Source organism: Rattus norvegicus, chromosome 7 (genome assembly GCF_021556685.1).
Source record: "Rattus norvegicus strain SHRSP/BbbUtx chromosome 7, alternate assembly SHRSP_T2T, whole genome shotgun sequence".
NCBI lineage: Eukaryota > Metazoa > Chordata > Mammalia > Rodentia > Muridae > Rattus > Rattus norvegicus.
Genome location: NC_141540.1, coordinates 37,879,784 through 38,023,962, shown reverse-complemented (window position 1 = coordinate 38,023,962; position 144,179 = coordinate 37,879,784). Strand labels below are relative to the sequence as shown.

The window sequence follows — 144,179 nt, the reverse complement described above, 5'->3', positions numbered from 1 at the left end:
GGGCAGGGTCCCTGTTCCGTCCTTGGCTCAGGAAATGCTTTTGAATTTTCTTCACGTAGTGGGATATCACTGCCCCTCTGTCCCTTGCCGGTAAGAGGAAGATGGTGGAGCAGAACGCTTTCCTCAAAAAACCTTTTCTCAGCATCTTGTGGTTCCCGCAACAGTGGGCTTCTTCTCTGTTGCCCCAGGGAAGGTTCAAGGACCCCAAGTCGGTCTGGGCTCAGGGACTGTGGCAGAGACGATTCAAGCACATTCTAAAGTAGTTTCAGAAAGCAAGCCTTGACATCATCGTTGGAAAATACCAGGGCTTCCATTTCTAGTCCAGAATAAGTGAAAAGCTCTTTTAAGTCAACCCAAGAAAGCCAGTGTTGACCTTGTGCCCTCAACTTTGTGAACGAAGAAACATTCATATAGAATAGCTGTCATTAATAAGGGTGACCCGAAGGTTAGTATGGCCCAGGGAACGGCTTTCATTGTTCTCTATTATTTGTTTCCCTTCTGTGACATTCAGTGGCTAAGGGAACCACATGGTTCCAGTACGTGGCCCCCATAGCACATCACTAATGACATTCTTGGAAATGCAGTCTTACACTGGCCTTCCAGGACACAAACCCTCGTGGGGGGTTATAAAACGTCAAGGTTATAAACTTCATGCGGCTCTCAGGCCAAGGAGGAATTTTTATTAATTCTTTAAATGCAAATGCCCAGCAAGGTCTCCACCTGTCACACCCCCTGCAGAGCGCCAGGTAGGAAAGAATTGTAACCTTCTCAGCTGGGGGCCTACTGGGGGAAAGCCCGATTGTTCAGAAGAACTCTGTTGTCAAATAGTTCAGCTGAGTGGAAAACGCTGGTTCATACCCACATCCTTTCCTCAAAGAGCCTGTATCAAATAGAGACATAAACTAGAGGAATCCCTCTCACTAGTCCTCCATGGTAGACATAATGAAACCCACATGAACCCTGGCAGGCACCCAGAGCAGTAGGTAAATTGTTAACTATTTTCTGACAACAGTAAATTGAATGTGATTTAAAGCAAAAAAACTTCATTTTTTTTCTTTCTTCTTCTTCTTTTTTCTTTTTTTCGGAGCTGGGGACCGAACCCAGGGCCTTGTGCTTGCTAGGCAAGCACTCTACCACTGAGCTAAATCCCCAACCCGCAAAACAACTTCATTTTAAACCTATGCCTCACAGCCTTGTTTTAGGTATTCCCTGCATACTCGCACCAAGAACTTCTGAGAGTACAACCATCTTCTTCCTTTTTTTTTTTTTTTAATGTACACTGTCATTGTCTTCAGACACACCAGAAGAGGGCATCAGATCCCACTACAGATGGTTGTGAGTCACCATGGGGTTGCTGGGATTTGAACTCAGGACCTCTGGAAGAGCAGTCAGTGCTCTTAACCGCTGAGCCATCTCTCCAGCCCCTTCTTCCTTTTTTGTATATGAGGAAGAAATGTCTAGCTAGAGAAGAACAAATTGACATGTGTCAATCATCTTCATAATCTGACCGAGGACATATTTGGGTTGTTTTCAAAAAAGATCTGTCTGTCCTGAGTCTGTCTTCTTATGATCAAGTCAGTATTGGACAAATTTCCCATCTTGTCACAGTTCCTGTAAACCGGAGGCCTGTGTGCTTTTGTTCAGAATGTGCATAGAACATTCTGTGGGCTAAAGGAACTATTCCATGACAGTACTTCTTAGCCTGAGGCAGTGGTCCTCAGCCTTTGGGTCCTGACCCCTTTGGAGGTTAAGTGATCCTTTCACAGGGGTCACATATCAGGTACCCTGCGTATCAGATATTTTCATTATGATTCATAAGAGTAGCAGCAAAATTACAGTTCTGAAGTAGGAATGAAAAGGTTGCAGCATTAGGAAGGTTGAAAACCACCGGTCTATAGGCTGAAGTTCCTCCACTTTATGTGTGAGCATTGTTCATTGTGGATAAACACATAAACAAATGTCTGGTCAGGTTCCTTGCTTCCTTCCTTCCCTTCCCTTCCCCTCCCTTCCCCTTCCTTCCTTCCTTCCTTCCTTCCTTCCTTCCTTCCCCTCCCCTTCCCTCCCCTCCCCTCTCCCCTTCTCTCTCTCTCTCTCTCTCTCTCTCTCTCTCTCTCTCTCTCTCTCTTTCTTTGAAGTGCTATAGTGCTATGTAACCCTGGCTGGCCCGGAATCTGCCGGGCTCCTTCTGCCCACGGCCTCTGAGTGCTGAGATTACAGGCATGTGCCAAGACACAATACCCGATTAGCATCTCTTTCATTCACCTTTGGATCCTCAGTGTCTTTCCTTTATGGCCAAAGTAGGCGTTCCACAAGTAAGTAAGCAAAGGAATGCACAGGGTTTCCTTTTCAGAGCATTTCTTACTCACTCGTGTGTTTGTGTGTGTCTGAAGACAACCCTGAGGGTAGGAGTTGGTTCCCTCCTTCCAACTGTGGTCTCTCTTGTTGCCACAGTGTGTACTCCAGGCTAGCTGCTCCACAAGCTTCGAAGTGATCTTCCTTCAGTCTCTCCATAGAAGTGCCATCGCATCCGACTTTTTCCGTGGATTTGGATGCGCGAACTCTGATAGATTTGTACTCACCAAGTCATCTCCCTGGCCAGTTTCCTTTTCTGAGGACATTTCTAAGAATTGTATACATATAGTAATCTATCTATCTATCTATCTATCTATCTATCTATCTATCTATCTATCTATCTATCTATAATGTGTAACGATAAAGCTAAACTTTCCTTTTCTTTCCTCCTCTCCCTTTTCCCTCTTCCTCCTCCCCCTTCTCCTCCTCTTCTGCCTGCCTCTGCTGCCTGAGTGCTGGGACTAAAGGCGTGCAACACCGCCTTTGACTGAGCGACTTTCCATCTTCTTGATGGCATTGCTGTTTCTCTGTGGTGGGAACCTTTGAACCCCTCTCTTCTGGCTTTTAGTTTATTTTTAAGATTATAGTATAATTACATCCTCCCCCTCCCCCAATCTTCTGGCTCTTTATAAGATATAAATTATGGGCTGTGCTTGTGTCACACTCATAACTTCAGCTGCTCCAGAAGTTGAGGCAGGAGGATCAGAAGTTTGAGACCAGCAACTTAGAGAGACCCTGTCTCAAAAAAGAGGAAGAAGAGGGAGGAGGAAGAGGAAGAGGAAGAGAGGGAAGAGGAGGGGGGAGGGGGGGAGGGAGGAGGAGGAGGAGGAGGAGGAGGAGGAGGAGGAAGAGGGGAGGGCAGACCTCTGTGAGTTGGAGGATCTCTGTGGGTTTGAAGCCAGCCTGGTCTACACAGTGAGACTTTGTCTCACCTCATCTTTCCCCCCACCAAAAAGTGACTTTGTTCTATTTCTCTCCCTCTACTCCATTCCCCAATACCCTATAATATGTCCTGCCCACGACCCTTGACGTCTTCTTTACTATTCTCCTTTCCATCATGTGTAGTCCAGCGTAGAAGAGAGTTGTACCCCTCAGAACTACGTGAGCCTTAGACAGTGTTAAAGCCTACCCTTCCTTCCTTCCTCTCTCCCTCCTTCCCTCTTCTCCTTATCTCTCTTCTTCCTTTTTCTTTCATGTTATTGGAGATTGAACCGAGACCCTTACATACCCTAGGGCCTAGGCAGATGCTCTACAACGAGGCTGTGTCCCCAACCCTTACTGTTTTCCTTCTCCCTCTTTCCTCTCTACTTTTCTTTTTATCAGACACGTGAGGCATGCCCTAATAGAAAACAAAGCCACGCCACAGTCTGTCCCGCCTGTTTTCTCCCACACCCTCTTTTCTCTCTACTGCTTCACTGCGACTATTATCTGGCTGACTGTTGACTTCCTTCCGGGATTTGTTTTTTTTCCAGAGTGATCCATCTCCATTAAAGGTGTATGCCTTTGCACCAGACTCCCAGCTTTACATTTTGATGAATAATTATTACTCTTAGAACACAGCGGGCCGCTGCCAGGTCACACTCTAATGAATGCCAAAGGAGGGTTGACTACCGAGAGAAACACAGAAAACAAAAACCAGCCGGTTGGCACTGCCAGCCCATACTTGGCTGCCTCTTATGTTTCCCTGATTACCAGAGCCAGAATTAGCTGTGAGTGGGAGGCCATGCTTTTTTTTTTTTTCTCCTAGCTCCCACCCCATGTTGACTCACATGGGCAATTTCAAAAGGATCCACAAGTCCAAAATTATTTGCAATGAATACAAATACTTCGTTTCTAATTTTGGTCTTTTATTAAGGTCTACAAAGGAATCTGTGTACTTGATAGTTAAATAAAGTATTATGGGAACCAATATCTAAATTCGACTCTTTTGCTCCCAGGAGTCATTTCTTAGATGTAATATTGAAAGTTTAGCTCCTTGGAAGTTGTTTTCACAAGGGATGCTTTGGTCAAATCTCCTCATACCATGGCATAGAGTCAAAAAGAGCTACTTTGACCTGTTGTTGGTTTTTTTTTTCTCCATCATCTCAAAAAAACTTGCTTCTGTTTATTCAAAATGTATCAGTATTTTTATAATTCCTTTGACTCTTGTTCTAAAAATATCTAAAAGAATAAATGTAAGCCAACCAACTCTACCTAGGAGTCCAGAGCTGAGTTTGGCCACACTGACCCCATGGAGAGACCAATGCTCAGGGTGGTGGAGACCTTGGGCACTGACAGCCACCTACTCATTAGTCCTGTCCTTTACACAGACACAGGGAGTGCCCATGTTATTTTTTACCAGCAGGAAACAATGCTAATTTCTCTTTTATAGAAAACAGGAAACTCTATTGGCCATTATCTCATAGTAAATCATCTTCATTCATATTCCATGATAGGCCATAGAGCACTCTGGGATAGTAGAAAGGCCTCTGGTCATACGATCTGTTTCCACAATGGCCCTTTATACTCATGTTAAAGGGTCTAAGTTTACTCTTGGACATCTCCTTATAATGTGGTATTTTCCCTTCTGGAGTTGACAGTGCTAGACTGCCCCGTGGGAAACAAAACATTCCTTTCCTCTCCAAAAGCCCTTGAAAAGTATCTGTAGTGCACTGTGTCTACTCGATGTCCTGGGTGTAGAGAGGACATCACTGACTGCCATTAACATATTACTTCTTTCTCCCACAGCTTTCAGATAAAAGGAGACACCGTGGAAGAAAGGGTATTACTGCTCTGAAGAGACACCATGCCCATGGCAACTCTGATAAAGGAAAGCATTCAAATGGGGCTGGCTTACAGTTTCACCACCACCACCACCACCACCACCATCATCAACATCATCACCATCATCATCATCAGAAGCATGGTGGCACGCAGGCAGCTATGGTGTTGGAGAAGGAGCTGAGAGTTCTACATCTTGATACGCAGAAGAAGATTGTTCCACACTGGGCATAGCTTGAGCGTCTGAGATCTCAAAGCCCATTCCCACAGTGACATACTTCCTACAGTAAGGCCACACCTACTGTGTGAACCTGTGGTTAGGGAGAAGGATTTGTGGACTTGGGCAGTGGAGGAAAAGGCTTATCTCATGGTAGCACACAGAGAGGACTCAAGAGTCCTAGCACGTCCTTCAGGAGTGTATCCCTAAATACCTCAGCTCCTCACAGTTATGTCGCCCAAAGGCTTTACCACCTCCCAATAACACCACAGGCTGCCACCCAAACCTTTACTACAAGGGGTTTTGGAAAATACTTGTCCAAATTATAGCTCACGCCTGATTCAGATCTTGATTTGACCGAAAACAACTGTCAAAGGTACTTTTTGAGACAAATGGAAAATTAAGCACTGGCTGGATGATATTAAAATATGACTGTTAGTTTTGTCAGATATGGTTATTGTACTGGAGTTATATTAACCAAAACTATTTTCTGTTAGAGAGATAAACACCTACTTAGAGCTGAAAGGATAAGAAAAAAAAGTGTTTGATATTGGCAGGTCATATAATTCTCTTGTGTCTAAAGAAACTGAATTTCCCAAATCAAAACAGCTAGCACAATCAAAAGCTATGGTGCCAACCAAACCTGACACCAGCCCTGAAATCAAGTCAGCCTTTTGTGGTGGTTTGAATAGGAATGGCCCCCATAGATTGATGCGTTAGAATGCTTGACTCCTGGGGAGTGGCACTATTAGGAGATGTGGCTTGTTCCAAAAAGAATAAAATAAGATTGGATAAATAGTAATTAGTTTTTTAAAATGATCTTTATGTGATTAAATGTATGGTCTGTCTGTTTGTCTCTGTACCACATGTATGCCTGGTGCCCACAGAGGCCAAACGGCAGCATCAGATCCCTTGAAACTAGAGCTACAGATGGTTGTGAACTACCATGTCCAGGTCCTCTGGAAGAGCAGCCAGTGTTCTTAACTGTTGAGGCATCTCTCCAGCTCCAAGTATAAATCCAAATTATTAACGCTATAAATAGTGAGGTTTATTACGCTATCGGCTTTAATTTTATGTATGTTTTTAAATGGCACAAAAATTTTAAAATTTAGGGATTTTGTTTGTTTTTTGCTTTGTGGGTTTTTTCTTTTTTTGTTTGTTTGTTTTTTATTGGTTCAAGACAAGATCTCACTAAGAAGCTCTGTCCGTCCTGGAACTCACTACACAGATTAGGCTGTCTTTGAACTCACAGAGATCTGCCTGCCTTTGCCTCCCAAGTGCTAGGATTAAGTGCCACTATGCCTGGCAAAGAATTTATTTATTTTTATTGTTTTAACTGTGTGTTGGTTGCTTGCACATACATGAGTATGAATCCCCACATGGGCCAGAGGCGGGGGATCCCTGGATCCGAAATGATAGGTGATGTTGAGCTATCAGGCAGGTGCTGGGAACCGAACCCAGGACCTCTGCAAGAGCAGCAGGTGATCTTAACCACCGAGCCATCTCTCTAGCCCAAGGTATTTTCGTTTGTTCTTGATTGTTAGAAAAAGAACATATTCTTTATTCTTTATGTTTTCTACTGATACATTACTGTAATAGAAGCAGAGAAGACACACTATGCAATCAAGGTCTCACCTATGTGATTTTTAATAATAAAGTAATTTGGACTGGAGAGATGGCTCAGCGGTTAAGAGCACTGCCTGTTCTTCCCAGAGGTCCTGAGTTCAAATCCCATCAACCACATGGTGGCTCACAACCATCTATGAGGATCCGATGTCTTCTTCTGGTGTGTCTGAAGACAGCTACAGTGTATTCATATACATTAAATAAATCTTTAAAAATAATAATAAAGTAATTCAATATTATCACTAAATTGCATGACTAAAATAGCATCTTTCTATATTCTATTAGTAACTATTAGGGATCAGGTGATTTAGAAATAGCGACTCTATTTGGCAGGTCCTATAAATTCTCTTGCGTTTAAAGAAACTTGAATTTCCCAAATCAAAACAGCTAGCACAATTAGCGGTGCCAGCGAAGCCTGAGGTTTGGACACACTCTTGTTTAAACCCAAATGCCACGCTCTTCTCTCTGCCACCCAGCCTCTCATTCTCTTGGTATGTGGGGCCTTGTTAACTATTGGCAGCTAAGTCAACTGCTAATTAGAGTAATTCTCCGAAAATGTTAATCAGAGAACGTTTCTTTTCTGCAGAAAATTTTCCAGCTCGCATGGAGTCGAATCCAATCGGCTACAGAGTTTGCAGTGCCTTTCTGGGGCTTCCTCTTGGTTTGGCACTGTGTTCTGCGCCCTTTCTTTCGGCTTCCTCTTTGCTCGCTCCCTGTGGCCCCGCCAGCAACTTAAATGCTTTCCTCAAATGTAACGGAGCATCCTGCTTCGTCTGCTCATCCCTTGGCATTCACTCTGCCCACTTTCTTCTCTGTCCTTCGATTCCCTCAGTCTCTGTTCCAGTCTTTCCCTCAGAGAAGACTCCCTGGCATCGCTATGAAATTGCACCTCCCACATCCCGTTCTCTTTTCCTCCCTGAGTCTATCGCTGATTGACAGCTGAATGAACGGACTTGTTTGTCTGTCTCCCTACAATATAATGCAGAGCAGCGAGGAGGGGAGGTTTGCCTATTTTTTACTTCTATACGACTCTAGCACCTAGTAATAATGACAACTGACACATCACAGCTGCTCAAAAAACATTTGTGATATCATTGGATTGCTTGACCTTGTCAGGTGACCTGGCTCCCTGTGTGACATAATCTCATGCCAGGCAATTTAGAGACCCGAATGGAGTCATCGGTAGGGATAGGCAGTGCTCTCTGATCCCGTTTTAAGTCGTGGACATTGTCCGGGTGGGCGTGGGGGGGTGTTGCAGTCTATCCACAACATATCTCCTTGCATGATGTCCGTGTAAGTTTCCTTCTTTTTGGTCTTAATTTTATCATGGGTAAAATGGATATAGCTCTTAGGTAACGAGGGCATTAAGTTATACACTTCAATTTCCCTTTGGGGCTAAGTAGAGAGCTCCTTCCTCAGCTCCATAAACTGACTTTGCTCTCACAATCCCAGACAGCTGATTACTCAGCCAAGAGCTCTGAAAGGCCTTTGGCTAGGAACTCAGGATTTATGAAAGCCACTGTTTCTCTCTCTCTCTTCCTCTCCCATCTGAGCCCATAGATGACAGGGAATAGCCTCTCTGATTTATTGAATTAGCATCTCCAGTGTGGCTTTTGGTGCCAGATGAACACTTCCCAGTTTGATCAGAATCACTTGATAATAAGGATTGGATGCTATAAAGATGACAGTAGTCGTAGCAGGATCTATCACATTCTTTCTTTTCTTTTTCTTTTTTTTTGAACCCAAACCCTCTGCTATGCCAAACATTTACACAAAGACTTAGTGTTGTTACACGTTTCTAGGACTTAACAAATTCATTATTTTTATGATGCGACCTCTAAACATTATGAGATGTTGGCTGGGAGTTAAAGTATTTTTTTAATGGAGCAAAAAAAAAAATATGGACGCATTGGCAAAAACAATGCGTTAATCCCATGCAGTTTTGATTTCAGGCTGAGTGGAGAGTAGACCAACCACAGGAATGTACATTGACAAAAGTAATAAGCTAATTAGACAGCACACAAACGTTGTATTGTCTGGGCATTAATGCTCGAAGGTCATGCCTTAGTTTACAATGGCCAAGGGGGTGTATGGAGGGAGAATTAGTTGATGGGGATCTTTCTGTGCCACAAGTTATGGGCAGGTTAAGATAATCAATGCTGTGTTTTTCCTCCCTGTGAGGTGAATAGCATCATAAAGAAGAGAAATCTGTGCTTCACAGTTTTCTGGAATACTGTATTATGCTGCTTAGCTCTCGGGACCTTGGGCAGAGGGATGGGAAGACAAGAAGATGCACGTTCACCGGGGCTGAGACTGGGAGTCGATGGTCGAGCCAGGCAGCTATAACAAGGAAGACGGGCTGGCCCTGGTTCCTGGGTTTTAAGACATAACCCAAGAGAAAACACACGAGCACTGTGCCATGTGTACCTTTCCCCTGCCATCTTTAAATAAACACAGCAAACAGGTCCAAAAGCCCAAAGGTGGGTCTGGCACAAGACGCTGGGTTTCCTGGTGACGGGAGTCTGTATCCTGGCATTTAGTCTGTGTTTATGGTCAAAGCAGCAGACATGAGGTAATGAGGCAAAGACGGGAACACACAATAATCTCCGTACCATAAAGGCACTGTGTACTCTGTGCCTTTATTAGAGGCTGGAGGAGGCTGGAGGGGGCTGGAGGGGGCTGGGGGGGACTGGAGGGGGCTGGAGAGGGCTGGAGGAGGCTGGAGGAAGCTGGAGGAGACTGGAAGGGGTTGGAGGGGGCTGGAGGGGGCTGGAGGGGGCTGGAGGGGACTGGAGGAGGTTGGACTGCATCTGCTTTGGGTCCCTCTGTGGCCAAGGCTTGCTCCACTCATCTGTCCACAATTGCCCAGTGTTGCACCCTAGCTACTGGAGGACAGTGAAAATTGAGAAAAGCAATGATGTGATTAACCTGTCAGAAATACCTGTCAGGACTGGTGATCATAGGCAATGCCAGAAACTCGTTGGTACAGGACTCGATGGGTACAGGCCATGGGTTCTGTCTTAGTTGCTTTTCTCTGAAGACCAGGTTGACCTTGAACTCGGAAATCCACCTGCCTCAGCTTCCCAGATGGAGGGATTAAAGACAGGCTCAACCACTGCCCGGCTTTTCTTTGTTACTTGTCTATTGCTGTGACCAAACACCATGACTATGGCGACTTATAAAAGAGATTGTTAGTGGACATACGTTGGTAGAACAAAGGCGTGGCAGACACCTGAGAGCTTACATCTTGATCTGCAGGCAGGAGGCAAAGAGAGAGGGGATATGAGGTGTGTTAGGGGGAATGGCATGAGTCTTTTGGAAGCCTAAAAGGCCACCCCAAGTAATGTACTTCCTCTAACAAGGCTGCACCTCTGGAAACTTTCCAAATAGGTTCACCAGCCAGAGACCAAGTATTCAAACATTTGGACACATGGGAGGAGCATTCTCATCCAAACCACCACAGACTCTGTTTCTTTACCTCAGTGGGTTCCAGGCCTTTGCAGAGGGAACCAAGAGATGTTCATACACTCTTGTTTCATCTAGAGGGGAGAGTAAGAACCAGCGTCATGGAGCAAAGGCTATAATTTCATAAAGGGATATATGACTGAGAGAGAGAGTCGGTGAGCCCATTTCTTCCCTCAGGGACTCAAAGGATTGTGTGTAAATGACAGCTTTGAGTGTGTGTATGTGAATTTTTCTGGTTACCTTATTGTAATTTAAAAGCTATTATGTTTCTTTATACTATATGTTTCTGTGTATGCACATGTGTGTGTGCAATCCTTTATATGTGTGCACATGTGTGCGTCTTGGGTGTATAGACATGTCATAGTGCATGTGTGGGACTCCCATGTACAGGACTTGGTACCCTCTGACCCATTGATTTTGCTTCCTATAGTTTTTGTAGGGCTTTAAGTTTAATTTAAAAGGATTCTCTTGCTGGTTCGTGACTCTAAATGTCAGCATTTGGAGGGAGGAAGAGAATCGAGAGCCCAAGATATGCAGTGAATTTGAGGCCAGACTGGACCGCAGGAGACCGTGTTTTCAAAAGGCAAAAATGAGTAGGTTAAAAAAAATTCTCTAGGAAAGTTATGAGACACTACGTCGAGTTACACTGTGACAGAGGTATTGCAGAGTAACCCCAAGAAAGGGGTTAGTAATTAACTGTGAAGGCAGCAAAGATATTAGTGGGTGTAAGCTTTGCAGCTCAGCATAGCCACGGCTGAAGAGAACAGTGTGACACGCTAGACAGGAGACTCTGGTCCCTGCCAGGCAACAGCAGTCATGTCTGGCTATTACATTCCAAACGAAATCTATAATGAAATGGTCAGAGGGCAGAGACCAGGGCTAAAGCTGTTTCTGACAATGCCTGATATCCCACCAAGTAAAGGCAGTGTGGAGACGCTTCATAAAGGGGAACATGGTTACTTTTGAGGGCAAGACCGTGAAATGCTTCCGTGATAAGAGGTGCAGCGTGTTTATGGGTAAAGACTTCCAAGCGAACAGCCTTGGGAACAAGAGAGTCTGTTGAGTTCAGGGAGACAAATATTTACCAAATGAGCTGGAGACAGAAGGAGTAGCTTCCCACTTTACCAAATACAATCTTTTGTTAACAGTGCAAAACGGAGTCGAAGAAGAATTCCGTGTGTGCGTGCCTGTGTGTGTTTGACTTGACCACTGAAGCTTTTTCTCCCCAGATTTCCTCCATTTTCCAGTCAGCTAGAGAGTATTTGGCTGTCAGACAACAGGAAAAGAGCAACCAAAGATGTATTACGGGGGGGGGGGGGGAGCACGTGGTTCTAGGAAATCAAAGAAAATCCTAGAGCAGATCCAATAATGGCTTCTTAATTTTAATTATAGCTCACATCAAGAAACCCTCACATTCTAGAAACACTACCTGCTCATCTTTCTGAAGATCTGTCAGAAGCCCAGGTGTGAGAATGTAGGGGGAAAAAAAATCCAAACTAAATTACTATGTAACAGTACTAGTGAGACTTAATTATATGAGACACGTATTGGCATATTTCCTTTAGACCTCTTGGAAATGGTCCAGAAGGAGCCATATTGTGGGCATAGTGACTGCTTTCAGGGTTATCACTTGTTCCAATGTGTCAATCCCTTGCTCGAGTCACTGAAAGGACCGATATTCAGTAGGACCAGCATTTGAATTAAGTGCAAAGCCCCCTCAGATGTACTGGAAATGAGAGCAAGAATGAAGCCTATGCCAGCCTGTGAGGGCTGTTAGCGTGTTCTGAATTCATCAATATGTGCTGTGTTGCGACGATGTCTGCAAGAGTGTACAGAGGTGGGGTCGGGGAGAAGAGCTGCAGGGGAGAAGGCTGGGAAGTACTTGATACCGCGAAGCTGCTCAAACAGATTAGACCTTGGATCCCACTGAGTGTTGTCCATGAGTAGAGCTGTTTTCTTATGTGGCAACAGACAGGAGATGATACTTCTACTCCCTCTAAGTGAGTGAATGCTGAGCCGGAGAGCAGGGCAAAGCATTATCATAAATCAACTGAAGCCAGCCGGGCAAAGAAGCTCGAAGCAAGATGCCAGTAACTACAAGCATCGGGTTTAGGTTAAAGGAACTGATGTTTATGAGCGGCGGATTTTTTTTCCTGCATGCAGTATCCGCGATGACCAGAAGAGGGCGTTGGACCCCCAGGGATCTACAAGCATAGAGGCTTGTGGGCTGCTCTGTGGGTACTGCAAATCGAACCCAGGTCCTTTGGCAAGGAAACCAATGCTCTTAACCACCGAGCCATCCCTCTAGACTAGCAGTTTCTTTTTGGAATATTCTCCTCTCTTGTTCCTTTCGTATTCCCTTATGTATTATGTACACGAGGACTCTGTATGTACACCTGCTTGCCAGAAGAGGGCATCAGATCCCCTTACAGATGGTTGTGAGCCACCATGTGGTTGCTGGGGATGGAACTCAGGACCCCTGGAATAGCAGTCAGTGCTCTTAACCACCGAGCCATCTCTCCAGCCCCCCCCCCCTTTTTTTGCCTCCTTGACTTTTGAGTTAGAGTTTTTTGCTATGTATCCCAAATTGACCCAAACTCTTAATCCTCCTGCCTCGGCCTCCAATGTGTTTGGAATTACAGTTAGCGTCTCTGGCTTCCTTGGCACACTTTCTGCTAGGGTTTTTCTGTTCCCATTGATGGGCAAATGCTGACATGCCTTAGACATTTATTCAAGGTCCAGCTACTCTTTATCTACATCCTTATCCAGGTGATCTTCTCTGTGGTAGACTCCGCTACTGACCCTGGTTTCATTCCTCCCGCGTCTTGTACCCAGACTTGAAATCGGCAAAGCGTACTTCTCCTGCCCTGGACTTGGGACTTGGGACTGGGCATGACTGTGGAATAACTAGCTTTAGGTAGTGATAAATTGGCAGAGTTCAAGATGCATCGTGAGCTTAGATAGGACCTCCCGTGCTCCCTCTTGCTCTCTTGGTACGGCGCTGTGGGCTGTGGGCATGGCCTGGAAGGGCTGTGGGACGCTGGGGGGATGGGAGACCTACAGAGATAGATGCTCGCTTGACCCACAGACCTGCAGATGCCTAGCGAGAATGTCCATGGCAGACGCAGGCACACAGACTCACAGACTCTTAGGTCGCTGAGTGTTACGAATGGCTGGCTATGAGGCAACAGCGATCTGACTTCTCCTATCTAAGTAAACTAAATAAGCGTCCTTTTACCTGTTCAAGCTCCAAACAGGAGGCATCCCCGGTTCTCTTTCCTGTCTCCGTTTGTATTTAGTCTGCGACCTAGCCCTGCGCAGCTCCCCGTGACCTATTTAGAGCACAGCCGCTCTCCTCTGCTTTGTGCGGTGTCTCTGACTTGGAACACTTCAATACTCCCTTTGTCAACCTGCTGTGCTTTTTCTTTAGGCCCATTCTCCACCTATCAGCCAGGGCAATCTTTTGAAAGAGTAACTCAGGTCATGCCTGCCTCTTCCCCAGTTGTCATTACCTGGAATAAATGCTGAACTCCTCCAAGACTCTCCTCTTCTGACCCCACGACCACACTGGCCTTGTTACATGTACCTCCAACACTCGATTGATTCTAATTTAGGGGACTTTCCTTTACTAAGTGTCTTTCTCCCAGCTAGTCCCAGGGCCGCCGCTGTCCCACCGTGTGGCTAGGAGCTTAAATAGGACCCTTTCAGAGAGACCTTCTTTGAGAAGGATGGCCAGCCTCTGCTCTCACATTTATTGGTACGATGGTGCCTGGGTCCTCCCATGAGAAGGCCTAGTTGTTTCAGCTTCTCAGAGCGCAATGGGCAGACAACACGTAGCTCTCAGAATCTTTTTTTTAATTGTATTTTTTTTAAATTTATATTTCAAATGTTATCACCTTTCCCGGTTTCCCGTCCATTAACCCTAATCCCCTCCCCCTCCCCCTGCTTCTATGAAGATGTTCCCTCACCCACCCATTCCCTCACACTTCCCCATCCTGGCATTCCCTTACACTGGGGCATTGAGTCTTGACAGGACCAAGGGACTCTTCTCCCATTGATGCCAGACAAGACCATCCTCTGCTACATATGCAGCTGGAGCCATGGGTCCTTCCATGTACACTCTTGGGATGGCGGTTTAGTCCCTGGGAGCTCTGGTGGGGTCTGTTTGGTTGATATTGTTGTTCTTATGGGGTTACAAACCCCTTCAGCTCCTTCAGTCCTTTCTCTAACTCCCCCAGTGGGAACCCCATTCTCAGTTCAATGGTTGGTGAGCATCCACCTCTGTATTTGTCATGCTCTGGCAGAGCCTCTCAGGAGACAGCTATATCAGGCTCCTGTCGGCATGCACTTCATGGCATCCGCAATAGTGTCGCTCTCAGACTCTTTAGGAGTTGCTTTGGTAACAAGAGAGTTGACTGACTTACTTGAGTACCCATGCCTGGGAGACCTACACTTAGTGGCGTAGATAGAGCCCCATCCTCAGTAGCAGGTGCTGCCGGTGAAGGTGTTTCTTGTGGAGTTGGAGGTTATCGTTGGGCAAACTTTCCAGTTTGACTTCTCTTTCTGTATTTATAGGTCCTTCCCCTCCAGTTACCGATCCCCAAGACACTCTTTAATACAGGTATATTTTATATGTTGTGTAATATGACACGATATTAATATGTGCATAGATTAATATGTATTCTGTGTATTAATTATGCTGATTTCACAATAGCAATGAAACTTTATTTACGTAGCGTTTAAAAATGATTATAAAGTTATTCTCTCGGTGTGTGTATAGCCTGCTCCTGGGATGGAAGTGACGTGGGTGTGGGCCTCCCCTCCCCCACCGTACTCCAGTTCTGCATCCCGAGTGCCCTGAACAGCAGTGACACTGGCCACTGTCCTCACCGTGGCAAACACCTGTCGGTGTGTGCCAGGCACTGTTATGAGTAACTTACCATGTGGACCCACTTCCTCCTCCTGCCCCGCCCCTCTGCACACTGGAACTATTTGCTCTACCTTACAGATGGGCAAACACAAATACAGAGAGACCAGTTGGCCATCCCAGAGTTACACAGCAGGTAAGTGGCACAACCCACATTGGAACTCAGGCAATCTGGGTCTACGGTCTACGTACTTTGACATGCCACAGGCGAGGTTCTCTCTCTCTCTCTCTCTCTCTCTCTTTCTCTCTCTCTTCTTTCTTTCCTTCTTTCTCTTGTCCTTCCTTTCGTGTCTTTCTTTTGCCATAGCAGCTGTTCAAATAAATGTTTGCCGAGTCATAAGATGAACAGAGAGCACTTGGGCTGCTTTTCTAATCTGGGGTTTGAAGAGTTCACCTCTCCACCCAGTCGTGTCACCTTTGTTGCTATTGTTGTGACGAGGCCTCACTCACTTGGCAGCTAAGGCTGGCCATGAACCCACAATCCTCCCGCCTTAGCTCCCTGAATGCTCAGGTCACAGGTGCACACCTCCATGCCCATCTGATAGATATTTTGAGCGACCATGGTATGCCAGGTCTGGTGAAACGTTTTGGGAACATAATATGAATGAACCACATGGGATCCCCCTCACCACGCAGCTTGTTACATTTAAAGGAAGAGAATAAATCATATTTGAAGATAAATATGGTGTTGGATATTATTACTACCTGCTAACCAAAATGCTTGGCTGACTTTTCTAGCCCCAGAGAACCACCTATAGGACCCATAGGATCTATTATCAGGTGACAAGTCTGTGAGGGTGAGGAAAATGTTTCCTATAGTCAGTCACACACACACACACACACACACACACACACACACACGCATTAGTGTTTTGTTTATATGTGCTATCGAGTGCTTGTCTGGGGTCTGAGGAGATTAGACGAAGAGGGTGGATCTCCTGGAACTGGGGTTATTGATGGCTGTGTGATGTCATGGAGGTGCTAGAAAGGGAACACAGGTCTTCTGCAAGAGCAAGCCATACGCGCTCTTAGCTGCTGTGCCATCTCTCCAGTCCTGACTACATTGTTTAAAAATATATTTATTTTTATTTTATATATACATGTGCTTTGCTTATAGGTACGCATATGAACTACATGCACGCAGGTGTCCAAGAAGACTAGACAAAGATGTTGAATTCCCTGGGATGGGAGTTACAGGGTATTGGAAGCTGGCCCGTGGGGGCTGGGGATCTGTGTAAGAGCAGCCAAGTGCTCTTGTCAGAGGACAACTTGCCTGGGTCAGTTCTCTCTACCACGTGGATTCCAGGAATCAAACTCGGGTGTTCAGGCTCGGCAGCACAGGTCTTTGCTGAACTATCTCACTGGCTCATCAGCATTCTTTTCTCCCCTGAGACGGATGCAAACTCATTACACTTCAGCCTTCCAATAAAGGGGAATGGTCTTAGGCAGGGGGATGGCTCACTGGGTAAAGGTGCTTGCACCCAACATTAACGACCTGAGGATGATCCCAGAACCCACAGGGTGGAAGGGGAGGACCAGTTCCTGCAAGTTGCCCTCTCACCTACACATGCATGGTGGCACGTGCACAACCAGACACACATACATTCACACACACACACACACGCGCGCACACACACACACACACACACACACACACACCCCAAAATAAATGTCTTGTTTTGTTTTTTAAAGGAAGACTGAAGCTTTTGTTTGTAATGGTGACTCACTGTAGGAAGAATTACCCAGGTCATTCTTCTGCATCGTGGTCCTCAGTCCAGGAAGCGATCCTGAGGACAAGACAGAGGCTCAGAAGGAACTGAAGTCGGCTCTCTCTGCCGTCTGAGAACACACTTGCTAAGGAGGAAATGCTTTCTGTGGTGATCAAAGGCAGAGGTTGGGGGTTCAGACCCAGCCTGCACTTTTGCTCTGTCTGTCTGTCTGTCTGTCTGTCTGTCTGTCTGTCGCACAGTGGCCTGTGTGCTTAGCTGAGCTTCTTTCAAATGGGGTGATAGTTGCGTCTGTGTCCCAGGTTTGCATCAAGTGGCTCCGAGGATGACACATATTGAACTGTTTTCAGGGAAAATTGCATCTGGGGTTCAGCCAGCCTGGGCCTCTGGGTTCTCTGGGTGTTGTAAATGACAACCTGGAACTCTCTTGTCCCTCAGTCTGGTGAAAGGCAGAAGCTGAGTGGTGAGAGGCCAGGTTCTAGTCACACTGCCTCCGAGGCTTTTTCTGCAGTACTTATAGTTCACTAACTGCCCCTCTTCCAGACCAAAAGGCCTTTGCTCATTGCCTCAGTCAGCTCTCCTCTGGGGAGCATCGGCCTTCTGCTCATCTTTCCCCTCTCAGATTATCAGAACAAGGACACACAAACTGTATTCACAAGGCAAGGGGTGCTGGGCCTGTTGGCCAGCGAGAAAAGGGTGTCTCTCTGCAGAGTGTTAATGTCTCTGCAGAGGGAAGGATGTCTCTCTCTGTACACTATAAATGTCTCACTGAAACAAGTGTCTTTGACACTTAAATAACCTAAATTTGTACAAGTGGCAGTGGCTTGGGGCCTTCTCTTCCTCCTTCTTTTCCTTTGCCATAAGGAAAAAAAATGGAGTATCTCCTCTTGTTGTCATTTCATTTTTTATTCCCCCCATCTTCCTTTAAAGGAGGAAATAGGAAAAGAAGAAATATGAGGTGAATCAGAGGTCTTTTTAAACAGACCCCCAAAGTGGGTTGGAGATGTCTGAGGGAAGATTCATACAAGGTTGTTTGAAAAATACGTTTGGACCTAGAACAAGACGGCACCGGCCTTACTGAATCCTGACTGAGCCAAGACTTCCTGGTGGGGCAGCCACACAGAGTCATGGACGTACTGTCAATGCCCAGTGGGTGAACTCTTCTGCACAAACTCCCGGCTCACAAGTGTTGGCTTGAGACTCTGTGGTGGAGATTGTAAACCACCGCCCTCTGTTTTCGCCCAAAGCCTGAGGGTAATTCACTTAATCCCAGGTTGACCTCCCTGTAGAATCAGCTCGCAGCACACAATAAATGAGGCAGGGGGTGGGCGGCGGAGTTAATTACTGGGCTTTGGTCCGTTCAATGTACAAAGCACATACGGACAGTACTAGAGTTTTGACGTGAGTTGAGGGACCTGAATGTGCTGTGACTCGCCAATGGCTTGAAAGAATGCCTAGGATTTCTCTTCTGTTATGGTCACTGTCACTTCTCAGAAGCAAAGGGATCTTCCTGTGCTACTGTGATTGGATGAGAACAGCCCTTGGCTGGCTCACAGGGAGCAAAGCTACCCGGTATTTCCCAGCGTAGACTAGCGAGGGAGAGCTTGGCTTCCTCACACAGGGGTTTCGGGCAGAGCTGTTGAAAGTAAGCAATAAGGCATTAGGAGAACTCATGGGCTCGGTGCAGGGAAGGACCTCGTCAGCAGTGGGAGGAAGACCTTCTGCTGCCTTCTCCTAGGCATTAGGCAGACCTCAAGGACTTCTTCTTTGTGTCCATTTCCCAACCACGATATCTTCCTATTCTGGAAATCTATCAATCACTTAGACACCGTGTTTAGGACAGTCGTGATGATCTGGAACTCACTGTGTAGATCAGTCTGGCCTTGACCTAACAGAGATCTGTCTGCCTCTGCCTTCTGAGTGGTGAGATGAAAGATGGACACACTGTCGTGCCTGGCTGGAAATGTCTTTTAGTCTGTCACAGATATCAAGTGCTGGGTAGGTCCACTTATGGTTTGAGAAGCAACAGATTAGGATAGCCATCTTCTGAAGGCCCCTCCACCCCTGAGTAGCTAAGCACAGTCAGAGTAGGGGTTTGATGGGGTTCACTGCTATCTCCTCACAATCAGAACTATGCCGACCACAGAGGTGGGTGATAGGGGATAATAAATCAATGCAGAGTTACAACCTAACAAATTGTACCGAGGAGGGAGCACAAAGCTTTATGGAGCACGGGGCTTTAGGGAACATGGAGTTTTAGGGAGCACGGAGCTTTAGGGAGGACAGAACTCTAAAGCAGTGTTGTGTAGTTGAGGGATCTTACAATTTAACGGCCTCTAGTTTTGAACACTTGGCTTTGCTAGGGATTGTTACGTGGCCTTGGACAAATTATTTTACTGTCTTTAGTTCTACAGTCTTCGTCTTTGAAACGAAGTAATGATACCTACATCCAAGAGAAGAAGAAGCGTGATTATTAGTGCAAGGATGTTTGGAACTCTGAAGGTATCTGTTTGCCGCTCACTCACATCTCTAGCCCCAGTCCCGTTGCTTGGGTTTCTTTAGTTGAGATACTAGGGTTGGGAAAGGGAAGCTGTGGGGACCTGGAAGGACAGCATGGGGTGAGCAAACCACAGTGATACAGATGTATATTATGTCCTAGCAGAACTCGTTATTCTATCCGCTAAAATAATTATTTAAAAGGGGCAAATATCTATCCATTGCTCCCCACTAGGTTCTGAGCCACTCTCGATGTTGTAGGACACTTAATGTTTGGTTCTTACACGTGCTAATTCACTTCCTGTCTGAAAAAGAAAAAACATACTTAAAACAGATACTTATCCTGAACAATTGACTATGAACAATATTGGGCTTTAATCGTTGCTTTGCCGACAGGATAAATTTTTTTTTGTTTTTTTATTCGTTATTTCATTTATTTACATTTCAAATGTTGTCCCCCTTCCCGGTTTCCCCTCCGCAACCCCCATCCAATTCCCCTCCCCTTTGCCTCTATGAGGGTGCTCCCTACCCACTCCCCCATTCCCACCTTAATCACTCTCCCATCCTCCTACACTGGGGCATTGAGCCTCCACAGGACCAAAGGCCTCCCCTCCCACTGATGCCAGACAATGCCATCCTCTGCTACATATGTGGCTGGAGCCATGAGTCCCTCCATGTGTACTTTTGGGTTGCTGGTTTAGTCCCTGGGAGTTCTGGGGGGCGGGGGGTCAGATTAGTTGAAAGATAATATGGTTTTAATAGGATAGTAGTGGGTTAAATGAAATGTTGGGGGAGGGCTTTCTTAACTTCCTTTGCTTCTCTGAGACATTTGGTAAAACATGTAAAATTCAGAGCTGAGCAAAATGGACGAACTGGGCAATGCTGTTCGAGAACGTCTTTGCTGCGTTTCTGAATGGTTTAGCACGGTATCGCTCACGTGCACAGAGCACGTTGGTAGAAACGTCCACTTTCATGTTCTCAGCTGTTATCAGAAGCTATGGAGGTCACTGCAGGGCACTGCCAGGCAAGCGTCTGTGACAGATTGTCACGGGCCGGACGGGAGTCTTCTCACAGGAAGAGATGCCGAGTCTTTCCTCTTTCCCTTGATTTTTCTCTTCGTGTCCAGCAAGGAATAGGCTAGCCTGTGTTTTATTTCTCACCTGTGAGAAGGACAACTGAAGTGTGGAGCCTGTGTTCCTGGTTTATTTGTTTTTTTGGCTCTATGCTTTAGAGGCAGGCCCTATGCTGGCCTTTCCCAATGTCATTTCTCATTCACCTTTCTCCTTACTTGAGCCTACAGTGGGGTGTAGCCGAGTGTGTGATCGAGACTGGCACAGCCTGAGGGGAAATTAGGAAGCTGTCCAGGCAACCTGATTTATGAGCCATTGAAAGGCACATCTGACCAAAAATATCTCCTGCACTGGCCTGCCACCAGCACCAGAGATCCTCGATTAGAACTGCCCATTAAAAGCTTTTCTGTGACTTACCCAGTTCCCTTGGGTCCACAAAGCGTTATCTGAGGGAGACTTTGTAAAGTAGGGAAACGGGAAAGTGTTTCACTAGGATGACTTTCTTTAAGTCTGTTAATCTCTTGTTCAAGAATAGCCACCTGACGAGGCCAGGGGCAAGTTAGCCCAAGACCAGAAGGAAAGCTTAGAGCTTGTCTGTCACCTTAATGGAATTCTCAGCAATAAGAACCAGAAGGCGACTGGAGACAAGATGGTGAACGTGAACAGCGGCAAGTCATGGGAGAGAAGATGGCCGAAGCGAACTGAGGAGTTAAGGTGTTAAAGACAGACAAGGCAGGTACCTCACAGTCACATTCACAAAGCTTAGGACGTAAGGCCATACTAAGTGGACTAGGAGAGATCCTTTGAATTTAACGTTTCTCGACTTCCATTCTCTTAGTAGCCTAGCTCACCTTGCTGTAGCAGGGCCAAAGACTCCGTTGTTCATAAAGTGACATCTCTGACAAAGACCAAGTAGATTTATGGCCAGACGGAGATATATTTGCAGAGTCACACTAACGAATCATTTTATGACTTTGTGAAGGCTGTTCCAGAGATGGCTCTAATGGCCATGTTCCTCAGTCCGAGATACCACCTCTGTCTGAGTCACTAACGGAACCTATTAAAATGTTCCTCCTGGGGTTGGGGATTTAGCTCAGTGGTAGAGTTCTTGCCTAGCAAGCGCAAGGCCCTGGGTTCGGTCCCCTGCTCCGGAAAAAAAAATTATTAAAAAAAAAAGAGGGGTTGGGGATTTAGCTCAGTGGTAGAGCGCTTGCCTAGCAATCGCAAGGCCCTGGGTTCGGTCCCCAGTTCCGAAAAAAAAAGAAAAAAAGAAAAAAAAAGAAATACTCAATGATAAATATCCATATGGATGTGTAGCTATGAAGGAAATCGTTGGCTGAATGTACTCTGAAATTTTTTACCCACGCTTACTACAGTGATGAGCCGCCTGGCTCTGTTTGCAGCTACAGCTTCCCCTTTGCAGTCCTTCCCCCTTTGTCTTCTGCCTCTTCCTAGCCATCTGAGGTCCACAAAGTGCCTGCGTTCTGCAGTTGCCCCTGCTCCCCGTCTCTCTCCGGTGTACTGCCCTCTCGTTCATCTTGCAAGCGGACCTTGCCCACGCAGCACACGTCGCAGCTGAGAGAATTGATTGGACACGCTGCCGAGTCTCACCGTAGCGTGGTCAGGGTCGTTCCTGACGAATGCAAAAGCAGCTTTACTGCCCAGAGGGACCTTACAAAGCAAGGCCAAGGGGAAAGGGTGGAGGTCAAAGGGAGGCCCCCTACTATTTCGACTTAGTATAAATGGTGGCTGGCAGTGTCATAACTAGGACAAAGGCGGTAGAAAAATCGTGTGGCCACAGGAATACAATAGAGGAATACACGAGCCTGGAGTCTGGAGAAGGAAAACAAGAAAAATGCGGAGCTTCAATGCTCTTCTCTAAAACATGGTTCAAGAGAAAGGACTGCTAAGAAAATGTCATCGTTAGCATCGGTTGCTATGGATACTTTCCCTCGGATACCTAATGACTCCAGAATCCTATTAAAGCTTGAGACGTGAGCATCGTGAATTAGAATGCATAGGTTCAAACCCAGGCTTCACACAGTTCAGTTTCTCTGTGCCTCAGTTTCCTCACCTGGGAAATGGACACAGCAATAGAGCACACATCAGCGGTGTTTAGGAGAACGAAGCGAAAGCAATACCTAGATAGCACTTAGAAAAATACCTCGTTTGTAGAATTAAATTAACAGTTAATTATTGGAGTACTGCATATGTAAGCGGTTGGAGGCGTGTACTGTGGCACAGTCGGGAGGTCGGAGAGCAGTTTTGTGGAATCAGTTCTTGCTTTCCACCTTTGTGTGGGTTCTGGGGATCAAAACTCAATTACTCAATTGTCAGGCCTTGGCAGAGGGCAGAGGGCAGAGGGCAGAGGGCAGAGGGCAGAGGGCAGAGGGCAGAGGGCAGAGGGCAGAGGGCAGAGGGCAGAGGGCAGAGGGCAGAGGGCAGAGGGCAGAGGGCAGAGGGCAGAGGGCAGAGGGCAGAGGGCAGAGGGCAGAGGGCAGAGGGCAGAGGGCAGGTGCCTTTGCCTGCAGAGACTTCCTGTCTTACTTGCGAATTTTTAGTTTTTTGTTGCTCTTTTTTTTGGAGACAAAAATCTCTCTATGTATCCTCGAATTCACAGAGATCCTCCTGCTTCTGCCTCCCAAGTGCTGGGATTAAAGAGGTGGGGCCACTACACTGAGCTGAAGTCACCAGGTTTTATTCTCCACTGCTGGTAGCACCCAGGAGTTCTGAGTAGATCACTGTTCTGAGACTGTGAAAATTTTGCTAGAAGAAGCCACTTTTTTCCCCCTGACAAACATGATTCCTTATCTGGCTGCTATTCCCTCCTGTTCCGACAAAAAAAAATACAGTGATTTATCACATCCAGGGCCACTCGGGTGGTCTAAGCCACTGATCTACTGCGGTTTTGTACCCCTCGCCCTGACTGCAATGAGCAGTCTCACATTTTCGAAGTGTTTGGTCCATGTTTCTGCCTCTCTCTCTCTCTCTCTCTCTTTCTCTCTCTCTCTCTCTCTCTCTGCATTTTTAGTTTTTCGGCATGCATGGATACTGGAAACCTGAGCATTTATCATTTAAAAGATTGCAGGTGTCCAGCAAACTCATTCACGTTTGAACAGTACAGAAACATCTACACATCTTGGCTGCAATGCCAGGCGCGGGGCACCGTGCCTGAGAAAGAACAGCCAGACACATCCTTCTCCGAGAGGACGGTTCAGAACAAGCCATCAGTCATGCGAGGCGCACTCCTTCCCCTCCTTTCCATTCTTATCATACCGATCTCCCTTGCAAAGTTGAAGCTGCTCATAAATATTTTCCTTCCAAACTGTGGGAAATAAGTTGTAACCCTGGCTCTCTGGTTACATCAGAAGACTGTTTATCATCTGAACAATGACTACACAAGCAGTGTGGTCCTGGGACCTCTGACAAGGGGCACACGGGGCGCTCGCCCTTATTCTCAGGCATTCCGGGGGAGTGGTGGGGGCACCGCCACCAGGAGACGTTTTCCAGGGCTCTTTTCCCCACCCTTCAGAGTGCCATCTCTGATCGCTTTAGAAAAAGGATTTGCTTTGCAAGAATGTAAAGTGTCCCAAAGAACTGTTTACCCGTACTAGGACTCGCTTGTTTGCTTAATCCAGCCAGATGGACGGCGCCTCTTGACTCGCGGCCGCATCCCCACAGATTTGACCTCATTCCATGGACACTATTAAAAGATTATCCTATTATTGGGACTTTCCATTGCATCAAATACTAAACATTAGTAACATCCCTCTGCAGGGAGAATGATGTAAGAAGGGGGCACAGACTGTCGACCTCAGGCACATCACGAGGATAGGTATGTGGAGATTGCTTAACGGTTGGCTGACTAATTAAGCCCAGCGGTACAGGCAAGAAAGCTCTAGGGACGCAAACTTTCCCAGCGGCTCCTGAAGGGTGTGTGTTTGGGTTCATATGCTGCCATAGACGGAAGTTTTCCTGGACTCTGTTGACTCGGCATCCAGGTGGTTATTTTGTGAAATGCTCCCAAGAGAGCGCGCGTACAGAACCAAGGCAGTGACGGGTAGGGGGATGGGATGTAGTGAGGAACAAAATGAGAATTCTTTCCCCTTTTCTTCTCCAAGACTGTCCTCGCCTGACTTCACCACCCCTAACTTTGGGCCAAAGGATGCTCAGAGGATGTTGGATGAGGCAGAGGAGAGACCGCAAATGATTTCAGAATCGAGACACTTAAGAAATCCTTACATTCAAGATTTCTTCTTAAAAGTAACTTGTTTGTTTTTATTTTATGCGTATCGGCGTTTTGCCTGCACGTCATGTCTGCGTGAGGGTGTCAGATATTGGAGTTACAGACAGTTATGAGCTGCTCTGTGGGTGCTGGGAATCGAACCCAGGTCCTCTGAAAGAACAGTCAGTGCTCTTAGCCACTGAGCCATGGCTCCAGCCCCTAAAGATTTCTTTTTAATGATGCAAGAAATGCGCCTTGAAGAGCAACTATCAGGAGGGAAATTATAGTCACAGAGTCAGCTTGCTGTCATGGCAAATACCTGAGACAAATATCTTAAACGAAAAAGGGTTTTCAGTAACAGACGTTCCAATCCATGGTCACTTGGGCCTGTGCTGAGGTAAACTATCAGGACATGGGTGTGGGAGAACAAGACACCTCATGTTGTGGTAGCCAGAAAGCAAAGAGGTCCGGAGAAGAATGAGCTGTGTCCCCAGCATCCCCTCCAAGGGGACCTCCCTTCCTGCCATCAGGCGCCACCAGGGTTGATGATCAAACCTTTTGCATGTGGGCCTTAGACCTGGGGACACGTAAGGTCCAAACTGTCAACAGAAAGGAAAAACATATTAAAGCCCAAACAATTAGGCAAATTAGATAAGATTAAACTTTTAGTCATGATTTTACTCAGTTCCATTTTAAAAAAACAAAAAACAAAAAACAAACCACCAGCTGAATTTTAATTGTTGGGGAGAGTGAAGGCAAACCCAGCCCACGGTCAGTGAAGGCAAGCCGAGTAGTGTGGATGTATATAAAGGAGAAACCTATGTCCCCCAGAAGGACACACATTGCTATGTTTTAAGATAGTGTACAATCCCACAATCGTTCCCTTAGGCTGGGGGGGGGGTGATTCTGTGCATTGTTCTGAGTTTTTTTTCCCTACTTAATGATTCCCATTTCGTGCTCTAGTATTTTTTTTTTAATAACCAGCACATCTGCTGTCCTTTTTAAAGGGCAATATTTTAAGAGAAATGGAAAATCCTATATCTGATGCTTTCAAACTATTTTTCCGGGTACGATATAGTACCCAATATGTTGTATAAATTGCCCGAAAATTGTAATACCAGATACTTGTTCATCTTCTGGGATAGATAGGAAGACGTAAGAAGCCAGGAGACACGCTACAGGCGAAAGCAGATTTTGCAGGAATATATATATGATGTAGTCCTGATCGTGTAGAAGGTACACACACACACATAGAGAAAGACAGAGAGAGAGAGAGAGAGAGAGAGAGAGAGAGAGAGAGAGAGAGAGAGGAGATGACATACATGACCTACACATATATTCGTGGAAAATGATCTACTTTATAAATACTAAATAATACTGATTGTTAATGGAGGATGGTTGGAATAGAAATATTTTTCTTATTTTATGTGTGTGTGTGTGTGTGTGTGTGTGTGTACATGCACACACACACACACACACACACACACACACGCGCGCGCGCACGCCATGGTGCAGGTATGGAGAATCAGAGAATTGTTGGGAGTCAGCCTTCTCCCTCCACCATGTCGGACCTGGGTGTTGAAGTCAGGCTGTCAGGTTTGCTGACAGACATGACTACCCACTGACCCATCTCACTAGCCCTCTTTCGTGCTTTCAACTGTGAACTGTTATGATTCTTACAGCAGGTGAGAGGGCTCTGTGGGTAAAGGCGCTTTCGGCCAAGCCTGACTGAGTAAGAGCCTTGGAACTCACATAGTGGATGGGAAGCAGGGCTCCTGCCAGTTGCCTTTTGACCTCGACCTGACTGCCGTGGTGTGGATACTCCTCACTAAACGATATCAAAATTAAATGAGTTTAAAAGTAAGTATGTTTGGCTGGAGAGATGACTCAACTGTTAAAGGATTGGTTCGCGACAGAAACCATAACAAAAAAGTATGTTATAAAAACAGCAATGTAACATCCAAAGGCTGTAGAAAGAAAACCCATTTGAATTTGCTTCTACTCTGTTCCTAAATCCTAGAGTAACTGGGTAGTATTGTCTTTTAAGACTATTTGTTTAGTGTGTGTGTGGGGGGGTGTGGGAGGGAGGGAGGAAGGGAGAGAGAGAGAGAGAGGTGTTGGCACGTATGTGTTCTGATGCACACATAGAATTCAGAGGACAACGGTCGTTTCTTTTATTGTGTGGGTTCTAGGGCTTGACTCAGGTCCTCAGGCATGCATGGCGAATGCTTCCACCCACTGAGCCCTTTCCCCGGTCCCTTGAAGTTAATTCCTCTTGGAATTAGATTTAAGTTCCCTTATTAAGAGACGCTCATCTGTAGCATCGGTGAAGAATTGGTCAGGAGACAGAGTTCAGGAGGCCATCTGCCTTTATTACATACATGAAATATAAAAACCAAGTCACAAAGATATATATATATATATATATATATATATATATATATATATATATATATATATATTTGTGAGTCCACAGGACCTCAGGGAAAAATATGCTCCGGATATGGATCTAAGGTTTCGGCACTGTGGTTCCTGGTTTGTAAGTTCAAGTACAGTAGAAACCGTCTGCAGCCAGGCTAAGCCCGGATCAGGAAGAGGGAAGAGAGAATGAGCAAGCTGGTAAACTATCACATATGCTGGGTTAGGAGCAGGTATTTACTGTTAATACAAGAAGGAAGAGAACTGGTCCGATACTCATGTTTAAATACTAAACAAAAAATAGAACAAATTCTGTGTTTACAATAATTTTCGAAGTGTGTACAAGTGCCTCACAAATAAATGAGCTTTTTTTTTTTTTTTTGACATTTGACGTCTACTTCCCCTCTAGGCAAACATGTTTCTACATTTATGTTTTCTTTTAAAGTCTCTCTCTCTCTCTCTCTCTCTCTCTCTCTCTCTCTCTCTCTCTCTCTCTCGTTTCATTATGGCCAGTATCTCACAATCTAAACTCTCACCCCAAACCGAGACTTCACACACAAACATTCTCCTTTCAGGCTGTGTGCTTACAGTGTTTCTCCCAGTGTCTGGAGCTAACCGCATAGCTCCCTTCAGCCACGGCTCCTCTCCATCCTCAGTGGTGGAGCTTCTGTTTCAGTAGGGTCCTCAGGCAGCCCTTCTCTTCTCCGCCTGACAGTCGCAGTCTCCAGACTTTCACAACATACATGGTAGGTAAAGTGCTTTACACAGGGAAATACGATATATACACACGAGAAGTCCCATCCGCATCCTGCACACCGACGTCCACACACAGCACACAAGACAAGGCTCTTTTTAAGAAATGCCTTTCCTACGAGTAGAGCTGGAGGGTGGGGTGTGGGGGGGGGCTGGGGAGGGTATGTCCCTAAAAAACCTCATTGATTTCCTTAAATAGCTTCAAACACGTATCTGAAGCGGGGGGGGGGGGGGGGGGGAGACCCTGTCAGGGAATGGATGCCTGTGAGATATCGTGTCTCTGTTAAGATATTCTCAGTAAACTATGGCTTTCAGAAGCAGTCTCACTTAAAGCAGGTATGGACTTGGGGTTTCCATTTCTCTTTATGGAGCAAGACTGTCTTCAAACACAGATCTAGAATGGATATGGTTAGTCAAGACCTACACATTGGAACACTCCCCCCCCCTCATTTTGGCACTTAAAAAAATATTCCAGTTTTATTTCGAGGTCTCTTTTTCATTAGTCTTGTGTGTCTGCTACTCAGAGAAGAGCCCCTGTGTGCTTAAGACCTTCTTCAGTGCTCCACGCATTCTCTTTTTAAGATGTGCATGACTCTTCTCCCAAGAGCTGGTTTCCAGGGCTGGACGAAGCTTTTCATATTCACAATTAATCTGCCTGTTCTCACGTCCTCATAGCCAGCTACCAGGTACTCCAAGCCTGAAAACACAAACAGGATACGTGAGTTACACCCTTTGGCCTTTGTTTTGAGTTTGTTTTTGTCTTTTCAAGACGCAGTTTTTTCTCCACGTAGCTCTCTGGCTGTCCTGGAACTTGCTCTGTAGACCAGGCTGGCCTGCAACACACAGAGATCCTCCAGCCCCTGCCTCCAGAGTATCGGGATCAAAGGTTTGCGGCATCACCACTGGGCACACATTAAACTCGATTAAAGCACGTGCTGTGACCTTAGCAGGTCCAGCGTTACTGGCTCATGGTTTTACACAGGTTTTATAAGATGGAGGGTCACAGATACTGACAGATGACATTTAGTATATAATATACACCATATACTGTGCACATGTTATCTCGTGTGACCTCGACAATGACTTATAAAGTCCCTTGTCTCTTCCTCTGTACAAGTGAGAAACTGAGGCTCAGGGGTTGGGACTCAAACTCAGAGCTGTCTGAATCTTGACTTCCGTATTGTTCCACCCCGACTGAGAGAGGAGGAGGGGATCCATGGGCACTTGATCCATCAATATTCCTTGGAGATCGCTGTGTGTGTTTGGCAGCAGCAATTAAGAAGGACTTTACGAATCAGGTGGTGCTGGCGCACACCTGTCATCCCAGCACTTGGGAGGCAGTGGCAGGTGGGTCTCTGAATTCGAAGCCAGCCTGGTCTATAGAGTGAGTTCCACAACTTAGCCTTTAGTGAGAGTTCCGGGACAGCCAGAGCTACACAGAGGGACCCAGTCTGGAAGAACAACAAGCAAGCAAACCAAACCAAACCAAACCAAACCAAACCAAACCAAACCAAACCAAACCAAAAAGACTTTGCAAAAATGAAGCAACTATTTGAAAAATATTGGGCTGGAAGCATGGCTCAGCGGTTAAGAGCACTGACTGCTCTTCCAGAGGTCCTGAGTTCAATTCCCAGCAACCACATGGTGGCTCACAACAATCTGTAATGGGATCGGATGCCCTCTTCCGGTGTGTCTGATGACAGAGGCAGTGTGATCACAAACATAAATAAATGAAAAAAGAAAAAGAAAAATGTTAAAGGAAAGTTACAGGTGTCGTAAAAGGACACACATTCTCTATACACTTTGAGGAATGACTATAAGTAGCTTGCTTATGAATAAAATAAAAACAATGACAAAAACTAATGAAACTCGATCACACTCATTGCTGCCCTTATAATTAAAAAAGTTCAGGCTTAAGAAAAAAAAAGCTTGGCTATCAACTGCACAGACACAGTCCTGTCTCTTTCTGTATTAATTAAGGAAATGACGGTATCCCACGTGGTGTCAACTTTGACATGCAGAAACAATTTTATAAAGGCTAGGATTAGAAAAAAATAATTATGCCTATAACTTTCTAAGACAAAAAGCTGTATTCTTCAGAAGTTTTAATGAAGACACTAGATGTTAAAATTCAAATAAGTATCAGTTTAAATTTATGAGCCATGTGTAGTGACACATGTCTGTAACGCTAGTTATTATGGCTACTTGGGACACTAAGGCAAGAGAATCCCAAGTCTGAGGTCACCTGGGCAATGTAGCAAGACTTTGTCTCAAATAAAAAAGGACTGTTGCTATAACTCAGAGCTAGGACACTTGCATGGCTATGCACTCGTGTGTGTGTGTGTGTGTGTGTGTGTGTGTGTGTGTGTGTGTATTGCTTTGCCTAATACTTAAATAATAAAGTTCTCTTTTTACAAACACAATAAGCATTTACAAATCCACCAGAACTTCAGGGCTGGTGAGATGACTCAGTGGTTAAGAGCAGCGGCTGTTCTTATGGGGGACCCTGGTTCGATTCCGAGCACCCACATGACAGTTTACAACCATTTGTAACTCCAATCCGAGGAGACTCAACACCCTCTCCAGGCCTCTAGGCACTGCATGAACATGGTGCACAGACATGCATGCAGGTAAAAACATGCATACACACAAAATACAAATATGTGTTTAAAAATACAAATAAAAAAAAGGACAAAGATCAAGTATTTTAAATTACTTTAAAGCCATAAATAGAACAAATAGTACAGGTCTTTACCATTTACTATATTGATATAAAACTTATATAAATGATATTGAATGGTATGGTGTACCATTTTGAAGGTTTGCATATGCTTGGCCCAGGGAGTGGCATTATTAGAAGGTGTGGTCTTGTTGGAGGAAGTGTGTCACTGTGGGGTGGGCTTGGAGACCCCTCCTCCTAGCTGCCTGAGGATGCTTCCTGGCTTCCTTTGGAACAAGATGTAGAACTCTCAGCTCCAGTGCCATGCCTGCCTGGATGCTGCCATGTTCCCGCCTTGATGATAATGGACTGACCCTCTGAACCTGGAAGCCAGCCCCAAGTAAATGTTGTCCTTATAAGAGTGGCCTTGGTCATGTGTCTGCTCACTGCAATAGAACTCTCAGACAAACATCAAATCATAACACATAGTGTCTTCATTTATATCTCTTAGTAGTGTGTGTGTGTGTGTGTGTGTGTGTGTGTGTGTGTGTATTAAGGATTTATTTATGTATTTTATATATGTGAGTGCCCTGTCTTTACACTAGCCAGAGGTGGGCATCAGATCCCATTACAGATGGTTGTGAGGCACCACGTGGCTGCTGGGAATTGAACCCAGGACCTTTGGGAAAGGAGCCAGTGCCCTTAACCAGTGAGCCACCTCTCCAGTCCCAGTAGCACTTTATATTTAATTTGTCTATCTTTACAGATTGATGTCTGCTTTGTTATATGTTTGAAGGCACAAAGCTTTTTTTATCTATGAAAAAAGAAAGTGTACTTTGGTGTCACAGAAGACAAGGTTGTATGCATGGATGAATAGTAGAGTGCTTCTCTCTCTCTCTCTCTCTCTCTCTCTCTCTCTCTCTCTCTCTCTCTCTCTCCTTTCTTTCCTTTCTTCTCTGCCCCCTCCCCTTTTGGATTCTCTGTGTAGCCCTGGCTGTCCTGGAACTCACTCTGTAGACCAGGCTGGCCTCAAACTGAGGAATCCACCTGTCTGCCTCCTGAGCGCTGGGATGCAATACATGGGTTTAGAGGTTCCTTTTCAGAGGCTGCTGGGAAGACACATTGAGGCGGAAGGTTTCAGAGTTTTCTTATCAGTCTTCCTTGGTTTTAGGCATCGGACTTGTAAAAATGGAAAAACAAAAGCAAAATGAAACTGTGTCTGGTTTTGCTTTGGCGGTTTCCAGATTTTTCTTCAAAGCAAGTAAACATGTTTTCAAGAATTCTTTGAATAATTGTGCTTATGTTTTCAATTGTGACGAACTCGTTGGTTCTTTGACGCTGGCACAGACTTGAGTAGGAAATAGAGCTCACTTCCTGGAGAGTGGCGCAGATGGCCGAAGCTTTGTTTTCAATGTCATCCGGCAAAACTGGATTAGTCTCTCTCTCTCTCTCTCTCTCTCTCTCTCTCTCTCTCTCTCTCTCATCTCTCTCTCACCTCTCCCCCTTTGCCAAGATAATAGAAAATTGCTCAGAAGAGCCCTTAAGCACAGATCATTGGAAAACAGAATATAAATAAATGACTCTTTGTTTCCTGTATTCAAAAATCCCAGATTCTTACTTATTCTTTGGAACTATTTATTTTTTACCATTAAGGAAGTTTTCCTTCTATCTTATTGAACTGTAAATGGAATTAAGTAAACTAAACATCAGAGGGATGAAGGTACCAAAATGTTAGTTAACTTGAGAAAACATTACTTTTTTTTTTTTTAAATCACTGTTTATTGTGTTTCAGACTAAAGGGATATTTTATTTGTAGTTTTGCTGTTATCTGTTTCTTTTAATTTGTTAATTAAGAGCTCTTATTAACATAACTGTGGTCTCCTGGCTCATAAGGGATTCCCCAATAATAAATTGGACCCAGGATACAAATGATGCACCTGTCTCAGCGGTGCCCTACCGCATACACAGGAAATCACAAAAGGCAGAAGAGGGAAGAAGTATTTGTTTTCCCGGAACCTGTTACTGATGGCTATGTTAGTATTGTTTGAGGGCTAGAGTGGACATTGGAAGGACTATGATAAGAAAGCTTAGCCCTGCTTTCAAATTTAGCAAGGGAGTAGAGAAGTAGGTGCAGACACAGTCGGGGAGGTGGACGTTGTTTACATGTAGGACGACTCGGGTTTTGGTACCATCAGCAGAGTTCTTACACATCCCCATGGACAGTTGTCACGAGAGATCCCTCTCTGAGCTGGTGCACATTCTGAGAGTACCACTGCCGGAGGGCTATCTCCACAGAGTCCCGGAAGCCCGGACCCCTAAGGGGTCATAAGAACTCATCTATGACCGCTATCGCCACCATCTCTGCCTTATAGTCTTAAGGTTCAAATCAAATCTCGCTCCATTCCAGGTCTCACTAAGATTGTATTTGAATTATCATCCCCCCACCCCACCCCCCCCGGCTGTTTCTCATTTCAAACCAGAATGATCTTTCAACGGAAAGCAACCCGATGAAACCTTGGGAGTTGTTTTCGATCCAGGAGAAACAGATGCTTCTCGTGCAGCAGCAGAAGCGGTTTCAGTGTTATTTGCACAGATGGGCTTTTGCATTGGTGCTTCCTTGGGGAGCAGGTTCTCCTGTAGTAGGGCCTCGCTTTCAAATAACACACAAAGCGGTTATATCTCGCGGCAGTGCGGTCCACGCAGCAGGCACCCGGAACCAATCCGAGGTTGCTCTTTCCGGATAGAAAGTGTTATATTGCTGGACTTTAAAATCCTTTCCCTTTTTAGAGCACATGGAGGAGGCTTTTGATTTTGTGTATTTTAATGTTAGTTCAAAGAATTCCTTTTGGATTTTACGCAGTATTCATAAGGTGAAAGGAGACATCCTTTTAAGGAGGTTTGGTTCGGAGGATGTACCGTAAGACAGCCAGTGCACAGAGACAAGGCTCACACGGTGGACCAAGTCTAACTGGTGCTCACCTGGATTGAGGATCGGGCAGGTGCAGCCTCTGTTAGTCCAGGACTCGGGATAGAGTGTTCTCTTGCCTCGTAAGATCTTCAGTTTGGTAGCCTGTAAGACTTTCTTAATCTTCACGTTGACCTCAGCGTGGGAACCTTTATCATGAGCTGATAAAATCTTGATTTTTAACACTGTAATGACATAATTCAAAACATTAAAAAAAAAGAAAGAAAGAAAAAGCTTACGGGTTCCATGTTTTCTTTTGAAACTGGAACTATTTGAATAGTCATTCCCAAGTGTGATGGAAGGGCGAGTTAATGAAAATCAGGATACAGAAATCTGCCTTTAAGGTCACGAGGCTCATTCACTTTTTCGGTGATTTAATCTCATTTATATTTTATTTTCCCTTTATTTGGAAATCTCAACTTTTGCCTCCTCCAATATTATGACACCAGAAAGATATTAACCATTGCCTATTCACTGCAAATACAGTTTTAAGTATATTCAGCTGAGCCAGGCACAATAGCACACACCGGAATCCCAGCACTTGGGAGGCAGAGGCAGGCAGATCTCTGTGAGTTCCAGGACAGCCAGGGCTACACAGAGAAACCCTGTCTCAGAAAGAAAGAAAATTCAAGACGAAGTCTAATGATGCATCAAATCTACAGGGAGAATAAGTAGGAGAGTAGAAATATTGTCCTGGTTTTAATTTAGGTTCAGATCATATTATCCCCTTTGGTTGACTGTGTATGATATTATGATAGAGAACAAAATGCTTGGGTAGAGTATATTTTACATCCTTCTACAGAGGTTACGTAACATTATTGATTATTTACTGTTCTTTGAACTACAATCTGGGCTGACCAGGTGAGGCAGACTGCACTCCTACTTGCTGGAAGTGCTTCAGTATTCTTCTCATTTGATTTATTTTAAGATTTATTTATTCTGATTTTATGTGTATGAGTGTTTGCCTGCATGTATGTATGTGCACCACACATGTGCCTGGTGCCCAGGGAGGCCAGAAGAAAGCATCAGATCCCCTCCTTGAGTGACAGCGAGCATCGTGAGCTGCTCTGTGGCAACTAAACCCTGGTCCTCTGCTAGACTAGAACTGTTCTTAGCTGCTGAACCATCCCTCCAGACCCTGCTTTTAATTTCCAATAATTAAAAAATATTTCTAAATTGACACATAGAAATAGCACGCCTATGAAATCCTATGTGATATTTTAATATACACATTGTAAAATGTAGAATAAAGTAGACCAGTTCAAACATTTATCATTCCTCTGTAATAAAAATACCTACAATCTTCCCTCCCTCCCTCCTTCCCTCCCTCCCTGTAGCACACAGTGTTGTTGGGAATTGGTTCTAACGCTTTGTCTGGATTCAGCCCCCAAATCTGGAATCTGTGTGTCCAAAAACTGAAAATCCCCATCCCCTATTGGTTTTTGATTGATCAATAAAGAGCCAATGGCCAATGGCTGGGGCAGGGGGTGGGTGGGGAGGGAGGGAGGGAGGGAGGGAGGGAGGGAGAGAGAGAGAGAGAGAGAGAGAGAGAGAGAGAGAGAGAGAGAGAGAGAGAGTGCTTCTAGGTTCCCGGGAGAAGAAACACAGTGAGGAAAGAAGGGATCTCCATGAGAAGAAGGGAGTAGGATGGAGAAAGCAGGAGGAGGGAACAGGAGGGAGGAACCACCAAAATGTAGGTAGAAGAAGAGAAGTGGCCCCCAGAAAGGCTGCTCAGAAGCGTCTTGGGCAGCAAAGATAAGGGGGCTGCCCAGACGGAGCCAGGGGAACAAGATAAAATATAGATTTAAGAGGCGTTAAGTCAGGAATGCTGGAGGAGGGGAGAATGCGCTGGCTTTGGGGAGGGTTAGGAGTGTCCAGCCACTGAGCTTGCCAAGGCATAACAAAATTACCTGGGGTGTGTGTGTGTGTGTGTGTGTGTGTGTGTGTCTGTGTGTGTGTCTGTGTCTGTGTGTGTCTGTCTGTGTGTGTGTGTCTGTGTGTGTCTGTGTGTGTGTCTGTGTCTGTGTGTCTTTCATTCGAGAGAGAATCTAGACAGCTCTCAGGCAGGTACAGTGTGTGCACAACTTGCTGGGAGCCAGAGCAGTTAACCAACTCACTGCTACACAGTGTAATACACTATGATTACAGAGCCATTTAGAATTGGAAGACAGTAAAGTCATTCATTAGAGAAACTATTTTCCTTCTGCCATATGCTATATATTTTTGGCATTTGAATGGTAGAAGAATATTTAGAGATATTGGGAAACAGACCTAGGTGAATCACCAATCTTTTGTTTTGCTTTTTTGAGATAGTTTCTCTGTGTAGTCTGGCTATCCTGGAACTCCATTTGTAGAGCAGGCTGGCCTCAAACACACAGGGATACACCTGCCTCTGCCTCCCAGTGCTGGGATTCAAAGCCTATGCCACCCCCAGTTTTGATTAATGCCTCATGAACAGCCTTCTTACCATTGCCCAAGCATCTAATGCAGTACAGAATCGCATCAGCCAGGCATCTAGTTTCCTTAGAAACCTCTGTACGTAGCCTGAATAGAGAATACACCAGCATCAAGGATTCACACTCACCATATGAATACTTCATTCCACAGAAGGCCTTGGGGTTTCCTAACACTTGTTCCTTACATTCACATTTACCTATGTAAAGCAAATGGAAAACTGCGTTATTGGGGGTGCAAATCTAGGCAACAGTTTATTCCTTCATTGATTCATTTAACACATGGAAGTATTATGCAGTCACAAAAATTATTTAATACAAGTAAAGTCTCCTTTTCAATGCAATTATCATCTAATAAAATATCGACCGGAGTAAAATATGGAAGATAAAATCAACATCAAATTCCAGTGACAAAGTGATGTGATAAATACAGTCTACTGTCAACACTTTATGTTAATGAAAAAGAACCAAAAGTATAAACTCACAGGAAAGTAATTAAGTATACTAAATATCCAGTTAATTAAAATGTCAAGGAAAATCAAATACAATACTTGGAGGTAACTGGATACCATATGATGTGCTGGGCAGGGTGATATCCTGCAGAACACCTAAGTATGATCAAGATATGACTCTTGCCTAAGGCTTGCAATTTGGTAAGCCAAAGGGTGTGTCTAAAAGTGACTAAGTGGTCTTGATAGAAGTCCAGCATGCTCAGGTGGGAGGGTCTCATGTTTGGGAAGATGAGCAAAGCCTTCATGGCTAAAGAAAGATCTAGGAATGGTCTTCTACAAAACGATAGGGTAGTTTCTTCCAACCCTTGAATTCACTTACTAGAACTGGCATGTGAGAAAACTGCCAGGCCCTGGAGAAGACTTACAACACCTTTGAACAGAAATGAGCGCCATAAAAACCAAGTTCCCAGTTAATGACAGAGGACTGTGATATCGCTAACAGAAACAGGAGCAGTAGGGGAACATTCCCGGACTTGAGAGTTTTAAAAGCTTTTGTAGCAATTCGTCTATCTAGTTTGTTGCTCTAAGGGACGTAGAATGATAGCTCTCAGAAGGGAGGAGCTGCCGAAATGAGACCTCAGTAAGAGCAGCAGTCAGCAAGGAACCGGAGGTACTGGGAACAGACCTAGGTGGCCGAGTTGTTGCTGGGTGATCTCTCTCCCAGCTTTGCCCCTGGAGCCATGCACTTTACCATGCCTAGACTGATGGTTTGGCCTCCACAGTTTCATGCGTTTGAATGGTTGACCATAGAGCAGGGCGCTATTAAGAAGTGTGGCCTTGTTGGAGGAAGTGCGTCACTGTGTAGGCAGGCCTTGAGGCCTCCTATGCTCGGGCTCCACCCAGGGTGGAAGAGAGCCTCCTCCTGGCTGCCTTCAGATCAATATGCAGGACGCTAAACTCCTCTAACATCATCTCTGCCTGCAGGCTGCCATGCTGCCCACCGTGATGACAATGGACTGAACCTCTGAAACTGTAAGCCAGCCCCAATTAAACGTTTCCCTTTCTAAGAGTTGTCTTGGTAGCGGTGTCTCTTCACAGCAATAGAACCCTAACGAAGACAGGTGCAACACTCAGGTTCCAGGGACAGAGAAGATCTTGGATTGGGGCTTCTAGAGTGAATGAGAAAGGGTAGCTTCCTATAGCAAAGTTGACTGGCACTAATCCAGAAGTATCAGGAAAGAGGGAAAATGATGGGTGCTCTAGGATAAGGAGGCTGGAGTGAATCAGAAAAGATCAACAAAACATCTGGGCAGAAACGCCAATCCAGTGAGAGCGGCGTAGAAAACTACGGCACATCAGCTATAGCAGCCCACGCTGCAGAAAAGAGCATAGAGTTCGAAAGTGTAAGATCCCGGGTAAAATTACATAGTGGGAAAGAGAAGTTAAAGATGCTTACAGCACGCTGCTGTGATTTGCTCATCATCTAAACACAGCAGAGGATCTCACTGGAGTGGTGAGTGAATGGCCCATGGCCTTTGAAAGCTGCCTTACAGCAGGGCGTGTGCTGGCCGCAATGCTGCTGTGCTGTTATAAAACCTAATGGAGCTATGAGTGAATGGTGTACACCATTCCCCGCTACAAAGCTCTCTTGTTAGTCCTTTCGGGGGCACACACAAGTCTGTCATTTGAAGGTTTGTCTTTGGCTGCCTGACAATACCCTTTCTTTGCATGGTTAAGAGCTCAAGCATTAATATGCATTGGTCAAGCTGGGTTCTGGGGGGGAATTGGGGGGTTATGCTGTTGTCTTAGCTACTCAGAAAGCTGAGCCCAGGGGACTATTTCCCAGGAGTTCAGGCCCAGCCTGGACAGATCCCGAGAGTCGATCTCAGAGAACGAAACTTTGCATTTGACTCCTGGAAATGGAAGAGGCCTGTCTGGTTACAGTAGGTGGCTGGAACATTTTGAAAGATGAACATTGCTCCCAGTTTTCTGGTACTAGTTAAAGCCAGGTTCGTCATTCGGGAAGTCAGAGTTCACGTCTGGTATTTTCTACCTCACGACTGGTAGAAATGTCAGATGAGAGGGCTGGGAATGAGCTCAGCTGTTGAACTCTTTGCCTAGCGTCTACATGGCTCAGGGTTTCATCTCTGGCACTGAGGAAGGTGGGAAAAAGAGAAAGGGAGGGAAAGAGGGGAGAGAGAGAGAGAGAGAGAGAGAGAGAGAGAGAGAGAGAGAGAGAGAGAGAGAGAGAGAGAGAGTTTATTTTGTGACAAATACCGATTTTTGGCATACTGCCTTATAGATGAAAGCTTTTAATGGTGTTTCCAGTAGACAGGTAGGCAGCTTGAACGGGCTTTTTTAAGTGCTTAAGAAACTGGCTGTCGTTTTTGTTGAAGAAAGGGACCCAGGAACATTGAGCTACACCCAAAGGGAATGTTGAAGCAGGGCTGTCTTCCTCACTCAGAAACTCGTCCAGATGGTTCCCAGAGGCTCCCTGGGGACATTCTAGGCCTGACAGCTGTGGGACACTTTATTTGCTCACTGGGCGAGCTGCCAGCTCCCTGATAACATGCACAATGGGTTTAGTGGATGTCCTGGAGTCCAAATGACCTGATTATTACAAATTTGGTCCACCAAGCAGTTACAGATTAGAAGTCATTGTTGTGGCAGAGTAGAAGACAGCTTGCAGAGTGGATAAAGTGATAAAATACAGACTAAATACCACGGAGGCCAAAAATAATGATAAATATTTGTCTTCTTTCTCAAATGCCTACAAAGATAAATATGAGAACCAAGCACGGTTCGCATCTATAATTCCAGCACTTGGGAGGCAGAGACAGGTTCACAGCCAATTCCGGGCCTACTGGGCCTGTACAATTAGACTTTGTCTCAAACATAAATAAATAAATAAATAAATAAATAAATAAGACAATCTTGTTTATGTTTTCTACCTTCTTTCCATTATAAGTTAAAATGAGACCATTAGGAAAATTATTATGATACTATGTTTAGTGAGAAAATCAGAATAGCAAATAACACTGACTCTCAAATTTGGGTTCATGGATTTTGTTGTTGTTGAGACATTGTTTCTCCATGTAGCCCTGACTGAACTGGAACTTGCTATGTAGACTAACCTGTCCTCACAGAGATCCTCATGCCTCTGCCTCCCACATGATGGGGTTAAAGGCTTGTGTTATCATGTCTGGTGTGAATCTTTAAATAAAAATTTTTAAACAAAATTTATTATAGGAAAAAAAAGGCCCTTGCAAAAAAAAAAATCACGCACCATAATTCTTGGTCTTGGGCTATAGGTTCCCTAAGAAAATCTTAAAAGAATGTTTCCTTCGTTATTTAATATGTAGATTAAGTTAAACGACAATTCCAAATTTCTCTGTATGTCTGAAACCAATAAAATGTTTGGAAAATATTATAGTCAAGTAACACAGTTTTGTTAAATCATACTCAAATACATTTGTATCTTTACTTGTTTATTTATTTATCTGTATACATGTGCACTTTAGGGTATGTGTGTGGGATGCATGTGTATAGTTGAGGCTAGAGTGAATGCCAAGTATCTTCTTTAGTTCTACTTTATTTCTTGACACAGTTCCTCTCATTAAACTGGGAGCTTGCTGATAATAGCTAGATTGCCTGGCCAGCAAGCCCCAGGTGTCCTCTTGTCTGCCTTTCTTTCCTTCTCCCCAAGAGCTGGGAGTAAAGGTGTGTGCCTTACTGTGTAACAGTTTCCTCCTAGACTGAAACAATCCATCCTGCAGAGAAGCTCCCTCAGGAAAAAGATAAAGAACTGAAAACAGCTTCAGGAAGTCCCTGAAACCGACCAGATTCACTATGCCTTTCCTTGCCAGAGTAAGCATAAACCTGAGAGTGCCCCTCAGATGAGAAAGACTTTCAGGTGAGTAGCGGTACCAGGAAGACTCTCAGAGTAGAAAAGCTGCAGAGAAGATCTGACCAGCTGCCTGAAAAAGGCAGAAACCAGCTAAGCTGCCCTGAAGAAGGGTACACTTACAGAAGAACCCAGACAGGACACTCTCCAACCTGTTGAGCTGCCTGCTGGCTGTGCAATGTATCCTAGGTGTCCCAGATTTTGTGAGCTGTCACCCATGGTGATACAGATGTCTTTGAGTCATTTCTGCCTCTCTGAGTGACCCTTCACCCATACTCCTGTAAGTAATCCCAATAAAATTCATTGGTTCACCAAGTTGGACTTGGTGGTATCTGTACTTTGGTCTCTCTGGGTTTCCCGTTGGGTGAATAGACCTGTATGTTGTGTCTTCCCAGGGAAAGTTTGTCACTCAACAGAGGTCAGATTCAGATCCTTATGCTTGCTGTGCCAGCATTTATTGGCTGAGCCATCTTCTCAGCCTCATCTCAGGTTTCAACACACAGCCATGTTAGGAAAAGGAGGAAACAAACCAGATGCAGGCTGTGTTAGAAAACAACCTCTGTGGGCCAGAGAGGACAGAGTGTGCAGTGGGCAGGGGGGGCAGACATCATAGATCCTTCGATTCTGATTTCACACTCTGGTAGCTGTGGTCAGGAGTTCAGACCTATGGGCTAACAGGAAGTAAGGATGAACCACCCTAGGGCACTTTTAAAAGACCCAGAGTGGGTTCTGTTCTCTATGATAATGAAAGGAAGTCTGAAATCTAAAACCATGGCCTTGTTTTTTAGTTTGCAATTTGCAACTAGGTAAATGGGCAACACTGGGAACTTTGAGTATTTACGGTGATGTTCTACATTTTTTCTCTGTTATATATTTTAATATAAAATTATAGCATATAAATATGTATTAGATATAACTAAATGTATATAATCGACAAAGATTTATTGATATAACAATAAAATTTATATATACCACATATATAAACTGTAAATATATAAAATCCTATATTAATAATACATATAAATATATATTTGTTATATTTTTATATAAAATATAAAATCATAAAAACAACAGCCCATTAAAATAATCCTCAACTTTTTTTTTTTACTTTTGTATCTATGGGGACAGGCCATTCGTTTGTTAAAACTCACAACTAAAGGATGCCCCTCAGAAGATTCAAAAAGCTGTCCCCTGGTTTGACACAATCACTACTGCTCAAGAGGAGGCCTGGAAACATGGTAGTGGCCCTGTGCGTCTCACCTGAGTGTCGAAGTGCAGAAAATCCCTGCTCATCTTCCCACTCCCAGCCTGGCTCACTCTTATTGTGCAGAGAGTGAAAGGCGGGGACTTCGTGATACCAGTCCACGTCAGCATTGCTAGCAGAACAGAACATAACGGCAAACTGAGTAAGCGGTGTCTTAGAAACCAAGAACGGGTGAATCTTGTCGTATAGACTCAAACCTTCCTATTTGTCTATCTCTTACTTTCACTTTCCAGTAACAGTGCTGGGCTAAGAAGTTACTGTGCAAAGTAATTTATTTTGCAAAAAGAACTAATTTCCTCCAAACACAAGAACAACTTTTTGATTCTTCAAACTGAACAAAAAAAATCTTTTAGTTATGTGCAGCTGTGTGCACTTTACTTAATGGTATTCGGTCACCTCCCAATCTCCAAAGCTTGAACCACACAAAGACAAGAACAAGAAGCATGCACATTCACCTGCTGATGCAGTCTCCCGTGAGCGGGTCGCAGCTCCCCGCACAGTCACAAGGTCTGCAGCCGTAGTCTCCAAAGCCCCAGTATCCCACCATGCACCTGTCACAATGTGGCCCTGCCACCCCAGGCTTGCAAGGGCAGTCACCATTGCTGGGGTCGCAGAAGGTCACCGAGCTGAAAGGAAGGATCGCCGAGCCAACTGGGTGGCAGGAACATGCTACAACAGAAGAGACAGGGGACCGATGAACGTCCGTAGGTCACCTGTGTGGAGCTTATGCCTGGCAAGTGCCTTCCCCTCATCAAACGGCATGTTTCCGAAATGCATCATTTACCCAGCTGATGTATGCTTGCATGTCTGCTGCAAAAAGAAACTTGGAACTTATTCTAAAATTGAGAGCATTAAATATAAACACCTTTTGGCTGAGGTGACAAGGACAAATGAGGAAGGTAGAGAAGGAGCATTTAGTGAGAGATGAGCTACAAGTAGATGATGTTTTAAAGCAGTGCTTCTCAGCCTTCCTCATGCTGCTACCCTTTAACACAGTTCTTCACGTTGCCATGACCTCCCTCCCCCACCCATAACATGGTTTTTGTTGCTACTCCATAACTGTAATGTTTTTACTGTTATGGATCGTAATGTAGATCTCTGTTTTCCTATGGTCTTAGGTGATTATTGTGAAAGGGTCATTTGGTCTTCAAAGAGATCAAGACCCACAGGTTGAGAACCACTGTTCTAGAAGTCAAGAGGGCTTTAAGGAAGAGGACGATGCCAGCTGTCTAACACAGCTACTGCAGGAAGATAAAGAGAATGGATTGTTAGGTTTAATAACATGAAGGCCTTCATAGGAAAAGTTTCAATTCATTGATACATGAGGAATGTGATTAAAGAGAACGCCAGAGAGAATCCAACAGTGAGACCAGAGAGTTCGTTTCCAAGCTAAACTTGACTGGGCGTGTGAAACTGAATGAGGATTTGTGTGCACGAGTGAACAAAGTGTGCATGTGAATTCTACATGAGATTTGCTTATTCGCTCAGTGTAAATTATAAACCGTGACCTCACTTGGGTCCTCTAACTGATGCTCAATTCAATTCCTTCAAGTTTTCCTAGATTAAAGACCAAATACTCCCCACAGTGGCCTCGACGAAACTTCCCTGGACTTTTCAATTGATTCTACCCTCTTGGTCTGATGATTGTATTGACCAACTTGTCTGGATAATCTGTCCACCTCAGGATGTCTTCCTACTCTTTCTCTTGCCCCCTGCAAGAGCCAAATGAGGAATGGAGGAAGAGATCTTGGTTCCGCTCCTGCCCCCTCAGCTCTCTCTGATTTGGAGGAAGAAGCTTACCTTGCTGAGTCCTGGCTTCCCCCGCTATGCTGTCTATATCTTTTTTTTTTTTTTTTTGGTTCTTTTTTTCGGAGCTGGGGACCGAACCCAGGGCCTTGCGCTTCCTAGGCAAGCGCTCTACCACTGAGCTAAATCCCCAGCCCCGCTAGCATTTTATTTTACATTAGAAACTGTGGCTTTTTTTTTCCGTTGTGAGGATCATCACATCTACCTCCTACAATGTCTATTTAATTATAAATTTCAGATAATAAAAAAAAACTCACTAAATTGAATTAAAATGCAATGACAAACACACTTAGCAAATGGCCAAAGAGGCAACTGTGTATGTGCACAAGGCAGTAGTCATCTAGCCATTCATTTAGTCAATGTGCATTTAATGAACAGCTACTATGTGCTAAGCACGTACTAAGCAGACTGCTAGGGAACTGAGTTGAAGTAGATAATCTTTACCCTTTGAAGAGACTCACAGTTTATGGGAATAATCCTTCCAGAGCTGGTGAGATGGTCCAGGGGGTAAATGTCAATGTGCAAACCTCATGGCATGAGTTTGATTCCTAGAACCATGGTATAAGGAGAAAACCAACTCTTGAATGTTTGCCCCCTGACTTCCCTCACATGCACCATGGTGCTCTCGCGCATGCACACAAACACACATACCACACCATATATACATAATCATGGGGATGACTCTAGCTGAGACTCCTAACAGAAAGGATACGGAGCCTGAAGTGGCCACCTCCTGTAGCCAGGCAGGACTTCTCGTAGAGGGAGGGGGACATTAACCCACCTACAAAATCCAACCAAAATTGCCTACAAGAGGCACAGAGATAAGGATGCAGCAGAGATTGAGGGCACAGCCAATCAGTGACTGGCCCAGCTTGAGACGGGTTCCATGGGAGAGAGCCAACCCCTGACACTATTAATGATGCTCTGCTGTGCTTGCAGACAGGAGCCCAGCATATCTGTCTCCTGTGAAGCTCCACCCAGCAGCGGGTGGAAGCAGATGCAGAGACCCACAGCCAAACATCAGGTGGCGCTCGGGAAATCTTGTGGAAGAGGTGGGGGGATAGGATTGAGCGAGCCGGAAGGGTCAAGGACACTACAAGAAGACCTATAGAGTCTGAATACATGGGGGCTCACAGAGACTGAGCCACCAACCAAAGAGCATGCTGGGGCTGGACCTAGGCCCCCTATACATTTGTAGCAGAAGTGCTACTTGGTCTTCATGTGAGTCCCCTAACAATTGGAGAGTGGGGGGCTGGGGGCTGTCTCTGACTCTGTTGCCTGCCATTGGATCCCCTTACCCCAACTGGACAGCCTGGGCTTCAGTGGAAAAGAATGAGCTTAGTTCTGCTAAGACTTGATGTCCCAGGGCAGGGTGGTACCCAAGACGGGCTTCCCCTTCTCTGAGGAGAAGAGGAGGGGGTAGCAGGGGGAAGGGATTTGTGAGGGTGGGACTGGGAAGAGAGGCGGGGAGGAGGCTGCTATAGGGATGTAAAGTGAATAAATAACGAATTAATGAAAAAAAGGAAAATAATAACTATTCCAATATAAAGGGGCTTAGGTAACATAGAAAAGATTTTAATCTTTAAATTCTTTATCCTTGTGATAAGAATGTCATTTAAGTCGAAGGCAGTTATGTCTTGCTATGTCTTTATCAAGCTTCCTAATTTTTCCAAGGGTTTGATTGATTATGAGGATCTTCATAATCAATTCTCTCTTAAGATATCAAGTCCCTGCTGATTTACCCCTTGCTCTTAAAGATAATTCTCTTTAATACTGGGTCATATACATATAACGTATGTACGTGTGGGTGGGTATGATATGTATGCACATATGTTGTATGTATTGCCATGATGTGTAGGTGTGTGCCTGCCATGACACACGTGTAGAGGTCAGAGGGCAACTCTGTGTGGCCCGATCTTCCCTTCCATGCTCACGTGGATCAAATGGAGGTCGCAGGGCTAGTCTGACAGGTGACTTTTCCTGGTGAACTACCTTGCTGGTCACCTGGAGTTATTGCTTGTCTTTAACTAACCAGTGTAGAAAGTATACATACTATATAAGTGACTACACCAAGATAGCAGGCACAAAACAGCACAGGCATGACAATGAATAAAACCACACAGGAGGGGCTGGGGATTTAGCTCAGTGGTAGAGCGCTTACCTAGGAAGCGCAAGGCCCTGGGTTCGGTCCCCAGCTCCGGGGGAAAAAAAAAGAACCAAAAAAAAAAAAAAAAAAGAAAAGAAAAGAAAAAAAAAACCACACAGGAAAGAACAAAGCTAGCTGATTGAGCCGACAGTGACAGTCGCTATGCCACCGGTTCTTAACAGCGGCCACGGGAGATTGAGACCCAAGGCAGATGCTGTAGGTCCCCCACTGGTGGGACCCCACTCACAGCATTTCCAGTCACGGGAAGAGGAATAAAGTAAAATAAAAGTCTGTCTGAGAGTTGACCTCTCAGCAGGACCTTAGGTTTTAAAACTGAGACACGAGTCAGGAATGGCCAGAGAAGAATGCAATTCTATCACGTGTGCTAATGGGTTCCCTGTCATCGTGACTTTTGCATCATGACAAGACAAAAATACCAGTGAGAAACTATGCAGAACTAGCTGCAGGCAGAAGGCCCGGGCGTCCTCCGCTGTGAGCCCTCTCAGACTGCAAAGGGGGGGTTGCCTTGCATTCTTACTCCTGATGTTTGACAGCTGTCAGTATCAGACACGCAGAGTCTACATTCCTTTTTCTCTTCTAGAAGGCACATTGTTGTTGTTGTTGTTGTTGTTGTTGTTGAAGATTGGTAGGTTGGGGAGAGGCTGTTTGTAGGTTATGGTTTCATTCTGAGTTCCTAGCATATATTTTGTACTAATTAATCTTTTCTCTTCCCTTTTCTTTTGGTTTTTCAGGATGGGGTTTCTCTGTGTAGCCCTGGCTGTCTTGGAACTCACTCTAGACCAGGCTATCCTCGAACTCATAGAGATCCTCCTGCCTCTGTCTCCGGAGTGCTGGGATTAACGCTATGTGACATCATCGGCCTGGCTGCTTGTTCTTTTTAAGTTCAACTCAAGCACTTACTTTTCCACAATGCCAGGCATTTATTTTATTTTATTCTTTTACATTTTTGTCACCATACATTCATGCCGATGCTACTGGGCTGCATAAGTACATTATCACACACGTATATATAATGTACTTGGAACACATCATCCTTCCAGAACCCTCTCTATGCAGTCCTGTTTTCTTACCCCCTACCCCATTAATTCTTTAGTTCTCTGGGAATTGTCATGCCATATGCACATATACTTTTATTTTTTGTATTCAAATAAAGTTTAGAAACCATCGATGAGAGAAAGGAAGTGCTCAATTCATCTTTCTGAGACTGCCGAAGTCTGGACAGAGAGACTGATGCAAGTCCTTGGCTTCTGCTTGTCATCAGACATGAGCCTCAATGGTGAAGATTACATCATAGTTTCTAATTATTACCATCACTGTGTGTTGTGTGGGTTCGCACAACTTCCCGGAGTTGGTTTCTGCCCTCCTACCTTTAAGAGGGTTCCAGGCAGTTAATTTAGGCCATTGGGCTTGGTAGCAGGGACCTTTAGTAGTGACTTATTGATTGGGGGTGTGCTCTACTGGAAGAAAATATAAAGTAATAATACAAAAGTTGTAAGCAGAACATGCCACAACAAGTTCCTTTTGAAGAATTTTTTTTCCCCCCAGAGCTGGGGACCGAACCCAGGGCCTTGTGCTTGCTAGGCAAGCGCTCTACCTCTGAGCTAAATCCCCAACCCCCCAACTCAAGCAATGCATTTTGATCATCGATAAAGAGAGTTACAAATTCTGTCTACAGTATCTGTTTGTAGGAAGACATCTATAACAGGCTTTGCCTCTTTAAAACATTTCCAGGAAAGGGATAGGACAAATGCAGCTTCTCTGGAAGGATTTTCTAACAGGAAGCACAACTGTTCATGGAAGAGTGGGATGACACATTTTCAAAGAACTTTGTGCATCCCAAGTTAAACATTCATTCCAGCTACAGGAGCTGATAATAAATATAGCCACTTGGGAATTTGCCTGTAAGATCTCGTAGAAAGAACGGAAAACAAGACAGAGGAAATATAATAAAGTTGATAAGGGACAAGCTCGGGAGTCAGATTGGATGGGTTCAGGTCCCGGTGATGAGGCTTCTTCCTCATAAGCCTTTATAAAACCCACTTTCCTGAGAGTCTCAGTATTCTCACTGGTCAAGTGAGACAAGCAATACTTACTTCCCAGGGCAGCATGAAGGTGTGTGGGACAGTGTGTGCTCTTAGCAGTGTGTTAGGAATCTGTGGTGCCAAACAATCTACATATAACTGATTTTATCTTCTGGCTAATGTGTGTTTTAAGATGCTCCCTATCCATCCACCCATCCTCCTCCCTGCTTACTACCCATATATCCTCCATCCATCCATCCTTCCCTCCCTCCCTCCATCCATCCATTCATCTATTCATCCATCCATCCCTCTCTCCCTCCACCATCCACCCATCCTCCTCCCTGCTTACTACCCATATATTATCCATCCATCCCTCCCTCCCTCCCTCCCTCCCTCCCTCCCTCCATCCACCCATCCATCCACTCGCCAATCTCTTGACTCACACTTTTTCACATCAACATGAACGGCTAGGAACCAGAGATATGAGGGAAAATATTAAGAATCACATCTCTTGAGTGAAGGAAAGAAACGAGTGAAACAAAGTCAGCAAGTATTTTGATCTAGTTAGTCCACGGTGTGTGAGAAGACAGAGGGAAAACCAGTAACGACCTCATGGCACATGCATGTTGATATATTTTTTAAGGGGATAAACAACCCAACTGGCTTTCTAGGTAGCCTCTCTACCTTGCCCTTGGGAGGAATGTGGTGGCAAAATAGTAGCATGCCTTTCTTGATTACCCCGTGCGTTAGAATTAAATTCTTCTTTGGTTACACGGGTCCTTTCCTTGGATAAAAACATCAACCTGTCACTCAGGTAGTAAATCAGAATAGGAGGAAAAAAGTAGGGTGTGATTTATGGTCTTGCTGTTTATAGTGAAATGCTGGGCAGGAGTCAAAGCTGCTCAGCTGCACGGAACTTCAGAATACAAATGCCAGCAACAATGGCCAGGAACCCTGTGGTCACCTTTGTTTTTTGGATGGATAGTTAAGGTGTTAGTGGTGGTGGTGGTGGTAGTAGTGGTGGTAGTTGTCCAAGGGAACCAAGGTTCCCCACCTTCAGCGGAACTGCAGCCCCTGTTTGGGTGTCTAGCACTCTGAGATTGACCCATGGACACCAAGATCGCCTTGGCTCTTTAGCGTTACCTGGTAGTTCCCTAACTTTTTGCTGTCCCGCCGGCCAAATATACACCGAGAGCAAAATACCCTGAACGTATTTGTTCCTGATTTAGCGTTTCTAAAAACAGCACTCAAAAGTTCAAGGCCCTCAGCTGGGAAAGAAGTGGCTGCTTGGGGACCTTTCACCACGGACCCGTGACCACGCCCTCCTCAGCGCAGCGCCTCCCAGGCTCCCAGCATTGTTTTCTCCTGGAAAGGCCAGGCCAAGGACCTACCCAACTTCTGATGGGGATATTTTTTTTTTTTAATAGCAAAGACATTTCAGGAGCTGGCAGCTGCCTGCTGAGGCAGAGAGAGAGAGAGAGAGAGAGAGAGAGAGAGAGAGAGAGAGAGAGAGAGAGAGAGAGAGAGAGAGAGAGAACTTAAAGGAGACAATTTTGGGGATTTTGGGACGCAGTCCCAAGCAGAGAGGAGATAGTATAAGCTGTTACTAATGTATTAAGTGTGAAGTTGAAAAGTAGATGACAGAATCGTTTCGTCCTCTGAGGGCTGCTGTTTACTCCTTCCATTCTAAGGCCATCTCCTTTGATAGCAGCCGGACAGCTACAAAGACACAGTTTTGCTAGCCGATGAATAGCTATGAAACTAAAAATAGGTAAATGGATCTGTCGCCCTGTGAAAAGCAAGACAGCAGCTTAGGAATGTTTACCCAAAGATGCTTAAATACATTTCACCCAGCGGACAGCTATCTATTATCGTCAATGTGCACGGCAGACATACTGCTTTCCAACCAAATTGTGTGGGAATAAGCCTAGTGAGAATCCACATTAACGCTTGCCTTTAATTTACTGAAACTGATTCTCTCATCAGTCAGCTGTCTCACATGGCATAGGAAAATGCATCACACATAAGATATGATTTTATTCAATGTCTTAAACAGTATATGGAAGGTAATTTAAATTTAGTGTATTTCCTACCCACCTTTGGTAAAGTATTAAATATGTATTGTAAATAAGTATTGATGTCATGGCCTTTATTTTTAATCCGTGACGGTGGCTGAGGTTCAGGCCCCTGTGTGTGTGTGTGTGTGTGTGTGTGTGTGTGTGTCATTTTTTTTCCTGTTTACCAATTGTAACCATGCCAGTTTCTATTTATTCCTGGAGATATCTAAGAGATCTTACATGGTTTAAAAAAAAAAAGAAAAAGAAAGAAAGGAAAAAAAAAAAACCAAAAACAACTCTACAATCTCAGTTTGTGACTCTTTAAACCAGAGAAAGTACTTCTGAATATACAGATGGATTCAGTTTACTAGAAAACTTCCAGATAGGAGTTTATGTGCATTGCTTGACTCTGAAGAATTTGGCCCTGTCATACACCACTGTTATTATTATTGTCTGCTTCGTGCTTCGAAAAGAAATACCACCTGCTCACCCTCCTGTAGTCCACTCACCAGCTAGCCAGTCACCCTGACAGGAGCAGAGCCATCTCTCACGAGCCCTTTTCCGAGAGAGAGAGAGAGAGAGAGAGAGAGAGAGAGAGAGAGAGAGAGAGAGAGAGAAGCCCTATTTCCTACTGACAGCGCATGCCTTAGATCCTTTCTCTGAATGGATATGGTGAGTCTGGCCTATAATCTGCCTTTGCATTTGTTTCTCTTCCTAACACGTTTATAGCTTTTAATCATATAATCGCATGGTGGAATTTTCCACTAGGGTAGAGGCTCCATTTTGTTGTCTCTGGAATGACCAGAATAGGCTCAGCACACAGCCTGCATTCAGTAAGGTGAGGGTTTTTTCTTCTTTTTTAAAATATTTTTTAAGATTTATTTTTATTTGTGGTGTGTGTGTGTGTGTGTGTGTGTGTGTGTGTGTGTGTGCGCGCACACACACACACACACACACACACACACACACACACACGTGCCCATAGGGCCCTGAAGAGGGTATCATCATATCTCCTGGAGCTGGAGTTCCACGGTTGTGAGCAGTGATGTTGGTGGTAGGAAGCACGCTTTGGTTCCCTGGAGGAGCTCTAATGCTCTTAATTGCTAAGCCATCTCCCCAACCCCTGGGTTGGAGTTTAGAAATGAATGGTTGTACCAGCTGGTTTTGTGTGTCAACTTGACACAAGCTGGAGTTATCACAGAGAAAGGAGCCTCCGTTGTGGAAATGCCTCCATGAGAACCAACTGTAAAGCATTTTCTCAATCAGTGATCAAGAGTGGGAGGACCCCACTCATGGTGGGTGGTGCCATCCCTGGGTTGGTGTCTTGGGTTCTGTAAGAAAGCAGGCTGAGCAAGCCAGGGGAAGAAAGCCAGTAAGCAGCACCCCTCCATGGCCTCTGCATCAGCTCCTGACTCCAGGTTCCTGCCCTGTGTGAGTTCCTGTCCTGACTTTCTTTGGTGATGAACAGCAATGTGGAAGTGTAAGCTGAATCAACCCTTTCCTCCCCAGCTCGCTTCTTGGTCATGGGGTTTCACTGCAGCAATAGAAAGTCTGACCAAGACAATGGTGCTATCTAGTACTTCTTAGTGGCTGGAAGTCTTTGGCCTTCAGTAGTCTTTCAACCGGCTTAATGATCACCTCTACAGTACAGTGTGAGGCCTAGAAGTAAGAATGACATCCATTAGAGCCTAGGTCTGTAGCCAACTGACTTTGGTAATTCAACCTTTGCCGAATGAATGGATGGATGGATGAATGAATGAACGAACCTCTCTGTAAACACGGAACGATTTTCTGTTTTGGTGAAGCCCCCAAAGGACCACACGATTTCTTTTACAGGCTTTAATAGCTTCTTAGCACTACGGCATGTGACGCAGAGGTACTAGGAACAGAAAGATTAAAGCAAGCAAGACCCTCGACAAGTCCGTGGAAAACATACACGGTCAAAGCAGGATCCATTCCGCTGAGTCACTTGGGCACAGCTATTTCTTGCATTTAACGCTTCACTTAGTTCAGTTCTGTTATTTATTATTTGCGATAAAAAAATATTGCGACTCTGCAGGAGACATTCTCTGCTCCAAATAATGCCTCTCAGTGGAAGCAATTTTTCCCACATTCATCAATCTGAAATTCCTCTTCTTGCATGTAATTATCTCTAATTATTCCTCTCTGTCGTAGGGTGATAACTGGCCTTAAGATGGCTGCTCTGCATTCCTCTACCCTTTCTGGGTATCTATAGAAACTTTGGGTCTCCTCTCTGGGAAGTTTGCTAGTTCTGAACTCGTTTACCCTCACTCACATCCACACAGGCTCATCGTGGCCTTCCTTGCCCGTTTGTTTCTTTTGGGACAGTTCTGTCTGGAACTCTCTCCGCATCTGTATCTTTTTAGTAAGATCCTTAGGACAGTGGTTTTCAACCCGTGGGTCTCGACTTCTTCAGGGGTCCTTCTACCTTTTCACAGGGGTGACATATCAGATAGCCTGCATATCAGATATTTATGATTCATAACAGTGGCAAAATTACAGTTATGGAGTAGCAAGGGAAATAACTTTACGGTTGGGGGTCCCAACATGAGGAGCTGTACTAAAGGGTCACAGCGTTAGGAAGGCTGAGAAGCATTGGCTTAGGATGGCTAAGCTATTTACCTGAGCTATTTATCAGGAAGCAGAACCCTATGTAATACTAAATACTAGATTTTGGGGGAAAAAATCCTTTACAATGACTCTTGTCTCTTAAAAAAAAATAAAGAGAGCATTATATACATTATATATAATTCTATATAATATATAGTGTATATATAAATTTGTAAATATACATAATTATACAATTATATATTTGTTTTAATAATATATACTTATATATACTTAATAACTATAATTATAATTGTAACTATAACCATATACTTTGTTTCAAATACTTGTGGAATAGAGTAGAATTCCTTAGAATTTTGTGCTTCATTGATTGTACCTAGGACTCAGCAGTCGGACAAACCTGGGTCCAAAACTCAGGATGGCCCTGACCCCCTGCATGAACGTGGATAGATGTGTGATCAGGTTAAGCCTGGCGTTCCCATCTGTAAAGTGGAACTGACAGTCCTTAGCTCATGATCGCTATGTAAGTCTCCTTTGTCACTGCCGAGCACAGTGCCAGCCCACGGCAGTCATTTATCATCGTCTCATCTCCTTCCTCCTCATTTCGTCTGGACTGAAGATTCTGATTGGATACTTTGCTTGTTTACTTAATGTTTCCCATCTTTATCAAGTGTAAAATGGCATCTGACTTATTTACTCAATGAACCTTACTTCCTCTTTGAGACGGGAGTTTATTAATATTTGTTGCTTTCCAAATTGACTGTGTGCGTGTGTGTGAGTATAGGTGTGTGTGTGTGTACATGCATGCATGTGAGTGTGTGTGAGTAGGTGCGTATATTTGTGTGAATGTGTGTGTATGTGTGTAAGTGGTTGTGTGTACTCTGGGAATGGAACCCCTACGCAAATACTCTACTATTGACCGATCTCTTCAGCTCAACTTTTTTCTTGAGACAGGCTCTCCCCGTGCAACCCAGGCTGGCCTTGAACTCAAGACCTTCCTGCTTCTGCCTCCCACTATTGGAATTAAGGTATGCGCCACACACCCAGTCTTCACTGACTTTTACTCATCAGTTTGTAATGGTTCTTATAGGGAGAGTGTGAATGTTAATACATTACTTAATCTTTTAAGAGAGTTACCATAATATGGTTATTATATTATGCCCTATTGATATTTTTTTTCCTATTTCTTTCACTTTCTTACCCCTCTGGTTTTACTTTGGGGATTAAAACTAAGAAGTTGCCACGCTGCTGCTTCTATTTAAAGCTTGCTTTTCAAAAAACAGTTACTTTATTTTCATTCTACACTGGGGTCATCATCCGCACTTGCTTCCAGAAGAAAACAGGGATGCCTGTGTTGTTCGTATGCCATAAAACCAACTTATATGGCTTTGCCAAGCTGTACTTGGAAGAGTCCACCAGGGGGTTACTGTCCCAGGAGACTTTCCTGGCACCTGAGAAGCAGTGCTCTGGATGTAGGCTCAACAGTTGAAAACAGAGGAAGTCTCAGGTTCCTCACTGCGTTTTATGGGAAGGCATTCAGGATCCCATCAACGTAAAACTTCCCTGGAAGCAAACGAATGGGAAAGACTCGGTATATAAGGGCAGGAGATGGAAGGGCTGATAGAGAGCCAAGGGAAGAGAGATATGTAGGCGTTATCATACGATCAGGCTGCGTGAGGAGACGCTAAAGGACTGAAAATGGCCACCCACCCGAGGCCCATGCATTTCTTCTGTGCACTGAGTTCTTTTGGCCTAAGCCAGGAGGAAGAGCATGGGAGGCTGCGAGGGAGTGTGGGGGGTAGGCTGTTTAGATGACAGACTCTCTTGTGTAGGTAACGGTAACTTAGGAGCCAGATAACATCTTGGTAAACACTTGGTTTAGGGGTCGGAACAGAGAGAACACGTTTATTTTTATTCCCTTGCTCCTAAAAGGCAATGGCTGCACTTACTCTGGCCCCTCGGGATGAAGGGAGGTTATGCCAACCATCCTCGAGGTTGCTACTTGGGCATTCTGCATTGTTTTCCTGGCGGCTGTGTGTGCTTTCCATATTGAAAAAAAAAAAAGACTATGCCACGGTTAGAAGTGTGTTTCTTGACATTAAAGAAAAAGTTATTATAAAGGATCTAACTGGGTGTGTCCCAAGAAGAGCTAACGTCATTCTGCAAGGCCTGCGTTCAAACATCTGTTTTAAACATGCTCTTTGAGAGGGAGGGAAATTAGTATAGAAGCATCGTCGGATGGCTGTCAATAGTCCATGCCTGGTCCGTCAATTTCCCACCCACATAACACTCAATAAATCCCTTAGTGTTGAAAAGATGAGGGGAAGGAGAAACTTTGGGAGGAACTGGATTCAAGGATTATTTCAGTGTCGTCACAATAAGTAGTTCAGTGCTGTACTTAAATAGGTCAAGAGAGAACACAAGGAAATGTCGGTGTGGTGGTAAGCTAGGTTTATCTCTCTCTCTCTCTCTCTCTCTCTCTCTCTCTCACACACACACACACACACACACACACACACACACACACACAGAATCTGTGTCCTATGAATAAGAAGTTTGGTGATTGGAATTTCCAGATAATCATGCTAAAATGCTTACACAGAAAACGGGACGTCTTGTAACATCTTTCACAGATTCTCTCGGACAAAATCCAGGTCCTATGCTAAGCATCTTTCTTGGGAGAAGAAAACGGCAGGTTCTCTGCAGGAGGTACACCTAACCCAGTCAGGAGATAATGTTACAGGTGACTGTGAGCTCACACTCTTTCATCATTCAGGTAGAAAGGCAGCTGGCCCCAGAGCTAGGGCTGACGTATGCAGTGGTCCTTAGAGCCCAGCAGGGACCAGAAGGGTCAGATCAGAATCAGGAGTGGTGCTTGTACAGAAGTGTCCGTTTCTGGATCACTTCCCCAGGGGTCTCGGAGTCAAGAGATCAACGAGAGCTCCCAAGAGATTCTGACCCACCTCCAGGCTCTGAGCATAGAGAACGGTGCTTGTGCCCGGTGGTCGGTGAAGGTGGTTAGACTGCGTGCAAAGGACGGAAACATCTCACTTAAATATAGTCTGTTTCCTGATGTCAAACATTAGGCGCTGAGGATGAAACTCAGTGGTAGTGTGCTTGTTAGCATGTGAGTCCCGAAGCTCTGTCTTCAGGATCTCCCATCTAAAATCTGGTAGCTTGAACCCGGCTAAAGTGGGAATATCAAAACCATAGACACTGCAAATGCTCCAGATTAGGACTCTGCCCCCACCCCACTGAAAGACAGTACACCACTGGGTGCTGCATGACCTGTTCTCCCATTGTTAATATCTCTGACACAGCCAAACCAACTGCGGTTATAGTCACACAGGAGACCAGAGGTTTCAAAGAGAGGTCTCTTCAAAAGGAACTATGCTCCTTTGGAAATACAGTATTACTCAGAGTAGCTCATTCCACAGAGGAGGGAGAACTCTCCCTTCTTCTCTCCCCTTAGCAACCACTTAGTTTGAGCCTGTTTCTGTCCTTAGCCCTAAATTCAGCTAGGAGACTCAGATTTTCCCTTGTGTTTATAGACCTTAAATGCACTGTCCTTTAAAAACACTTCTTTTCCTTACTTGTGTAAATAAATTCAGCTTCAATGATCTCCACTTGTCTTACATAAACAAACAACATCTTAGGAATCCCCAGAAGTGATTTCTTGGCCTGGAAAAGTGTGGGGGACAGTCAGTCCCCACAGTAGACTCTGGTTGAGGCCGAACTAAAGAGGAAGTGAAAACAGATGATTTAATTGTTCACAGGAATTAATGTATTGACCGTCAGATTTGGTGCAGGGCAATGTTTGATGGACCTGTGAGATTAACTCAAGTGTACAAGCAAGGCCTGTTGCATTTAGCACACCAGGAGAGTGAGAGGCACAAAACCAGTTGGAACATCAAAGAGGCCAACAAATCCTTGGTTGTTGGGCAGGAAGATAGCTGACCCTAGAACTGATTTCCAGGATCAAATGCCATTCTATGAGCTAAGGTGACCAGGTGACTATCCTACTAAATGTATGGGAGCCACTATAAGCAGTGTGTCACATCAATCCTTAGAGAATTCATCCAAGGCCACAAAGGCACTCACTGAGTTGGAAAGCAGGACAATAGTTTCAGAGGGGGAAAATGTCCATGAAGAAACACTGCAGGGGATTTCCTGAGGAAGTCTTTCTCAGACTTTACTCATTCTATCCCCACCCTCTCCCTGAGGCACACAGCGCATCTTTCCTCTCACAGCCCAGAGACCACAGTAGTGCTTAAACGAAAGCACTTTTGAAGACGGTCAATGAGCTGGTTCACACTCAGGCCTTTGGAGAGTGAACAGAGAGTCCTGTGCACTCACTGGGTGTCAGCCCTGTGCACTCACTGGGTGTCAGCCCTGTGCACTCACTGGGTGTCAGCCCTGTGCACTCACTGGGTGTCAGCCCTGTGCACTCACTGGGTGTTAGCCAGGGCTCATACATCACTGCCACCTCAGTGTATTGCTGTGACCTGTTACTGTAAGTTTCTCCCCATCGAGTAGGTAAGGCCTTTCCAGGCATCTTACAGACCTGGTGATTACCACAGTGCCTGGCAGAGGGGAAGCAAAGTCTTGTATACAACCACTATATAAAAGAGTAGTTGTGAACAGCACCAAATTAGACACTGAGGAGCCTTGAGGTAAAGAAAACTTCAGTGAACATCCTAAATTGAAAGTCATAAGGAAGTACCCCTTCTTGAGATTTCTACTAACACTTCATGGATTTAAAGTTCTCCTGAGGATCAAACACACGAATCTTGACTTCTGTCTTTCTCCCTCAGTAAATGTCTTAAAATTTATTTTGAAACTCTAAGTTTACACACACTCAAACAGAGATAAAATCTTCGGTTTTATTTGGACGTTGGTTTAAGTAGACAGTCTCACTAGCTCATTTAAGCAATTTAGCTCTAGAAAGCCCTCAAACGCTTAACCTTCATTGGAAAACATCTCACAGCCCTCTCAACCTCTAAGACAGTACAGTCAGATGAGGACTTGTTAAAGTGAATTTTTGACTTTGTCTGGGCTGGAATACGGGGTTCTGCATTTCAAAGCAGCAACCAGATGATGCCAATGAGATTAGGTCTCTGGACCACACAGAGGGCAGGTTGTTCTGCCTTGGTAAACTCAGAACAAATACAACAAAACCGGGGGTTGGGGATTTAGCTCAGTGGTAGAGTGCTTGCCTAGCAAGCGCAAGGCCCTGGGTTCGGTCCCCAGCTCAGAAAAAAAAAAAAAAGAAAAAAAAATACAACAAAACCATTATTCTGCATATAGTCATTTATGCTATTTTTGGAGCCACACAAGGGAATAGTCTAGATTTTTCTCCTTTTAATCACCCCCCCTTAAAGATTTATTTATCTTATGTATATGAGTACACTGTAGTTATCTTCTGGGATATCAGAAGAGGGCATCAGATCCCATTACAGATGGTTGTGAGCCACCATGTGGTTGCTGGGAATTGAACTCAGGACCTCTGGAAGAGCAATCAGTGCTCTTAACCGCTGAGCCATCTCTCCAGCCCTCAGCCTGTGTGTTTGATACTACATTCCGTGAAAGCAAAGCAGAAAGTGATGGAGGGAAGGCATCTAGGTATAGCAGTTCTCTATCAGGGACCTCCTGTGAATCGGTACATCACAAACACAGTAGACTTTGTGTGTCATCGGCTTAGTCACCAGACGTCATAGCTGCAGAGGACACACAGACGCTGGTATGGAAGAAAGGGAGTGGCACTGAACACATGCCAGTGAGACACATGCTGTAGAGAGGAATTCCACAGAAGAATGGGATTGCTGTGTCGTCAGATGGACTGCCGGCTCAGAAAGGGGAACGGAAGAACAAGACTTGTACTCTAGCAGGAAGTGGACGTGGATGTCTGTGCCCAAATGTACCCTGGAGTATTCAGGAAGTAAATGGAGCCTTTGCTCAGCAGGGCAGGGACTATGTAGAGAGGAGAAGACAAGTCTTCCTCATACCTTCCATGTCCCCTGAAAACCATGCTATAAATGCCAGGCTGCTATCGGCCATTTTCATAATTCTCCTCCACGGGACACTAAGAAGCATGAAAATACTGGCTGACTAGGAGTGATCTGCAATAAGTCTTATTAGAATAGTTCTAAACTTTGATGCTAAGAGATTAAAGGGTAGAATGGAGCGGTGGCTCAGCAGTTGAGAGCACGGACTGTTCTTCCAGAGGTGCTGAGTTCAAATCCCAGCAACCACATGGTGGTTCACAGCCATCTGTAGTGGGATCTGATGCCCTCTTCTGGTGTGTCTGAAGACAGCTACAGTGTACTTATATATAATACAGTGTACTTATATATAATAAATAAATCTTTAAAAAACAAGAGTTAACCTTTTGTTAACTTAGGACTCAGTCGAAAAAAATGTGACTTGCGGTTTTGTTTAGTTTTGTTCTGAAGGGTGCATTAGTACAGTTGTCATTGAGATGCCATTGGTTGTCTGACCAGCTAGGAGGAATCCATTTTTGTTTTACAGTTTCTTCTCTTGTACCCTTCTTATAAAATTCTGGATCCATGAGTACTTTACGTTGTAAAAAGCCAGAGATGACAGCATTTTACATTTGGCAAGCATAGGACTCAGAGCTTGTCACAGAGCAGTAACAAAAAACAAAAGGAAAATGTGAAGACATTCATTTTGGCTCCCAGTCTGTCCTGACCCTTCCTACTTTTTCTTTTTCTATTGTTTGACTCGTTCAAAAAAACATTTCACCTGTTCTAATTCTTCATGTGGTTTTTTATTTTATAAAAGGCAAACAAAATAAAAATTGTTAAGTAAGGGTCAGGGAGATGGTTTAGAGTGCAAAATGTTTGCCATGGAAGACTGACTATTTTAATTTGACCCTGAACCCACAGTAGTAGTAGTAATAGTAGTAGTAGTAATAGCAGTAATAGTAGTAGTAATAGCAGTAGTAGTAATAGTAGTAGTAGTAATAGCAGTAATAGTAGTAGTAATAGCAGCAGTAGTAATAGTAGTAGTAGTAATAGCAGTAATAGTAGTAGTAATAGCAGTAGTAGTAATAGTAGTAGTAGTAATAGCAGTAATAGTAGTAGTAATAGCAGCAGTAGTAATAGTAGTAGTAATAGTAGTAGTAGTAGTAATAATAGTAGTAGTAATAGTAATAGTAGTACTAATAGTAGTAGTAGTAGTAGTAATAATAATAGTAGTAGTAGTAGTAGCAGCAGCAGCAACCAGATGATGGTTTAGGGTTAGGATTAGGTTACTGCTACTACTACTACAACTACTACTACTACTACTACTACTACTACTACTACTACTAGCAGCAGCAGGGAGAGGAGAGGTAGAGGTTGGAGAAATGGCACAGCAATTAAGAACCCTCGTTGCTCTAGTAGAGGATGTGAATTTGGTTCTCAGCACCCATCTTGGGTGGCTCACAACCACCTGTAACTTCAGCTCTGAGGGATGTGATGCCCCCTCCTGGTCTCCGATGGCATTTGCATTCATGTGCACATAGCTACACATAGACATACACACAGAGAATTACAAATAAGATAAAACCTTTTAAGAGTCGGAGACACCATGTTGCACACCTGCAATCCCAGCATGCCCATGGTGAAATGAGAGGTGGAGATGGGATGGTGACATCTGTTGGAAGCTGTGAGCCAACCAGCTGACGTCTACAGTACTACAGTGGAAACAAGAGAAACCCTGTCCCACCAAGTTAAAAAACCAAGAACCAACCCTTGAGAGTTATCCTCGGACCTTTATACTCATAGTTCCAAACCCAAACACACACTCTTACACACGCACACTCATACACGCATGCTCATATATGCACACTCATACACGCACATTTTTTAAAAAAATAATAAAAGTGAGTGAATAATAATAATGCTTTTAAATGAGTCTGAATTATACATCATTAAAATATGTTGCAAATATGTAATACTTTACTAATTACATTTTTGCAATGGCTTCCTCTGTCCTAGAAGCTAAACACCAACTTTTTGGTTTGTTTCAAGTCAGAGTCTTACTATACAGCCCTGGCTGTCCTGGAACTCACTATGTACCCCAGGTTGGCCTCAAACTCACTGCGATCACCTGCCTCTACCTTCGTATCCCAAATACTGGATAAAGGTGTGTGCAACATTTTTAAAGAAGGCAGTCAAGACTTTCTAAAATCTAGCCAACCTCGAGGACCTTTCTGAGTTTCTTTCACTGTGCCGCTTGCCCTCTCCTCTTCGATGGAAATAAGTGTTTGCTTTCCTCCCATCTTGATGCTCAAATGTGAATGAAATGTCAGAGACAGAGTGCACTCTAACCAATAGAAAATCACGGGGGGAGTGCATCTGTATCAGTGTTTTCCAAACTTTCCTCAGAATGACCTAGAAGGCTTCTTAAAACTCAGGTTCATGAGTCCCGTCAACGGATTTTCTGAATTTGTTTGTCTTTGTTGGTGCCTAAGCACTCGCACCTCTAACACTTCCCTGGCAACTCTGCTGACACTCCTCCAGAGGTGACGTTATGGAGACTACTAGTTTGTTACCTTTACTAAAGCTGAATTTGAGAGGTACATCTCCGAAGCTGCCCTTGAGTAATGCAAGAACGAGCCTTTGGAAACGAGGCCCTTCTCAGACAGCTTGCACTTGCTCGATTTTATTCCAAGTCAAAGGTGAAGTGTGTACGAAGCTGTTCATAGGTACTCGTGGCTCACTCCCCACCCAAGTCGCCTCTCTAGTCCCATCTCCCACGACTTCCCAACTCCCATTCTAGAGCAGTCAATCTGCCCCTCCCCCCATCGTTTCTTTGGACACGTTAGGTACCTTCTTGTCTTGCCTTACTTGATCTAGGGATTCCTTCTCCCAAGAACATTCTGTACTCAGTCAAATTATTTAGCCGCCTTTCCCATTGTCTTCAAACGTCTTGGCTCATCTCTCCTACCTAGTCACGAGAGCCACCCTCCCTTCCTATCCTCCCCAATATGGCTCTGTTAGTCCTCTTCCCACTCTCCATCCTACCAGTCAGTGCTCTTAACCAATGAACATCTCTGCAGCCCAGATGTAAATATTTTTGACATAAGGCATTTTTTTTTTTAAACCAAACAGAGACGCTGCATGGTTATTTCCTATTTTCTAGCTTACAGACTTCGGTGTTACAATTCCAGTTCCCGTTTCTTGGCGTTTTACTGTATGTGCTGACTACTCACTATCTCACCCAGAAACCTGTTAAAGTGAGAGTTGGACTACAAACACGGATCTGGGCCAAATGAGTATTCATAGCGAAATACTCTGAGGCAAGTCCAGATTTGGCGCTCGTTGGACAAGGTGAGCTATGCTGTTCCTTCCTCCCCTGCTTAAGAGACAAAGCTGGCAACAAGAAACCCATTAAAACTGCAATTGGAGATTTTACCGTTTCCCAGCAGTTTAAAATATGTATTTTTAAAGAGCAGTTTGTTTTTTTCTTAAGAAAAGAAAGGGGTGGGGCTGGGGATTTAGCTCAGTGGTAGAGCGCTTACCTAGGAAGCGCAAGGCCCTGGATTCGGTCCCCAGCTCCGAAAAAAAGAACCAAAAAAAAAAAAAAAAAAAAAAAAAAAAAAAAAAAAAGAAAAGAAAAGAAAAGGAAGGGGTGGTGATGGTGGTGATGATAACGTGCTCATTTCCTACTGTTGTGCTTCCATTCAATCACTGATTTTTAAGCCATAACCTGAGCCTCTGCCACTCACTGATAGACATGCAGTTCCTCTTGTCTAACAACTTCTAGTTAGTTGCTATGCATGCAGATTCCAAGGTGATTTAAGCTCCTCATCCTGCTGGATGATATGTTGGCTCCGGATACCCGCACCACGCTCACCCGGGGCAATGCCACACACGGGATGCAGACCTTTTAAAATTCTATTCTTTCTTCGAAGAAACTTCTGGGAGCTATGCCAACAGAGAGGCAGAACCTAGCCTGTACATTCAGTGTTTTAAGAGAGAGCATAAAATTATTACGCCCCGAATTCATTACGATAATGGGATACGTTTGCGCAGTGTTGACCGCAGTGCACTTGCAATGGCATTTCCCCAGGAGTTTTCAGGGGTTCAAGGTTAGCCCGGCCCAAGTGTAAGTGTCCATTCTATTCCATCAGCATATTTCTACTTCTCGTGTACTCTCTATTCATATCTCTTCCTCCCTCATCAGTCTTACTAGTTCTCTTTGGCTCAAAGGACACTTCTTTATCAGGAGCAGGACGGGAGATTTCCCCTCATGAATATTGGGTTGTTTCGACTAAACAGGTTGAAAATTCTTGGCATGTATCGGTAAGAAATTAGCTGATCTTTCCGAGTGTCTTGTCTGAGGCTCTTATAACCTCTCCTCCTCGGGCCAGCAAAGAGAAGAACGGTAAGGAATGTTTGCACAGGCCGCCTTAGGCACCACGAGAAGCCTTACCTTTACAAGCATCGGGGGCAGAGAAGGGCCTCCTGAGGTCTCGGTAGAAACCCGGCTTACAGCGCTGACAATGCTGACCCTCGGTGTTGTGTTGACAGTTGTTGCAGACACCACCGCTGCGATTCCCGGATGCCTCCCACACGTTGATGTCGAAGTGACAGGTGTCCGCGTGCCCATTGCACTTGCAGGCTGGCGACAGAACAGCATAGGAGGGGCATAAAACACTGCATCGGGCTGTCTAGCAGTCAAGACGTCAGAATAGGGTAAAGCCGTCGCTAAATTTAAATGTTACTTATTTATTGGAGAGTGTAAAGCACAAGAATAAAAACAATACAAGAAGGGATATATTATTAACTATCAGCTGGGCGGTGGGAATGGCGGCAGCGGGGCCGCACGGTGGGGCTGCAGCAGGGGTGGCAGCGGTGGCACTCGCCTTTAATCCCAGCATATGGGAGGCAGAGGCAGGAGGGTCTCTTGAGTTTGAGGCCAGCCTGGTCTACAGAGGGAGCTCCCGGACAGCCAGGGCTACACACAGAAGCCCAGTCTCAAAAACAACAACAACAACAATAACAAAAACCCTGTCTGTGTTCTCCGAAGACCAGTGAGCAGGGACGGCCTCAGTATGCAGAACCACGCCAGCAGGTTTGTGGACCTGTGGGTGTCGCGCAAATCTCCCTGAGCAACCGCATCACTGCTGCCAAGGACTACGCATCCACTCAGAAGAATGGGGCCGAGGTTGACAGGGCCACAGGCCGGTTCAATGGCCAGTTTAAAACTTAAGCCCTCTGCGGGGCCATTCACAGGGGCGAGTCAGAGGATTCTCTTCTCAGATTGGCTAAGGCTGATGGAATTGTCTCAAAGAACTTTTGAGCAGAAGAAATCGGGAATAATTTGTTACAAATAACAGCGACAAGTACCTGTGACCAAAAAAAAAAAAAAAAAACAAACCAAAAAACAAAAAACCCAAAAACCCCAAACAAACAAAAAAATACAAAAACAAAAAACAAAAATAAAACCCAAACAACAATGACAACAAAAAAAAATACACCCAAGGGGCTGGGGATTTAGCTCAGTGGTAGAGCGCTTGCCTAGGAAGCACAAGGCCCTGGGTTCGGTCCCCAGCTCCGGAAAAAAGACCAAAAAAAAAAAAAAAAATACACCCAAAACCTCAAACCCCCAAACCAAAGGAACAATAATCCAAAAGAACTGTTTTCTTCCCCTTAGTTGGGGTACCCCCTTTATTCTACACTCTTCTCTAGACTTCCATTTTTCGTTATATAGTGGTATTTAAATATTCATTATGCTAATTGCTGTGGGAGAACCCATCACAGTCATGGAGTTTGGGCTGCACAAGATGGAGAGACCCGGAGAGTACTAGCATGTGCTCTCCTCTTCCTGTTTCCTGGTTGTGGATGCTTCAACTTCCTGTACTACATTGCCGGGGTGGACGGACCCTTGAACTAAAGCGGAGTAAATCCCTTACGTGGCTTTCGTTAGAGAATTTTATCACAGGGACAGGAAAAGAACCTAAAATAATTATCAAGGTGAAGGTAGGTCCAGTCTGTCAAAGATGTTCTGGTTACAAAGATGTTCTGGTAACTGTGGTTATATTCTGGGGCTGGCATTTATTTTGGAAAGAGATTTGAGAGGTTACCAGGTTTCCTCTTGGATTGTGACCCCCTGACCTTTCTGATTCTCGGTCCTTTCTAAGGATCAGCGGGTCTCTTGCCTTGGTGAGGAAAACCCAATTTCCTTGGCATTATTTGAAAATAAAAATGTGTAAACCATAATTTATGTTTAACTCTGAGCCTAGAAGAAATGTCTGGTGGATAGTGGACAGAGCCCAAGTTTCTCTGAGATGGAACCTAGGGCTTCACACATGCTGGGCAGGCGGTGTGTGTGTGTGTGTGTGTGTGTGTGTGTGTGTGTGTGTGTGTTACTGAATAAATTTAGAGGTCAGAGGTTAACTTGCAGGAATCAATTCTCTCCTGGGTGTTGGGTGGGGGAACATCAGACCTGGTGGCAAGGTCTTTACAAGTTGAGTCATATGGTTGGCCCACCCTTTTACTTTTTATTTGAGGTAGGGTCTCAGTAGCCCAGTCCAGTCTATCTTTGAACTCACTTTATAGCCCTGGCAGGCTTTGAGCTTGGGATTCTCCTGCCTCAGCCTTTTTGAGTAACTGGGGTTATAGGCCTAAACCATTAGACCTTGTTGAAGTCATACGTCTCAGCTCTTGTCATTTTGACAGATATACAGAAGTCTGGCACTGAAACCTCCATTTATAGGGGAGGAGGCTTGGTGTTCCTTGTGTAATGATTTTCAATGATAGCTCTAAGCATATTAATCTTTAGCGCCAAGTGGCACGTCTCTGGCTGTGTGTGCTTAGATATGCAGTAGGTTTCCATGGAAGGGAGCAGAACAGCACTCTAGGAATTTAGGAGAAATTCTTTAGATTCTCCTGATAAGTCATTTAGAATAAGAATCCAGACATCCCCGGAAGTCAACTGTATTTGAAAAGGCAAGTGCAATTTTTTTCCCATTGTTTCCTCGATGTGTTATGATGTTTTCCCAGACTCCGTGTCTTGAAAAGGCAGAGGGTAATTTGATATTTATGCTCAGAGGAAATCCTTCATATTTCTTAGAAATAAATTTGCTATGATTCCAGATCATGTATGGGAAGAGATTCCTCAGAGCTTCGCTCACAGTGCAAACAGTTTGCAGAGATGCCAATAGGACAGAGTAGGCAGGAACATGCTCTTTGCTTGCGTAGTGTGGGCTCTGAACACTCTCCTTGAGACCCTGACATGCTACAAACATGAGCAGACACGAGATTTAGAAGTCTTCATGAAACAGGCTTGACGTGAGTGTGTATGTTTCTCAGAACATCTGGCCACTGCAGCTGGATCGTTTTAAAACTGCAAATAGAGAAACGGTTCGCTTTCCCATGTCCTAGCCTCCTGTATCTAATCTCCAAACACAAATCCAAAATTAGTCCTAGCCAAGCAATCCCATTCTTGACTTCCTGCTTTAATTTCGGGTCTGATCCATCCGTGAAAGGAGACCATAATACCATGGGAGAAAGTATCTAGCAGGACCCTGAAGACATGGGGTCATGTCTTCATCCCTTCATTACTAACGCTGGCAAGGTATTTAATCTAGCTGAGCCCCGTTTTCCTGATTTCTAAAACAGGATTAACACCATCTGCTCTCCCGGGTCGTTCTGGGAACTGAATTTAAAGAGCTATTTTCACGATTATCATTCAATCTCACAGCCACGAGAGCCATCGTACACTGTAATCCTTGGTTACTCTTGTGTCCGCTCATGTTTGTACCGTGTCATGTTCTCAAGGGGAGCATTTAGTATCCACAAAGTATCCAAGCAAATAGCACATTCTTGGCTGCTCAGGCCGATTGGCAGCTCTGTAAACTAACTGTTTCCAATGGTTGGAGTCACCCTGGGCAGTGATACGGGCCGTGTTTGTATATAGCTTCTGTCACCCTCCACTTTGTATTGAGTTTCAAGAGATAACAAGGAATTCGAAGATAAGTTTACCTTACAAAGACGGCTTTGAGGAGTGGATGTTGTTACTTACTTCTGCATTCGTTAGGAGCCCCTGTTCTGCCATCCGCTGCCTCCCAGGGCCGGTCGTTGTATAATGGTGCACAGTGCTGGCAGTGGCTGCCCGCCGTGTTGTGCTTACACATGCACTTCCCATGGACCTACAGACAGCATTAAGTGAAAGCCGTGAGCAAGGGCAATAACGCTGAGGGAGAAGGAAATTCTCCCTTCAACTTCTTCATATCCATTTAGCTGTAAGACACTAATTCACCTTTTGGAAGAAGTCAGTTAGCATGGGGAAACATTTTTTTTTAGTCTGTCTTTTGATTAATTCAAAGGAAGAAACAATATTTTTTCCTGACTACAGAATATATGGCCCCAATGAGAAATTCTGCAGTGTTGGCTAAGTATTTAGGTTAATTTTAATATCCTTAATTAAAAACCTTCTTAGCACAAAGTAATGCATCATAAGCTACTGTATAAAATTAGAAACTTGTAATCTTTAAAAATTATTGCTATCAACATTTGACATATATATATATATATATATATATATATATCTTCCAATGCAATGAAAGACCTTTTCTGCATAATATATTAGGAATATGTAGTTAAGAGTATGTACCTTGCATGTGTAAGACCCTTAGGTTCGGGGTTGAGGATTTAGCTCAGTGGTAGAGCGCTTGCCTAGGAAGCGCAAGGCCCTGGGTTTGGTCCCCAGCTCCGAAAAAAAGAACCAAAAAAAAAAAGACCCTTAGGTTCGATCCTCAGTACCCTATCCAACAACAACATACAAATATCTATGTACCTTTAAAAATATTCTTGTGTATAACAGAGTCTCCTGTAGGATAGTTTATTTGTGTAATTCCCTACCTGACAGCGTAAACTGTTGATATATCCAGTGCTACCATGAATATCCCTGTAGCTAAGTATTTGTAGAACTCTTAATTTCTCTTAAATATATCTCCTAGAAGTACAATTAATCGAAGGGCAAAATATATTGCTCTGACTTTGAGTATACTTTGTCATAATTAGTGGGCTTTTCTTTTGACCCCACAACTGAATTCCTGAGGGTGATCTAAAACAGTATGTTTCACAGAGAATGCTTTAGCAAAATCCTTAAGGAATTTGGCTTTATTCCATTGATAATGTTAAAAAAAACTCTTTGGATCATCAAGTACCTCCTAGGAAGAATTATCATAGAGCCCAGTAACAAAATGCATCTCTGGAAACTGATACAGTGACCACAGATATGCAACTTTGTAAAGCGGCTGTGAGTGGGGTTTTACATATGAATCTGCAGGTTTTTCTTGAAAAACAGTATTTAAAAGTGATTCAGCATAAAGGTAACAAGTCATGCCAATCAGTCAGCGAACATTTATCGATGGCCTAGAGGGGACAATCACTATGCTACAGAGTTTGGTAGCCAAAACGTCACTTTTCTATTTATTTGTTTTTACTGATGTGTGTGTGTGTGTGTGTGTGTGTGTGTGTGTGTGTGTGTGTGTGTGTGTGTCTGCATGTCACGTGTGTTAGGTGCTTTCAGGATCCAGAAGGGGAAGTTGACTTCCTAGAGCTGAAGTTACAGGCTATTGTGAGCTTTCTGACCTGGGTGCTGGGAACTGGACTAGGGTCCTCTGGAAAAGCCAAAAAGCACTTTTAAGTGAAAAACCTTTTTTTCTAGCCACAGCATTTCTTTTCTTTAGGAAAGGATGAGGAGTTGTTTGTGGTTGGAGAGATGGCTCAGTCAAAACACCCATACACATTGAAAAAAAAAAAGTGGATCTCAGTTGTTGGAGAGATGGCACTGTGGTTAAGAGCACATCCCTGCTCTTCAAGAGGACCCAAGTTCAATTCCCAGCAACCATATCAGGGAGCTCACGGCTGCTGTAAGAAACTCCAGCTCCAGGGGAATCCAATACCTCTGGCCTTTGCAGGCACCCGCATTCGTGTGCATGCGTGTGTACCTACAGTCATCATTAAAAATAAAAATAATCTTGATTCAGGACAGGATATGGTACAATTGGAGCTTTACGTAGGAAAATGCAACAGCAAGCAAGACAATGCAAAAGGAGGAATAAGCTGGGATTCAAAGGTTTAGAATTGATCATAGGTTTGACAGTTGTGGAGGGCATTATGAAAGGACGGGCCTGATGGAATGAATTTCTAACAGGCTGAAAAGATGAGTCTTCCTAGGCTGAGGAAACAAAGGAAAAACACAATGTGGGGGACTCTGTGGGCACGTGTCGTCCTTGAGGCTGGGCCTGGAAGGCCACACAGGATTTTCATCATGGACGGAAGAGGGGACTTGCAAAGAGATAGGCAAAGGACAGTTAATAAATGAATCAGAGTACACACTGGAGAGCTGGGCTTGGTCTAGAATGAGCTTGACATTCATCAAACGTCAGCTCAGAAAGTCTGGGGTTCATCCTGCAGATGACGATGCAGACACATTAAAGAGGTTTAAGAAAGAGGTTTGAGAAGTGTATTAATTACGCTTTCTTCATGTTGAAGAGAACGCCTTTCTGCTTCCTTCCTCTTGTCTAATAATAAACTTTTCTTTCCCTTCCTCTTTTACGTTCTTCACCCCTGCTCCAGCTTATGTCTCTCGACATCCAGTGACATGACTCCTATTTAATTTTAAACAGTAATCGGGTGGGTTTTTTTTTTTTTTGTGCCTTGTTAGTATCTTCTCAAATTCTTGTAGCATCCATTTATCAAGGGTTATATGAAGGTGACATTGAATAGCATTGTTAGTTTTCTTTACAGGGACTCAACTATTGCCAAAAGTTCAGCTTCTCAAGCTTAATCTTGGAAGGTTCAAGATATATATATATATATATATATATATATATATATATATATATATATATATATGTATGTATGTATGTATGTATGTATATGTATGTATATGTATGTATATGTATGTATATGTATGTATATGTATGTATATGTATGTACATGTATGTATATGTATGTATATGTATGTATATATGTGTATATATATGTACATATGTATATATGTGTATATATGTGTATATGTGTATATGTGTATATATGTGTATATGTGTATATATATGTATATATATGTATATATGTATATATGTATATATGTATATATGTATATATGTATATATATGTATATATATTCATATTCCACCCAACTCATAGGTTATTCTGTCTCACTAATTCTAGGCCTCAGGAGATCACAGACATTGGGCGGGTAACCTCATCAGACATTCACGCTTATCACAGGGTAATATTGACAGTCTGTTTCATCTGGAGCATTCCTTTCTTCCCATCTGCCGAGAACTGAGACGATACCTCCCAGGGTCTGAAGATGCTAGGCCAGCAAATTTTTCTGCGCATAGCGAAATTCAAGGAGCTGTCATTTTGAGAATTACCAAAAATAGCTGTAAATCATTACCCAGACAGTTTGAGGCCAGAAATCCTTCCTCAGCGATACGGCTGCCGCCGTTCAAGCTTGAAAGATCACCCACTATTTGATGCTCGTGAAAAATGTGCTAGGAAAACCAGGTCTTCCTTGGAGGACATGCGGAAGAAAGGAAACTTTAGTAATAAGTTAAACATGACTCCTATTTGGTGCACGAGCACGAACTAGGTAAAAAGTAAGAAAATGGAGTTATGCAAGGAAGGTTGCATCTAACAGTGCCGTCTGTGGTCTAATTGGAAAAGAGGAATGAGTCCTGACCACAAACCACAACGTCTAACTACCCAGTATCTGAATATTGGATGGGGTTTCAGAAACTCCTCTGTTAGTGTTAAGAACACTTTTTCTCTTTCAGTGTCCAAGGGTTGGTTTGTTTATCTATCTATGTATCTATGTATCTATGTATCTATGTATCTATGTATCTATCTATGTATCTATGTATCTATGTATCTATGTATCTATGTATGTATGTATGTATGTATCTATCTATCTATCATCTATCTATCTATCTATCTATCTATCTATCTATCTATCTATCTATCTAGTTGTTGTTGTTTTCCTTTTCAAGACAGAGTTTCTCTGTGTAGCCCTGGATGGTCTGGAAATCACTCTAGCTAGTGATTTCTTACTCAGATATCCCCCTACCTCTGCTTAGCAAGAACCGGGATTGAAGATGTACACTCCTACTGGCTAGCTAACGTCTTTATAAATACATGCAAGTCTTTTTTACCGCTAATATTGACCTATTTTCTACTCCCTTTTAGCGTATTCCTTACAGGAAGGCACTTGTGCAAACTTAAAACAAGTCATTCAAGGATTTACCGGACCGGTATGCTCATTATGAGCTGTGCAGTTTTGCGGACAATAATTTTATATTAAAACTAGATAGATGGCCAGGTGGTGGCAGTGTGTACCTTTAATCCCACCCAGTACTTGGGAGGCAGAGGCAGAGGGATCTCTGTGAGTTGGAGGCCAGCCTGAACTATAGAGTGAGTTCTAGGACAGCCAAAGCTATACAAAGAAACCCTGTCTCAAAAAAACAAGAAAAAGAAAAAAAGAAACCCCCAAACCACCCCCACAAACAAAATGAAACAAAACAAAACAAAACAGATAGATGGAAGAAAAAGAAAATATCACCTCTACATAGTTGAAGCCACACACGTAATTTAGGTGAGGCCAAAAAATGAGGCATGATTGCCTTTTGGATCCATTGCCCTAGAACGCAGACCTAGGATAATAAGGTTTCTTTTTAATTGGCTCATTTTGGCATTCGAAAGTCATGTATCATGGGATTGAGGACATTGGTCTTGGTTTGAGGTGGGGGAATCTGGTCATAGACAGTACCAAGCACATGGGATTCAACAACCACTTATTTGTAAGTAGATTTCGAAATGTGGATTTTAAAAAAGGTTGATTTTGTTTTTAATTACGTATATACCTATGTGTCAATGCACGGGTGTGTGTACCTGTGAGTGCTGGTATCTGAGGACCCTAGAAGAGCGCACCACATCCCATGCAGCTGGGGTTGTGAACTAACTTTGGTTCCGAATGAGTTGGGAACCAAATATGGGTCGCCTGCTAGAGCAGTCTATGCTATTCGCCACAAAGCCACCTCTACAGCTCCAAGGTGTTATAGAATATTTAAATATTAGACGGAGGACTGTCTTCGATGACCTTTAAAAACTTTAGGGTCCTTAAAAAAATGTGAGCTATCAAGGCCTGCTTCTTTGTACTCTGAATGTGGTTCAACTGTAGGCAGGCAGACGCAAGCCGCAACCCTTTCTGAGCTATCAGAGGACGCTGCCTTCTCACCAATGTCAGAAACTCCTGGCATGAGACACAGAGCTTATCCCTTATTTCTTGCCCTGCATGGCACAGATAAAGAAATGAACCAACAGTAACAGTCCCTGAAGATGGAGCTCCAAGTACCTGTTGGCTGTGACTTACAGTAAGTCCTGGTCACTATGACTTCTCTGTCCTTGTTTTCTCTCTCTGCTTCCTTCCCTTGGCTTAGGGACAGCTGGATCCATTCTTAGACTCGGTATTGTTCCAAATATTTCTCCCCGGTAGCCATGCACTTCGTTATCTAGTGATGCTATTCCTCATGGGCTTCCACCACATCGAGAGGGCTAATGTTCCGAGGGACCCATGCTAGGTTCATGGGGAATGTCTGACAAAACTGGCTTCACACTACTTTCTGAGAACGAAGGAACGCGTAACCATTTTTGAGCCTTTCGTTCAGATTCGTACAGAGAACAATAGTGCAAGTCAGTGGGAAACGTGTTTTATAATTTCATATTAATAAACTCTTTAATTTCAAAAATAATTCTCTTGTCCATGATTTTATATATATATATAGATATAGATTTGTATGTATATATATATACATGTTTATATGTATGTATATACATGCTTGTAAATATAAATACATAAACATGCATGACTTTATCCTCCTTACTATTAAGGTTTGAATACGAATAGAGAATGAATATTGTTTCATATCATCATTAAAACTTTAAGAAAGATGCATGTAAAAAGAAAAGGTTCTGTGAGCCAAGAGGAATATGCCCTTAATGGTGGCTGCAGCAGTCTAATGGGCCTCTATTTAGCACTAACAAGTTACCTAGAGTGGGGAAAAGATGCTGCGTGACCTCTTAAAAGGCCAAATGGGAAGAAAAACTGATTAATTTCCTAATAGATAGTATATCCCTCCTAGAGAAAAGGATGAACTTCTAAAGGAACAGACTTCTTATGCATGGAAAGAGATAAATTCTAACAACAGGCTGGCCCGTTGAAACGTGGGGCAGAAGCATGAACAGCAATGCTTCACTATAACCTAGGGACAGAAACCACTGCAAGAAAACACGTCTTTCCACTAAAAAGCAAAACGCGCACTTTCCGGTTAGAGGTCTGCATGTTTTAATTTAACAGAGGTAAGAGTTCTGTGGCGAAGAGGGAAGGTTCATAATGAGTTTGGTGGCAAAAGGAGCTAGAAACATCCTGTCCTAAGGGACAGGAGAGGTTGAAGGCTATCCCAGTGCGTGGCTAGTAACACAGACAGGAAGGAGGCAAGGAAAACAAACAGCTGGGTGGTTTACTCTTTGGTCTGCACCGGAACACTAGCGAAAACAGCTTGTATCAGAAAGCATGGGGGTGTGCAGATAGGAAAGACGGAAAAAGAGATTACAAACCCAGGACAAAAGCTGGCTCATATTTAAGACTGGTCCCTCCATCTCTCCTGAATCCTGAAATGTGTCTCTTAGAGCTGCGTTCTTCCAGCCCTTGTGATAGGTCAGAGTCCAGAGCTCTTAACAAAAATACACCTTAAAGAGTCGTTGAACACTCCATCAGCCAAGATTATAGCTATCTGCTCTTAATCCTACAACTGCAGACGGAGTTGCTTGGAGGAGAAATGGACTTCCTGGAGGAATAGAAAGGAATGTCTTAAGCAGGGAGGAAAAGAGCCAAAGACAGACTTTGCCGACTTCACTAATTTGCCAAGACCAGTTCTTGACTGACATTTGGGAAAAAGTATGAATGGAGCCAATGCAAATTTCTGAAGGAAGTTGCTGAGTGTTTTGCGCTCCGTGTGAGAACCAAACGCTTATCTCTCTCCGTTAGATTATAAACTTGCAGGGAGGAGTGGCTTTGGTTTCTTTGAATTTCCAGTAACTAGGGTATGACAGGTTATCAGAAAATAGGCACCATCTTTTGCTTCAGTTGATATATGTTTAACAGAGCACGGTGGGCCGAGGCCACTTGTTTAAAACTGCTTAGAAGGCTGAGTTAGTTAGCTATGCTGGAGTGGGCGTGAGATCCCTACAGTTATTTGGGCACTCGGCATGGCCCAGGTACTTTCTGCAAAGGCTGTGCCGGTTCACACCCGAGTATCTCTGAGAGACACACTGCAGCATGGATCTGCTATGAGAGGATGCCAGGTACCAGCAACAGGAGTGATTGCACTACACAGCCTTTACAACACGCCATGCGTCCTACTAGGCACCGTATGAATATTAATTAACTTGGTTCACACAAAAACCTTATTTGGAGGCAAGAATAATAGGTATTGCCTAGCTTCAGAACCCATTAAACCAAGACCCAGAGAGCTGAAATAACTCGCCCAGTGTCACAGCTTCAAAAAGCGGTACAATGCCCTGAATTCTAGTAGTCTGACTGCGGAGTTCCCCACCTAACCCCTGAACAGTTCTGTTTGTAGAGTGCAGAACTGAGGGCTGCACTTTGCTCAAGCCTGTTCAGAGTGACCCCCTAAATGATGTTGGTGTGTCCCAAGCTAGTTTGTCCTCCAAGAGCATTCGGGAGCTCGTGAGATGGTTCAGAAGATGCTGCCTGCCCGCCGAGGCTACGACCTGAATCTTATCTCTGAAACCCACACGGTGGAATGAGAGAACGAGCTTCTGTAAGTCGTTCTCTGAGCACCACATTTTTGCTGTGGCATACATGTGCCTGTATTTAGGTATTCATGTGTGCACACATGTGTGCCACATGCACATGTACACACACAAAGAGAGAGAGAGAGAGAGAGAGAGAGAGAGAGAGAGAGAGAGAGAGAGAGAGAGAGAGAAAGAGAAAAGAGAACTTCAGGACTGAGCTGCCCTGGGTTTGTGTTGAAGCCAGGAAGTTGTACTTTTCCATACCTACTACATGCAAGTGTGGAGCAGGTAGGAGTGGAGAAGAGCTTCAGAAGCTCATTGGCTGCACACAACACCTTTCGTGCACGTAAAACACTGGCTCCACTCACCTTTCATCCCAGCACTGGGAAGGCAGAGGCAGGTGATCCTCTGTGAGTTCGAAGCCAGCCTGGTCAACAGAGCCAATTCTAGGACAGCCAAGACTACAAAGAAACCCTGTCTTGAGAAGTCAAACCAAAATACCGGGTCCTGCTAAGGGATCTCTAGGCTACTGAAAATGTTAAGAGGTTTCCAGAGACTCCATTCAGAGCAATGGTTAATATAGACGTTCATCACCGGCCACTATGCTGAGTGTGACTACTGCTGAGGGTCTGGCCCTCTATTAGTTACTTATGTCATCCCTGTCGGTTCAGGGAATATTGTAGAAGATGGGGCGGAACGAATGTGTGAGAGAGGGAGTTCAGGAAGGAGCACTGTAAAATGCTGTGTCCTGGACATGACATGGGAGTTATATCCACAGGCTTGCCCCAGCAGTGGCTTTTGCATAGGACCTGCATGAGACTGGACCAACATTTCAGAGTGGCTAGAGAAGGGGCATAAGGCCCCACCTGTCCCAAAGGAGCCCGCAGGCAGTTAAAGGTTGTAAGGGGGAAGGAAATCAGTGGCATAGCCACTGGACACTGCCCTCATTTGACTAAATGGCCCCCATCCATATTCATGCAACCGAGTTAATAGAAAGCAGTGACTTACAGAGAACAGTAAGTAAAACTCTAGCACTCAAGGCAGGCAGATCTCTGAGTTTGAGGTCAGCTTGGTGACGAAGTGAGTTCCAGGACAGCCAGGACTATGCAGAGAAACCCTTTCTCAAACAAACAAACAAACAAACACACACCCCCAAAAGACAAAAAAACAAATCCCACACTAAAAACCTCAAACAAACAAGAAAAACAAAACAAACAAACAAAAATACCCAAAAGGCACAAAGTTATTTAACTATCTGCTTATTCATGTACATGTGTGTGACTGTTTTACTTGCACGCATGTCCACATGCCACACACATACAGGGCATTGTAGCCAGAAGAATGTGTTAAGCTGCAGGATGGTTATGAGCCTCCTATTCGGGTGCTGGTGGAACCTGGGTCCTCTGGAAGAGCAGCCATTGCTCTTAACAGCTGAGTTATCTCTCTAGACTAAACATATTCAGTTTTTTAAAAGCCAAAATGAAAGGACTTTTAACCTTATTGTTTTAAAAATATAGCATTGGCTCAATACTATGGGATTTTTTTGTTTGTTCTGTTTTATTACTTTTTTTTTTTATAATAGAGCAGTTTAAGTATCAGACTCTTCTGTAACTGTCACAGAGAAAATAACTTTCTAGAAGAAAGCAAGTCTCTCCGCGGCCAGGGAGCAGGAATCCTTTTTATTTGTAGCTCTGAATTGCAAGTCCTGGAGAGCCTTCATTTGGGAAAACTCACTCCCTGAAGGATGTTTCTTTGCTTCATTCTCTATAGTTAGCCGGATTCCTTCTGCTGGAAAAGAATTGTGACGAATAACTCCTCTACAGGAGAAAGGAAACCCCATTGGCTAAGTATCCCATCTACTGAAGCCGGCTGGGTTGATTCTGGGTTTTATTTTTATCTGGTTGTTTCATCTCTGTACATTGTAGAAAAGCGGTGAGTCGAGTGTTTCTTACCCAAAGAAGCACACATCAGTGGCGTTAGGGAATGAGCTGTGTTGAAAGAATGCAAGTGACTTTTTCAACTTACTACGTAGCCCAGGCTTGACTCTATTTCAAAGCAAGCCTCCTCCCTCGGCCTGCCATCTGCTGAGATGATGGGTCTGAGCCACTGTGCCCAGCTCGCTTCAGCATTCTGTGTGTCTGGATTTGCCTAAATAGGGATAATTTTTAACTTTCATTTGAATTGTTGTAATGTCTTACTGGTTCTGACAAATTTCCATTTTATGTCTGTAAAGTAATTGTTTTGTGGCTCTAGGGTTTGAAGACAGGGTCTGGCCATTGCTAGATTCCAGTCTCAGGCTGTCTCTGTCTGTCTTTCTGTCTGTCTGCCTGTCTCTTACTCTGTCTCTATCTGCCTATCTCTTTCTTTCTTTTTTTTTTTTTTTTGGTTCTTTTTTTTTTCTGAGCTGGGGACCGAACCCAGGGCCTTGCGCTTCCTAGGCAAGCGCTCTGCCACTGAGCCAAATCCCCAACCCCCTATCTGCCTATCTCTTATTCCCCCCCCCTCTCTCTCTCCCTCTCCCTCTCCCTCTCCCTCCCTCTCCCTCTCCCTCTCCCTCTCTCTCTATCCACCTTCCTTCCTTCTTCCCTTTGTTTCCCCCAAGGGTCCTTGAAGCCAGAGACAGAGACGGTGGCTTGTACCCAGTCTCAGCTACTTTGGAGGCTGAGGCAGGAGGACTGAATGAATAAAACCATTCATGAACAGCCTGGGATATAGTGTGAGATTCTATCTCCGAAGAGGAAGATTAACAGAACAGTTCAGTGTGTTGTGTACAACCCGAAACCCCAGCAATCTGAGAGGTTGAGGTGGGGACCACAAGTTCCAGGTCAGACTGGCTGTGTAGAAAGTTCTGGGTCTGCCAGGGCTACATAGTATAGACCCAGTCTAAAAATAAATAACAAAAGGGGAAAAAAACCTTAAGAATTTGGTTCTAAAGATAGAATTTCAACATGTTTTATAAAGATAAATGAGTTTTCAATGTCTTATGTTTTATAAAAATAAGTCTGAGAGCTTCCTCATTTTAGTATTACCAGGCACTTGGTTTCCCCCCTCTTGCTATAAAAATGCAAACACTGCCGTTGAACTAAAACTGCAATGTCTAGAAGGCTCGTGAAGAGAGAACCTTTAGATAAGAGCACACACATTCCGATTTAGGAGGTACCCGCTCGTTACTTCTTTCATGGCAGAGAAGTGTTTATTGTTTGTTTTCGCTTCTAGTGGACTAAAAAAAAATATTTCTGAGTACTAAGTTAAAAATTATTCTGTCTCCAGGTAAGCTATTTGACTAAGTCATACAAGTGGATTGGGCACCTGTGTACACATGGTCTGGCTTTCGATCTGCATGCAGACAATGGCGACAGAGTATCTATCACCTGTTCAGCAGGACTTGTTTCAGTTTATCTGAAGCTTCCTTGCCTCTGGATACAAAGTTGACCCCATACCAGCGGTTCTTGTCCTTCTGATGCTGCGACCCTTTAATAGTCCTCATGCTATGGTGACCCTCAACCATACGATTATTTCCGTGGAGATTTCATAAGTGTGATTTTGCTACTGTGATGTAAATACTTTTGGAGATCGAGGTTTGCCAAAGCTGCCATGACTCACCCCACAGGTTGAGAACCACTGCTCTATACCCTCCCGGACACCTTCAATTTCTTCAACTGCGAATTTAGAACAAAAGATGATTTTTAAAGAGTGGATAGATATTGCGACATTTTTACTGCACTCTCCTACAGGGCTGTATAAGAAAGCCCCTCGGCAGACAGCTAACTGTACATGCCTTTCAAGCCAAACTCTTGCCTGGCCACCAAGCTCACTCAGTAACAGGGACAGATGCTAGTGGTGACTCTGCTCCTCTCTGTGTGCTTGCCTAGATCTGGTAGGTGTTTTTTTCATTTGACATCACATTTGCCTGTTTATATTTTTCACAGCAAATCTGTGACAGCTCATAAGACAGACTCCCCAAGGGCTCCCCAAAGGCCAAAAGTTCCATCTCAGAACAGCGATGCCATCAATGAGATAAAAAAAAAAGTCCTTCCTACAAATACTTAAAGTAGCTGTTTAAGATATAATCTCTTTGAGCAAAGAAAAGGAAGATCTCAATTTCAGTTCCTTAACACCCTTTTAACTTTCACAGTCTCAGGAAGGAATAGCTACAGTGGAATTAACAGCGCGCCTCGTCCTGTGTGCTGCCGAGTTTCCCTGGGTTAGGCAAGACTCTGGAGAGCGCGGGATCGCAAAAATGAATAGAACTCATTCTGTAAGCGATTTCTGTGTGAAGCGCGGTTTGACATGAGCTTGAAGGAAGGTTTTGTAGGATCTTGCTCAATGTCTTTTAGGATTAAGATGAGTTTTTATAATGAGTCGGGGGGCCCAGGTAAATTGTATGAGAACGTGGTGGGTTATCAAGGACTTTTCACTCAATGACACTTGTTCAATGTGTGTGTGTGGGGAGAGCTCCTTGCTATAGACGGCTTTGCATTCGTTCACGGCCCCCTCCCCCACTCCTTAATTCATTCTCGTTCGCATTGCCCACTGCTTTCCTTCTTTCTTGACAGCTCTGTCTGTCTGTCACTCAGTACTCTATACAGTGCGGAGGGCGTTACAAAAGTTGACTTGTTTAAAATAAATGAGCCTCGGATTTTAGCTCAAGAAGCTAGTTGCTAGGGCATGTTTTCTTCCATAGTTTCTGTTGTTGAATTACTTAATTCAGAAGCTTCTCTTCACACTAGAAAATGCCCTGTTTCTGAGTCTCCTAAAAGGCAATCTGCATTTTTAAGCACATGTATATGAAAGATTAAGGCAGAAGCAATTCGCTTATTGCATTGGCTTGGGGGCTCTGACAGAACCATAAAAAAAAAAAAAAAAAAAATCTGTGAGTATCTGAAGGTGACCAGAAAGTGCAGCCACAGGTTGCAAAAGCAGCAGTTTTCTTCCTTTAAAACAGCCAGTTTCAAGACCTAGACTAGCAAAGAAATACACTCAGTCTGCAAAATCCTTCCATGAACATCCACGTTTGCCTTTTGGATTTGAGGGTGACTTTCGTAACAGCTCTGATCTCTTTTCGGGGTGACATTCCCAATGAAGTTGCCATTCCCATCTTTTTAGGGTACGGCACAGTGGTTTGTCAGTTTGATGCAGATGTTGCACAAGCACTAACTCAAGTCTAGAGCTTTTCCTTGCTCTAGAAAAAAACATGATGAGGCAGGCACACCGCCATTTTCCTGAGTCTTGGCACTTGGCAACTGCCAACTGATGTTGCCTTTACGGATTTTCTTACTTTGAACATTTCCTATAGAAAGGAAAAAAACGATAACATAGCCTTTTGTGCCTGTCTTCTCGTGCTTAGTTTAATGTTTACAGGATCTAGCTTCGTTGAAACATATATCAGAACTTCATTCATTCCTTTTAATGGCTGGCTAATATTCCATTTCATGGATATGCTGTATTTTGTCTACGTGTTCGTCAGTCGATGGGCATTGGGGTCATAGCAACTCTTTTGCTACTACAAATAGTGCTGCCTTGAACATTCCTGTTCAGGATTTTATGGGAAGGTTTTATATTGTCAATCCATTTGAGTGTCTAGGGAAGAGTTGACTTTCCGGATCATACAATATTGCATCTTCAGCTGTCTGAGGGTATGTGGAACTGTTTTCCTCAGCATCTAGGAAATGTCATTTTGCATTTCCCCAGCACCGTGTGGTGTCCAGATCCCACCCCTGTGCCTGTTTAGTCTTTTGGTGTCAGCTGAGTAGTGGGTGGGAAGTGGTGTCTCATGGTTGTTTCCATTTGAGTTCACCTCAATGACGAAAGATACTGAGACTCTCTCCAGTGCATGCTGACCCTTTGCCTGGTTTACATGAATGTCTGTTCAGGTGTTTTGCCCTTCTAAGAACTAGACTGGTCTTCTGTTGTTGAACTGTGGGAATTCTTTACATATCATATGGATACTAGAGCCTCATAGAGAGATGACTTGAAAGGATTTTTTAGCTATTCTATATAGACCTTCTTTTTCACTTCCTTGATAGTTTTTGATTTTGATGAAGTCAAATATATTTATTTTTCTTTTGTCCTTTTGTTCCGATTTTTTTTTTTTGAGACAGGTTTTTTTCTATGTCACCTTGGCTGTCCCGGAACTTGCTATGTAGAGTAGGCTGGCCTTGAACTCATAAAGATCTATCTGCCTCAGCTTCCTGAGTGCTGGGATTAAAGGCGTACACCACCTTGCCTGGCTTGCTTACTTACTTAGTTATTGTTATTTGTGGTTTTGAGTGTCACATCGCACAAAGCATCACCCAATGCAAAGTCACAGTTAACCTGTGTTTCCTTCTAAGAACGTAAGATGTTAGCCCTGAGTTTGGACGTCCTGGTCCATTTGAGTTACCTTTTACAAATGCTACATAGTAGGGGTCCAAATATTTTTGTGACTACCTCACTATTATGTCCTTTGTTACTGAATATCATTTTGTTGTTGTTGTTATATTGTTTTATTTTGTTTTTGTTTTCTGAGACAGAGTCTCAGGCTCTCTGCAACTGGAACTCTGAGCATGGGCATGAGTTTCAGATCTACCAATCTGAGTGCCTTTTATCTCTGACTCTCTACTAACTGCCTGGGCTGGAGTTTCTAGCACAAAGTTAAACAGGCAATGAGAACAGCCGTACTCGTCTGATCCCCACAGTGGAGGGATAGCCCTGGTTTTCAACATTGTGTCCGCCATTCAATGGAGACAGTTTCACTGCGCTCAGGGTGGCCTCTCCATTCCTAGTCTACTGAGAGCTTCTCCTCGCTACTTATGATGTTGGATTTCTGTCAAATGCTCTCCCCATGCCTATTAAGAAGATCAGATAGATCTTGCCTTTTGTTTATGATTATAGCATATTACACTGGTTGATTTTCCAATGTTAAACTAACCCCGAGTTTCAGATTGTAGAGTCATTCTTGATCTGAGTTAGAATAAACCTGCATGAACAAGAATAAAACAGTATAACTTCTTTTTTCTAATAGGTGCAAATTTTTTTAATAGTGCAAAGCCTAGGCGAAAAACATTTAAAGATTTATCTTGATTAGAAACACAAACTTCTAAGGTATGAAACTGTTAAGGAATAGGAAAAAGAATTTAAAATGATCTAGTACAATAAATTTAAGTACAAAACCAGGATAGATGATGTATTTAAGATAATGTATGTCTTTATATTAATAAGTCATTCTGGGTTTTTTTTTTGTAAAGAAATTCTATGACTTCTGGGGCCAGAGAAATGATCTGAGGTTTCACAGTGCTTGCTGCTCTTTTTGGGGAGCTGTAACTAGGTCCCCAGCATGCACAGTGAGCGGCTAACAAAGGCCTGAAACTCAGGCTTGAGAGGGTTCAATGATCTCTTCTGGCCGCTGTGGAAAATCCCCTTCCACCATGTGCACACACACAATGTTATGGGGAAAAAAGGTAAATCAAGGCTGGAGTGGTGTGTTATAATTAAAATCCATTAGAGATGAAATAAAAACAAATCCTTCTTTGTTTTTTGAATAATCACATTAAAAAATGTTCCAAGAATTTCTATTCCAGCTCTACCCTGAGAAATAGTTTAAGACCAAGAATGGCACCAGATGGAAGGGTTTTCCCTGGGTAGATGGAAATGTCATGGTGATGATTATTTTGTTCAATTGATACATTCAAGCAACAGCAAAAGAGCAAGAGAGGAAAAAACAATGGGGGTATCCGAAATTAGCTACATAGTTTCCCTTTATATCTTTTGGAGCAATCTAGAAATTAGAAAGAAACACTGAAGATAACTTAGAATTCTCTGAAGAAGTGTGCCTCTGACCACTGTTAGTATCTGCATGGTTACATGGTTTTGAAATGAGAGGACTTACTCTCTTTGAGATGATCCTAAACTACATTTTGGTTTTTCTGTATTACTTTCATAATATATAATTGATTGACAATAATAAACAGTCTATATGAAACTCTAGTCCAACAGTTCCCAACCACCGTAATGCCGGGACCCTTTAGAACATTTCATGTTATGCTGACCCCCCAATCATAACAGTAATTTTGCTATTGCTATAAATCATAATGTTAAGTATCTGATATGCAGGATATCTGATATGTGACGCTCGGAAGGGTCCTGACCCACAGGTTGAGAACCATTGCTCTGGGGACATGGGATTCTCTTCTTACCATTATGGGCCACAAAGTAAATAAAAGAACCTTGCAATTAGTTACAAGGAATTCTTAATTCCCCCTCTCAATAATCATAGACAAAGTTTTTGTAACAAAATACATCTTCCTATTTATAAAGATGACATAAATGTTGGCCCTATTTGTTTCTTAAGAGGACTAAAAGGGGAATATATATACATGTATGTAGGGAGTTGGTCTGGTGTGGCTATGTATTCAAATGCTAAATGCTGGCCCCCAAGATCTGGTTGCCCCTCACCCCAAGGAGACCCTTGCTTCACAACCAAATATGCTATATAAACCTTGTCCCCCAAGTTACCCCTGATTGGTTAATAAAGATGCCTACACCCTGGGCTGGGCAGAAGAAAAGTGGGCAGAGCCCGGCTTGCCTTGGTGTCTCAAGCAGGACCCAGGAGGAGAGCAAGGAGGAAGGAGAAGGGAAGTCACCATGGGGGAGGTGGATGTTGAGCACATGGCCATGAGGGTTGGCCTGATGGAGTGGAACAGCCCAGGCAGAACATGGCAACTGATATCTCAGGGCTTACCATAGGGAAATAAAGAAAATAGTGTAGAGTTTTGATGTCTGCCCAGCTCTAATGAGTTTAAGCTTATTATAAATCTAAAGGTTTTTGTGTCTTTTATTTGGTAACTATATGATCTAAGAAACCTATAATAAGTAAAGACAACAAGGAGCTGTAGCAAACCCCAGAGTAATAACCACCACAACATAGGTTTGTATATATGAGATATTGAGATATATATATATATATATATATATATATATATATGACATCATCAAAGCTCACCATTATCATTAATATTAACATTACGCCCTTAGACTAAGCTACTACCTAAAGACTATACATGGACTGACCCTGGACTCTGACCTCATAGGTAGCAATGAATATCCTAGTAAGATCATCAGTGGAAGGGGAAGCCCTGGGTCCTGCTAAGACTGAACCTCCAGTGAACTAGATTGTTGGGGGGAGGGCGACAATGGGGGGAGGATGGGAAGGGGAACACCCATAAAGAAGGGGAGGGGGAGGGATTAGGGGGATGTTTGCCCGGAAACTGGGAAAGGGAATAACACTCGAAATGTATATAAGAAATACTCAAGTTAATAAAAAAAAGCAAACAAACAAAAAACATTATGCCCTTAAATGAATCTCTTAATTTTCAAATGCCATTGATTAATTCAGTCATATATTGATTCAGAATTATTGCTGTTATTTTTTTTTTATTTTTATTGTTGGGGTTTTTGTTTGTTTGTTTTTGTTTTTGTTTTTTGAGACAGGGTCTCACTAACCCTGGTTGCCCTGAAACTGTGTAGACCAGGCTGGCCTTGAACTCACAGAGATCCGTTTGTTCTGCCTCCTGAGTGCTGAGATTAAAGGCATGCACCACCACACTGCACTTCATCCAGAATTTTTTTTTTCTTTTTTCTTTTTTTTGGAGCTGGGGATTGAACCCAGGGCCTTGCGCTTGCTAGGCAAGCGCTCTACCACTGAGCTAAATCCCCAACCCCCAGAATTTTTTTTAACATACCATATACTAGAGAGTATGAATGGCCAAGCTTTTGCTGTGAAAGCGGATATTTTAGCTGGATATGGAAGCAATTAACTGCAGTGCAGTGAGGTGAATGTGTAGCGAGAACACTAATGGTAAGTAATGTTCCACTCCAAAGGGCTGTGGGCAGCTGGAAGAATTATTGGAATTTTGTGTAAAGGCTCTAATAACCCAATTATTTGACAAGGGGAGGGTAATTCTTAATTTTTGCACAATATCGGAAGTAGATGGATAGCTGGGCGGGATGTAGCTGTTCCCATGTCGGCACTCAGTGTGACCGAAGTAAAGTTCCCTTTTCATTGCAGGTGGGAATCAAATGCAATTACACCTGCGCCACAACCACAGGTGTTATCTCCTGCTCGATGGGAACATAATCACCATCATGGTCCCTTTAACTTCCATGTCCCTCTAAAACCTTCTTGGGCACATAATAAAACCCCTGCTCCTTGGACATTCTGAGCGCTCACAGCGAGCGTCATTCCATGCCTGGCAGTGATGCCTTTAGAGATGAGAATATTCCTCATGAACTTCATAACCATTAGCATCATATGTAAAGCATTTAATAGTGAAACAGATATAGTCGCTTTCTCCCATCCGAGTTCTAAATGTACCCGACCCTGCTTAACTCCAGGGATACCCACTGTTGGGCGTGTTCACCTGGTACAGCCACGTAGAGTCACTTTCTATTGCTAGCACGTGAGCTCTGCCAAAGATAGTAATTGATTTTGTTTTTGAGAGCACAGTTTCCAGGGAGGCGCAGTGGCTTATGCCTGCAGTCCTGGCTCTTTGGGGAGCTGGAGCAAGATCATGTTAGCCCAAAGTTCAAGGCTAGACCTTGTCCCTCCCCAAATCCTATAATCACAGATATTTTGTATCTAAAGAATTAGATGGAGAAGCTAAAAGGACATCAGGATGCTATATTGCTAAAGCCAGTATTATTTGCTTTAACATATATTACAGTCTATATTCTTACCCGTGCTTTATTTTATTGCATTATATATTTAGATTGACAAGGTTTAACTGCAGTCTCAATTACATTATAGGAGTATTGAATGTCAAAATTAATATTCTGTTCCTCTGTAATTTAAAACGGGTGTGTTGTCAGGAGGCTGAAGTTTGAGGTCAATTGTATAGTGAGTTCCAGGACAGCCTGGTGCAAAAGTGAAATTAAAAAAAAATGGCTTTGAATTTTCTCTACCTTCTACGGTTATAAGTGTGTGGGTATTACGTGAGCATATGTGTGCACATGTATGAGTGTGTACATGTATGTGAGTGCGTGTGGGCACATGTATGAATGTATGCTCATATATGTGTTTGTGTATATATGTATGTGTTCCTGTGCATGTGTTGTGTGTGTGTGCTCCCGTGTGTGAGAGTGTATGTGTGTACATGTGTGTGTGTGTATGTATGTATGTATAGTTATGTGCCTGGTCAATAAAAATTCTCTTTGCAAGGGGGAATGAGGACTTATACTGCAGTTTATCTTCCGGATGAAGTTATTAGAGTGGGGGGCCAGGCCTTGTAGGTCTGGGCACAATTCTGGGCTCTAAGCTATGTACAGTATGGATTGCAGAATGCCATGCTGGAAGAGTTCATGAGAAAACTTCCAAAGTGAGGTATGCTTTTAGGGGACACTTTAAAGAAAGGAAATGCCAGATTTGCCTTGTTCCGGCCCCACTTCCAGTAGTTTAAACTGTTAGAGACTCGTTTCATATCTCTACATCCCTGAGTTTGGACCCCAGTATACATGCTCCACTTTCTTCAAATCATGCTGGTGAAAAGGAGAAGGAGCCTTCTGGAGACCCCATCTACCTCATGTCACCTTTCGAGGCAGCAGTGATGATGTCAGCGGTCTAGCTTTCAGGCATTTTTATCCTCTTACCTTACTTTGCTGCGAAATAACTGAAGGTCTATAAATAAACACCTTAAGTATTCCATGAGGACTCTTGCAGGAAACCCCACAAGGAATTCTTTCATGAGTGCGGATCAGTGTTTAACGCCTCTGAGTTTGAAGACTTAGTAATCACTCATCACTTTGAGTGGCTGCTGGCTGTCAGAGGACTGCTGGTGAAGCTGTCTAAAACCCAAGGGTGTTGAAACAGAAAGGTTAAGACTCCCTCACCCTGTCAGGAGAAGGGGATGGAGGACGGGGAAGGACTGTGGGAGGGGGAGAAGAGGGGGTACCCATGGTGATGAGAGAGAGAGAGAGAGAGAGAGAGAGAGAGAGAGAGAGAGAGAGAGAGAGAAAGGTCTCACACTAACTGGGCAAAATGTGAAAGTTTTCTCTATCTTCAATGTTAGGAATACATCTCAATCATTCACACCAGTGACAGGATTACCTATTCTTCGTCCAGATATTTGGGTGACGAATGGAACAAGTGGGTGGCTGTTGCTTTTTGTCAGCAGCAAAATTGATTTAGGACCACAGAGGGAAGTAACAGCTATCAGAAAACCCTCTTCCTAATGAACCGAGGGAGCCATTACCCTAACCTCTAAAAGGCAGCCACACGTAAATTACTTACTTTGTAGATTATCCAAGGTTATTGCTTACACTCTTTCTCTGTGTCTTTTCAAATTTCTTTTTCTTTGGACTGTTTTGCTGGCGGATGAATGAGTGGGAGAGAAAGATCAATGCTAAGTTAGGGTTCCATGTTTAAATGTAGATAGCCTGGATGGGTTTCCTATCCCTATAAGAGTCCTTTCCATAAAACTCACTTTTAAATTGGCTCACGTGGTGGTGCGAACCTTTAGTCCCAGCGCTTGGGAGGCAAAGATCTCTGTGAGATTGAGGCCAGTCTGGGGTACATACTAAGGTCCAAGTCAGTCAGGAATAAAAAGTGAGACACTGTTCAGAAAACAAAACAAAACCAACAACAACAACAACAAAAAAAAAAACAAAAAGAAAAAAAAAACCTGTTGTTGTTAGCATGTAAGTGGAGACAGGGAACAAGTCTGAATGACTGCTCTGTGATTACGACTTCTGAAAGGAAAGCCCTCTTCTATGCTTGGGCCTTCCCCTTCAGAACAGAACATAAATCTACGTCGAGCATCACATGAAACGGGGTGTGGGAAGAGCGTCACAGAGCACCCTGCTCTGTTGTGTCCACACTTCCAACCTTGCTAGATTTATTTCGTGGTGCATTTGTCATAATCTATCTCTTGACCCCGTCTTCATCCCTCTCAGCCTTCCTCCCTTCTGTGCTCTGCTCTTAGTCAGTTAACGCAGGCTGGATGCTTGCTTGGCTTTCCCGGAATTAACAGTAAGATGACCAGCTTGGAGACTGGTGGGTGTGTTGGGTGTGGCTGCCCCTCACTAGCTTTTGGGAAATCAGTAAACATCTGCATGCTTCCGTTTCTCTTCTACGGAAGAAATGATGGGGGTGTGTGGGACAGCTGTTGTGAAGATTAAACTCAGTAGCTTGTCAGCACGATAGCCTTGCTGCACTACAGCGTCTAATAAGTGGTAGATATTAGTCTTTATAGTCCACAGTAGCTTGTTTTTTCTATGGTGAATCTCAAACCAAGTTACAGATGTTCACTTTCAAATGTGGATATGTATCTTACTGTTAAAAAAAAAGACTTAAAAATTCTCAACTCAGTCATCTCATTTAATAACATAGTTTTAAACTTTGTTCTTTTCCATAAGATCTTAAAGAGTAAAGTTTTCTGATATTATATATATACATATATATATATATGTATAGGTATATATATATGTGTGTGTGTGTCTGTGTGTGTGTGTCTGTGTCTGTGTATGTATACATATATAGCATAACATAGTATATACTTTTGTATGCTATACATTTACACCATTTACTTTTTATTCATTCTTTTCCTCTTAATTTTGTGTGCATGACTGTTTTGCCTACATGTATGCATGTAAACCACATGTATGCCTGGTGCCTGCAGAGACCAGATGAGGGTACTGGATCCCCTGGGACTAGAGTCATAGACTGTTGTAAGCAGCCATGTAGGTGCTGGGTAATGAACCCAGGTTTCTGCGTGACGGTCCGTGCTCTTAGCCACTAAGCCATCTCTCCACCTCCCTGATGATATTTTTGGCTTATTTATATAATACAGGAAATTTTTGAAGGAAGATGGAAACTAAGGACTTAAAACTATTCTGTATTTATGATATATGAGTTGGGCAGACAGATAACTGTACTTATATTCGATTGCAGGGGGGAAAAAAAGAGAGAGAGGCGTATCGAAATAAAAACACATGAATGATTCTCAAACATGCCTCCACAGACACAGCTGATGCGGTGCCCCAAATCTCCATGTTCGCTCTTAAATTTAGAAGAAATCAGTCAAGATACTGACCCAATAAATCAGTCAAAATACTGACCCTCTTTTCAAATGAGTTTCTCTCATTGTGAAATTTAAACCCGCTCCAACAAGCATAGCTGAAGGCATTTAAATAATTCTCCATGGTTCTCAAAGGTCACTGGTTTTTTATCCAGTGGATTGGATATTTCGGTTTAAAAAAAATTCCACGTTCCTTTTTATTACAGTCGTCCAACAGCTGTAAACCCATCAGCCGCTAGAGAAACGGGAGCCAAATCAGCCCTCCGCAGCTGCAAAGAGAAGAAACGGTCGGCCAACGTCACATAATTTCTGGGCTCTCAGCAGGCTGGAGTCAAAGTACAGTTTCCCGTGCCACAAAATCCCTGGCCTTGTAAACACATCGAGTAGCCCATACCCTTTGATTTATTTTTGCCACGACTGGGAAGAAGCGTTGTGGGAAAAACGGTAGAGGTGGCTGACATCCTGCCATGCGCCAAGAACGACGAAGAAAGTGGCGTTTACCCTAGCGCGGACGCCGGCCTTTACTGTTTGCATTCGTTTTCCTGAGACAGCGTTTCAGCATGTAGCCCAGCCTGGCCTCAAACTTGGAATCCTCCTGCCTCAGCCTCCTGAGGGCTGGGATCACAGACGTGTACCACCAAGCCTGAAACCATCGTACTTTTTAATCCTCACAGTAGCTGTGAAAGCAGATCTTACCCTTATATACGTGAGAGCTGAAGTTCAGAGACGGGGTAACTTGGTAAATACCGTACTGAGTCATATTCGTGTCTGGTTGGTGCTTGGCGGGACTCGTGAGTGGTCAGTGCAGTGCTCTGCCTTCCAGAAAAAGGGACCGTTGAGGGAAAATTCAGTGGACAAAGGCCAGATGGAGTGGATCTGGGAAGTGGGGGGAGGTGGACGGAGTGGATCTGGGAAGTGTGTGTGTGTGTGTGTGTGTGTGTGTGTGTGTGTGTGTGTGTGTGTGTGTAGTGGGGTATGTGTGGATGGAGTGGATCTGGGAAGTGGGGGGAGATGGTCTTCCTTTTGAAAGAATAGAACTGCCCTACTACTGGAATCTTTCTTGTAACAATAGAGAATGACCCAACAGTCTTACACAGCTCAAGACATAGAGCAGGGATCATTTTCATTAACTCCCTTGGCTCCCTACCACTATCTGTTAAGAATTCTAGCCAAGGGGCTGGAGGGAGAGCTCAGTGGCAAAGAAGCATTTGCTGCACTTGTGGAAGACTGGGGTTTGAGTCCCAGCATCCGCGTGGTGGCTCACAACCATCGGGAAGGCCAGTCAGGCGATCCAACAGGCACCCACGTGGCGCACATACATGCATGCGGGCAAAACATTCATAAAATAAATCTAATTTAAAAATTATAATAAAAATAGTTCTAGCCTAGAAACTCTGACTTTGTTATAGTGACTCTTCCTAGGAACATTGCTTGCTGTGTGTGAACCAGTTTAGTCTTTAAGTCAGTGGCCTTACACCTCAACAAGCATCCGAATCACCCAGAACCCTTCCTGCTCAACAGATGCTCAGGTCCTGTCTGCAGAGTTTCTGGTTCCATCGGTCAGAGATTGAGTCTAAGGATTTGCATTGTCTACAAGCCATTCCTATAGGGAAAAAAACCATGTGCTAAAGAGAGTCACTTCATTTTAAAGATTTATTTATTTTATAGTACGCACACTAGTGTTCTGCCTGCATGTATGTCTGTGTGGGGGTGTCAGATCCCCTGGAACTGAACTTACAGACAGTTGTGAGCTGACATGTGGGTGCTGGGAATCGAACCTGGGCCCTCTGGAAGAATAGCCAGTGCTCTTAACTGCTGAGCCATTTCTCCAGCCCGGATATTCACACTTTTAGAACGTACCTATAATAAGGTGACCTAAGAAAGAGTAGCATTTGACCAGGCAGTGGTAGTGCATGCCTTTCATCCACGAGCTTGGGAAGCAGAGGCAGGTGGATCTCTGCGTTCAGGCCAGATGTCATTCCAGAAGTCATAAGTTATTAATCCAGTTGTCTTAAGTCATGTTTGTATAATACGTGGGGTGGACTCACGAGTACACACGGAGAACCAATGGTTCTTATGACTGTGTGCCAAGGTCAACGTTTTTTTTCTTCTAATATGCCCTTTGCTCAATTAAGCAACCCAAGAAGGAGACCTCAACAAATCAAAGGAGATGACCATTCCCAGACTCAGGATTTGTATGTGTGTGGTATACGGGTGCATGTGTGTGCAAGCATGTGGAGGTCAGAGGTCAACACTGCAACCTCAAGTTGCTCTCTGTGTTATTTTTGAGGCTGAGTTTCTAGCCAAACCTGGAGCTCGGCTATTCAGCTGGGTTTCCTGGCCAATGAGGTCAGGGACCCACCTATCTCTACTCCTCCCTCTGCTAGGGTTATAGAAACGTCCCAGAACCTGGCCTTACATGGACTCTAGGGGTCAAAACTCAACCCCCCCCCCCGCCATGCTTTCTCAGCAAACACTGAGCCATCTTCCCAGCTCACGCTTCCAAATTTAAAATGAGTTAAACACCCCTAATCCAAAATTCTAAAATCCAGAATCAGGACTTTCTGGGCAGCAGTAAGATGACACAAGTATAAATTTCTACCCATAACCTATGTGACAGGTCATGGCCAAGGCATGGATGAGTTGGAACTACTGTGTAAAATGGTCCTCACGCTCTGTGCACAAGGTCTGCATTAAATATAAATGTATTTCATGTTTGGATTCGAACTCCGTTCCCATACTCCTATTACATATACGTGACCTTTCCAACACCCCAAATATTTCTGATCTCAAGAAGTTTTTCAGGCTTCATCACTAAGTCTTCATGATCCAGAAAATAATAGCTAAAAATAAAATTGCTCTCAAGCAGATATCCAGCCATTTCAGTGCAGAGTGCTTATGAATGTTTCTGTTTTTAGAAGGGACCCTTGTGACATCAGACCCCTGGACACTAACAGCCTCCACCACTTGCCCTGGTTAGGCTCCAGGTTTGGCCTGGCCTGGTCTGGCTCAGTCAGGCACAGGCTTAGTTAAGGTAAAATGGTCTACCTGAGCAGAAACTTAACCCGTGTGAAAACAGAGACACCAGAAACTAGGACCATTTTCAAATGAAATGGATTTCAACCTCAAAGTTGCCTGAAACTATAGAGAAAACCAGGTCTCCATTCCCCAGGATCTTCCAATAGAATGGGGCCTCTCACTCCAGCATCTCTTTGACATGGACAGACACTCACTACATATCTTCCCTACTCAGTGACTCGGCTCCTTTTTGTCTGGGTGATTCTCCTTCTGATAGAATATTATCTAGAATCATTTTACTTTAAGGTATCTGCAAAATCCCAAATGGATTTCAACAGGATGAAGAAAACCCTTATAGAGGGTTTCTTCGAGGAAGGTGTACTAAACCTTTGAAAGTTTACAGCCAGACGACCTATTTAAAAGAAAAAGAAACACCGTTTTCTAATGCATGCACATGAAGGTTCTGCCTTGTCCAGTTAGTCTGGTTAGTAAGAGATGCTCAACTGTTTGTTCAGTCGGTTGGTCTTGGCTTTTTGAGACAAGGTTTTTTTCGGTGTAGCCCTGGCTCTCCTGGAACTCGCTTCGTAGACCAGGCTGGCCTCAGACTCACACAGACCTGCCTGCCTCTGCTTCCTGAATGCTCTGACTGGTCTGACTTCGCATGTCACCGAGCCCAGTGAGAAAGTCAGTTGTTTAAAAGGTCATTCATTCTACAAACACTCATTGAGTCCCCCTTCTGTGCCATGTTGCTCAGAACTATGCTGAAGTAGTCTTGAGTGGCCTGGACGGCAAGTCAGTAAAGGGCCTGTGTACCTTTCTATATAAGTCACCAGATTTAATGGTAGGGATGTGTGAGCATTCTTCCTCTCACATTTTCTAATGACAGATGTTTGCCTGTAGCCCACAGGCAGCATGTATTCTGCTACACCTATAAATATGGTCCAGCACAAAAGTAAAAAAAAGTGTTTAAAAATATTATGAACTCACCCCCCATGTGTTTATAAAAAGATAAAGAGAGGGGGGATATGTTCTATAGATGTATGATGAGGTGTGGGGGAAAGGGGTACCTCTGAGAGCCCATGTTGAGGCATCCCTTCTACCTGAGGGACCAGCCACACGATGGTATAGTATAGAATAGAGTTTATTCAGGGCATGGGGAGGAAGTTGAAGAGGGTAGTAAGGGCAGAGAGAGGGTGGGGGAAGGAAGAAGAGGAGGAAGAAGAGGAGGAGTAGGAGGAGGAAGGGAAGGAAGAGGAGGAGGAAGAGGAGAAGGAAGAGGGGGAGGAGGAAGAGGAGAAGGAGGAGGGGGAGGAGGAGGAGGAAGAGGAGGAGGAGGGGGAGGAGGAAGAGGAGGAGGAGGGGGGAAGGGGGAAGGAGGGGGAGGAGGAAGAAGCAGAGGAAGAGGAGGAAGAAGAGGAGGAGGAGGAAGAAGAGGAGGAGGAGGAAGAGGAAAAGGAGGAAGAGGAGGAGGAGGAGGAGGAGGAGGAGGAGGAGGAGGAGGAGGAGGAGGAGGAGGAGAGGCCAGCTATGAGGATGTGGAGAGAGAGGGGAAGGGAATGGGGAGAGAGTGGGGACAAGGAAGGCAAGAGCAAGAGAGCAAGAGAGAGAGGAGGGGGCAAGGAGCTCCTTTTATATCGAGTCAGGCACACCCGGCTGTTGCCAGGTAACTGTGGGGTGGAGCTTAGACTGAATGCTAACACCCCCTGTCTTGTGAAGCTGACTGTGCAGGTCTCAAGTACGAACTCTGCAGGTGACAACGTTTGGCCGAGAGAAGCTAAAACGTTGAGCATCCTTGATGGAGTAGCTGCTTGTCTCTGGAGCATCCAGGTCACTTTTATTTGAATCATACCTGAAGAAAATTAACTGAGAGAAACAAAACTATTCTGCTCTTCGTTTGCAGCAGTGTTACAGTTCAAAGGTCTTTCACTGCCTAGAAACCAGTAGGTACTGGCTACATAAAGCTGCGACCCCCTCCTTTTCAGTTTGGGGAGCACTAAACTCACCTTTAGAAGTAATCGTCTCTATCCTGTTACTCACTGACCACTCCCCCATTCATCTTTGTTACCCTACCCATGATGCTTTGTGCCCCAGCAACGCAGCCCCATTAGCACAGTGTCCTGGTGGGTGACCAGCCCATGATCTCTGATAGTCTGTCCTACATCAGGACCAGGATAAAGAAGGAACTGAACAACCTACCCTTTATGTGATGTCACATAGATACTCTGAGTTGTTTTATGTTTTGTGACAAGGTCTCACTATGTAGCCCAGACTGACCTTGAACTTGCAGCATTCCTGGCTTCAGCCTCCTGGGCGCTCGTATTACAAGTGCACATCCCCATGCCCAAGTTCCTCAGCCTTCTTACTGTAAAGGTCTTCTGTTTGGTTTTGTTGCTGCTGCTGTGCTTTCCTTTGCTATTGCTTGGGGGTGTGTGTGTGTGAAATTAAAGAACTGAGTGCCTTCAGGATAGCCGGGAGAGCAGACCAGCCTGGATGACCATCTGCAACTGGCAGGTAGCGAGAACAAAGTGCACGGGCACCATGGAGTTCTATTCCCCTATAAAGGATGAGGGTGTGACATTTGCAGGAAAACGGATGGAAGTGGAGATCATGGTGCTAAATGAAGCAAGCCACGCTCATAAAGATAGTAGCATGTCTTCTCCCCTGTGCAGAATCTAGGTTTGCATTCACATGTGCACGCACACACGCACACATACACACACACATATATGTACACACATGTAGGACAGGAGAATAAGAATGGATACTATTTGGGGAGGAAACAGTTCTAAGGAGAGGGTAAATAGAGTAAGTGTGAAGACGGAGAGGGGGTAGAACGGGAGGGGAGGGCTGAATAAGCAGGAAGTATAAATGACGCAGCAGGTGTGAAAAACGGCCCGCAGGTGTGAAAAATGTCACAGTGAAACCCATGACTTCAAAACCCTTCTTCTACCTGCGTTCTGATACTTACTTACTGAGCACCTGCCTCGAGCTCAGGGACCCTGCTGGGTGGTGTGGATATGGACATCCTGAAAAACCTACCCAGCTCCCTGGAAGTTAGAATCTCAAAGGGAGACAGAGGGCATGGTGGGGTGAGCACACAGGCACCTTCGCCGGGGAAGTGGAGGGAAGGCATTTGTGTTCTGGGAACACAGAAGTAGGAGAGGTTAACTCTGTCTCTGCGTAAAGGGAGTTCAGGCGGCTCCTTGCAGAGAATTGCTATTCCTCCTACTGCTGGGCAGCCAAGCCACCAGATACTGAATCACACATTTTGTTTTCCATGACCTCAACAATGGCTCCTATTTACTGCCACAGGTGGCTTGTGTGTGGTATCCTGCCAACTTCTCAGTGCCGCTCACCTCATACGTTAGATCCAAAGGTCACAACATTAAGAAAAAACAAAAAACAAAAACCTGGATATCTCCTAAGGAATCTAGTTGTACTTGAATATTATCCCAAAATTGAGGTTTCAAACACAAGTGAATAGTACTTTGTGGGATGAGTAGAGAGTTGGAGGGGCAGCTAGCGGAGAAGGAAACAAGCATCGCGAGGGAAGCGGACACCAACCCTGGGGACTCAAGACCCTTGCCCCCAAGGCCGGAAGGTAGCTTCTGGTTTGTTTTGCCTACCACATGGAACGCTCCTGGGGCCTTGACGGGTCTGAAGCCCTCCACAGGTAAACACTGGTCAGCGTGGCCGTTGCAGAAGCAGCTGCCCTTGACGATGAAGTCGTAGATGGCGTAGTGAGTGAAATGGTGAGGCTTTGCATTCAAGTCGTTTCTCTGACAAGGGCAGGACTGTCGCTTGAGCAGCCGCACGCGGAGGTTGGTGATCTTCAGCTGCTCCTGTACTTTGGCACTGTAAGGGTTTTCTATGTCATATGGTGGTGACAGGGCTCTGAAAATAACCTGTAAAGAGAAGAAAACACCATGTGTGTGTGCATACAGGCTGTGGGCACGCCCCGGATTGTTTGCCCAGTGCAGTCCTGGTTTGATTTTTTTACCGTCCGTTATCTGCCAGTGATAAGATAACCAGAGGCTTTCAGACCTTGATCACACCTGTAGGAGATCCACCCTGTTATTTTAAGGCACAGGTGTACTGCTTATGGAGCCCAGATGGGTATGATGTTCAACCAACAGAACTTTGGCTCTTGAGATGAAGGTGGCCGTGCGGGAAGAGCATACTGGGCAGAAGAAACAGCCAGCTTCCGGGCCATGCAGCAAAGCCACGCTTGACTTATTTCAGGAAGAACCGTAGGCCAGGCATGGTGACAAATAGGCAGGAATATCACGTGAGCCAAGAGTTCAAGACCAGTGAGGGAAGCATAAAGAGAGAGTTGGGGTCAAAAACCAAACTAACAATGTCAGTGTAAACGGGAGACCAAGGGAAGAGTGGCTGGAGAGACCCGAAGACAAATGGCGGACAGACGAACAGAGAGAGAGGCCTTGGAAGGCTGTGGTGGGGTCACTTGCACTACGAGGAGCCAACAGGAGGGAGTAGCCAATGGGAGGGAGTAGCAGCATATCTGAGCTGAGTCTAAAGAGGTCGTATCATTCCCAGAACGGAACAGATCGTAGGAAGAAAGGGCAGTGATTATAGCAGAGTGTGTGCTTAGCACAAGGGAGGCCTTAGGCTTGATGCCTGCCACTTCTGTAAACAAATACCCAGTCAGAAATCAAACAGAGGGCCAGTTGGAAAGCAACTACAAAGTCAAGACCCACGGCCTTGTATTTCTGAGTGATCTTTGACCCTTCCAAAGGACGAATCGCTTAGCGATTGGGGCCATTCTTGTGATTACACGAATATTTTCGGTTATCCTTTTCTGGAACTGCCTTCTACGCTTTGTGGCACTTTCTGAAAGAGCACCCTACAGACAGTCAAAGCACTGCCCTTGAGGGCGGACTGATTTCGGAAGTCATTCAAGTCCAAGTGTAGGGAGAACAGCGTCTGGTCAAGCTGCTGCAAGAACGCTCCGATCAGGGTTAAATACACTATGTTAACGAAATTGCTTCTGGGCTGGAGAGATGGCTCAGCGGTTGAGAGCACCGACTGCTCTTCCAGAGGTCCTGAGTTCAAATCCCAGCAACCACACGGTGGCTCACAACCATCTGTAATGGGATCTGATGCCCTCTTCTGCTGTGTCTGAAGACAGGAATGGTGTACTCATATATAATAAATAAATTTTAAAACATGAGGTCACTTCTGTTGTGCAGGTTACAGATGGACTCACAGGGGTCATACAGTGCCTCAGGCATGGGTGCTACGCAGTCCCCAACTTTCCTGTCACTCAGGGGAGCAAGGTTGGTAGAAGAGGACAATGGAAGCCAAGGGAGAGAAGAGCTCCTGGAGTAGAGTGTGATGTGAAACAGTATTTGGAATGCATGCTTATTACCCAGATTCTATAAGGACATAGAATAAAGTCTTAGGCCATCTTGGCCATTAGGTGTGTTGAGGCATTGAGTATCCTTTGGGATGGCTGTAAGGACTTAAAAGCCCTAACAGCAATAAATTAAAAAGCAGAGATATTTTGATAACTACGTAGCACAAAAATAATTATCAGATGTAGGCTTCAGAAAAACTACCACTCAGGGAAAATGTATCCAAGTGGCTTTTTTAGGAAAATGAAATTTTCTTAAGGTATGCTTTAGATATAAAATTATCATTTTTAGAAATAAATTTGGGGGGGTGATTTGTGGAAAGATGGCCCAGCAGTTAAGAGCACTTGTTGACCTCCCAAGTTCAGGTCCCGACACCCACGTGGCAGCTCACAAACATCTATAACTCCAGTGTTAGGGGATCCAATCCCTTTACAGGACTCCACAAGCACCAGACACATAGGTGGGGAGAGCAAAACACTCAGACACATAAAAAAAAATAACATTGTAAATATTTTTTAAAAATAGCTGGGCATGGGGGCAGGGGGCATAAGCTTTTAATTAAAGTTCTGGGAGGCAGATGGATCCTTGAATTTAAGGCCAGCCTGGTCTACAGAACAAGTTTTGGGATAGCCTGGGCTACACAGAGAAACTATATATCACCCCCACCATTACCAAAAAAAAAAAGAAAAGAAAAGAAAGAAAGGAAGGAAGGAAGGAAGGAAGGAAGGAAAGGAAGAAAAGAAAAGGAAAGAAAAGAAAAGAAAAGAAAAGAAAAGAAAAGAAATGTGTTTTATAGCAAACACCTGAAAAGGCAGGGATCAACTCTGGAGAACCATGCCTCCATGTCTATGAGGATAAAACTGCTCTCAATAAAGCGTATCAGTTCCTGGCACAGGATTCAGTGGACACTTGGCCTTTATACAACAGGCAGAATGATTTCCATTATAAAAAAGAAAGCTGAATTACTTCACACTCTTGCTTAACCATCCATCCTCCCCTCCACCCTGCCAAAGACCTATTTTCTTCAGAATAAAGCAGTCTTTCAATGGCCCTGTTTGATTTTGGTCCTTAGTACTTATAGCACTTGTACTTAGTGCCTGACAGTCTACTTACAGCTCTTTATTGTTAGTACTTACAGTACTCATACTTAGTACCCAACAGTCTGTTTATAGCTCTTTATTAGTAGTACTTATGGTACCTAAACTATAAACAGTACCTATAGTACCAGTACTTAGTACCTGAAAGTCTTCTTATAACTGTTTATTGATCCATTGTCTTCCCAGGATAGACTGAAAACATCTTGGGGATAGTCCCAGTGTCACAAGAACCACCCTGGTGCTTTGTTTAATGTATCTTTTGGTAAGTTACTTAATTACAAAACTACCCTCTGCAGCTGAGTAATAGTGAGATTCTGAGCACCCTCTGTCTGTCCGGAGACCCCAGTGGAGACCCAGTGCCGAATTCCACAATGCAGCCTCAAAGGGGTAAGAAAGGACAGGAGAAACAAAGGCTGCATTTGCTACTATCTAACAATGTATGCACTTCTAGTTACGTCTTAACATCTCAAACTGGACCCATTTCATCTTGAAAGGATTCTAGCCCATTCCCACCCACATTTAAAGTTGTTGAAAAATGACACAGAGCGGAACAAATTGTATGTCACCTAATTCAGAGTCATCGTGGAAGGGACGAAGTTTGCTTCTTAAAGATGGAAATCAGAACGCATTTCATATTTTGAAAGTCTCAACGACAGAGCTCTCCAAAGCTGGAGACATCGTGGAGCGAACTGTAAATGAGACCAGTTTTCAACATGTCACCCCCGGACACTAGCGTTTCTGTTATCTCCTCATGCAGGCAGAGAGAGGCATGAGCTGGGTAAGCAATGCCCACTGGGGAGCTGGTACTGTGTTCTGTGCTGTCTGCCCACCCTTCCTTTTCCTGGATATTGGTGGCAGCTGTTTGGGCTCAGTTCCGGCCACGTGCTTACCCTTGACATTTTCCCTGTCTCCCTGTCCCCACCCCACCCCTCTCACCCTGAGAGTTGTTTAGCACCAGCACAGGGGGAGGAAGATCTGTCAAGGTTTGGGGAAACTTAGAGGCCCTTTTGCTTCCTGAACCCAGCCCAGGGAGGCTGAATGGCGGCTCTGTGCTGGGTGTGCATGACTCCACAGTTGGCAGGCTGATATCAGCAGGGAAGGGACATCATGACCCCCGAGGCTGCATGCTGGAAAGGAGACGGAGCAGTGCCACGGACACAAAGGGGAATGGGAATTTAAACCATGAAATCTTTTTTTGTTTTTTTCCCAGAGAGGAGACACCTTAATCTGATACTCTGGGAAGGGGATCTAGCCTATATCAGGAAACAAAATGAGAGCCAATCCAGATGCTACGAAGTCCTGGCAGGTGGCCCTTGGGTCCCACCCAGAAGAAGTCTGTGTACCACTACTGAAGAGAAGAAAGGCACTGTGGAAACCGTCCATTTCCCAGAAGCCTCTCCTGGTTTTGTCCCCATGAAGAAGGGTAGATGTCGTGGGTCCATCCATCACTGATCTGCCCCTGGTTGCTTCTGAATACATAACTCCCAACAGGGGCACTTTTAGAGCCAGGTACAAGGACTCCTGAGCAAGATTAAGCCCTTCCCCAGCCTGCTAGAGCCAATGCTCAGTGCCTAGTGATTCTTTTTACCTTAAATTAAGTAATTTTATTGTGTTTTAGTTATCGGCATTCTGCTCCTTACAGAAAAGTATGCCACTCAAACTTTAGAAGACAATGAAGAGCCCACACCGTGCGTCACCAAAGACAGCCAGGAATAAGATCTCAGTAAGAGAACTTAATAAGATCCTTCCCTCTAAACTCCAGTACATAATGAAAAAAAAAAAAAACCCCAAACTCTGTACAGTTGCTGGGTATTCTTCCAAGTCAAGAACTGTGCTGCTACATCAGTAGTTCTGAAAGTGAAGTCCCTGGAGAATTTGTTAGAAAAGCAAATTCTTGAGTCCGCTCTCTCTCAAGCCTTTCGGAGGACCTGATTCTGATGCAGAGGAGAGAGTGAGAGGTCTTGCCGTACTGTTTAAAAGCAAACCGGTTCAGAATGCCACGGTACAGATGACATAATTTATTTAGCGAGGCTGCTATTGTTAGGCAATGAAGCTGTTTCCTTCTCCACGTAACCGAATACAATGAACAATGCTGTAAGTGAAACGTGGGCTTCCCTGGCTTCTTCCTAACTTCCAAGTAAAATCCGTGGAGCAAAGAAAATACATCATTTAAAAACATCTGCTCTTCGGAATGAATCTTGGACCCTTTACCCTGGTCTTGCCTGAGCTCCCCTCCCCCTCCTTCTCTTTGTTTGTTTATCAAGAGTATCACTGGGTAGCTCTGACTGTCCTGGGAGCTCATTATGTAGACCGGGCTGGCCTTGAACTCACAGAGATCCACCTGTCTCTGTCACCTGAATGGTGGGATTAAAGGCGTGTGCCACCACCCTGGACTTGTCCCGTGCAGCTAGGATCCCTAACCTGTGGCTGTAGATTCTCACCTCAGGTTCTTCTTATGCCCTAGTGTTAGGAAGTAATCCTTAAAGAGCCCTGGACGGGCTAGATTCTCTTTCTTTTCTGGAATTTTCCCATCTACAGGACTATAGTTGGAGGAAGCTGGTAGCTATGGACAAGCCTTGCAGTCGAGCGGCCCGTGATATCTTGCTGCTGATACAGTGTGACCAGCAACTTCTTTCTCCTGCTGCCAAACTTTCCCCACCAGGATGGGTTTTATCTTCTTGTAGCCTAAGCCAAAACAAACCCCTCGTCTCTTATAAACACACACACACACACACACACACACACACACACACACACACACACACATCACCCCCACATGAGGCACTATATTGAGAATTAGTAAACACAGCATTCTATGTCCTTTTTTTTTGTGCTTTGAATTGGGAACTGTTTAAGGCAGTATGAACAGGATAAGAATTAAACAAGCATCAGGGGCACAAACGGTGAAGGCGCTCTTCCAACAATGTCTTATGGGTTGCCACATACTTCACGTTTAATGTGTGGGCTGGTGGGAGGGAGAAGGAAAGGGAGAAAGGGGAGAGGGAGAAGGGGAGGGGCAGAGATTGCAAGAAAATCAGTCTGCCCTCCAGAAATCGAGATCACATTAAAAACTGATGGTACTTTCCTGTCGCTATCTTGGGAATGTTCTAAGCCCACTCTGGTCTTGGATCTTGGTCCAGGATGGCAATTGCTGGGGGACTCCTTGTTGGTGTCTTATTGCCTGTTGGTATACATGAGACTGGACATTCAGAGAGTTGGGATTTCACTTAGATAACAGCTATGGCCATGCCCCATAGACTTAGCACATGATAGCATTTCATAATTACTGTTAGAGAAATGAATGAATGAACCGTTCCTCAAATTTCATTTTTTTTTCGGAGTTGAGGACCGAACCCAGGGCCTTGCGCTTGCTAGGCAAAGCGCTCTACCACTGAGCTAAATCCCCAACCCCTATAAATTTCATTTTTAAAAGAGCAGTAAAGGGCTGGTTCAGTGATTAAGAGCACTGACTGCTCTTCCAGAGGTCCTGAGTTCAAATCCCAGCAACCACATGGTGGCTCACAACCATCTGTAGTGGGATCTGATGCCCTCTTCTGGTGTGTCTGAAGACAGCTACGGTGTACTTATATATAATAGATAAATAAATCTTAAGAAAAAAACAACAGGGACTAGACTTAGAACTAAGAAAGCAAGTTGTTCTTTTAACTTTTAAAAACTCCTATTGAATCAGTCTTTGAGGATTTCATATATATAATGTGTAGCCTGATAAAACTACAAACTCAAAATGAGAATTACAGAACACTGAATTTATTAATATCTATATAAATATGTGTTACATTTCATATTGACTTTATGGCTTCCCTCTCTTCTATAGCATATGAGGGGGTTTATGCTCAAAGAAGCTGCATTTGGGTCTATTGTATTCCCATTTCCTTACTGTCACTTGATTTCGCTCAAACCAGGGTTCACCACCACTTCCTCCTTTTCCCCTCCTCCTTTCCTCTCCCTCCCTTCCTCTCTCTCCCTTCCTCGCCCTCCCTTCCTTTCTCCCTCCTTCTTTCTCTCTCTCTCTCTCTCTCTCTCTCTCTCTCTCTCTCTCTCTCTCTCTCTCTCTCTCCCCCCCTCTCTCTTTCTTCTCCTCCTCTTCCTCTTCCTCCTGCCTCCTTCCTCCTTCCTTCCTGCTCATTCTCCTGGTCCCCCCTCCTCCCCCACTCAAGACAGGGTGTCTGTGTGTAACAGATCAGCCCTGGCTGTCCTGGAGCTCACGATGCAGACCAGGCTAGCCTTGAACTCAGAGATCCATTGGTCTCTGCCTCCCAAGCACTGGGCTGGGATTAAAGGCTGCACCACCATCTGGCACACTTGCTCTTCTTACAGCCATTTCTGAGAGTAGAACCTGAGGCTGCTGCTGTGAGACCCTCCCCTCCCCCTGAGAGCATCTTTAGTTCCTCCCTCTGTTCCGTAGGCTACACCTTCATTTTCACATACTTCTGATTTCTTCTTTGACTTGTGAGTTACTCAAGAATATGTGAATTTCCAAATACTTTGGGGACTTCCCAAGATGTCTTCTTGTTGTTGGTTTTCTAGTTTAACTCTCTGTGGTCAGAGAACATTTATATAATGTCACTTCACATTTATTGACATGTGTGTTAGGTATGGTCCAGTATATGGTCTGCCTTGATAAAAATTCTTTGAAAGGGCCATGACCTTTCCAAATATAAAAATCATCATGTCTGTGTCTCTGTACATGTGTGATTCCCACTTTATGTATTTCAAAGCACAGTTTTGGGGTTCATAAATAGTTAAGATCGTTATATTCTTGTAATGAATTCCTTTATCAATATGAAATGTTTCTCTTTAAGTCTAATAATGGTCTTTGATCTGAAGTCTACTTTATTATCTGCCCCCTTCGTTCAGAGATATATCTTATGCTGTCCTTTTACTTTGGTTGGATCTCACAGTTAAGCAGGATTCTCGAAGACAGCTCAACTGACCTTTTTAAACATCTAATTCAGTTGATGTACGCCTATAATAAGGATATCTGTACCTTTCAACCCTTGAAGTGATTCTTGATGAAACATCAAAGCCTAACCAGGATGGTCATAGATCCCAGCTCAGCTACGTATAATAAAATCATGGCAAGGCACTCCTATCCCCCACCCTTTGTGTCACTGCTGCTATGCCTCTTGGTTCTCCACAAACTATAACCTCCAAAACACACTGTTGATACCTTCGCTTTAAAAAGACAGTCCTCCTGAAGGAAAAAAGTTTTTTTTTTAATTTTTTACATGTATTTACATTTTCCAGGTTTGATATTTTCTTTTTGTAGCTCTAGATATTGATGTAGTATCAGAGTTTCTTGTTGGTGGTGGTTTTTTGTTTTTGGTTTTATTTTGTTTTTATCTGAAGAGGGCTCTTTAACATTACCTGGAGGGGCTGGGGATTTAGCTCAGTGGTAGAGCGCTTACCTAGGAAGCGCAAGGCCCTGGGTTCGGTCCCCAGCTCCGAAAAAAGGAACCAAAAAAAAAAAAAAAAAAACACACAACATTACCTGGAAATGGGATAAAGGAGGCCTTTCTAGGTCTATAAAATCTCCTCCATTCCATCTTCTTTCTGAAAGGAAGTTTTTGCTGGGTATAGAATTCTAAGTTTTGGTTGTTTTCTTTCTGTTCCTTGAGATTCCACCTCTGCTGTCCTGCTTGCACTGATGAAGGCAGAAGCCTTCTCACCCCCATACCTGTTCCTCTCCACACTCTGTGCTAGGGTTTGCTCTGGCTGGTTTTCAAGGTTTTTCTTTTTACTGTTGGCCTTTAAGCCATTTAGTGATCATGTGGCTTGGGTATTTTCCTTGTGTTTTGTTGAACTTGCTTGGATCCCTTCTCTGAGGTAGTCCTGAGCTTTTTCCTGAGATGTAATCTAGCTACTTGACACGAGCTGGGTCCTTCTGAGGATGACTTTTACGTTTGTTTTGTTAGGTAAGCCAAGTACGTTTGTTACTAACTATATGTGTTGATTTGAATGAGAACGGCCCCAAAGGCTCATATATTTGAACGTTTAGTTCCCAGATGGTGAACTGTTTAGGAAGGATTAGGAGGTGTGGCCTTGTTGGAGGAAGTGTGTCACTAGGGGTGGACTTTGCTAGGTTCAGTCTCTCTCCCACCCATCTCTGAATTCTGCCTGTAGATCAAGATGTTGTCCTTAGCTACTGCTCCTGCACCCTCCCTCACGCCTGCCTGCTTGCCCGCCTGCCTGCCTTCTACAAAGGTTGTGGACTAACCCTTTGAAACTGTAAGAAATCTCCTAATTAAATTCTTTCCTTTTTAAAAGTTGCATTGGTCAAGCTCTCTCTTCAAGGCAATAAAGCAGTGACTAAGACAGTATAGGACACATTCAACCCCTCTACAGAGATGATGAAACCCCTCTAGCTACTCTAGTAATATGTTACAAGGTCCATGCTGGCTCTACACAGCCTATGTGACCCATAGATACTGTTAGTTCTGCCCTTTGTGGGGAGGGTGCCTTCTGTGGTGTAGGTAGTTGTTTTTGTTTTTAAATTTAATTGTATTACAGTCACAGTTGTGACTAGTAGTAGCCTAACCTGAAACTCACTGGATAACCCAAGCCAGCCTTGAACCAAGACAATCCTCCTGCCTTGGTCTCGGTGTCCCAAGTGTTAGGAGTATAGGTGTGAGGCACCACACCCAGTGACAGTTTTATCCCATGTGTGTTGATCGATACTCAAGGTTTGAGGACAACATTTGGAAGTCCATTTCCTTTCTGCAACTCTGTCCTCATGAGGTCTAGCTGCCTTCACCTTCCCAGACTCTCACAGCTCTTTTTTATTTCTCCCAGTTCTGAACTCAGAGACTCATCAGGTTCCATCTATGTTCCTCCTTCCTGCACCAGCATCTGGTCGCTTCCTTCAGACAGTCAGAGAGGAAATCTCAGGGCCCAACCCAAGCATCATTGTCCTGTCCCACTGATGTCCAAAGGCTGGAAACTGTTGTTAGCAATCAGGCATCAACACCACCTGCCCCAGGGACCCAGCAACATCAGATACATACATCATCACCAGATGCCAAGATAGAACACATTTCTACTGTCGCCATGAGTAGCAGATCCTCAATACATCTTCCTATAAATGGCCAGTGCCTCCTCTCTTCCCTCCATTTTCCCCCTCCATCCTCGATGAGAAGCAGCCTCTGTATACCCCTTCCCCAGTAAACCTCCCACGTGAGATCTGTCACATGGTGTGACTTTATAGCATCCATCCCTTAGAGTATAACAACTATTACTTCACAAATCTCATCTGGTACTTAGTTATTTCAAATGAAGGTGAGCCTCATTTTTGTCATCCATCCTGGTAGAACAATTAAAGGTAAAAGCCCTAGGAAACCTTCATAAAGTAAAATAACGTTCATAAAATAAAATGGCAAACCTGCATATGGGCTGGCGCTTTTTAAAATATAAATTGGTAGAAACAACCTATTGGAAAGTGGTTTTGTTGTTTTGTTTGTTGTTGGGGTTGGTGGTTTTTCTCTTTTCTCTCTTTTTTCCCCCTTCTTGGTCTTTTTCAAGACAGTGCTTCCACTGTGTAACCCTGGCTATCTTGGAACATGCTCTGCAGACCAGGCTGGCCTCAAACTCAGAGATCCACCTGTGTCCCTCTCTTAAATATTGGGGTTAAAAGTGTGTGCCACCACTGCCTGACAGGTTTTGTTTTGTTTGTTTGTCTGTTTGGCTTTTCAAGATGAGGTTTTACTATGTAACCCAGGCTACCTTCCAGCTCACTGTCACCTTCCTGCCTCAGCCAGCCAAGGAGTGGGACTATAGGCACCCGCTACCACTCTCAGTTGATAAAGTCTTGTAATAAAGCCAAGAGCCTGGTTGCAGTTAGTAAATAAGAAAAGACCTGGAAAAAAAAGCAAATGTTTTCTTCTTTTTGTAAAAAGGAGATTTATCTTATTCTTAATCATGTGCTCGTGTGTGGGTAGACACATACACGTGAGTACGGATACCTGTGAGGGTCAGAAATGTCAGCTCCCCTGGAGCAGCCTGACATAGTCCATGCTTGCAGTTGAACTTGGGCCCTCCGGTAGAACCACGCCCAGGGAGCATCTCTCCATTCACACACACAATCTTTAATATTCTTAATACCCATGAGGAAGGCTATATGCCATTGCCTTTTGAAGCTAGTAGCGGCCATCATCATAATTGAAGGGTTTGGCATCCAACTGAAAACCGCAGAGAGCATGCGCTCTGGGAGGGACAGAGAGGTGCCCGATTCTTCCCCATAATAGGAGTCTGCCTTGGAGAATAGGGTTCCTCTTGGGAAGTCTGTGAAGTTTCAGGCTTTTTCAAAAGCCTTGCAGAGAATGGGAGTTGTGAGAGGCTAGATAAGAAGAGGACGGCAGAACTGGCGCGTGGGCGTCTGCAGTTAAACAGCTGGTTGGTTTAATTTTAGAGCGTTCGTCCTTGACTGTAACACTCTGAGTGAAGCACCCACTTGTCTTGGAGAAGTATGTCTGACTTTGGGGCAGCACCAGAATCCTTTTGCTTACACCCCTGGAGCACGAGGCACCCTGCTTCATCAGATAGCCCACCTTTTACAGTGGGAGAGTCTTATCTGCTGAGATAGGACAATATAACCCAATAAAGCTCGGTGGAGCAGGCTGAGGAATGCTGTGCACTCAAGTGACTTTCTTGTCCGATAATAACCTCCGTTGTAAGTACACAAAAGCTTCTTTGCGTGTTTCAAGGGCATATTTACGGTTTGAGCGTGATGAAAGGGCCCTTCTTAAATATCTTCAAAGGGAAGGAGGAGGACAGGACCGACGGGAGGGACAAGAAACAGCAAGAGGAGCAAAGTAAAAACAGAGATCGCGCTGGAAACAAATGCCCCAAATCCTCCAATCTATATGGAATGCTAGCGGCTCCTTTAAGTCAGAAGTCAGAATCAAAAGGCAGCTGAAGAGTCCTGAGGACCAATGATCCGGTCCCGTAAAGCTCAGAGTCGTTTACAAGATCGACCAGCAGCTCAATGACAGTAAGAACCAAAAGCCAGTATTCCAGGCTCCCATATAAGAGTTTTTCCCACTAATCCCACTTACCCTTTGTAGCTATCTATCCACTCCTGCTCTGTGGGATTAGGAAATAACGCATGTGCTATCTGGGACCTCTACTCCTTATCCTAATAGTGGATGGGATTGACCGTGTCCTTGGGAAAAGTGATAATACTCAATCCTGTTAACACACGAGAAAGCCAGGAAGCATTTTTTTTTAAATAAAAAAAAGTATCAGATGTAAAGATGTCTTCAAAAAAATCACTACTGTTAATAAATAAAATGACTGGCATGTAGTGTTTCCCTGGGCATCTTACTTTCTTCGAGTCACAGATCAATCAGTGACTGCCAGTCAATGTCTAGGACTTATCGACAAGCCTCTCAGAGTCTGTCCGTCTACCTAGGTAGCACTTTAATACTGGTATCTGTGTTCTTAAGCACATGCTTGGTTCACAGAATGCTTGGCTCATCAGGATCCTCTGGCTGCTGCCCTCCGATGGGAACGTGTGGATGATCTCCTGGTTTCTACCTGCCCTTCTCTCCCATACTGGAGCTCATTCCGTTTCTAGAGAGCTCCCTTCCAAAGCTGCTCCTTACCTGGAACACACCTCTCTGTCCTTGTCACCCATAACCTACCCTGTGACTTACTTGGCCAACTCGCCCTGTCTTGCGGGTCTCATCTCCTACCTCAGTTTATTCAGGGAGCTGACTTTCTTGTCACTCTTCATCAAGAGCCCACCTTAGATGTCCCTCCTGTGTCCTGTTTCAAGACTTCTAAGACTTCCAGACTTGGGAGTTGCCATGCCTGTTTTTTAATTTACTTGTCTGTATTCTTCTCTAGACTATGACCTCTATGGACATTGGGGGTGGGGGGGTTCTTCTGCTCGCACAGGCAAAGCTTAACCCATATTACAAGTACTTAAAAAAAAAAAAAAGAAACCTCAGTCATGCTTGACAATGGTTTTTAGTTTATCAGCAGCTTTCTTCGTTCCTTCCTTTGTTCCTTTGTGCCTTCCTTCTTTCCTTCTTTTCTTTCTTACTTTCTTTTTAAATCTCATTTTATCCTTAAAGTACACCTAGGGTGTGGTATTATTTATCCTCATCAGTCAGATAGAGACACTCTGAGACAAGCTAACTTGTTCAAGGTCATGTAGCTGGGAAGTAACTCTAATGCTGGAACCCAGGTTGTTGGAGTCCAAATTCAGCTAACTCTGGTTATAGAGGGTGAAAATGGATGACCAAAAGACTGGAGTCTCCTTTCTGGAGAATTAAGAGAAGAAGCTGGACAGAAGCTGGGATGGGGGGGTGCCAAGTTCGGAAGAAAAGAGCCAGGAAGAAATAGATAAGAAAGGGTCAGGGATGAATGAATGTAATAGGATAGGGTAGGATAGGGTAGGGTAGGGTAGGGTAGGGTAGGACAGGACAGGACAGGACAGGAATAGAATAGAATAGAATAGAATAGAATAGAATAGAATAGAATAGAATAGAATAGAATAGAATAGAATAGAATAGAATAGAATAGAATAATTAATTACCATGGAAGCCCAAAGAAGCAAAAATGTAAAGAAATAAAAAGTAAAAATGGTAGGTGCTTATCTAAAGGAGTGGGGGAGGACTGGAATCTTTGCCCAGCTTGGTGGATACAGAATAGTTTTCTATTGTTTGTTTTGAGACAGAATCTCACTATGTATCCTTGGCTAGCCTGGAACTATGCAAGTAGATAGACTGGAACTAATGGTGTGAGTCACCACACCCTACTGAGTGCAGACTACTTTCGACAGCTCAGAGGGAATGAGGGTGCAGTTTGTAAAGGTTTCATGAAAGGAAATGGGGGTGGGGGACCAGAAACAAGAAAGAAATAGAGGCATATTCATTCATTAGTTGAGCATCATGGGGGTGGGGTTTACACATTGACGTGTCCCATGGAAATCAAAAGGAGAACAGAAGTCATTGCTTTTACCAGTCATCTTCACTGTAGCCTTTGTGGTGAATATGACAATGTCTTGTGTGGTTTTAATTCATGTTTTTCTGTTGGCGGACAGGACTAAGGGTGTTTTCATGGCTGGGCACATTTCTTCTTTCATTTAATGTCTATCCAAACCTCTCATCCATTTTTGTTATTTTTCTTGAGTTATGACTCTCACGATTTATTCCATGTAAACACATTTATTCAGGCATAAGACTTTCAAATCTTTCTCACAGCCAGACACTTATTGTGTTAAGTGTTTTTAAAAGCAACATCCTTTTTCATTTGTTAAAAAAAAGTTTAACTTGCATTTTTTTTTTCTTTTGTGGTAGGTGCTTCTCGAATCTCACCTAGGAAATATTTGACTCAACCCTGGGTCATGTTAAATTTTAAAAATAAATTTTGTGAGTTTAAGCTCTTATATTTGGGCTGATGGTCTGTTTCAGGTTAGTTTGTATAGGATATGTGTTGGCATTCCTTCTAAGCTCTGCCCAACAGTTAAAACTGGCAACAATTAGGTAGGCCTGGCTTACTATAAAAGGGGCTTTTTGGCCACTCCTCCATCTCTTACTCTCTCTGACCCTTCTCTCTCCCTGACTCTCTTCTCTCCCTGACCCTCCATATTCTCTCTCTCTCTCTCTCTCTCTCTCTCTCTCTCTCTCTCTCTCTCCTCTCTCTCTCCTCTCTCTCTCTCTCCTCTCTCTCTCTCTCCTCCCTTCTCAACTCCCCTTCCCATGCCCTAAATAAATTCTATTTTATATCATATCCGCCATATGACTGGTACCTCAGGGGAAGGGATGCCACAGCATGGGCCCATTGAGGCATCCCTCCCACCTCACCATACCTGGCTCTATCAAACATATTCTGACTCTCTTTTTATAAAACACAACATTGGTGCCGTGACTCAGATTTAGAAACTCACAGGTTCGTATTTCCTGAGACTCTGGGTTTACAAACTCACAAGTTTCATATTTCCCCACTTTCAAGCCATCAGATCAATAAAACTCTCCATCTAAACACCAGCAAATTTACCAGCTACCCATATTCACAGTCTCATTTTAAGACCTCTACCCTTGGGTGAGCTCTCTTTCTCTCATCATGAGACAGTTTTATCTCTCAGATTCTCTCTTGCATAGTGTTGAAAAACATCCTGGGACTGGGTAAACCATTGTTCCTCAGGCTCTGAGCCCCACAGTTCAGGTGCTACTCCTGCAGCTCAGTCACTAGATTATTACATGACAACCTAGTAAATCTGACCAGGCTGGTCTTTTTATTCTAGTTATTAATCTACCTTCAGGACTCCATGGTAAGATCAATAACTCCTTTGTTCTAGTTATTAATTTATACTCGGGATGCTGCAAGTGATAAGGTTACTAAAGCCTATCCTCACCTGAAAGGGTGTGTCTTCCAAGCTTCCTACTGTGATGCCTCTTGGTCAAATTCACAGGCTAAATATGGCCCCAATATCCACTAAGTAATAACTCTACATAGCTGTTTACGCTTTAAAAAGAAAACCTTTACAACTCTCACCAGCGATCTGAAAAATGGAAAGCTTGTCCCCACCTGCTTGGTTGAGGGCAGGCTCATGCCTGCCTGCCATCTTTGTTGTGGGCAGATATGTTTTTTTCTATACTATTCCTTGAGCACTATTTTAGCCAAGGGCAGTCACATGTCAGAGTCATCTTGGTTAAGGGCAGGCTGATGACAATCCGCCATCTTTGTTATGGGTAGTTCCCCCCTCACCTTAAAACAGCCCGACTTAAGGTCTCCAAAGACATTTCAAGATAAAGTTGTCATATGACTTTTATCCTTCCTTGGTAAATAATAATTTTAATATTGATTTAAAGATATACAACAGTAAAAAGGTTAAAGACCACTGCCTTAAAGATATGTTTAGCCTTGTTTTGTTGCTACTGTCATTGAGTTACAATGTGCTGTCTTTATTTGCTGGATACATTCTAGAACAAATAATTAAAACAAACAGGTTGTCTAACTCAGATATACATAAGAGATACTGTCTGTCAATCTTGTAAAAAATCTGCTAAATGTAATGTTAAATGTTTAAGCTTATGACAGAGACTCCCAAAGCCTAACAGTGACACCCCCACATACCCCCCAAGTCTCTAAGAAGTTATGGGTGTATCAACAAGACTGCCCGGGTTGTGGTATGATAACCCCTGAGAAGCAACTCTCCATTGCCTTGCCTGCTGCCAGGGCCTGGCCTAAACTGTGGACAGAGGATAGCCAGAGAGTCAAATGCCCCATATTGCCTAAGACAAGGTGAGTCATTTCTCCCACGCGCTTCCCCCACAGGGACAAAGCTCTTTGTCTTCTGCATCTGACAGCCAGACTGACTCTGTCTGAATTGTGATGGAAACCAAAAGACCTGGAAGAACTGTTCAGGTAGAGGACCATAGACTAACCTCTGTCATTTTAATTAATGCGTGACATATAGATTATAATTTATTCTTCCCGTATTTCTGACTACATTGACAGCTAAGGTAACTATTACTTGAGAGCTAGAAAAAAGACCTCTAACTCTTTCCCACCAAGATAATCCACCACCTTATTAGCTCATTAGTCAATTTATTAACTAATTAAGATGACCTGATCCCTTATCAAAGACAGATGGTTTGCCTTGCTCATGAGTTTCGCAATAAAGGATACACAAGCTCAGATGTAACCTTCTGCTATTCCTTATCTAAACAGTTTCCAGTGACTAAATGCTTCATATTTCCTTCCCTTGTTATGCCACTAGCCTAACATTGATCAATAAAGTTCTTATAAATTAGCTTAGCTCAAATAAAACATTCCATTACACTATCCAACTATATAATCACAAGCTCAAATTTTAAATTTCCTTTGGTTGTCTTCTAACTATGTACTTAAAGTGTTTCTCATGCTAATATGCTATCAGATATCCTAGTTGCACATATAAGTTTCTTTTAGTTATAAACAAGATGTTTCTCATGCTAAAAACATACGATCAACTATCATATTTACAAGGCCATCAAATTTTCCAGTCTCCTCTAGTTGCCTTTTAAATGTAAACTTAAAAGTGCTTCTCATTATTCTAAGTTCATTTACATTTAGTTTCCTAGACAGAAAGAAAAAGTCCTTCTTGCTCTGTCTGCTCCACAAAAGGTTTTTGTCTTCCCTAAGCTCACCTTAAGGCTGTTCATGCTGTTAACAAATTGGTCTTTTATAAGCTCCAAGAAACACACACAGATCTACTTCTCGTGGACCAAACAGACTCCATCTAGATAAGAACACCTGCCAATCAACAGCCTAAGTTCCTCCCTGTTACCTATTCCTGAGGGTGGGATTCCTCTCCTGTACCCTGGGATTGGGACTCCCCTCACCTCAACCACCAAGACCTAAGGGTTTCAGGTGTACACCTAAGAAAAAAAATGTTTTTCTCCCAAACATACTTAACCTTATTCTCTACCTGTAACATGTACATATGTGTTTCAACATCCTGCCTAGTCTAGGCATTTACTCAAAATCTCAGGACCGCTCCAGAGGAGCAACCCACAGAAGCTCCAATCTATTCTCATAGACACAAATGCTTCTACTGGTCCTGCTTCTTCTTATCCACAGATAGTCCCACAGATTCCGGACAACAAGGAAACCACCAACTCCCCTAAGACTGGACTTACATCACCACCCCAATTTTATTAGGTTTCCCAGAGACATGCCACCCAAAGTCAACAGGAAGTAGCTAAAGATCACAATGACCCTACTCCTGCTTCACCATCGCCTTTCTAGGTTTTTGTTTTTTAATTAAACCAAAATGGAGGAATGTTGGCATTCCTTCTCAGCTTGTCCCAACAGTTACCTGTCAACAGCCAGGTAGGCCCGGCTTGCTATAAAAGAGGCTGTCCGGTCCCTCTTCCATCTCTTACTCTCTCTATCCCTTCTCTCTCCCTGACCCCTTCCCACTCTCTCCTCTCCCCTCTTCCCCCTTCCCCCCTCTCCAAGTGCTCCTAGCCAGTCTCTCCTCTCTCTGTCTCTCTGTCTCTGTCTCTCTGCTCTGTCTCTCTCTGTCTCTCTGTCTCTGTCTATCTCTGTCTCTCTGCCTCTCTCTGTCTCTGTCTCTCTGTCTCTCTCTGTCTCTGCCTCTCTGTCTCCCTGTCTGTCTCTCTGTCTCTGTCTCTGTCTCTCTCTCTCTCTCTCTCAGTCTTTCTCTGTCTCTACCCCCTTCTCAACTCCCCTTCCCATGCCCTAAATAAACTCTATTTTATATCATATCCATCACATGACCTCAGGGGAAGGGATGCCGCAGCATGGGCCCACCAAGGCACCCTTCACCGATACCTGGCTCCACAAAACAGATCCCGAGTCTCTTTTTATAAAAAACAACAATGTGAACTGACTAGTGAGGTTCTTGAGACTTGCTCCAAAATAATACGGGCCCGTGCTAATCATATCGGCGGAAATGGCCGTCCTCTCTTGCGTGAATCATTTATGGAAGTGTCCTCCTTTTCTTTCATGAATTGTGTTGGCAGCCTCAGCCCTCTCCTCATTCTGTCTTTTTTTACCCGAGACTCCTAGAGCTTTTTAGGTCTGTAGATTGACAGCTGCCACCAAGCTTGGAAACGTTTGCCTATCATTCCTCCATGTTTTGCCTCCTGCTACTTCGAGACTCTGATTGCACAAATCTCTGAGCACCCGATCTTCTCCGGCGGCTCAGTGTTCCTTTATTAATTTTGCTCAATCCCCTTTGCCTCCGTCCCCATTCTTTTAGAGTGTCTACTGGTGACATTTTTTTTTTTCTGAACTACATAATCTCTTTCTAATGCAGTGCAGTATGTGTGATTTTTTTTTCATTTTGGGCATTGTGCATTTTATTTCAAGAATTGCCATTTGAAGGTTTTTCTGTGTATGCTGTGGTTCTCTTCATGTTGTCTTGAACTTATGGAGTATATTAAAATATATAAATAAATTTATTTTATTGATAAATTTATGTTTCGAGATTAGGCACTGTGAATTTCAGATTGTTGGTATATTTTTATGTACTTCTCTAAGATGGGTTAGACTTAATTGTGGTATAAAATTAGTTAGTTTGGGATAAATTATTCCTTTTGAGTACACACACACACACACACACACACACACACACACACACACATCCCATGTGCATATGTAGAGGCCAGAGCAGGACAGTGGGTGTCTTCCTCTATTGTTCTCTGTAGTAATGCCTTAAACAAGGTCTCTCACTGAAGGAAAAGCTCATGCTTCTGACAAGGCTGAGTGACCCGTGAGCTTCCCAAATCCACCAGTCTCTTCTCTCAGTGCAGATATGCAAGCCTTGCCTCTTTATATGTGGGTGCTGGGGATTCAAACTCAGATCCCCACATTTGCAAAGCAAGCACCCTTACCCACTGAGCCATCTCCCAGGACCTCTGAAATATTATTTTTAATGTTTGGTAGAATGAGTCCTGTGTCTATATTCTAGGGCTATCTGAGCTCCACCACTGAAGCTTTCTGAGGATCCTTGTAACAACTCTGCCCAATGCCTGTGTCCTGGGAAGACCAACTATTTCCTGCCATGTGGGAACACTCAGTTGTTCAATTTCAACCTTCTGGAGGTACTTCCTCCACTCTTGTTGAGGTTTAGGGTGCACACATCCTGTTTGGAATTCAGTCAAAAGTCCAAATCAACCTTTGACCCAATCTCCAGTTTTTCTCTTAGGTGCAGCCCTCCTGTCTAGTGACCTCATGAATGGTAGCAGCCTTTTCTTTTCTCCACTTCCCTCTATGTCTCCTCAACTCAGCCACTGGAATCTAGGTTTTCCTTCCCATGCCGAGGCTTGGCAATGTCCTGTTAGTAATCACCAGTGAGCAGAGGCAACCCTAAGGCCCGCCATTTTGTTTCTTCTTTATCAGATTACACTGGTGCACTGCCCATGTCTAGGACCCGAGACCAACTGGATTATGTAGTTTGCTTGGTTTTTCTGCTAAAACTTATTGCTGATAATCCTCTGTGAATCAAAGCTCAAGTCTCATATCAGAGGTGTAACTGTTAGGACATTGCAACTTGTGGAATGTTTGGAATGAAACAAAAGGAAACAAAATAAAACTATCTGATTTCCCTGCTGTCAGTTTGCACAGGAAAATGCCATTCTTCTTTCCTTTTTAGCCCTCCCAGCCTCCACTTCCTGTCCTCTCTGAAGGGCTGAGGATTCTACTTGAGGTCTTTATTTTTTTCCTTTGAACAAGTTGCAGAGTTTGTTCTCTACAATGTGTTGTGTCAGGAGACATATTCAGTGCCTGAATAGCAAAAATCATCCTTTTTCCCTTGAAGTACAGGCGAACTCTAACACCTTTGGGAGGGGGTTTCATTTCTTGAGCTCCTAGGCTTTTGCTTGGTCTGGCTTTCCTCATTCAATACAATCAGAATGAAGGAAGCTTTTAGATTCTTCTTTGCCTTGGCCACTAAATTATGACAGCAAAGGATGCTAATGCAGAAATCTGTAGGGAAAATGAGAAAGGGATTTCTTCTCTGAGGTGGGACAAGAAAGATATTCTTTTAAATGAAGTACATTAACAGTGATAGTATCTATCTGTCTGTCTATATCTATCATCTGTCTGTCTGTCTGTCTGTCTGTCTATCTGTCTATCTATATCTATCTATCTATCTGCCTGCCTGTCTGTCTACCTATCATCTATCTATCTCTATCTCTCTATCTCTCTATCTCTCTATCTCTCTGTCTGTCTATCTATCTATCTATCTATCTATCTATCTATCTATCTATCTATCTATCTATCTATTATCTGTCCTGCTACAGAAAACCACAATTACATGAGTTTACTTGTTGAACATGAGTGTTCATACCAGGAGGTTTCTATAAGACAAACTTAACACTAGAATGTTCTTTCTTTTTTTTCCTTCAGACTTAATCAGGAGCAACCAAATGTCCTGTTGAAGGTTTGAAAACAAGCTTCAAACTAGCCGTTTCCCTGGTGGGGAGATCCTAGCTACCAAACAATTAGACCTCAAAAGGACCTCCCAACTTGCCTTAGGCCACAGACAAATATTTGTGGTTACTGGAGTGGTAGGTAGGACAGGGCCACTTTGCCCTTCACTGGTAGGAGACCTTGAGGTCCAGTATTAATTACCACCATGAAAAGTTTTCCCAGTAAAGATTAAGCTCGCGTATCCTTTCCCGTTAAGTTCCAGTCTGAAGTATGAGGATTAGTTTCAAGAGTTGAATTAAGGAAAAGAACAGCAAGCTGACTTAGGAGGAAAGCCTTGCAAAGAGAAATCCCAGCAAGTAACTGGCCTTTTAAAAACAAAGCATGAAATGTATCCAATTTGTATGGCATAGTTTTAATGTCTTATTTATTTTTTATGTGCACTGGTGTTCTGCCTACAAGCATGTCTGGGTCAGATCTCTTGGAACTGGGGTTACAGAGGAGAAGGAATTGTCTCAGGTCTAAGGCAAACCCTATATGAGCTTCCATATGGGTACTGGGAATTGAACTTGGGTCCTCTGGAAGAGGTGCTCTTTTTTTTTTTTCCTTCCTTTTTCTTTTATTCAGAGCTGGGGACTGAACCCAGGGCCTTGCGCTTGCTAGGCAAGCGCTCTACCACTGAGCTAAATCCCCAACCCAGAAGAGGTGCTCTTAACCACTGAGCCATTCTCCAGCTTCTGTACTGTGTATCTTGAAGTACTCTCTGACAACCCAGAGATCAGTAGGTCTAATTCTTATGACTCCTAAAGAGAAAACACCACCACAAAATTAGGCTGTTTTCTTCTGCTCAGATAGTAGAAATTCCTATGGAAGAGTTTGAAGCACAAGATTTTAAAGATTGTTTATGAGACAATGGGTTTACAAACAGAAATGTTCTATGAGACCCACCCACTTGCTGTGAGACACACCCACTTGCTGTGAGACACACCCACTTGCTGTGAGACACACCCACCTTCTATAAGATCCTACCACTATCAAGCAGCACATTTCACTGCTGGATGGTTTTCACTAAAGGTCTTCTGCATTAAGCTATAGTCTGTCTCCTGTAATGTCTAATCCTGCATGGGAGATACACAAAGTAAATTTCTTTTATCGTCAATATGGAAAAGGCCTTCAGACGGTTAAGGGTGGTCATCTGCTTAGCTTGCATTCTCTGGGTTGACTATCTACAGCGCTCCATGCTCAGTTTCTAGACCATTTCCTACTCTGGCTGAGCAGCAAGTGGCCTCTCTTTTATTGATATGTCTAAGCCACCAATGAAAATATTTCCATTTTTTTTCCTTCTATGATGCCAAGCAAATTCTAACCTCGATTTCTGAACATTTCTTTTTCTGACTGTATATTTTTAAATCAAAATGGATGCCAAAGGGTTTTCCCCCTTAACTTCAGCAATATTCAATTTGAAAAGACCCATGGTGCTTCAGTTCTTTGGGAAGAAATCCAGACTGAGACTTGGGGGGGCCGGGGTGGGAATGAGTGGTGTTTTGGGACACATTTATGCTCTTACCCGTTCAAGAAGGAAGCTGAAGGCTATTATATTGGGAGAGTGGGGGAGGGGAAGAGTCGGTTCTCCATTCAAGCTATAATGCAAAATACCCTATCTCCACATTTCTATTACATCTGTTTTGCTTTACTTAGATCCTAGGAAAATGATATTTCTGGTCACATGCCAACTAAACTCATTGACAGAGGGTAGGTGTGGCTGAGGTGACAAAGGAGTCTGGAGAAGCTACGTGAGTAGCCAGTAGTTACATGTGAAAGAGACTTCTTCCCTCTGTCCTCTGGAATATCTAATACTCCTCTTGGGCCATCCAAAGTAAGCCTATTTAGTCTTCAGTATGGAAATCCTTCAAATAGTTAAGAGTGGTAGTCATCGACTTAAGTTTCAGGGTAAAACATCGGCAGTGTCTTCACGGAATTTCTTAGCAGCTCGAGAGAGAGAGAGAGAGAGAGAGAGAGAGAGAGAGAGAGAGAGAGAGAGAGAGAGAGAGGCAGATGACTAGCTAAACGGACCAAAAGATTAAAAATGGCCTTTGAAGAGAACAGCACCAGGGCCAGCTTCGAAAGCAGCATAGCTCCTGTAGTCAGCCAGCCGAACAGGCTTTGCTCACAAACAAGACCACGCAGAAATGGCTACTCGCTTTACTCGTTAGGTTTTTAAAGGGGAAAGAGGAGCTAAAAGAAGCAACACCACTGAACTCCTGGCTGTGGATTTTCATGTGGGCCTGAAACGTTGTTCATTAAGTTCTCAGAAAACAGGTGTGCGTGTGTTGGTTCGTGCACGAGTGTGAGTGTATTCTGGTTACTCTATTTTAAACTGATGTATTCTTTAAACGTGTTCTAACTCCCTGACTAACTTAAAAAAAAAAAAAACACCTTTAGAGAAGTTGGAAGAGCATGTTATCTGAAAAGTCCATTCATCTTGACAGCAAACGCCATAGAAACTCGCAGGGAATATTTACCCTTAGGCAAGCCGAAAGCTCCGAACACAGCTTGTTCACTGGAAGCTCACTCCAGAGCAACCTCTAGATGGACTCACTTAGAAGTTACTTCAGGAGCCTGGAATACCAGGCGGCGTAGGTAGGCACATTTCTTTCAGTCTTGCTACGGTATTTCTATTTCGCTTTCGTCTGGCTGGGACACTGCCACCTAAAAATAGCTCTTAAGACTTAACTCCTTATCTTGCACTTGACATTCATGATACAATTTTTAAATAATTTGTAAAGTCACAGTAGATAGGCAGAACTAAATATGGACGGAAGAAATCCTCCTTTCACCCTGATGTGTTCGTTTCTAACTCTAACATTGCTACTTTGTTACTATGCAATGAGAGGGCTAGTCTGTGGCTTTGGTTTTTTTGTTTTTTTTTTTTTTCCAAAGGCATGTGATTCTTTACGTTCATTTATCTATTATTAGATAACGAAGACTGATATTTGTTTTCAACTAAATGTCTCACTAAAAGTACCAAGTAAAAATGCTAGGTCCCCAATGATCCAGGGAACATTGACGAATACTCAGTTACTACAAGAAGTCCTTAATTTATACCTGGTTATTGTTCTCAAGGAGTCCATTTAGGAGGCTAGAGAGACGGCTTAGTAGTTAGGAGTACTGGCTGCTCTTCCAGAGGTCCCGGGTTCAATTCCCAACACCCGCATGATGCTCACAACTGTGTCGAGCAGACATAATATCCAGTCAAATGCTCATTCACATGAAACAAAAATAACTTTTAAAAAAGAAAAGTCCAGGTGTGTCTATTGTTTGGACGGTAAAAGTGGACTTTATTCTGTTCGTTACTGTGTTCCTAGAACCAAGTATCTACTTGGTCACTAAATGAAGTGGCCCCAAAGTGTATTTTTCATTAGTAGTGTGATAGAAATGTGTTAGTGGTATTTATACAGTCCTCGGACACTTGTAAACACATTTACAAGTGCTTTATCTGAGTCTTTCTTACAACTGACCCAGTTCGTAAATGAAGACCTGAAAGTCCCCTGAATAAGGACAGGACAGCTGCTTAGGCTACATTGGAGTGCGAGATGACAACTCTACAGCGGTAGCATTAGCCAACTGATGTAAATGCTAGAACTTCCGGCCCACAAGCACAGCCCAGACTGGGGGGGCTCCAATCCATTCTCGAGTGGCCACATGCATCTGGTCCTATTATAACATGTAGATGAAAAGTCTTTCATCGGTACAGAGCAAAGACCCAGATAGAAGGGACTCATTTTCATTATCTTCCTTCCCTTCCTCTGCTTGTTAAATGACTTCCTTGCGGTTAACGGTTAAGAAGCAGGGCTCTTCCTTGCATGGTAGGAAACCCTGAGACCCCCCACTGAGCTTATCTACTGAAGAAGATGGTGGCTGCCCAGCTGGCACAAGGCTCACCGGGCTCTACACTGCTCCACAGGGCCGACCACAAGCCCTCTGCTCTTCAACAAGGTGGATGTAAAGAATTCCCTAAGTGAAAATGAGTGTGCTCAGATGTGGAGCCGGCAGAGCCAGAGGTCCTGAGACCGCGAGCTCTGCCTATGAGCTTCCCTCTGCGGATCCTCTCACAGAAGAGCCTTCGGACTCTGGATACATTTAGGTTTTGAGAAAGTCTCTCTTTGGTCATATCCTTGCCTTCTGAAAGCATCAGAGTCCGTTTAATCCCTCTTCAAATATCCGAAGAATGCTAGCAATCCCTGAACATCCGTAAATCCTCTCCGGGGCGAAATATCCCGAGTTAATTGTTCATTATATAACAAGGGTTCTAATTGCTCTCATTTCTTCTGCCCAGCTTTCTCTAAATAGGAAAATCCTGACCTGAGCATAATATTCTAGCCGCTCTCTGACAAGGAAGAGGACAGAGGAACAGAGGACTATTCTCTCCTTCTCTTGGAACGCAGCTCTTCTGCAAATGTGGCCTAAGATTGCATTCAGGTTTTTGGCAGTCACGATATGTTGATGATTCACACTGAAATCGCAGTCAACTAAAACCCTCAGGGTTTTTTCTTTTCACATGAATGGCTGATAAGTCAGCCACACCTCTCTGGTGATGGCAGTATGGCTGAGGGTTGAACAGAGGAATTTATGTTATCACTACTCAGGTTAATCTCTCAAATTTTGCTCAAGGGGTTTTTTTTGTTGTTGTTGTTTTTGTTTTTGTTTCTGGCTGATCCCTGAGTTTTCTTTCTAAACAGCTCTGATTATGTCGCCTTTATCCAGAGCCACTGTCAGATCTCTAGTTCTCCCAGGATGAAGTCCTGACAAATTAGACCCTGAGCCTCTAAGTCAACTTCATCTTCCTTTCTCCCTTCTTGCCAACCAGCGCTCCAGACTCTGCAACTAGTCTTAGAGGTGACTTTTATACGTATTTTCCCACAGGATTCCCTTCTCCACCTTTCAATTATTATCCAGACTTACGAGACATGAGTTATAGACAGATGCAGATGCCCACAGCCAAACAGTGGGTGGAGCTTGGGACTCCTATGGAAGGATGGGAGGAAGGATTGTGGGTCCTGAAGGCAATAGGAACTCCACAGAAGGCCAACAGAGACAGCTAACCTGGACCCCAGGGGCTCTCAGAGTCTGAACCACCAACCAAAGGACATACACAGGCCAGACCTAGGCCTCCCACACATATGTAGCAGATGTGTAGCTTGACCTTCATGTGGGTCCCAAATAACTGGTATGTGGGGCTATCCCAAAAGCTGTTGCCTGTCCATGGGTTATGTTCTTCCAGCTGGGCTGCCTTGTCTGGCCTCAGTGGGAGAGGAAGCGCCTAGCCTCTCAGAGACCTGAAGTGCCAGGGCTGGGAAGTAGGGGGAGCCAGGGGAGTATTCACCCTTCCAGAGAAGACTGGGAAGGGGGATGGGGGAATGATTGGAGGAGGAGGTGACTGGGATGAGGGGCAGTGAGCGAGATGTAAAGTGAATAAGTAAAAAAAAAAATTAAATTAAATTAAAAAACCAAGAGAGATGGGAGTTAAAAACTCTTGATTAGATTACGAAGTCCTTAAACACACCCGATACATAGATGTAACCAGATATATACAGGTAACTAGGGGAGACAAGACCCAGTTTAGACTCCCCAAACACTGTTTGTTTTGTCAAGAAGATGATATTTACCTGTTGGCAACAGTGCAAGGTATGTGTATGGGGGGGGGGAGGGTTTGTCAAGATAGAGTTTCTCTGTATAGCCTCTGTATAACTCACTCCATTGATCAGATTTCTCTCAAATCTGGGGATCTCCTTGTGTGCTGGGATTAAAGGCGTGTGCTACCATGGCTTGGCTGATATATAAATTCTTCCTCCAAAAATGGTTTATCTCTCAACTAGTTTTTCCTCTGAGCTTCAGGTAAGCAGGCAAGGTGGATGCTGGACTTGGCACTTGAAAGAGAAGGTCTCTGAGAGAGGGAGGGTCAAACCTGGCTTCACACAAGCAAGCCAACAGCCACGAAAACTTGCCCAGAGATAGCGACAAGAGGCTTGCACTTCGGAATTCCCAAACAATTACCAGTGCCATCAGCACAGTGTGGTGAGAGCCAGTTGGCCGTACCTCAGAAGCCTATGCACAAGGCAACCTTCCCAGTCATTTGCAGTGACACTCATGACATCCCGAACCGGATCGTGGAGTCAGCCTTTCCATGCACCTTACACTGTTGCCAACAGGTAGGATAGACGAGTTTCCTCCTTGTGCCAGGCCTCTGGCGACGAGGAACAGAGCCTTCGGTTTGGGTTTGCAAAAGAATGGAACCCATGACATCATCTCTGTGCAAAATTATACTCAACTGTCTGCCTGGGGATCTGTCCTCCCCAAGGCGAACTTGAGGCACTTGGCAAGTTGCTTCTCAAACACTCTGGTATCTATGCTCCTCATACCTGATTCTCTGCCATAAAAGAACCTTAAATCACACACACACAAAAAAAAAAAAAAACCATGAGGAGTTGTCATCATTAGTATTAACAGTGGTAATCTTGGAGTTCATTTATTTGATAAATATCTACCTAATGGCAGGCAGCATGCTAGACACGCAGATAGTGTTTCTCTAGAAGTGATCTGCACTTCCTTAAGGAGTTCACAAAAGAATGTGATGGTGGCTACAACAGACGTGAGTGTAGAGTACCGGGATGCATGCATGTGACACATGTGCACAGTACACCTACTCCTGAATTTTGGTAAGAGATGGAGCTTAAGCAAAGTCCTTAAGGATGAATGTGAATTATCTAGTCATCCATCCATCTATCCACCCATCTGCCTATCTGTCCATCTGTCCATCCATCCATCCATCCATCCATCCATCCATTATCCATCCATCCAGCCAGCCCGCTATCCATCCATCTATCCACCCATCTGTCCATCTGTCCATCCATCTATCTATCTACCCATCTGTGTCCATCTGTCCATCCATCCATCTATCCATCCAGCTATCCATCCATTCATCCATCTATCCTATCCATCCATCAATCCATCTATCTGTCCATCTGTCCATCCACCCATCCATCCCATCCGTCCATCCATCCACCCAAAATATCTTGAGTAAGAACCTTGCTAAGTGACTGAGAAGTAGAATTTAATGGGGATGATCAAAAAAAGAGTCTCGGGCTGGAGAGATGGCTCAGTGGTTAAGAGCACTGACTGCTCTTCCAGAGGTCCTGAGTTCAAATCCCAGCAACCACATGGTGGCTCACAACCATCTGTAATGGGATCCAGTGCCCTCTTCTGGTGTGTCTGTGGATAGCTAGAGTGTACTCATATAAAAATAAATAAATAAATCTTTAAAAAAAAAAAAAAAAGAGTCTCTCCCAGCTTTCACGGTACCAGGCGCCATGTAAGCTTCCAAAGGAGAGAAATAACCAACAGCCTACCTAGCTATGGCACCTACGATTGCCATGACCAGCATGGCATAATAAAGCCCAAGGGAGCAGTAGTGGCCCTTGTACCTGGGTGGTAACCAACAGCCCTTTAAACTGGATTTAATGCCCACACTCAACAAGAAGAAAACCACGCCTAGTGTTAGAAACCCAGCTATCCAGGGCTAGCGAAGCCATAGACCTTGGAGGAACCGACCACCACCACTTTACTAAACAAGCATAGTTCTTAATGACAGTCTAAATATATGTCCTTAGACCTATAGACAAATGTGGTCCTCACCCGTCATCAAGGAAATTTTTCTTCACAACAGAGACTATTATAGGAAACTACAACCAAACGAAATGCAGGGCCCCAACGGACACATCTACAGAACAACCCCCACACGTAAGGCCCAGAGGTCGCTGCAGAGGAGGGGGTGTAATTTTGTAAGAGTCAGAGGATCAGGGAGTTTGCTGTGAAAGTGTGACTTCTAGTAATGTCAGAGGGTCCACCCATGAAGTCTCACCGCCTAAACATGAGCCAAACAAGGACAACAACATTCGGTATGCTAATGTGGATTGGGAGAGCCCAGGAGCCCTCAACCCTACACAAAGAATGGCCAAGGAATGCGACAGTGGGAGGAACAATCTTCCCCAGGGAGGAGCACATTGATAAACTATCCAATACCAAATGGTCAGCTCTGAAAACACACACACAACTAACTTACAAACCTAGCAGGCCACAGTGAGGTATATACATTATGCACATTATAGAACAGCGTATCATGTAACAACAATTACAGAGAAAAGAGCAAGGAGGTGTATCGGGGAAGGTTTAGGGGAAAAATAAAGGAAAACGATATAGTTATATAATACATAGAAATATGTGTTACATATAACACTGTACTGGGAGAGGACCACATGTATCTATAGGTTCAAGCACACACCCTTAGTAAATACATTGTTTAATAGAAATAATTAAAATGTTTAAAAATTGAAAAAGAGTTCCTTAAGTAAGGGGAGTATCAGTCAGGAGGTGAGAGTGCGCTAGAGTGATCTGTCCTCTCACAGACAGCGGAGGCCAGAGCTATGGACATAAGGGCAGAGGGCGGGAGGGGGCCCAGTGCTCAGGAAAGACTTTCCATGCCAGGGAAAGAATGGGATGACGTTATGAAAGGATTAAGGAGTCACTAAAAAGACTAAAGCCAGAAAGGGACATTTTATATCCCTTTCTGTGACTGACAGTTTCACACTGGTAAGCACACGTGATAGGAGAGCTGTAAGTCCTGGGCCAGTCGACTCTACACAGTGAGCTCCAGAGCAGTCAGCCTATGTAGCTAGACCCCATCTCACATAACAATAAAATATCCTTCAGGCTACAAGACAGACAGGAGACTGAAGAGCAAACTGAGTCGATGCAGAGAGCCCTCAGGGACACTATAACGATGTACACAGAGGAACAGTGACGGAGGATTGTATGAGGACCGGGCTTTAAGGGTAGGAGAGGGAATACACACTTGAGAGACTCTCATCCCAGAGGGGGATAGGACCTAGCAATGCTGGCTGAAGGGTCTTCTGCCTTTCTGACACAGACAGTGATGACATTCTTAAAGGTTTTATCAAGTAGGAAGGAGGAGGTCAGCTCTTTAGACTTGCAGGAGACTGTTAACAGGGGCTTGAGGAAGAGTCTTTAGTATTTTTTAATCTCTCTCTTTCTCTCTCTGTCTCTGTCTCTCTCTGTCTGTCTGTCTCTCTCTGTCTCTGTCTCTCTGTGTGTGTGTGTGTGTGTCTGTGTGCGCGCGCGTGTGCATGCACGTGCGTGTGTAGAGAAAGAGAGGGACGGGGGACACAAGGGCTACAGCAGTGTATGAAGTACAGGTTCTAAGGATCAAATTTAGATCACCACACTTGCGCGGCAACCACTGTCACCCCACGAGCCTTCTTAACAGTTCCCAAGGTCTTTCACTGCGAAGAGAAGCAACCATGGGTCAGTGCAGGAATGTAGAAGGGTTAAAGAAAAACAGATTTCTGGGGAAGTTTGAGGGCCGTGTCGGAAGGGAAGGCATAAAGACTGATCACCCCCCCCCACACACACACACACACACACACGCAATTCCATTTTAAAACAGAGAAGCCTTTTCCAATAGGAGCCAAAAGGCACACTATCGGCGCGAATAAATGAGGTGGCCTGTGGAAGCCACCTGAGCAAGCCGCTGGCTACCACGGACACCACTCCCAATAATTTCTGACCTAGGAGATGGGGCATGAAGCTGCATAAAATAGAATCGACAAACATCACTGAGGCCCTGGGAAACTTCTTCTCATCAGCCGGTCGCAGGAGAGAGGTGGCAAGAAGAGAAATGTAATACAGACCAGAAACACTGGTCCACAGGTAAGGACGCCCTGCCACCTAGCCTGACAACCCGAGTTTCAAATCTGAGACCAATGTGGAAGAAGAAGTTGACCTCCGACCTCCATACTCATGTTCAGGAAGGTGCTCACCCCCCCCCCTCTCAGACACACACACACACACACACACACACACACACACACACACACTCATCATAGACATACAAATAAATGAAGGCAAAAAGAAAGTGTCTTACTTGCCCCATATGTGACAGGGAAGTAGTGTGTTTCTTTATCTTTGTTTTCCTTATCAAGAGGAGTCAGGTCTTGTGTCTTAGACCTCCTGTGCAATGCATGCAAAGTGTAGGGCGGGTCCTAGGACGTCCTTCATCACCTGCAGGTCTGCACGTGTATCTCGGCTGTTCTCCTTTTAGCAGAATGGCTCAACGTTAATTAAGGCACTAATAAGGTTTTGTCTTGAAAATTTGCTGTCGAATGTATGCATTTTCACTGAAAGGGAATTTGCTGTCCAACCCCAGTGCTTTTGGCAGACGCCCTCCAACACTGTGTTCCCCAAATCAGATTTCATTAGAACACCAGACAGGGCAAGACGATGTGTAGGCACGGTGGCGTGTGCCCAGATTTCGAGGATCCGGGAGGCCGAGGCTGGAGGGTCACTTGAGTCCAGGAGTTTGACACAAACCTAGGCCACTCGCTCAATCCAGACTTTAAAAAATGTTAACCCAGTACAAAGCCCTCCAAGGCAAAGGTCCCTAAAACCAACATCACTCTTTCTGTGTGACTTTCAAAGATTATGTTCTCCTACAACTTGGCTCTGCCCTTCCTGCCTTTCAGATGTCACTCAGGCCCAGTCGCTGTCCATTCTGCTCTTTGATTGACATGGTGCCTCTTGTGGAAACGTAAAGTGCGGCTTCCAATTTCTCTCCCACTTGACATTTTATATGCTTGTCCTTCCGACTGTGGAAACTCAGTGGAATCCAACTCACGATTGCAACCAGTCTTGCTCATAAGGGAGCGAGACCGATTTTTGTGAATGCCTTAGGACTTTCGAGAGTCTCTCGGAGTGGCGGCATCAGCGGACAAGGTCGTCTCTGCCTGGATCACTTCGCAGGCCCTCCCCTTCCCTAGCCATACCTAGACCTTTGATGATCTCAATCGTTTCATAGCCTCGGACATCATCTGCTAACTGTCATGTTCTCTGTGATCCAGTCCTCCTCTGTGTCTGCACTTGGCTGTCTGGCACGCAGCTCGCACTTAGCATGTCAAAGTGGCAGAGCTTCTGTTCCCCCTCAGACTCCTACTGCTCAGCAAAATGGGCATTTTGTTTTTCCAGGTCACACATTATAAGCACCCTTATATTTCCCCTTCCTCCCTCTCCCTCCCCTTCTGTCTTTCTCTGTCTCTCTGTCTCTCTCTGTTTCTGTCTCTCTGTCTCTCTCTCTGTCTATCTCTCTGTCTGTCTCTCTGTCTCTCTGTCTGTCTCTGCCTCTCTGTCTCTCTGTCTCTCTGTCTATCTGTCTCTCTGTCTCTGTCTCTCTCTGTCTCTCTGTCTGTCTCTCTGTCTTTCTCTGTCTTTCTGTCTCTCTCTGTTTGTGTCTCTCTCTTTCTCTCTCTCTCTGTCTATCTGTCTCTCTGTCTCTCTGTCTCTCTCTCTGTCTATCTCTCTGTCTGTCTCTCTGTCTCTCTGTCTGTCTCTGCCTCTCTGTCTCTCTGTCTCTGTCTATCTGTCTCTCTGTCTCTGTCTCTCTCTGTCTCTCTGTCTGTCTCTGTCTGTCTCTCTGTCTTTCTCTGTCTTTCTGTCTCTCTCTGTTTGTGTCTCTCTCTTTCTCTCTCTCTCTGTCTATCTGTCTCTCTGTCTCTCTGTCTCTGTCTCTCTGTCTGTCTCTGTCTGTATGTCTGTCTTTGTCTTTCTGTCTCTCTGTTTGTGTCTCTCTCTCTGTCTATCTCTCTGTCTGTCTCTGCCTCTCTGTCTCTCTGTCTGTCTGTCTCTCTGTCTCTCTCTATCTCTGTTTCTCTCTCTCTCTCTCTCTCTCTCTCTCTCTCTCTCTCTCTCTTTCTCTCTCTCATTCCCCGTATGTCCATCTATGGATTGGTCCATTGGTCCATCTGTCTGTCTGTTACTCTGTCTCTCATCATTTACCCAAGCTGTCAGCAAATGTGCTAGCTATTCCTAAAGAAGAGACCCAGGACCAACCATTTTTGCTACCTTCCCTTCCGCCCTCTGCCCATCTAGCCTCTGTGACATCTAGGCTGATTTTCTGCAGTTCCTTCCTGCTGGCCCTCACCTCCTTCTTCACCCGTTTCCCTGGTTAGTCTGTTATTAACATGTATCTTAGAAATACAGTGTATCAATCATCTGTTTAAAACCCCCCAATAACTTCCAACACCACTCAGGGTAAAAACGAAGTAAATCAGATCAATTGGTGATACAAATTGAGATTTTTTTTTTTTAGGATAAGGAGATGCTAAAAATAATTATGTGACTTTAATCTGGGGATGTCCCTCCCCCGCCCGACCCCCGTTGCTGTCATCACTGCTTGTTCTCACCCACTCCGCCGCATCTTGACCTCTCTACTTTAGCATCAGCTGCCTCCGTCTTCTGAAATTACCAGGCTAACTGGCCCAGGGTCCTTGCTTTTCCCTGCACAAGCCTGCTTTCCTTTGGAACTTTCCTCTACAGTCCTCACGACGTTTATCCTGGGGGCCACACCTAAGCGTTCATCTCCTTTCTGCACCTCGTCTTCCCTTTCCCTGCTTAGCGTGTGTCTTTACACTTGTCCAAGCCCACAGGAATTAAGAATCAAAGTAATGGGATAATAGAACATGGTGGCAAATGTCAATCCCAGCACTCGTTAATCCCAGCAGTCGAGAGGCAGAGGCAGGCAGATCTCTGAGTTTGAGGCCAGCCTGGTCCACAGAGTGAGTTCCAGGACAGCCAGGGCTACACAGAGAAACCCTGTCTCAAGCAAAACAAAACATCAACCAACCAAACCAAACCAAACCAACAACTCTTTTTCTCTGCAAATTAGGGTTCCTCCCCACAAATATTTATAGAAATAATGAACCACAAATATTTTTGAAAGATCACTACTTAGTAAGTGTGCAAATATAAAATATAACTTTCTAGTTACTTTCATATAATTCAGTCCCAGTTCAACAAATACATCTCAGACATCTATTTCTTATAGAAATCCATGCTGGTGAGAACTTTGGGGGCTGGTATCCACAGATTGAATACAACAATACAAAGAACAATGGTCCTCAATTAGCAAACACTGTGGGAAAGAGATAGGCAGCTCGTTACAATAGGGAGGGAGTCCCTCAGTTCCCACACACCTCCTACCATAGGTCAGAGCGGGGCACCCTCACAGTCTTACAGAGCTCCCAATACCTAATACCCTTAATCCCTATTCTGACTTGGAGGGCTCTCTATTTCTTCCAACCACCTCATGTGCTCAAGTGCACCCGACTTCCAGGTAGTGCCTCTCAAATGCTATTCACCGTTAAGCTTTAATATCTCAGTGACTCATGACAAAATCTTGACATTTTGCAATCTGGTTTCTCACGGTCTTGCAGAATATTTTGACCAAGTGTTGGCGAAGTGAGATCATCAAATAGAACAAGTACAAAGGAAGCAAATGTGACACGGACTTGTTCAAAGAGCTAACCGAAACATTATCATAGTGTTAGAGAGAGATCCACTCCGGTGGCCGGCTGGCTGGGAGACGGCTCAGCTCAGCAAGCAGAGGGTGTGCATGAGGATGAAGACTTGAGCTTGGATCCCAAGCACCTGCATACAAGCTGCACGTGGGTAGAAAGCTAGGGCTGCAGTATGTGTGCCTGGAGAGAGAGATAGGTAGATCCCTGGAGCTAGCTGGCCGGCCAATCTGGCTTAGTAGGTGAGCTTCAGGTAAAGGGAGAGACCCCATCTCAAAAAATAAGATGGAGGGGCTGGGGATTTGGCTCAGTGGTAGAGCGCTTGCCTAGGAAGCGCAAGGCCCTGGGTTCGATCCCCAGCCCCGGAAAAAAAGAAAAAAAAAATAAGATGGAGAGTCATAGATTAAGGTGCCTGGCATAAACCTCTGGCCTGTCTGCACACACATATGCATACATGAACACATAAACACACACATACATAATACTCATACATATGCATACATAAACACACACATACATACATACTACATCCATACATACACACACACACACACACACACACACACACACACACACGATGGAGAGTCATAGATTAAGATGCCTGAAACCTCGGGCCTGTCCACACATACACACACACTCATACATACATGCGTACATACATACATATACATACCATGCATACATGAACACATACATACACACATACATACATACATACATACACACACACATACACATGCACACACATAAGCCCACACACATGCATATGCATACATGAACACATACATGCCTGACATAAACCTCTGGCCTGTGCATACACACACATAGGCATACATGGACACACACACACACACACACACACACACACACAAATCTATTCAGTCAATCGTGCATTTATTGACTACACATCTGTCTGGGCTCTCTTTTTCTGTAGCTTCTTTAAATAAGTATAACCAATAACCCCCGTGTGAGTTTTGAATAAACTGAAGGCACGTTTATTTGAAAAGTGCTGTTATACATTTTTATATAATCCCTGAGAAAGGACTGTCTCAGGCTGTATATAATCGAACTGCTGTGTGTGACTACACACAGCTTCCTACAATTATGTCTGAGGGTGAACCTCAAGATGATAGACACGTTAGTACATTATATAACTGATTCAGGAAAACTTGAGTAGTTACCAGCTAGGTAAAAGGTACTCCCTTTAAAAATCAAACCAATCAAAAACCATGCTCAATGATACCAGAAAAACAATACACTCCTTCCTTCCTATATAGCTTGTTTTAAATCAGTGGTTCTCAACCTGTGGGTCTCAACCCCTTTGTAGGCCAAACGACCCTTTCACAGATGTTGCCTAAAACCATCAGAAAACACAGATATTTACATTATGATTCATTACAGTAGCAAAATCACAGTTATTAAAATAATTTTCATCGCTTCTCGGCCTTTTGGCTAAGATCAAGTGTAAAATAATTTTCTGGTTGGGGTCACTTCAGCATGAGGGACTGTATTAAAGGGTTATACCATTAGGAAGCTTGAGAACCACCGTTTTAAATCATCTGGGGGAAATATTAAGTCTTCTCTTGTTATAAATGTCATTCTAATACAAGAAAACATTCACTCTTAACCCAAAGTCTAATATGCAAACTCTTTCAAAGTCTCCACCGGTCTGGAAGTTCTCTACCACCTAAACAATCACAGAGTAGTCTAGTTTTGGTTTTGTCTTCTACCTAATGAATTCTTCTTCAGCATTTCCCCGTCTATTTAAATTGGGGCTGGAACATGCCACAGCACTCAGGCAGGAGGCAGAGGACAACTAGCGAGAGTCAGTTCTTTCCTCCCACCATGTGACCCGGGATGAATTTGGGTCGTCTGCTCAGCACCGTCCTCAGCTACTGAGCCGTCTTGACAGCCTTCCTTTCTACTTTGAAGTTATATTAGAACTTAATCGTATCGATAATTTCAAAGCGAGCTCATTATCCCAGCTCTCAGATGGGCTAGCGCATCACGTCCTTGACCCTGGGTTACTCTGACTCACCGAGCCTCCATTTTTATGTCTACAAAATACACTTCATGTTGATGTCCGATCAATGGCGTTCTTTCCGTTTTGTTGAAGCGGAGAGACTCTGCATAGACCTGGCTATCCTGGAATTCACCATGCACACCAAACTGGCCTCAGACTCATAGAAATTCCCCTGTGTCTGCCTCCCCATTACTAGGATTAAAGGTGTGCACCATCATGCCCAGCTCCAATAGGGTTCTTGCAAGAAAATGGGGTGCAATATGCTTATAGGGGTTTCCCCGTGGGAAGGCTACGTAGATACTAGCTCACCATCATGACTTAATCACTGCTACCATTAATGAGTCAGGCATGAGTAGATGTCAGTAACAGAGCAAAACAGCAGTTAACGAAAAAGCCTTGTATTCGTTTGTTTTATCCTTTAAGTGAAAAGAACCCCAAATATAGTTCAACACATGTGAATTCATGTGAAAGCTCAATTGCCTGGGCCATTTTCCTGCCTTATAGACTTTTATGTAGGAGAACCTAAACCTTTCAATATTCTGAAGCAACAACTAAATGTTTGGACCCCAAAGGGCCCGCATCTATACAACATATTTGGGGGACTAGTCCTATCCTGAACGAGGTTACAGAAGGAGTCAGTCCATAAGTAACCTCACACCTAGTAGGCTGTAGGATTACAAAAGAAAGGGACACACACACACACTCACACACACACATAAACACATACACACACACACACACACACACACACACACACACACACACACACACACATATATATATATATATATATATATATATATATATATATATATATATATCCCAAGCCTTTCACGCTACCCAACTTGTCACCCTAGCATTCACAGAGTGGAAACCAAACTCAGAAAAACGTGGCCCAGCGGGATAATTGTTGGGAAGTCATTTAAACTCTCCAGCCTTCAAATTATTTCATGAGTAGTACTCTTTCCCCCCCTCCGTGACATTAAAGCTCCTTTTCAAATACTTCATCCTGGTGACGTGCTTGTTGATTAATTAGGGGAAAATGGATCCTGATCACACTGTGTCCTTATGATTAGCACAGTTTCACTTTTTTGAGGAAGTTAAGGGAGATGTGGTCTGGAGTCTGGGGAGGTGAATGACTTACTCGGTAATGTGTTTGCTGCAGAAGCATGAGAGTCTGAGGTCAGTGCCCAACGCCCATGTAAAAGCAAAAAGGCCAGTCCTGGTAAGGTGGAGGCAGGTGGATCCCTGGGGCTCTTGCCTGACCAGTAAGCAATGGTCTCAATGGGAGAATCTTTCTCAAAACACAAGGTGGGGTGATGTTGGAAGATAGCCAATGTCCTGCTCTGGCCTTTGCATACATGTGCAGACATGTGCATACACACAAACACACATGCACATGCTACACACATGCACACACGCACATGTACACATGCATGCATGTACACAAGCATGTTGGGGGGGAGAGAAAGAGAGATGACCTAAAGATACAGATGTGGTTTACTCATGAAAACTCTCCAGAATTTTTAAATTTGTAATTTTTGAAAATGGTACTGCCTTATTGACATCATTTCTCATGTTTGATTTTCTCCTCAGTAGCTATCACAAGCTGGTATATGTATGGTGCATGTAATTCATTCTCCACTCCCCAACCCCAGCCCACTTCCTGCTGTGTTAGAACCTAAGTTTTCATCAGGACAGGGAAATCCTATGTCCCATTTACTGCTGCGTTTTCAGAATCTAGAATGTGCCCTGACACACAAATGCTCAGAAGCTATTTAAATGACTGTGTGGGTGGACACTAGCATCCTTAGTAATTGTCCCTGCCTACGTTGGTCTTCTCTTACTGAGAACTTAGTTTGTCTGTGTCACTGGGAACTTCTGCCTCTCACCCCCCTCTTAAGCCTCACTAATTTCTCCTTTACTTTCAATTTAGGAGAATTTTCCTACTCTTTCCTAGTTTGTTACATCACCCACCCCTCCTTTCATTCTAGCTACGTATTTATTGAGCATCTACAGGATCAAAGCTGTGTCTTCTGGGCCAAAGAAATGGTCATCAATAAGACTGACACAATCCCAACACTTCTTAGTGCCGTTGTCTATTCAAGGACTTCCTCAGAGATCGGGGTCCTCCTCCTGCTCCTGCCTTCTCTTACTGCTGAGGGTGATATATTTATTATGCTCTGAAGGGGAAAAAAGAGCCTACTATGTGATTCGGTTGGTTGTGATCCGTTTTGTGTGGAATTCTTTTAGTAAGTAGTCAGTGGATCGGGGGAGGGGGGGTGAGCAACGGTTACTTCCCAGAGACACAGATATTCTCTACGCCGTTGCTTAGAGTTCACAGGATCGAAATTCCACTTCTAGGAAGCCTGGAAGACTGGGGGGACTCTCTTCCCTTCCCTACATTTTCTGTTCCCAGGGGTGATGTAAGGGGCCCTCTTCTCATCCTGAAAGAGCCTAATTAACCCATCATCATCACCTCCGAGGTTGTTATTATCGACTGCTCTGTCAAATTGACTAAGCCCCCAGTTGACAGAGTCTTGAAATCAAACCACCTGAGCCCCAGACTTGTCTGTGCCTCCCACTGGGACTTTGGCAACCCATGGTCCCTCCATTGCGGGATTTCCCATGTCCAGCTCGAGCGCCGTGGCAGACCGCAATTGGAGCCATGCAAAAAGAGGGCCCGTGGCCAGACGGATTGAACTGAATACCGTATTCCTTCTTCCCTCGCTTGTGTACAAGGCAAAGGATAGTATATATCTGTGCTTACAGGTGTTTGGCTTTGCTCAAGCCAGTGGCAGTTGTTTGATTTTGCTCATCAAAATTTCATGCGTTGGAAACTTAAGCTCCAAGTTCGTATGTTGATAGCATTCGGCGGTAGGGACTTTAATCAGGACCTGGGGTTACATTAGGGTGACGGAGCTAGCCGTTTTATAAGAATAGAGAGACAGTAGGTAGCCAAGCTGTTTTGTCAAAACATGGGAGGCCCTTTACTTTGTTAGGACGCTGGAATTTGCAACCTCCAGAACTATAAACCAAATGTCTGTTCCTGCAAACTGCAAACCCCAGCAGATGTTTACTGTTGTAAATAACCCTCTAGGGGGCGCCGAGCTGAACACATGCTCTCCTCACCAATAAGACCCAAGTCCTCCAAAATGGCAAGCTCAACTGAAATACCTTTACCAAGTGTATCTTTTTTTTTTTTTTTTTTTGGTTCTTTTTTTCGGAGCTGGGGACCGAACCCAGGGCCTTGCTCTTCCTAGGTAAGCGCTCTACCACTGAGCTAAATCCCCAGCCCCTACCAAGTGTATCTTATCCATTGAAATAACTGATAAGAAAAACTGTAGTCTCTGCTCGAAATTTGATAATAAGCGTTGGTGACAATATTTAGTATTACTCATGAACATGTGCATGTGCACAGCTGTGTTTAAATACACCTTGTACATTTGTGGGCGCCAGCAGACAAGCTTATGTATTGTTCCTCAGGGGCTATCTGCCTGTTTCTTCATTAATTTTCTTAAATGGGACCTGGAGTTCACCACACAGGTAGGCTAGGTTGTTTGGTCAGAGAGCCCTCAAGATCTGCCTCTCTCAGAGCAGGAATTTCAAGTATGAAGCACCATGCCCAGCAATTGTTTGTTTGTTTGTTTGTTTGTTTTTTAACATGAGTTCTGGGATGAAAAACAGGTCCTTGTGCTTGGAAGACAAGCCCTCCATAGGCTGAGCTATCCAGCAATTCAGTTTGCACTTCTAGTACAGCTCAGGTAACTGCTGGTCATCTCTGAGTAATCGTGGAGTCACTGTACTTAACCAGGGTAATAGTGTGAGGCTGCAGTCCCCTGCCGTCTGGTTTCCCACACTGATTTTGCTTCTTTGTAGATATGCGTGGCCCAGTAGCCCCGAGATGTAGGTAGGCGACATGAGCCTGTGGACCAATACCAAGGCAGTTTGAGAGTTCAAACCATTTGCTTGTTTTTAACACAAAGTGTTCTCCGCGTGAGAAAACAATGAGTCCAACTTATCTCTCTCTTTCCTGCCCCGATATCTTTTTAAATTGTCCACCACGACAGCCTATTAAAAGGCTTACGATGTTAAGTGAGCTTTAAGAATTATCAAGGAGAACGGAAATAGTGGCAAAGCCATGTCCTTCTGGGCTCTGGTTCCAGTAGCACTGTTCTGGAGTGTTCTGGGGGCGAAGCCATAGAAACCGGCAGTGAGGACCCCATGTGTCAGAGGGACTCAAGAGAAGAGATAACTCTCAACCTAAACCTTGCATCATGCCCCTGGTAAGCCGACCCTCTACCTACCCAAAGTCAGAACCAGGTGCACTGAGAACAGCGCTTGACAGGCAGGAGGGCCTCTATAAATGTCTGTTAGGTGCTGGTATCTGGGAAACCTCGGAGTAGCTAAATAAATGTAAGCGAGCTTATCTCAGTGCCTGTAGCCTGTGTCATGAGTATTGGTTGTATGCTCAACCCTAGTTCCCATTTCTCAACCAGGGTAGTGTTGACATCTTGGGCTAGATAACTCTGTCAGGGAAGGAGTGGGGAATGCTGTCCTGTGCACTGTGCACTGTGGCTCTGTCCCTGGTTTCCACCCACGGGATCAACGCCATTCGGCACTCCTCATAGGGCCAAAATGTCTACAGACATCAGTAAATGCCTGATGTCAGGGGTTTACATAAAAATAACCCCTGGCTGCAACTTACTTATCTAGCCTTTGCATTCATGGTAGCTATCAGCATCAGAACCCTGACACCCTCCTCTGTCTCTGTCTCTGTCTTCCCTCAACATTTTCCGTCTTTAATTTTTGTTCTATGTGTATGAGTGTTTTGCCTGCATGTATGTCTGTGCACCATGTGTTTTCCTGATGTCCACAGAAGCCAGAAGATGGCATTGCATCCCTGAGTACCGGGGTTACAGAGGGTCGTGAACCACCAAGTGGATGCTTGGGATGGAACCAGGACCTCTGGAAGTGCAGCCAGTGCGGAGCCAACTCTCCAGCCCTCTTTGCTGTTTCTGAATCAGTATTTCTTCATCTTGTGATCGAAAGCATTTGAATCTCTTCATCTGCTCATGTCCAGTCGTTTACGTTCATATACTAGGGAGAATCTGCCTGGCTGCCTCTATGAAAGCTAAGAAGACCTGTGAGGTAGTGACTTCTGGTTTCTTTGGAAAGGTGAAAGGATGTCTCACTAAAGCAAGCAGGTGAAAGACTGTCTTCCTGAAGCAGACACGGGTGAAAGGACTCCTGATGAAGGAGAATTAATCTGACTCCAGAGACAGTGGGAGATGAGCACTGAGCCTTAGTTTGGTTTGCTCCACCTCACTATTCTTCGATAAAGACACGAAGGTATTGGTTTGCCTTATCTAGCTTTGTTGAGCTCAACTTGTGGTAATGCTGCCATTGAGAGAAACTCACCCAACAACTGCTGGTGAGGTTCCTGAGGTGGTGAGGTTCCTGAGGCAGCTTGCCACTTCTGTAGCCCTGCCTCAGACCACTTGGTGAGCCTGGCAGTTTCTTCAGAATTGGAACTACAGCTGCCTGGTGTCTGCTTGCTGAGAGGACTGGACTGTAGCTGCTGGTTCGTGCCTGGTGTCTGTCTGCCTAGAGGGCTGGTCTGCAGCTGCTGAGTCATATTTGGTGTTTGCTACAGGACTGAGTGGCTGCCCAAGAAGATCAAGCTCGCCCCCAAAGAACTATTGTTGAACAGGTCTATTCCCCAACACCTTAACTTTCTCCTCCACCACCTCTGCTGGGTAGAGGGCCAGAGGAGAGGTTGAACCCTTATTAAAAGGAAGTTGCAAAAAATGTATGCCTACACATCTATTCCCCACCCTCAGGGGAAGGAAAATATGAAAACCAGGAAAATATAGAGGAATTGAACCTGTAGCTGGCAAGGCTGATTTACAGAATGAACACAGCCAGAAAAAGAGGATAGACCCGGATCCCTAACTGGAATTATTATGTGTATCTGAGCCTCAAACCATATTTGTGTTCAAAGGAATTATCTTCCTTTGCTTGCTATACATTCTTGGCATCTTAACGCCAAATCTCTATGGTGTGTGTGTGTGTGTGTGTGTGTGTGTGTGTGTGTGTGTGTGTGTTGTACCTGTATGTCTGTGTAGTGTGAGTCTGCATGTATATATGTGCATACCGGCTCATGGAGGGCAGAGGTTGGTGGTGGGCATCTTTCTCAATCACTTCTATACCTTATTTGTGTGCATGGGTATAGTGTCTGTATAGCATGTGTGTGTGCATGTGTAGGTACATGTGTGTAACGCATGTGTAGCATGTATGTACATGTGTGTTCATGTGTGTAATCTGTATGTGGTATGTGGTGCATTTGTAGCATGTCTATGTGCATGTGTAGGTGCATGTATGTAATGCATATGTAGCATGTGTATGCATGTGTGTAATGCACATGTAGCATGTGCATGTGTGTGTGCATGTGTAATGTATTTATGTCCATTATACACATGCAGAGGCCAGAGGTTGACATCGTGTCCTTCCCTCTGAGTCTCAGCCTTCTCTTTTGAGACAGTACCTCTCACTGAACCTGGAGTGTTAACTGGTTAGATTAGCTAACTGAGCAGCAGATCTTGTGATCCATCACACTTTATACATAGGTACCAAGGATCTGACCTCAAATCCTCATGCTCTCAGGCACTTTACCTCATTTTTTGAGACAGGGTTTCCCATTGGACCTGTGGCTCACTGGTTTGGTTACAGCATCTGGCCACCAAGCCCTACAGGTCCTCCTGTTGCTACCTCCCCTGCCCGGAGGTTGCAAACATGCACCCTCGCACCCACTTTTTTTTGTGGGGGTTCTAACCTAAGACTGTCATCGCTTTCGAGGGAAGCACTTCATTAAGCAAGTCATCTTCTCGGCCCTTCTCTCAGGATCTTTTGATGAGCATGTTTTTTCTCCTTGGCTTGGTTATTTACTACCTCTTTATGTTACAGATATCAGGATCCCAGTAGGTGCTTCATAAGCAAGCTGCCGGCTGGAGGAACCAGCAGCCTTTAAACATCCATGCAGAGTGATGGTTTGTATCGGCCCTCCCTATATACACAGAAAAACAAGAATCTTAGAATTCTGACTGAAATCCAGCCAGTGGGCAATCTGATTGAACACAACCACACATCCACGTCCTAGAGTGAGGAATAATTTATGACGAAGCTCATGAAAAATTCTAATTTCATTCATGTTGCTACAAGTATAGCTTCATGCTTTAAAAAAAAATGTGGGCTGGTAGCATTTTTCTACCTCATTTCCCTTATGGTCTAGAGTTAAACGGGTGTCCTTACCTCTCCGCCAGTACATGGGAAAGGATTTGAGTATCTCGACGTGCAAATAGCTCCCTTCTTGACAACATCATCTTCCAGGCCAAACGTAGCAGAACAGTTTGTTGCAAAGTACTTGTAAGGTTTCCAAGTCTTCCCAAAGTCCTGGGACCGGTCCAGCACCATGGCTGCAGGCCTGGGGGACTTGAACACCATAATTAGGTGAGTAAAATAGAATTCTGCTTCCAGGTCTAGCTGGATCTTTTCCCTGTGCACATCCTCTGCCGACTGCCACCATGTCCGGGGAAACCTGAAGGACGAGTCTGCCATTGCAGAGGGTGGGTGGGCCAGGTGAGAATGGGCCCCGTTGCACTTATCACACTTGGGCTGCCGGCAAGTGAGATCAGCATTCTCGCTGTAGAAGCAGAACAGTTCGGTGGCGTTCTGCCCGCAGGTAGTGTCCGCCTGGAGTTTTCTTCCCAAAGCCAAGTTTCCCATTCGAGGGTTGCAGGCCTTCTCGCAGCGGGAATTCACTCCAGAGACTCCATTGAATCCTGAAGAGGGGAAAGCGTATGTCACTTCAAGACAAACCCACTAGAAATGGGAATGCGTGGTTTTGTACCTGGTACATCTACCGAGGTCAAGGCATCCTTCAAAGACCTTGGGCTTTTCTAAGAAGAGAAGAATCTAGCAAACGGGACCCTGAACGCTATCATGCATTCACAGCGGTTCGTGTATACAGTGTGTGTGTGTGTGTGTGTGTGTGTGTGTGTGTGTGTCTGTGTCTGTGTGTCTGTGTGTCTGTGTGTCTGTGTGTCTGTGTGTCTGTGTGTGTCTGTGTGTTCGTGAGTGCAAATAAATGTGTGACTGTGCACATCTGTGCATGAGGAAGCCAGAATACCTTGGGTATTATTCCTAAGGTTCCATAACTTGTTGCTTTTAGATCTCTCTCTCTTTGTTTCTCTGTCTCTCTGTCTCTGTCTCTCTGTCTCTGTGTGTGTGTGTGCGCGCGAGCGCGCACATATGTATCACATGTGTGCAGGTGCAAGAAGAAGAGAGAAAAGGGTACTATATCCCTTGGCACTGAAGTTACATATGGTTATAACTAGAACTTCGATGCTGGGAACAGAGCCCCTCCCTGACCTCTGCAAAAAGTAGCAAGGGCTCTTAACCACTGAGCCATCCCTCTAGCCTTCCACCTTGTGTTTTTGAGACAGGGTCTCTCACTGGCCTGAAACAAATAGGTTAGACTGGTTAGCCTGCGAGATCTACAATCTACTGGTCTTTGCCTCTCTGGTGTGGGGTTATGCATTTTCTGTGGTTGATAAGGGTTGAATCTGGCGATTCATGTTTGTGTGGTAAGCGTTTTAGCAACCGAGCAATATTCCCATCTCCCTTGTGTGTGTGTTACATATCTATATATCTATATCTATGTATCTATAGCCGCATCTGCATCTATATACAGTAAAGGGGAAATTCTCTAGGAAAATCAACACAAGATAGTTAATAAATATACAGTAGGACCTCATTTCGGGTGGCACAGCTAGAAACCACTGGTTCTCAAATGATACCCATGCCTAATATGAACTAAATATAACTATGGGAGGGGGGAACACCCCAACCCTCCAAACTACCAAGCGACAGGAAAGCTTACTATACCTACTCTTGACCTCTTAAGTGCTTCTTCTTATGACAGGCTGTGGTGTAGAGAACTTATCTGTTTGCTTGGCTGGTGAATGTTGCTGGTTTGGCACAGGAATGGCACCACTAACCACGGTCATGAACGAAACACCTTTTAAAGAAACATACTCTGCCTCCCAACTTCCAACCCACCTTCATGCTTCGAAAGCACTTAAGAGTGATAAACGGTACCCACAGATCCACATTCTGACTCCTTGTCATAATCCTTTAATTTGGGTTTGTCGTGTTAATTATGAATACCTTGAGCAAAGACTTGTCCATTTAAGAAAAATTAAAACACAGAGGAAAAGAAGGAAAAGGAAAACCAACCCCCAAATTCTGGCTAATTGGGTGTTTTCTGTTTACCAGAGGGAACCTCTGAACTGTTATCACAGGGGCACTGGATGGAACCAAATGACAGCTTTGGCTGGGAAGGAGAGATTTCACACACTGACAATCACCACCTCACACAGGCTTGCAACCAAAATAAAGGGTTTCCTCCGGCATTTTTTTTTTAACGTGTCAAATGAAAATGTGCACCAAGCCAGGGCTCTGTTTGCCATTGTTCTGATTAGCGGGCACAGCAGCTGCCGGTGGCCAGAAACACACACAGTGTCCTATGACTCACCTGGGAAGCGTTTCAGGGGAAAAAGTCGCATACTGCCTGTACAAGTATCGTTGACTTGCGACACTCACCTGTGCTCTTTATTTACAACCTCTTGACTGCTCCCGTGGTGGTTGGGCTTGTTTGTTTGTTTGTTTGTTTTCGGTTTTGTTGGTCATAGTGTGGCTTGAAAAGGGAAAGGTTTATGAAAAGTGGGGGTGGGGTGGGGTGAACTTGTGCACAGTAAGGAGTGTGATCCCAAAGAATTCAAGTGGGATCTTTAACAGTGTGATGTTTGACAGATCCTTGGAGGGAGGGGGTAAGGAATAATTTTAAAGTTTCCACCCACTAATAATTTGATAAGAAATAGTTATCAGTGCAAACACTGTAGAGGCTGCACCCTGATGGAAGACGCAGCCTCTTAAGCCTTGACTTAGTTGCTGGCAGCTTTGGGGAAGCAAAGCAATCCAACTAAAGAAATGCTTGCCCCAGTGCTTGGAACCTTCCAGTCGGTTCCTCTAACCTACACTCCCCTTTCTGGAGCAAGTCAAGTCCATCTGGGGGTGGGGGGGGGGCGAGGGAATAAAATCAGATCCTCATAATTTTCCCCCAGTACCCCCACTGTGCTGTACTTAACCCAGCTGAAAACCAGGTAGCCTGCGAGAAGGGAGGGAGAGAACAGAGAGGTCTGGGGCTCCGACACAGCAAGCCTGGAACCCGTGGCCTAAGGGCAGTCCAAGAGAGCCAGGACCGGAGCGGGAGGGAGACGGGTATCTGCCGGTTGCCCGTAGTCCAGTTACTGAGCCAAGGAACAGACCCGCCTCCGACCTCCTGCAGAGCTTCGGCCCGGGTACCGATTCCCCAGGGGCAGTCAGCCAGCTCCGGGCAATCACCACCTGAGTGCTCACCCCCCATGGTCCCAGTTCGAGTTCTACTGCGTTGCAGGCAACGCCCCGGGAAGAGGGCGCTCACCCTCACCCCAGGTGGCCCTACCTGGTTCTCAAGTACACAGAATGAGATCCGGGAAGGTGGCGATCGCTCTAAATGAGAGAGCGGTCTCGGCCCACGCACGCCCAGGGTCTCTGGGCCACCCCTCCCCGTCACTCCTCAGGCCATGGAGAGCCCGGGGATGGCGAGCTGGGTCCTTTGTTCCCCTCACCAAGTGCAGAGGCAGTTTTTCCCCCCAAGCCAAACCCAAGAAAGAAACCCTGATCTCTCTGTATCTTCTGCAAGGCGTACCCAGGATATCTCGTTATTCAAGGACGTGTGTATCTCAGTTGCAGGAGGGGGAAAAAAATCAATAGTGTTTAAAACTGCGGAGTCGCGGGCAAAGGAGACGGAACATGGCCACTGGCTTCATCCTCAGTAACCGAGCTCTGGGCTCCCTGTCCGGGATCCCCTATAACCCCCAACCCCCGAGCTTGGGTGGATGGGGCAGGAGCAAGGGAAGAGGGGTGGGGGCCCGGCCGCGTCACCACCCACCTGCGGCCACCGCGGAGCAGCCCCAGAGCAGCAGCAGCCGTGCGCAGCTCCCCATGGCCGGGCAGCTGCGGGAGCCGGTGGGATGAAGCGGCAGCGGTCCTCCGGAGCACCCGGGGCTCTGTGGTTCTTCCTCCTCCCAGGGCGCCAGGCTCGCTCAGTGGGCACCGTGGGTGCAGAGTCGCGGACCGGGGCCGCGCCAGGCGGCGGGGTGACCGTCGCGCACCGGCCTGGCGGGGCCCGGGCAGTTCAGCAGCGGCGGGAGCCCCGGGATCATAGCCGGCCTGGCCGCTGCCGGCTGAGCGGCCCTGAGGGCGGGTGCGCCACTCGCCCGGGGCTCGGCGCCCGCAACCGACGCTGAACTTTGCGAGACCTTTCACTTCTCAGCCGCTGCCGCCTCCCGGCTGTCCTCCTCCGCTTTTCCCACCTCCTGTGGTCGCCGAGGCTCGGTCCCGTCCTTCTCCATGGGCAGTTCCATGGGATGCATTTTTATTGCACCGACACCGCGGCGCTCCGGTGCCAGCCCTCCTCCTCCCCTCGCACCTCCACCCCTTCCTCCCGCCCGCCCCCCGCGCTTGACAGCCCGGGCGGTGCAGACGCGCGGGTCCGGTCGTCGTCGCCGCTGCCGCCCAGGGAGGGGGGTCTCTGCCGCCCCCGCTGCGCGCATCTCCCCGCCTGACCTCGCGGGTGCCCTCCAGCACCCAAGGGCCTCGTCTCGGAAACAGTCTCCCACCTTCTCCAGGAACATTCCTGAGAGCGGTTGACACCCTCCGGATCAGGTCAGGGCATGCCAAGGGGCTTAAAAACCCGCGAAACAGGCGAGCCACTACTTTCCAAAAATCACCCAGCAAAACAATCCTTCCCCCTCCCCCACCACCACTCCACAGCACCCATTCTCTGCGAGTTCCACGGTCTGGGTTAGGAACCCCCCCCCCACTCCAATTCTGCCCGGGAGGGGGGGGACTGGCACGGAATGCGCACCAAGTGCCAAGGGTTCTCTAAGTCTCTGCTGCCTTTATGGGGGTGCAGCCCAGCTAACAGCCGCTGCCTACAGGCGCCGAAGATGTACCCGGTTTGGGTGTAAAAGATGTTCTGACAGAACTCAAGGACCCTGAAAAACCAGGATCTCCGATCAGGGAACAAGCTGTCTGAGAACATCCCAGTCTAGGGCAGTGATATAAGAAAGAAAATGCCTGAGTTCTAGGTGCACTCACACATTCTTCAGAGTATAGTGTGCAGGGGAATCATAAGGTTATGAAATATCTTATGGGGAGCAATTTAGCAGCAACCACAAGCAGCTAATTGTAGCTCAGGGCTGGTGTTTATGGAAGGAGATTAAATAGCACTTCAGCCTGGGACTTCTGTAACTTCTCTGAAAAATATAGTTCTGCTTACACATCCAAGGAAATTGGCAAACGTTAAGTCGAATGCAATTTTGTATTGCAGCACTCAGTGTGTGCCCTTGAATATTTTCCAGAAAGTTAACTGCTGTATAGATACCATTCAGTCATTATAAATCGTCAGCACTTACAGAGGGGGCCAATTAGAACTTTGGGGGCACACGTAGATATATTATTTATAATGACCAAGCTGGAGACATGTAAGTTTCTCTCAAAGGGAACTGAGTTGAGGTTAGCATAATCCACTTGGGAGGCGTTAAAATTATTATTTTGGCCAGTACTGGAAGTGGCAAACGACATGGGAAGAAAGCTTTAGAAAACAAACTGTGAGCTTTCAAATACTGGCCACGTTGGAGCCTTCTTCGGCTCTCACAGATGATGCTTCTGATGAAGCTGCTAAAATGCTTCTCCCAACTGTTCTTTTTATTAAATGAATGACAGGGAAAACATAACAGGCTACAGCTCTCAGCCCAACAGGCCAAGAAAAAAAAAAAAAAAGGAAGAGAAAGAAGAGAAAGACAGTATTTGCTATTAATCTCTGAGTCAGTCTGTTAAGTCCAGGCAGAGCTAATCCAAGCCTGGTTATGAATTTCAAAAGCATTGCTGGGTACTTCCCTGATTGCTTTGT

The 144,179-nt window shown here is 44.5% G+C and overlaps 1 protein-coding gene and 1 pseudogene across 1 annotated transcript; one reads left to right on the top strand and one right to left on the bottom strand.

Annotated features, from left to right (window-relative positions):
* Positions 1–28,560: 28,560 nt before the first annotated feature.
* Positions 28,561–142,378, bottom strand: Ntn4 (netrin 4). The gene is made up of 10 exons (NM_001106780.1): positions 142,155–142,378; positions 138,413–138,942; positions 94,908–95,186; positions 66,408–66,534; positions 62,814–63,002; positions 42,189–42,402; positions 41,730–41,845; positions 36,245–36,313; positions 33,675–33,845; positions 28,561–28,733 (listed from the first exon to the last, which is right to left on the bottom strand). The coding sequence occupies exons 1-10, from the start codon at positions 142,207–142,209 to the stop codon at positions 28,591–28,593; spliced, it is 1,893 nt and encodes a 630-aa protein (NP_001100250.1). The 5' UTR covers positions 142,210–142,378; the 3' UTR covers positions 28,561–28,590.
* On the top strand, positions 63,436–63,683 carry Rps21-ps5 (ribosomal protein S21, pseudogene 5; annotated as a pseudogene).
* Positions 142,379–144,179: the final 1,801 nt, after the last annotated feature.

What these genes read in the sequence shown, in the direction of transcription:
- Ntn4 (NM_001106780.1), bottom strand. Translation starts at nt 142,209, where the DNA reads ATGGGGAGCTGCGCACGGCTGCTGCTGCTCTGGGGCTGCTCCGCGGTG. An exon ending in GGCTCCTAACGAATGCAGAA is followed by an intron (nt 63,003 to 66,407) that starts GTAAGTAACAAC and finishes TTCTGTCGCCAG; the next exon opens with CCTGCAAGTGCAATGGGCAC. An exon ending in ACGGGAGACTGCATCAGCAG is followed by an intron (nt 41,846 to 42,188) that starts GTGAATGTGCAT and finishes CTGTTCTGCTAG; the next exon opens with CAATGCTGACGTGGACTGGT.